Source organism: Spermophilus citellus, assembly GCF_964194105.1.
Source record: "Spermophilus citellus genome assembly, chromosome: 14".
NCBI classification, from domain to species: domain Eukaryota; kingdom Metazoa; phylum Chordata; class Mammalia; order Rodentia; family Sciuridae; genus Spermophilus; species Spermophilus citellus.
This window is the reverse complement of record NC_138194.1, coordinates 27,372,399-27,516,577: the sequence shown is the minus strand read 5'-3', so window position 1 is coordinate 27,516,577 and position 144,179 is coordinate 27,372,399. Positions and strand designations below refer to the sequence as shown.

Below are 144,179 nucleotides of genomic sequence, written 5' to 3'. Positions count from 1 at the left end.
TATGACAGCTAAAAAAATTAACATTTATTATCTTATGGCTTCCTTCGGTTAGGAATCTGAGAATAGCTTAAGTAGTTGGTTTTGACTCAATTAAGTGTTGAGCAAAGATGCTGTCATCTTAAGGCTCCACAGGGAAAAACTTTTGTCTAAGTTCATTCACACAGTTATACCCAGACCTCAGGAAACACATTTCCAAATTCACATGGGCTTCACAACATGACTGACAACTGGCTTCCTTCAGAGTCAGTGATATAAGAGAGAGCCACAGAACGCTCCAAAGATGTAATCCAGAGTCTTTTTATAAACTAATCTCCTTAGTGAAATCTCATCATGCTGTATTATATTCATTAGAAGAACTCAATAAGTTCAGTCCACATTTAAAGTGAAATAGTTACTGTAGGGCATACTAGAAGGTGGGGGGTCACCAGGCCCATTATAGAGGCTGCTTACACATGCACATATAGGCCCTCAAATTCTATTTTTAAAATTTTATTTATTTTTTGTTCTCTTTAGTTATATATGAAAGTAGAGTATAATTTAATTTATTTATACAAACTTGTAGTATATCTTTTTCTAACTAGTATCCCAGTCTTGTGGTTGTATATGATGTAGAGTTCACTGTGGTGTATTTATATATGTACCTAGGAAACTTATGTCAGAATCATTCCACTGTCTTTCCTATTTCTGTCCCCCTCCCTTCCCTTCATTCCCCTTTGTCTAATCCAATGGACTTCTATTCTTCCCCTCCCCCCTTGTTGTGTGTTAGCATCCACATATTCAACTTTTGTACTCTTTACTCAGTTTTCCCCAATGGAGACTGCATAACAACAGTACAATATCAAAACCAGGAAACTCATTACTTTCCTATGCTCATATACAAGCAGAAGAATGGGAGGTTGTACTCTATGTATGTATGTGTACTATGTCAAAATACATTCTACTGTCATGTATAACTAAAAAGAACAAATAAAAAACTCAGGAAATTGACCTATTGACCTTGGTACAATTCACAGAGCGTATTATTACATGCACTTATGTGTGTGTATATATATATATATATATATATATATATATATATATACACACACACACATTATATATATACACATATATATCTCATTATATCAATTTTATCACACATGTAGATTTGTACAACCTCCACTACCATCAAGATACAGAATTGTTCATTATCACACAGCTCCCTCTAAAGTACTATCCTCTTTAGCTATGTCTACTATCTTCACTTCATTCCTAATCTTTGGCAACCACTAATCTGTTTTAAAATTCTAATTTCATTTCAACAATGGCATATATATGGGATTATACAGTATGTGTTCTTTTTTGGGATTGGCTTTCCCTCCATCATTTCCTTGAGATCTATACAAGTTGTTTTGCATCAATAAATTCATTCCTTCTGGTTACTTCATAGTATTTCATGGTGTGGATGTACCACGGTTTGTTTAGACAGTAATCCCATGAAGGCCTTTTGTGTTGTTTCTGGGTTTTAGCTATTGTGGACATTGTTGTATGAGGTTTATGTGAACATGAGTTCTCATTTATATTAAATAATTGTCCAATAGTGAAATTGCCAGGGCATATGGAAGATGCATGTTTAGTTTTGTAAGAAACTGCAAATTGTTTTCCAGATTGTCTGTACCACTTTACATCCTTACCAATTATATATGAATAATTGGTTTCTCCACACAGCTGCCAGCATTTGTTATTGTCACCATTTAGGCTATTCTAGCTAATTTTATAGTTGTGATTTTTTTCCATTTTAGCCATTCTGCTAGGTATATAGTTGTTAGATTTCACTGTGGTTTTAATTTGCCTTTCCCTGGTAGCTAACGTTATTGGATATCTTTTCTGTGTACGTTTAACCATCTGTATATACTCTTAGATAAAATATCTCTTCATATATTTTTCACATATTCTAATTGGATTGGTTTTTTTGCTCTTGAGTATGGAGAATTCTTTATCTAAGGCTCAAGGGCTTTGATAGGTATGGAATTTGTAAATATTTTCTTACAAAACTATTAGCTTGTCATCCGTCCTCTCAATAGGGCCTTTGGTAAAGAAAAATTTTTGAAATTTAGTTGAGGCTCAAAATACTGCTTTTTATTCTTTTGTGGGTCATGCTTTTGATGTCTGAGTACTCTTTCCCTAGCTCTAGTTTAAACATTTCCCTAAATTTTTTCTAATTCTATGTATAGTTATACATTTGAGCCCATGATCCATTTTGGGTTAATTTTTATATCCGGTTCACACCTGAGTTTGAGAATTTGGGGAGGTATTTATTTATTTATTTATTTATTATTACTGATACCTGAACACCCAGGCATATGTATGCTTGTGTTCCCATTTTTTACTTTTCTATGTTTTTAGACATTATTTCATGTTTACCTTAAATTTCACTCCTTTCACTCTTTCATTAGGACTTTTGCAGTCATTTTGTGCTAGGAGCCACAACCAAATAATATGATGAATGGCACTTTTGGTTGTAAGGTGACGCCAGCTAGCCATTGAGATGATATGATTATGTTAAGATTTACATTCATATGGAAATTGGACTCCTGCTGTTCACCTTGGCCTGCTACGGGACTCATGTTACAGGACTCCTGGAGAGTTCCCATTGGTTGGGGAAGGATAGTAGGAGGGAATTCTGGGGGAGGTCCTGGGCCCCGGTTCCGGTAGATGCGACCGCGTGGGTGGACCGGCTTGCTTGCCCGAGGAGTACGGGGTATTGGCGGCATTTTCAAAAATAAAGTTTTGTTCCTGCTTGAGTGGCTGTGATTCTGTGCCCAGCCAGACTGCGGCAATTTGGCACAGTATCAATTATATTACATCGTTGAATTTTTGCTGCTATATTTATTGAAAGAATGTAATTACATAGGTATCCTTTATTATTGACTTGAATTATGCTGATAATATGTCAGTATGGTTGTTATTCCCAATATATTGTTAGTCTACAGAGAGGAGGGAGCATGTCTTTTTTTTTTCTCTTTATTCCTTGTAGCACCTAGCCCCAAAGCTTTGCAGGTAGTAAGGATTCAATGAATTGAATAGAATGAAATCAAAATGAATTGATTCTATACCACATATATATTTACTAAAGGAGGGACATGTCTCCTCTTTCTGTGTTTAGATGCAATATAAAAAGATTTTTTTTTTAAAAGGTAAAACTGAGTGAAAGGGATAGTAACATCCTAATTGGTTGGCTTCCTGTAACTTTCACCTGTACCTATGTAGGCTGGAACCTATTTAGGTGGGTTGACAAAATCAGGATGGCAGCTTGGACCATACAGTGCCAGTGTATGTGGTGAATTCCAGGACACTGTGGAAGGTGTACTGATTATTATTATTATTATTATTATTTGGTGCTGGTATTGAACCTGGGGCCTGTGCATGCTAGGAAAGCACTCTACCACTGAGAGACCTCCCCAGCCTACTGCTGATTTGTAATATCTTTCCATTTCATTTGGTTCTGATTCCACTTAAAGCATAGCCTGCTCCCCAATAGTTAGAACTTTGAAATCATATATATATAAATAAATAAATAAATAAAATACAGGTATGATCTCCATACCGAAAAAAAAGTATTAAAAAATAACATTAGTGGAATGACCTAGAGACTTAAATAAATAGTCTTCAAATACATAATAATTGTTATCAGGGTGCAAATCATGACATAATTTTCTAGTGTTGAAGTATCTGGATTGGTTTGATGCGGTGATGTTGTAGCAATTCATTCTGAGTTCTGCCCATGATTTCTTAGACACTAACATATGCCCATCTCCCTCCACACCAAATAACCTCTTAAGATATGATTCTATTAATAATTAAGAGGATTTACAGCCTTACACTGTAGTTTCTGCAAAGATACACACAACACTGAACAAGAAAATGTCACTCTTTGGGAAAGTGAAGTTACCCACTAGTAGAAATGAATACTCAGGAAATTTGCCTTAGGAAATTATGCATTTAGAGTCAGCACTCCTTAACTCCTCAATGTTTTTATGTTTCTATATTAGCTTATCAAGTTTTTTTCTGTAGCAATTTTTATAGAAATCAGTCTATAATTTTCTTGATATTATTACATGAAATATAATACTTATATTCAAGAAAAACCTCTAAGGGCTAATATCAATATCCATAAAAATCTATGTCTAGGTTTTCTGCTTTTTAAAATGAGATAGCCTAAAATGAATAGAAAGTCAGCTAGGTGGGTAGGTCAGTACTAGAGCATGTGCTTAGCATGCTGAGGCCCTGGGTTTTAGCCCAGGCATTAACAAAACAAAACAAAAATAAAAATGAAATCCAAACAAAACAAATTTACAAACAAAAATAATGGTAAAGGGAAGCTGTTCAGGTTGCAAAAACTGGACAAATCAGGTGATTGTCATTAAGGCTCTATTTTTTCCTTGGAGTTGATTCAAAATTTTTTTTCCATAAATCTTGAAGACACTATGAGCAATGACACTAAAGCTTACTGGCTTTATCTTCTTTCTGGATGATCCTTTCCCTTGTCAAGAAAGTGTTGTCAATATTGTGGAGGTCATCTTACCTTGACATTGGGCACAGCCCGGAGGTCCTCTTGACTTTCTGTGGTTTGGTAAGTGTTTGTACTATATCTCTCCACCCTGGACAGGGACAGAAATTGTGGCCACATAGATGGCCTGGAAAAATATTCCTGGAGGCACTCTTGGTTGTCTTGGGAAAGCCTGGACATGTTTTAACAGCAAAGGTCCCACATGAATCCTGTAGCCTGGCTTTCCCAATACTACTGCAGAATCCTATTTCTCTTCTTTTGGCTCGTGCTGGGCTGTCTCTGAGTCCACTGGAATCCTCCCTGGAAAGTTATACTGACCAAAGTAAAAGGATTATGTTTTATGGATCAGGAGCTTATCCACAGATCTTACTGTTCTATTCCAGGTAGAGCCTTTTAGTGTGAATGTCCAGGTATGTTATGACTGCCCCGGTAGGTAGGGATGTGTTCCTCATTCAAATGTGATTCTAAATCAAAATGGAAGGAAATGATTCAAGGGATATGCTGGCACCCTGGTCTTGAACTTTCAGCCTCCAGAACTGAGAAAATAGACTTCTGTTGTTTATAAGCTACTAGGTCTATGGTACTTTGCTTTAAGTGAAAATGGACTAAGAAAATCATCAATAGATATATTGAGAACACCACCCCCAAGGAAGCTGTTTAGCAGTCTTTATCTGCTCACGGAACCCATCTAAATTTGTTCCATGCCTTTGGGCCTCTCTGAAAGAGGAGTGCTTCACGGAACCCCCATGAAACCTGTGCATCATACCAGTCTGTGGCTGAACAGCAAAGGAGGATGATATACAGATCAGGCCTCATTGCTAGAACATGCCCTGGATTTTATTTGCCATGAAGTAAATGATGTAAACTTAAAACTAGAAAGTGGGAAGGGATCCCAGCAGTATACAAGAGTCTTCTTTCTCTTTTTGCCTAGAATGGCTTTCACCCATTCTGTGATTTGCCTGACTTGTCTAGGACTAGTGCAAATGCCAGTCCTTAATGGACCCCTGACCACTCTTCCCCTTCATGGGCAGCAGCAAAGCATTTCTCTTCAGGCACACAGATTAGTTTTAGATGCACCTGTTATTGTACTGAGTGAAAATATCTGATTATCTCTGTGCTCCTCAACTTGATTCTGAGCAATTCTAAAGAAATTCCAAAGGAAACTGAAATGCCAGTTGGATTTGGGACACTCAATAAATGCATCTCCAACTAAATGAGAAGGAGAGGGATTAAACATGCTTGCTCTTGCATATTGTCCCTGTTTATAGGGAGTTTGGTCTCCCTCTGTTGTAAATGACATTGAACTGTACTTTGTTCTGGTGGTATGATTAAGAAGCTTTGTTTGGCTGGTTGTGGTGGCACATACCTATAATCCCAGATGTTCAGGAGATTGAGGCAGGAGGATTACAAGTTCAAAGCCAGCCTCAGAAATTTAGTGAGACCTTAAGCAACTCAGTGGGAACCTGTCTCAAAATAAAAGGGGTCTGGGGATGTGGCTCAAGTGGTAGCACGCTGGCGCGGGGCGCTGGGTTCGATCCTCAGCACCACATAAAAAAAAATAAATAAATAAAGGTGTTGTGTCCACCAAAAACTAAAAAAAAACCCAAAAATTCTCTTTCTATCTCTCTTTCTCTTTCTCTCTCTTTGAAAAAAAAAGGGGGGGGGCTGAGGATGTGGATCAGTGGTAAAATGTCCCTAAGTTAAATCCCTAGTACCAAAACAAACAAAAAATCCCCAATTAGTCTGCTGGGGATGCCTTTACAAAATACAATAAGTTGGGTGGCTTAACCAACAAAAATGTATTTTCTTATAGTTTTGGAAGTCTGAGATCAGTGTACCCGAATGATTGGGTTCTTGTGAGGGCCATCTTTGTGGGTTGAAGATGGCTACTTTCTTGGTATGCCCTTGCATGACCTTTCTGTGGTGTAAATTTGTGGGGAGAGAGATAGATATAGATATAGAGATAAAGACAGAGATAGAGAGATAGAGATAGAGAAGAGACAGATCATTTTTCTCACTTTCTTTTATGAGGGCACAAATCCTAACACTGAGGCCTCAGGTCTGTGGTACTTTGCTTAAGTGCAAATGGACTAAGACCTTATCTAACCTTAATTACCTCCCAAAGGCCCATTTCCTAATACTGTCACATTGAGGATTAGGGCTTCAACATATGAATGCTGGGGAGACACAGTCTATAATGTATTGACTTATAAACTCTTAAGAATCAATCCTGGTGGAAATATGAGCTCTTAACAAAAATCAGAGAGACAGGCAGCAGCCCAGGCAGGGCTTAACCATAATTTGTTTCCTACCCTTTGCCTAGTTTTAATATCTGTAGTTTCAGGGCAGTGATTGAACAGTGGACCCAAAAGATATGTTATCATTAAATAATTGGAACCTATGTTTCCTTACTTGGAAAATGATCTTTGCAGATTGTTATGGTTTAGATATCAGGTAGTCCCTGAAAGCTCATGTGTGAGACAATGCAAGAAGGTCTAGAGATAAAATGATTGCATTATGAGAGCCTTAACCTAATCAGTGAATTAATACTCTGATAGGGATTATTAAATGAGTGGTTATTGAATGCAGTTAGGATGTGGCTTTTGGGTATATATTTTATATCTGGTGAGTAAAGTGTCTGTCTCTCTCTCTTTCTGCTTCATGATTATAATGTAAGGGTAAAATTTCTAAGCTGTTTCTAAACTGCAAAGCCTGAGTTAAAGTGTAAAAGACCAGGCATTGTAAAGTTTTGTAAGCTACAAGGCCTGGGTTAAAAAGTAAAAGACCAGGTAGCAGAATACAACAGTCACTTATATGCCGTTAGGTAAAAATGTGAGTGTGTAACCGATGTGATTCTGCAATTTGTATTTGGGGTAAAAATGGGAGTTTATAACCCAATTAAGTCAAATGTATGAAAGATGATATATCATGAGCTTTGTAATGTTTTGAACAACCAATAAAAAAAAATTTTAAAAAAGTAAAAAAAAAGTAAAAGACCAGGTATTGATAAAATTCCTCTGCTACCCCCAAAAACCTGTAATCCCTGTAGCTGTTAGGACAATACTGGAACTGCCCAGTAAATATTCCCACTGACTCCCTGGTTGTCTAATAACCTGGGACTCTGTGTAGTTTGTCACGTAGTTATTTAGGCCCTAAAACCAATCAGTTTGAATGTGTACCCCGCTTAAGAGTGACCAATCACCCCCGTCCAATCTGTTCCCGCCAATGAATGGACTAATCATGTCTCAGAGTTGTTGTTCAATTTTCCCGCGCCTCATGATGATTTGTTCTGATGTATGCAAAGCCCCCCGCCCTCCCCAAAAAGTGTACTTAAGCTCTGCTTGACCTCTGCTCTGGGCTCTGGGCTGCTCTCGCTTTTTGAGCGAGCCTTCCTGGGGCCTCATCGCGCTGAATTGGATCCTCAATAAACTCCCTCCTGCTTATTGCATGAAGCCAGTCTCTTGTGGTCTCTTCCTCTGATGGTTCACCGGACCCTTACAATAATATGAGTTGCTTCTTGCATCACACTCTTCCACCATAATGTTCTGCCTTAGAATGGAACTGGCTGCCTAAGGACTGAGACCTCTGAAACCATAAGCCCCAAATAAACTTTTCCTCCTCTCCAGTTGTTCTTGTTAGGTCCTTTGGTCACAATAGTAAAAGATCTGACTTCAACACAGGTGTAATTAAATTAAGGATCTTGAAATCTTTCTGAGTTATATATGTGGGCCCTAATTCAATGACAATGACATCGTAAAAGAAAAGGAGGGAGCAACGTGACCATGGGGTAAGCAGTGATTAGAGTGAAACAGTCTTAAGCTCAGGAATGCTGGTAGAGTTCAGAAGCTGCAAGAAGTAGGAAACGGAGTCTCCTGCAAAATCTTGTGAGGGAACATGGTGCTGCTCAAAACTTGATTTTGGACTTCTGCTTCCAGAACTGAGAAAAAATAAATTTCTTTTCCTTTTTTTTTTTGGTACCAGGGAATGAGCTTAGGGGCACTTATCCACTGAGCCCCATCCCCAGCCCTATTTTGTATTTCTTTAGAGACAGAGTCTCACTGAGTTGCTTAGCGCCTTGCTAAATTGCTGAGGCTGGCTTTTATCCTCTGTCTCCTCTTCCCAAACCTCTGGGATTAAGTGTGCGCCACTGCGCCCAGCCTATTTTTTTTTTCAAAGCCTCCACATCTGTGAGAATTTGTTATGGCGACCCTAGGAAACTAATATAGTTAGAAAGACTTTCCTGAGTCTAAAGCAGTGTTTTCATCCTTTTCTTTATTGTTGCCCCAATCCCAAAGAGAAACATTAGACTAAAATTAAATATGGGATTTAATTTCTCTTTTAAAGAGAAGTTGAATATTAAGAAATAATTTTTTTTTGGTTTTGTGCATCTTGTTCTCTTCAAATTATCAAGGAATACATTTTTGTCAGATAGTCTTGAGCTACTGTGGGACACAGCCCTTCACTTTGCCTAAGATTTCCCCATATCAAGGACCATTTTTTGCTGCCAGGAGTAACTGAACGTTAACCAAATATTTGAGAATGCTCAGTTTGTAAGTACAGAAAATAATTGAAAAGGATAAAATGACAAGGAGAAGGCAGCATTGACGATGCAGGCTGAATAAATAAAATTTAGGCCTAATAATAATTTTTAAAGTGTATTTAGAGAAAAAAAAAACTATTATGTCAGTATGCACACTCTTGGTCAACATACATATTTCCTGACAATAAGAATTATTTAGAGGCTGACTGATTCGCGCGGCCTGCCCCGCGGCTACAAAAGGCGGGGTGCTGCAGAGAAGCGATTAATTAGCAAGCAGGGAGAAAAGTGGCTTCGATTTGGTGGAATCCCGCCGGCTGAGCCCGCACTGACCCCCGGGCTGAGTACGGGATTTCAGAAGGAAGCAGTACAGTCCTATCCCCCACAACGGAAAATCCACCAAGGCAATCAGCGGCCACCATCTTGGAGAGCTGAAGTATCCACCGCCACTCTCCGACAGACTGCAACAATAAAACAGGTGTGTGTCACTCAGCTCATCCCCCATACATTAGGGAATTCGCATAAAATCTCTCCTAGGCTTTCTGGGGGAGGGAGTGTCAGAGTGAGCCTGCATAAAGACTAGGGGAAAACTAGAGACACCTGACCTTCAACTCCCCCTCCCATCAGCAGCCAAAACGAAACCTGTCTAGCCAGCGCTGGGGGAGGGGCAAGCAGAAAAAATCAAAACGATAGAGTGCCAGGGATCCCAAGAGCCAACTGTGCGACCCCGGAGATCCAGGCTGACTGATTCGCACAGCCTGCCCCTTGGCTACAGAAGGCGGGGCACCGCAGAGAAGCGATTAATTAGCAAGCAGGGAGAAAAGTGGCTGCGACTCTGTGGAATCCTGCCGGCTGAGCCAGCACTGACCCCCAGGCTGAGTACGGGATTTCAGAGGGGGAAGAAAGCGGTACAGTTCTATCCGCCACAATGGAAACAAAACAATAGAGTGCCGGGGTCCCCAATAGACACCCTCCACACCCAACAAACGGCAGGCCCAGAGTACAGTTTGAACTGCCGAGAGCCATCACTCAGGGGAAATCTGGTCTAGCAGGAGAAACCAAGACTAGCAGGAGAAACAAGGGGACTAGAGGCCAGGCCCTCGTGACTGGGCGGCTGGAAACCGAAGGCCCGCCGGCGACAGTTCACCCACTGCCCGCGTAACTGGGCGGTAGGAGAACGCCCGCCCGTCGGCTACCGACCGCGTGACTGGGTGGCTAGAGATCGCCCGCCCACCGGCGACAGCCAGCCCGCTGCCCGCGCGACTGGGCGGCTGGAGTCCACCCCCCCCGCCGGCGACCGATCACCCGCCCGCTGCCTGTGATACTGGGCGGCTGGAGACCGCCCGCCCGCCACGACCGGGAGCTGAAACCAAACAGAGACAGTCCAGTCACACACCCCCATTAGGACACCCCGGCAAGGAGCCTGGGGCCCATCATAGCAGAGTAGTGACGTCACTGGAGCTCGGCCATCGGAATTCCTTCCCAGCAGAATCCACGTTAGCAGGCACAGTTTAACAACACAAAGGAGAGACAACAGAGTAATACAGAACCAAAACAAATCTATAGAAGAGAGCAGAAACACGGCAATCAAATAGAGCTGGAAAGTAATGTGAACAACATCAGAAAACGAGGGAAAAAAGGAGTACAAACAATGCAGGACAACTTAATTCTACAGGAGGACATAGAAACACCAGAAGCAGGAATAGGGAAAAAACTCAAGGCATACCTAACTCGAATGGAAAGGAATATTAGGGAAGACATGAGACAGCAAGTCCAAGCAATAAAAGTATATTTTGAAAATGAATTAAACAAACAAATTCAAATGGCAAAGAACGAGCTCTACCAGGAGATAGAGATCTTAAAAAAAATCAAACAATAATCCTAGAATTGCAGGAAACTATAAACCAAATTAAAAACTCAAATGAGAATATTTCAAATAGACTTGATCAAGTAGAAGACAGAACATCAGATAATGAAGACAAGGTTTATCAACTTGAAAATAATATAGTCAACACAGAAAAGATGCTTAAATCCCATGAGCAATCTATTCAAGAGATATGGGATGTCATAAAAAAAACCAAATTTGAGAGTCATCGGGATAGAAGAAGGCACAGAGATTCAAACCAAAGGAATGGACAGCATATTAAATGAAATAATTCTAGAAAACTTCCCAGAGATGAAAGATGGAATGGATTGCCAAATCCTGGAAGCCTACAGGACCCCAAACATTCAAAACCATAATAGACCAACTCCAAGACATATAATTATGAAGATAGCCAACGTACAGAACAAGGAGAGAATATTAAAAGCTATGAGAGAAAAGAGGCAGATTACATTCAGGGGTAAACCAATTAGGTTAACGACTGATTTCTCATCACAGACTTTGAAAGTGAGAAGATCCTGGAACAATGTATTTCAAACGCTGAAAAATAATGGATTCCAACCAAGAATACTGTACCCAGCAAAATTAAGCTTCAGATTTGACAATGAAATTAAAATCTTTCACGATAAACAAAAGCTAAAAGAATTCGCAGAAAGAAAACCAGCACTGCAAAGCATTTTGAGCAAAATACTACAAGAAGAGGAATTGAAAAATAGTGCCCAAAACTAACAGCAGGAGGTATCTCAGTAAAGGGGGAGGAAAATAACCAAAAAGTAAAACCAGCCAAACTAAAATAAATAAATAAAGAAGCATGACTGGAAGTACAAATCATATCTCAATTGTAACCTTAAATGTTAATGGCCTAAACTCACCAATCAAGAGACATAGGCTAGTAACCTGAATCAAAAAAACAAATCCAACAATATGCTGCCTTCAGGAGACTCATATGATAGGAAAAGACATACACAGGCTGAAGGTAAAAGGTTGGGAAAAATCATACCACTCACATGGCCCTCGGAAGCAAGCAGGAGTGGCCATACTCATATCGAATAAAATCAACTTCAAACCTAAGTTAATCAAGAAGGATAAAGAAGGACACTATATACTGTTAAAAGGAACCATCCACCAATATGACATAACAATTATCAATTTGTATGCACCAAACAATGGAGCTGCAACGTTCATAAAACAAACTCTCCTCAAGTTCAAGAGTCAAATAGACCACAACACAATAATTATGGGTGACTTCAACACACCGCTCTTGCCATTAGACAGATCCTCTAGACAAAAACTGAATAAAGAAACTATAGAACTCAACAGCACAATCAATAACCTAGACTTAACGGACATATATAGAATATATCAACCATCATCAAGTGGATACACGTTCTTCTCAGCAGCACATGGATCCTACTCAAAGATAGACCATATATTATGCCATAAGGCAACTCTCAGTAAATGTCAATTGACTTCTTTGATATAAGGGGAGTAACCAAGGACAGGGTAGGGACGAAGGGCTTGAGAAGAAGATTAACATTAAACAGGGATGAGAGGTGGTAGGGAAAGGGAGTGAGAAGGGAAATCGCATGGAAATGGAAGGTGATCCTCAGGGTTTTACAAAATTACATATAAGAGGAAATGAGGGGTAAGAGAAGAATAATACAAGTGGAAGAAATGATTTATAGTAGAGGGGGTAGAGAGAGAAATGGGGAGGGGAGGGGAGGGGAGGGGGGATAGTAGAGAATAGGATAGACAGCAGAATACATCAGACACTAGAATGGCAATATGTAAATCAATGGAAGCGTAACTGATGTGATACAGCAATCTGTATACGGGGTAAAAATGGGAGTTCATAACCCACTTGAATCAAACTGTGAAATATGATATATTAAGAACTATGTAATGTTTTGAATGACCAACAATAAAAAAAAATAAGAATAGCAAAAAAAAACATAAAAAATATGTGATAGCTTTCATGTACTTTATCTTCGATCATAATAACTTTCACAAAATTGCATGTTAATCAGAAATTCTTAGTCTATATAAGTTAACATTTATGACAAATTAAAGAAACTATAACATTAAAAAAAAAACAACTAAAAGTTGGTTCTTTGAAAAAATAAATAAGATAGACAGGCCCTTAGCCATGCTAACGAAGAGAAGAAGAGAGAGAACTCAAATTACTAACATACGGGATGAAAAAGGCAATATCACAACAGACACTACAGAAATACAGAAGATAATTAGAAAGTATTTTGAAACCCTATATTCCAATAAAATAGAAGATAGTGAAGATATCGATAAATTTCTTAAGGCATATGATCTGCCCATATTGAGACAGGAAGACACACACAATTTAAACAGACCAATAACAAAGGAAGAAATAGAAGAAGCCATCAAAAGACTACCAACCAAGAAAAGCCCTGGACCGGATGGGTATACAGCGGAGTTCTACAAAACCTTCAAAGAAGAATTAATACCAATACTTTTCAAGCTATTTCAAGAAATAGAAAAAGAAGGAGCTCTTCCAAATTCATTCTATGAGGCCAACATCACTCTGATCCCAAAACCAGACAAAGACACTTCAAAGAAAGAAAACTACACACCAATATCTCTAATGAACTTGGATGCAAAAATTCTCAATAAAATTCTGGCGAATCGAATACAAAAACATATCAAAAAACTTGTGCACCATGATCAAGTAGGATTCATCCCTGGGATGCAAGGATTTTTCAATATACGGAAATCAATAAATGCTATTCACCACATCAATAGTCTTAAAGAAAAGAACCATATGATCATCTCGATGGATGCAGAAAAAGCATTTGACAAAGTACAGCATCCCTTTATGTTCAAAACACTAGAAAAACTAGGGATAACAGGAACTTACCTCAACATTGTAAAAGCTATATATGCTAAACCTCAGGCTAGCATCATCCTAAATGGAGAAAAACTGAAGGCATTCCCTCTAAAATCTGGAACAAGACAGGGATGCCCTCTATCACCACTTCTATTCAATTTAGTTCTCGAAGTACTGGCCAGAGCAATTAGACAGACAAAAGAAATTAAAGGCATAAAAATAGGTAAAGAAGAAATTAAATATTCGCTATTTGCGGATGACATGATAATATACTTAACAGACCCAAAAGGGTCTACAAAGAAGCTGCTAGAGTTAATAAATGAATTCAGCAAAGTGGCAGGATATAAAATCAACACGCATAAATCAAAGGCATTCCTGTATATAAGCAACAAAGCCTCTGAAATGGAAATAAGGAAAACCACTCCATTCACAATATCCTCAAAGAAAATAAGATACTTGGGAATCAACCTAACAAAAGAGGTGAAAGATTTATACAATGAAAACTACAGAACCCTAAAGAGAGAGATAGAAGAAGATCTCAGAAGATGGAAAAATGTACCCTGTTCATGGATAGGCAGAACTAACATCATCAAAATGGCGATATTACCCAAAGTTCTCTACAGGTTTAATGCGATGCCAATCAAAATCCCAATGGCATTTCTTGTAGAAATAGATAAAGCAATCATGAAATTCATATGGAAAAACAAAAGACCCAGAATAGCAAAAGCAATTCCAAGCAGGAAGTGTGAATATGGAGGTATAGTGATACCAGAGTTCAAACTGTACTACAAAGCAATAGTAACAAAAACAGCATGGTACTGGTACCAAAATAGGCAGGTGGACCAATGGTACAGAATAGAGGACACAGAGACTAATCCACAAAGTTACAACTATCTTATATTTGATAAAGGGGCTAAAAACATGCAATGGAGGAAGGATAGCATCTTCAACAAATGGTGCTGGGAAAATTGGAAATCCATATGCAACAAAATGAAATTGAATCCCTTTCTCTTGCCATCCACAAAAGTTAACTCAAAATGGATCAAGGAGCTAGATATTAAATCAGAGACACTGCGTCTGATAGAAGAAAAAGTTGGCTACGATCTACATATTGTGGGGTCGGGCTCCAAATTCCTTAATAGGACGCCCATAGCCCAAGAGTTAATAACAAGAATAAACAAATGGGACTTACTTAAACTAAAAAGTTTTTTTTCTCAGCAAGAGAAACAATAAAAGAGGTAAATAGAGAGCCTACATCCTGGGAGCAAATTTTTACCCCTCACACCTCAGATAGAGCCCTAATATCCAGAATGTACAAAGAACTCAAAAAATTAAACAATGAGATAACAAATAACCCAATCAACAAATGGGCCAAGGACCTGAACAGACACTTCTCAGAGGAGGACATACAGTCAATCAACAAGTACATGAAAAAATGCTCACCATCTCTAGCAATCAGAGAAATGCAAATCAAAACCACCCTAAGATACCATCTCACTCCAGTAAGATTGGCAGCCATTATGAAGTCAAACAACAATAAGTGTTGGCGAGGATATGGGGAAAAGGGTACACTTGTACACTGCTGGTGGGACTGCAAATTGGTGAGGCTAATTTGGAAAGCAGTATGGAGATTCCAGGGAAAGCTGGAAATGGAACCACCATTTGACCCAGCTATCGCCCTTCTGGGACTATTCTCTGAGGACCTTAAAAGAGCGCACTATAGGGATACGGCCACATCAATGATTATAGCGGCACAATTCACAATAGCTAGACTGTGGAATCAACCTAGATGCCCTTCAATAGATGAATGGATAAAAAAAAATGTGGCATATATACACAATGGAGTATTATGCAGCACTAAGAAATGACAAAATCATAGAATTTGCAGGGAAATGGATGGTATTAGAGCAGATTATGCTAAGTGAAGCTAGTCAAGCCCTAAAAACCAAATGCCAAATGTCTTCTTTGATATAAAGAGAGCAACTAAGAACAGAACAGGAAGGAATAGCATGAGGAAAAGACTAACAGTAAACAAAGACGAATGGGGGGAGAGAAAGGGAGAGAGAAGGGAAAGCATATGGAAATGATAGGAGACCTTCAATGATACACAAAATTATAAGAGGCTGTGAGGGGCAAGGGGGAGGGAAAAAAAGGGGAGAGAATTGAACAACAGCAGAGGAGGTAGAGAGGGAAGATGGGAGGGGAGGGGAGGGGAGGGGAGGGGGGATAGTAGGGGATAGGAAAGGTAGCAGAATACAACAGTCACTAATATGCCATTATGTAAAAATGTGAGTGTGTAACAGATGTAATTCTGCAATCTGTATTTGGGGTAAAAATGGGACTTCAAAACCCAATTGAGTCAAATGTATGAAAGATGATATATCATGAGCTCTGTAATGTTTTGAACAATCAATAATAAAAAAAAGAATTATTTAAAAAGAATAGTAAGAGTTGAGACCATATCTTATTTGACATCTCATTCCCAGTATCTAATATATTTTGACACATATAAAACCCCCAAAATGTCTGTTGAATAAATGTATGTGTGCACCTATGTAAACTTTGATAGCAGTATACTATAAAAATATAGAGGTGTTTAAGGTTTGGATTATTAGCAACTCATTGGCTGGGCCTGGATGAGGTGTGATGGGTAGAGAAGAGCCCAAGGGCATTCCTGGTATTGGACAGAGGTAGGCAAAAGATGGACACATCCCAAAGCCCATCAGCCCCAGCAGAACATGAGGGAACAGCTGGTCTGGAGCACTAGGGAGGCAATAGGCCACCAGCTTTGTAGGCTGTTGGGCATATACTGTAGAGGACATTGACAGATGGACCAGGGAGTCTGGATTTCGTTCTGCAGGCAACAGGGAGGCACCATACATTTCCAGCAGTGTCTGTGTCCTAATCTTCTCTTTTTATAAAGACACCAGACATCTTGGATCAGGACCCAGTGCAATGACGTCTTTTAAAGCAAATTACATCTCTCAACACTCTTCCTCCAAGTTTAGTTATTTTCTGCATTTTAGCAGGCAAGGACTTTATGAGATTTTGGGAGTAGATGGGGAGTGAGGGGAACAGTTCTGCCCATAAAACACCTATCTATGTAAATTTTATACCAATTTTTATAACACTAGTTGAACCTGTTTTTATTTCTGATGTTTAAATGAATTTTCCCCAGATTTACAATAAATTAAAATTCTCTTTTTAATTTCCTTTCAGTATCTTACTCTTGACACATTGATACTGTCACTTAGTCACTTTTAGATTCAATTTACAAGAAATTTATGATAGAATATTTTTTCTTACTACCTCCTCGCAGTCTTAAAATTCAACAAATGAATGGAACTGTTTAAATGACAGCATATCTCCCTTGTTTGTAAATATCATTCAATGCTATCTTATTATAATCAAAATACTTGATGTTGAATTATTTGATTTTTAACAAGTTTCATTTTTGGTTAATTCATCAAATATGAAAATTACTTTTGCCCCTTCCAAATTATAATTTTCTCTTCTCAAAGCAATAATATACACATACAAGATGCAGCAGTCTGAATTACTCCTCTGTGTACCAACAACACTGGACTTCCCTTACTTAAATGGCATAAAAATTCATTTTTATGATATCTTAAGAGTGCTGTATTTAAATAGTACTTTGACGATGAAGGTACACACTGGGGTCTGGACCCAGGGCCCTTTCAACCATCAGAGCTAACTGGGCAATTGGAGGAACTGCTTGTGTTGGGGGTGGATGGTGGGTGAAAGTCCCTGTTTACCAGATGCCTCAGGAAAAAATTCTGCATGAATAAAGGAACACATTTCTAGATTCTCTGAAACCTGGCCTATGAATAAATAATTCTAATTGATGGTAGTGACAAGTTATCCTGTCATAAAGTTTTAGGGTGGTACCAGGACAGATATTAGTTTCTTAAAAATATAAAAAGGAAGTTAAAAGATTGGTTTTGGAAATTTAAAGTCATACTAAGGAGGTTAAATAAATAGCTCTTTAATCGTATATAAAGACTATTGTTTTAATCATGTAACTTGTCAGTTACCTCTTGGACTAGAAGTAAAGCAGAAAGATCACCGCTAACCTCTGCCTTTAAAAAACCTCCCATAAAACTGTTCTCTGTCTACAGTACAGCACTGGAAATTCTGCCACCAAAACCAGGAGTGACTGAATATTAACAGAATATTTGGGGCCTTTTTCCCTTCACCTTTGACTTGACATGGGTGCAGTATCTGATGTAGTGAGCCATTCCCTCTGTTTTGAAACACTCTCTTTAGTGTTGTCAATCTCCTGTAAGATTTTTTTTCCTGCCTATCCAAGGGGCCCTTTTCATTCTTTTTCCTCTTCCTGCTCACACATGGTTCATCCCCAAGGATCATGGCTTCAGCATTGTTCCATTTCTACTGATCTGGCTAACTGTGACCATTCTCAAGGTTTATCTTTTGACAGTGATGATAGTCAAATTGTCTCCAATCCACATGCCCATTCTAAACTCTCTAGGAAGATTGATTTGACTGATTCTTTCCATCTTTACCTGATGTTTACTCTCACAAGAGGTCCTTTTTATTTAGGCTCCTAGGCAAATCTTCAGAAAACGGAGATTGGTTTGGCTCAAGTATATTTATATCATGTTATATACAATATGGTATTCATATAATAGACTGTGTCCTGCTTTCACATTGACTTACAGGAAGAAACTTCCATGGTTATTATTGATGAGCCTCTGGGCATATTACAATATATATTCCAATCTTATTTCAGCTTCATTCACATTCAATTCATGTCCTATAACTAATAAGTAATTAACAAAATGTGGGAGGAAGGGAAGATTTTGATATTTGGTTTTTCAGGCATTTGGTTCATATCTTCATCCTTTTCTCAGAAATTCTTACATCTCGTGATTTATCTATCTATCTATTTATTTATTTATTTTGGTACCTGGGATTGAACTCAGGGGTATTTAACCACTGAGCCACATCCCAGCCCTTTTTCTGTGTTTTATTTAGAGACAGAGTCTCACTGAGTTGCCTGGGGCCTTGATAAGTTGCTGAGGCTGGCTTTGAGCTCACAATACTCCTGCTTTAGCCTCCTGAGCTGCTGGGATTACAGGTGTGTGTCACTGTGCCTGACTTGACATTTCATGATTTATAGTATTACACTCTATAAATCCCAGAATTCTGTATCTATTCTTTATCTTCAAGCCTTCCACTATGATATGAATTACAAAGGTAGGACTTCCACTGTCAGAGGCACTGAGACATATACTTTACCTATCATTAGTAGAAACTAGTTTCCTTATAAGTGTGAGCTGAAAATAATGATGACATGGGAAAATGTTGGACACTGAAGGAGGACCAAAGAAGGGTCATTCCGAGAACAAAGAACGTGAATACATTTAGATGAAAGCTTAACTTGCCATTTGCTTCTTGGGCTGGAAGTAAAGCAGGAAATATTGTGTTGATTTGAAAAATAACAACTCTGTTTAAGTTTTTTGGAGTTTATTGGTACATAACCAATTTCTCTGTTTCTATTTCTCCTCTACATAAACTTTATTCCTTAGACTGACGGGACGGATGCTCACTTGCTTGCTCGCTCCCTCCCTCCCTCCCTTCCTTCCTTCCATCTCTTCTTGTATTAGACACTGAACCCAGGGAAACTTTACCACTGGGCTACATCCCCAGCCTTTTTTTTTCGTTTTTTTGTTTTGAGATAGGGTCTCAATGGTTGAAGCTGTTCTCAAACCTGGAGTCCTCCTGCCTCAGCCTACTAAGTTGCTAGGATTACAGATTTGTGCTACCATGACTGGCTAGACTTACTTTCAAAAGAAACTCAGATTTCCTCTTCTGTTCAAGAGAGAATGATGTGGCTTAATTTACTCAACTTAAGCAGCAAAAAAACCCCAAAAAACAACCTTGACTAAGAATTTGAATTAAAAAAAAAAAAGACACCTCGCCCATTGGGCATTATCAGTAAAGGGCAGTGATGGCCAAAACCAAATGAAGTGAGCTCCATGGATACGCTAGTTTCCTGCTTAGTGAAAGTTTCTAAACTCTGGCTCAGGGAGGAGGACCCACATGGAGACTAGTGTTATCCTGGAGGTGAGGAGGCAGAGCAGGAGTCTAGAGAAGCCAAGACAACTAGAGTTCCCAGGACAGAGTATTGAAGAGGAAAATTGCACAGAGCGATGGACAGTATATCAGTAGAGAGTCCTCAAGAGAACCAGCTGAGATGATTGGTGCATTGCTGTGAGGAGATGAGCCAAAGCCAGGAAAAGAACCACCAGGCAGCAGAGGAACCCATCCTTGGAGCTCATGAAAGGCAGAGAATAGTGCCCCTTTTAAACACCAGAAAGGAATCACTTAAAATTCACCAGGCATTGGGTATTTTGAACTCAGAAAAGTTTTGACTCAGTATTTGGGAAAATTAAACATAAACCACAAATGACTCTGGTCCTGTCTAACGAAGCCTAAATCAAAACCTTGAATGATCAAACTGTGGGTAACAAGTGTGCTCCAGAACAAATGTCAATATTTATAGGAATAAAAACAATCCCAGCAGCCAGTGAGGTAAAATTCATCAGGCCCGGCATCTACTAAACAATTTCCACACATGTAAGGAAGCAGAAATATACAACTTATGAAGAGGAAATAAGCCAAACAGTGGAAACTAACTCTGAAATGCCACAGATATTTGAATTAGTAGTCAGGGACATTAAAGTTATTATAACTGTATTGCACCAGTTCAAGAAACTAAGGGAAAGTGTGAATGTGAAGTAGAGACATGGAAGATATAAAAAAAAGTCTCAAATCAAAATTTTAGAGACAAAAACTTCACTTGACAGAATTACAGAATAAAACATTAGTGAATCTGAAGACATGATCAAAGAAGTTACCCCAAGTGAAACACAGAAAGAAAAAGAAATAGAAATAATAAGCAACAAACAGAACCAAACAAATTATCCCAAGTAAAACACAGAGAGAAAGGGAAATAAAAACAAGAAATAACAGCACCCATGAACTATGGGATAATGTCAGGCAGCCTAATGTATATATATATTCAGTTCCCGTGTCAGATGAAATGAGCATAAGAAATGCTATCAAAATTCACTTAAGGGCTGGGGATGTGGCTCAAGCGGTAGCGCGCTCGCCTGGCATGCGTGCGGCCCGGGTTCGATCCTCAGCACCACATACAAACAAAGATGTTGTGTCCACCGAGAACTAAAAAATAAATATTAAAAAAATTCTCTCTCTCTCTCTCTCTCTCTCTCTTTAAAAAAAAAATTCACTTAAAAAGAAATGGATTTTCTGACTAGCTTTATATCTGTCAAGGAAATGGAAAGCGTAGTTAAAAACCTTTCCCAAAGTAAACCTCAGGCCCAGATGACTTTATTGGAGGGTAGAATATATGAAGATATTTGAAGAAATAAAGGCTCAAATTTTTCTATATTTGACAGAAACTATAAAAATTAAGATATAAGAATATCAATGAAATTTAAGTTTAGGAAAGAGGAAGAAAATGACACAAAGGCACATCATGATAAAATTCCACAAACCAATGATAAAGAGAAAATCTTAAAAGCAGCCAGAAAAAATAAAACACATTAAAAAAAGAAGAACAAAGCTAAGGATAATAGCACATTTTTAAAAAATCAGGAAAAATACAGCGGAGAAACTAAAAAAATAAACCAAAACACACAAAAAATGATGCCATTATTAACTCAGAATTGAAGTACTAAAACAAAAAAGAAAAATTACAGTCAATAAGAATTTTTTTTACTAAGTGAAAATCACATTGAAAAATGAAGACAAAATAAAGATGTTTTCAGACACAAAAAGTTGCAAAAATTAATCATCAGCAGATTTTAATCATAAGAAATATTAAATGAAGTCCTTTATTCATAAGGAAAATGAAAACCTTGGCCACAAATCTAGACAAATACAACAAGAAGAAAGAGCACTGAAAATGGTAACCATTGAGGATAAATATAAACTTTAAAAATTGCTTACTTCTTCTTAGAAGACTGTTTCAAGCAAAAATAATAATACTGGACTGGGGATGTAGCTGGTAGAGTATATGCCTAGTAATGCGCTAGGTCTTGATCCCCAGCACTGAAAAAATAAAAAGGAAAAGAAAACAGAATTTAAATAGAAAAAAAATCAATGAAACATAAAGCTGGTTCTTTGAGATAAATAAAATTGATAAATCTCTAGCTAACTGGTTCAGACAAAAACAAAAGACACTACCAACTGCCAATAAAGGAATGAGAGAAATAAACTTAGTACTAGTTTTAAGGATATCAAATGAATAATAAGAAATGTTAGGAATAATTTTTAAATTGATAAATGATTCAATTTAAATGAAATGGAAAATTTCCTCAAAAGATGCAAACTACCAAAGTTCACTTAAGAATAAACATATTATCTGAATAGCCTTATATATATATATTAAAGAAAGGGAAATTGTAGTTAATAATCTTCCCATGAAGAAAACCTCAGGCTTGGTGGCTTTACTAGTAAATTCTGTCTTCATTTTTTTTTAAGCATTAAAGTAATGTTGTAGGGACAGACAGGCAAGGCACCTAACACAGCAGAAGTGGCTGCAGGCAGGTTCAGAGGGCACAGCTTTTGCTGTAATCAATTAATCCCCTGAACCCTGACTTCAGGGAGTTTCAGAATTTTATACCCAGCATGTAAGGAAAGGAGTATAGAAGTTCACAGTCTGCAGAAGTTCACATAAAAGCAGCTTTTTCTTTCACTGTTCTGGGCAAGTTAACCCTTCAAGGACAACACCTGAGAAGGGGAGAGCTTCTTCTCCCCTCTCTTTCCCCCCCCTGCCAGCTGTTACCATGGAGCCTAGTTGGTAGCTTCTCTTATCTTATAAATGTAGACATCTCTGTGAAGCCCAGCTCAAGGCCAGAGGCCTTGTTTACACATTTCTATAAATTACTATACTGGAAATATGTTTGTGAAAAACTAGTAAGGGGTGTCCAGTACCTGGAGTGCTGGTTTCTTCCCCGCCAGTGGCCAAGTAAAACAGGGCAACACGAAAATTGGAAATTTATCTACATTGAAGTCTTTTGTAGATACTCTTTCTCCGACAGTCTTAAAATCAGCCATGGTGAAGATTTCTGGAGAAGCCCATTTAAGACTTTTCTGTGGAGAAAGGGGGTGCCACTACAATAATACATGCTGATTTTAACACATGGAATTATACAGAATGTTTAAAGTAAAAAGTGAAAATCCCTGGCCAGCTACAGTGGCACATGCCTGTAACCCAGTGATTTTGTAGGCTGAGGCTGGAGTTTCATAAGTTCCAGATGAGCCTCAGCAACTTAGTGAGGCCCTAAGCAACTTACCAAGACCCTATCTCAAAATAAAAAATAAAAATGGCTGGGGATGTAGTTTTGTGAGTAAGTGCCCCTGAGTTTGATCACCAAAAAAAAAAAAAAAAAAAAAAAAAAAAGTGAAAATCCACATCTCACCTCCCACTCCCTAGAGTTACCCATTTTGATAAACACTTTCATGTGTCATTATACATTTTTATAGTGGTATGTACCCATAAACACACTATGTAAACATTCAGTTAAACAACAAAATTATATTATTCTGTACATATTAGTTGAGCATGCTTTTCTCATTTAACATAACATAAATGACTGTCAGAACTCAACTTTTATCTAAATATTTTTAATAGCTACATAATACTTCAGTGTATGATTGTATTGTATTATTGTATTATTTTTTCTACTCAATTTTGTGCTCCACCCTCTCCAAATTCATATGTTGAAATCCTAAGCCCCAATATGAGTGTATTTGGAAATATGACCTTCATAGAGATATTTAGAGTTGAAAGAAGTCATGAGTACAGCCCTGATCTAATAGGATTACTGTTTTTATATGAAGAGACAAGAGAGAGCTTGTTTTCTCTCTTTGCCTGTAGGACACAGAGAGAAGGTGGCTACCTACAAACCAGGAAGTTGGCTCTTACCACGAACTAAGTGGCCAATACCTTAATCTTGAACTTTCAGCCTCCAGATCTGTGAGAAATAAATTTGTTGGTGAAGCCATCTGGCCTATGGTATTTGGTTATGACAGCCTGGGCTTACTAATACATACTGTTTTCTGTTATTTCTTTGCTATTATAAGAAACAGTGCACTGAAAACCCTTGTCCATTCATCTTTGTGCACTCTTGCCAACAGTTTTGTAGGACTGACTTCTGGAGGTTTGTTGGATTGTGTGCACACTTAACTTTAGGGTAGATACTCATACTACTTCTTTCTGGCAGTACAGAGTTCTGTATTCAGATGTTCCAGAAGGATGCCATTCTGTAATTGTAAGGCCATGTCCCCAGTACAGCCTAGAGTCTGTCTTCATATATTGAATGACACATTAGTGAGCAGAGAGCCATTCACCTGTTTTTCTCCATAGGAACACTAATGAGATATATATATATATATATATATATATATATATATATATATATATATATATATTTATTTATTTTTAAATCTCTGTTTGTCTTCATACTTGTACTTTGGTAACTACTGATATTTTTGGCCAGAAAACATTCTCTGCTATTGATCTCTACCATTGGTCATCCTTGGTCTCTGGACACTGACCACCAGCAGCATTCACTCCTTAGTTATTATAATAACCCTGAAAGTCCTACAGTTTCAAAGTTTCAAAGACCCTTTTCCACTCCCAGAAACTTATAAATATGCATTGAGCTTAAAATATTATAGTTAAAAGCTAGATGCAGTGGTGTATGCCTGCAATTCCAGCTAGTAGGGACGCTTAGGTAGGAGGATAATAAATTCAAGGACAGCATGGGAAATTTAGCAAGACCCTGTAGCAAAACAAAAACAAAACAAAATAAGAACTTGGGATGTAGCTCTGAGATTGAGCACTTGCCTACCATGTGTGAGGTCCTGGGTTCAGTCCCAATACCACCACCACCACCACCACCAAAAAAAAAAATTACAGCGTGTAACCTATAGGTTTGTGTCTGCAACCTTTTAGATTCTAATTCTAGTAATTTCTTTTCTTTTTAAAAATATTAATTTTTTTAGTTATAGGTGGACACAATATCCTTATTTTATTTTTATGTGGTGCTGAGGATCAAACCCAGTGCCTCACCAACGCAAGGCAAATGCTCTTCCTCTGAACCACAATCCCAGCTCATAATTCTAGTAATTTCTTGGTAAGCAAATCATTCATTAATTTAGGCAACAGTTTTGCCTCTAAATGGGCTCAATGGGTTAGGGGTGTATCTCAGTTGAAGAACATATGCTTATGATGCTTGAGGTTCTGGGTTCAATCCTCAGCACTGATCTAATGATCAGTCTTCTAAAAAAGAATAATTCCAAGTAAACAGAACAATGTAAGGGAAATCTATGTATCCAAAACTCAGTTTTCTTTTTTTTCCTCACATTTTTTTTACTGGTGCATTATAGTTGTACATGCTGATGGGATTTGTTGTTACATATTTATACATGTACACAATATAATTTGGACAATTCTATTTTTTTTTTTTGTGTGGTACTGGGGGTTGAATTCAGGAGTGTTCTACTTCTGAGCTACCTCCTTTTTATTTATTTTATTTTGGGGCAGGGTCTTGCTAAATTGCCAAGACTGGCCAAGTACCTGGGATTATAGGTGTGTGCCACTGCACCCTGCATCATGTTTTAGGAAAGTTAACATTTTCCCATTAGCTACAATTCTTTTAAAAATGGTACTTAAAAAAAAAACCCACATAAATCAGAAGGCAGCAAATGGAATTGAAGTGTTTAAAAGTCCTCATTACTATTCGTAATGTCAAGTTTCTATGACATTAACATTTTCCTTTTGAAAATGTTTTTAAGTGGACACAATATCTTTATTTTACATTTATGTGGTTCTGAGGATCGAACTCAGTGCCTCAAGCATGCTAGGCAAGCACTCTACCACTGAGCCTTGAAAATGTTTTTGCTGTAATCAAATACAATGACCGCTTAAAATATATGGACCCTGTGTGGTCTGGATAAAGCTACCAAATTTTCTTCTTTATGCTCCATGAACAATACTAAATATTAAGTAAAGTACAAGTGTGTATACACACACACATTAAGTGCTTATATATGTATATATAAATTTTACTGTAGAAAAACAACATATAGGGTCATTTTCTATTTTTACACAACCCTCTACATTAGTGGGTAATCATTCCTCCTAATTTGTGATAGTCAAAATAATGGTCCCCTAAAAATGTCTATGTAATGAACCAGTGAAAATATTAAGTGGCACAAGGGATCTAAGGTTGTAAATGTGATAAGGTTAAAGACCTAGAGATGGGGAGAGTGGATTTAGATCTTAGCCCTGCCAAAAGCTTGTTAGACTGGTGAGACTCATTTTGGACTTCTGACCTACCCACTGTATGATAATAAATTTATGTTGGTTTAAGATAGTAAATTTGAGGTAATTTGTTGAAGCAATAGAAAATTAATACCATTTTGCACACTGTGTTTTTTGTCATGTACCATATTAGTTTTGTTTTAAAACTTGACCTCAATATTTTTTTAAAGAAATATTTTTTAGATGTTGATGAACCTTTACTTTATTCATTTATTTATATGTGGTGTTGAGAATCGAACCCAGTGCCTCACATATGCTAGGCAAGCACTCTGCCACTGAGCCAAAACTCCAGCTCTGACCTCAATATTTTTAATAGAAACGTACTGGTTATATTTATAATTCATTTCCAGTGCTTTTAGCCAAAACATGCTGTTAAATAAATATGACCAGCGGTGCAGTTTAGTATCACTTCATCTTAAGACAAAGACGGGTAGCTGCGGCCATACAAAAGGAAAACCTGGGCTCAAGAGAGAGCTGTCAAATAAAATATGGGAAGCTAAATTAAATTTGAATTTTAAATAAAAAATAAATAACTTTTTATTATAATTGCAATTATTATAGGATATATTATTTGCCAAATCTGCAACCCTAGGTGAAGATAACTTTTGTGATTCACTTTTCAGTTTCATATTTAAAATCCGAATAAGAATGCCTGCTTCATTGAACTCTTAAACCCCAAAGAAAATCAAACTATTTAAAAGGTAATATTAGATCATTCTTTGCAAAAAAAAAAGTTAAATTTTGGCCTTGCTCGCTATTTCCAGACCGGGGTTCTGAGCTGCCTCCGGTGGGCCGCTGGTTTGGGAGCGCGAGTTCGGATCAGGTTCGCACGGTCTGTGTGGCTCCGGAGCAGACGCCGTGGTCCCAAGGTGTGAGACCCTCTTTAGCGCAACGCCCCCCGACTCCAGTTGTTTTGGGCTCTCTCGGCTTCCGCCTTCCGCGGCGGTCACGTGCCTCTGTTCACGTGACCAGCGCTCCTGTCATTCTGCCGCAGCTTGGGCTTCCTTCTGCCTGAGGGTCCTCAACGTCTCCTTGGTGCCGGAACCGCTGCACTTTCCTGCTCCGGAGTCGCAGCAGCCGTTCAAGCCCCCTGGGACCGACAGGAGACGCCAACTTGGCTCTGACTCGGCGCCCCAGACTGGCTGCGGCCTCAACGCCCCGGCCGCCGCACCCTCCCGGTCTCCTTTGGGTGCGTTGTGGGGTCCCCAGGATTCAAGAGGGAAGGCACCTGCCCCGGTGAGACTACCACTGCGGTTTCCCCAGCTTCCCTGGTGCACGCTGGTCCCTTACCGCTCGGTCCCACCTGTCCTCCCGCCAGGGGTGGCCAGATTGCTTTCCTTCCAGGCCTCCATCAGGTTTGCGAAACCGCAGAGCCTTCCCCTAAGGGGGAAGGGAGGAAGAGTGGGCCAGGGGAGTGAAGGGGAATGGATAAAAAGGATCTTTTCTCCAGGATTGGGCCATGCCCCCAGGCTGCCGTAGGTGCCAGTGGTTCACGGACCAAGATAACAGTCTTGAGGCACCCGAGCCACCCCAGGAAAGGCCTCTGGGGCCGAACCTGGATGGTTCCAGAGCTCCAGCCTAGCCTGGGCTGAGCCTGTTTTTACCGGGTCCGCGCAGCCCCAACTGCACTGGCTTGTTTAGGCAGCAAATCCTCAATACAGAGGTTAAATTTCAAACTGACTAAGGTCGTTGGGAACTCGGAATAAAATTTTGGGTGTGACTTTAGCATCTTTGTGACCATGACCAAGAACTTATATTTTGCTAATAGGAACCTACGTTTTGTTTTGTGATAAAGTCAGGCATAAGCTGTTATCTGTTAAGTTTTAGGGATGAGAAGTACGTAAATGTTTATTATTGTAGGTTCTTTTATAAAACAGGCTCAGGCTCTCATTGTTGGTTGTATATAAATCGCAATAGTTTTTGATTGAAAAATTTCTCCCCAAATTGATTTTGGAAATATTATGAATTTTGGTTGCTAAAGGAAAGCACTGTCTTCTGAGAAATTACTTTCCCACTTTGTACATTTTAGTTTGAATGAATTTTAGGAAGGTCTTATAATTTTTAATGTGTTACTTTAAAATGATGCTTAGTAAACATTAATATGTGATTTATATTTTTTCTCTATCAAAAGAGGAAATTTGAACCCAATTGTATAAATTTAAAATAGTTTCCTTAGCATACACAAGGCCTTGGGTTCAATCCTCAGCCAGCACCGTGTGTGTGTGTGTGTGTGTGTGTGTGTGTGTGTGTATGTATATGTATTTTTTCCCCTAATTTGTATGCCTGTTCTTTTTAGTCATGATTTCTGATGTCAGTATTTTAAATGGTCACTTTAAAAATTTCACTGTGATATTAGGACTAATAAATAAATAACCTTTCCTGGAAAAGAAAAAACCTGTAGAGAACCCTTTTTTTTGGGACAGTGGACAAGATGTGAAATATAACATTAGTGTTTTCAAATTGAGAATATTTAATATTTGAGTTGAATGCCTGGGGACATTAAAGTGATGGTGATGATGATAGTAGTGGTTATAAACGAAAAATTAATATCTGGTATTGTTTTTTACCTTGCATCTAAATTGAAGGTCTGTTAAAAAGCATTCAAGATCGTAAAATTTAGATGACCAAAATGGATATTCGAGGTGCTGTGGATGCTGCTGTCCCAACCAACATTATTGCAGCCAAGGCTGCAGAAGTTCGATCAAATAAAGTAAACTGGCAGTCCTATCTTCAGTAAGTACTGTGAATCATGGGTAATCATGTGCTTTTGCATCAGACTTTTTCATGGTCATGCTTCTATGAGAGAAATGCTGGAAAAATACTAGTAAATGTGGAAGAAACATTTCCTCAGAATAACTAGTTGTTTCAGGGAGACAGCATAGTATGGTGGAAACAGCTTGAGACTCTAGTGAGAAATAGAAATGTTACTAGTGCTTTTGGTTTTCTGTGTCTGGGAAGAATTTGAATGAGTGAGAAACATGGGAGGAATGTTCATGGGCTGTGGAGGGAGGAAGGGGATGAGGGCCTAAACATGCCATGTGAGCCCAGTATACCTTGGTGATCAGAGTCGGGGCAGATGGTTGCCAGATAGTTCTTACTAAGAAGAAGCATGAATTTCTGAGTTTCAAGAGCTGGGGGTGAATTTTGGTTCTCTGTTGGTTTGGTGTTTGGCAAATCACTTAACTACTCTTGGGTTTGATTTAGTAAACGTGAAATGGAATCAATATCCCTCAGGCTTGTTGCCATATTTATAATGGAATGAATAATTAAGGAAATTCATTTCCAATTTGCTTATACATTTTAAAAATTAATTGAAGCATCTGTAGCTTTATAATTAGCAATTTGTTTTGTTGTAGTATATAGTGTTCAAAAGTGATTATTTTATGTCTGTTAATTTAGTCACTCATCAAACATATATTGACCACATTTTGATACATTTTGAAGGCTTTGTAGCTGCAAAAAGGATATAGAATACTGTCTCTAAAGGAACTTACACTACATATGCAAGTCATTTTAATTTAGTGTGTTGACTATGATAATAGAAAAATGCCCAGGATCTATTTGGTACACAGAAAAAGGGCAGCTAGTCATATCCTCAGGAATTTTTCCTGAAGGGCATGGTCTCTGAACTGAGTTTTTAAGAATGAATGGTATTTAGCCATGTGGTAAAAAGGGCAACCTTTTAAGTAGACCACACATCATGAGCAAAGGCAAGGAAGCAAAAAATGGCACACTGGGTGACAGTCATTCATGTTTTGGAAGCAGGCAGTGGGAAGAGTTGAGGCTGAGAGGCAGCCAGGTCCTGTTTTGAAGGACCTGAATACATGGGTAACCTTGGAAGAGGTTTGGACTTAATCCTGTCAGTGCTTTTCAGGGTGATTTTAAGCCGTGGATCCCATGGTTTGCTTTGGGGTCTAATAAGGAATCTCAGCATGTAAAACAGGTGAAAATTGTAGCTAAGTGGAGTTGGGAGCGTATTCCTCAGAGCCTTCTTCTTTAAGACCATTCACTATCCTCATTAGGATTCTAAGGAGCACAGTTTTAAAAATCATTGCTATAGCTATTGAAGTTCTTAGCTAGGAGTTAAATGATGAGATTTGTCCCTTGGTTGGATGGCTTTACCAATGGTGTAAAGGTGGATTTGTGGGTAACAAACCTAAGGCCGGGAGAGGCAATAGCAGTAGTTAAGGTTGTTAGGATGGGTGGAATTATATAGATTTAAGAAAATCTTGGTGATTGATTTGATGTGTGGGGTGAAAGTGGTCTAGGACGACTTCTAAATTCTCACTTTAAGGAGGTAGATTATTGTGGGACTACTGACTGAAGGGCAGGAGAAGGAAGAGGGATTTAAAGATGTTCTTTGGTCACTGGTAATTGTAGTTTTTAAAATTACTTGTGAAATTAGGATTCTGAGCTGTTTTATAATACTTTTGTCCACAGTTCATGTAGACTAGAGGGAAAAGAATTTTCATGTTTATAAAGGCTGAATCTGTTTATAACCCAAATAGAATAATATTGTTGAACATAAAGAACTAGCAGGCTGATAGCACTCTCTCTAGTATTGGTATTTGGAATGTTTTTAGTGACATAGAGATTTTAACTTGTTTTCTCTTTTGTTTTTCCTGTTCCATAGCCTCTGTACTACATACATTGCTTTTTCTGTTTCCTAGTTGTGGCCTTTATTCTGTTGTCCATTTCACAAATTTCTTTTATAAAACTCTTCTGTATGTCTGTATGTAAATGTTCACCAAATGTTAACTGTGCCTGCTGCTGAGCCTGTTGATGTGAGGACACTAGAGGGTGTGGACTATACTTTCCCCTAAAGACCTTACAGATTGTTGGGGGCTGAATATCACCTCTATAATTAATGAATTTTGTATCACATATGCTTGACATAACAAAATCTGTGGAAGAGTTTTTATGTCAAAGGCCAATATGCTTTTGTCTCTCAAAAATTAACATGTTATGAAAATACAGTATTCAGAAATATGTTTATATTTGATTAAGCTTTTTCTTAACTAAATAGTATAGAAATGAGTGGGCATGGCATGTTCTACTCAAGCTGGTCCAATAAAATTGTATCTGAGGCTACAAAAATCATAACATACCACACTCCCTCTTTAGTTTAAAGTCCAATGAGGAAACACATCTTTAAACAAATTAAATAATGAATTGTGGTAAGTGTGGAGAAATTTATTGCATGTGTGTATATATACAAAACAAGGAAGGACTAGACTTGAGGAAGTTTTTATAGAACACATGAAGATACTCATAGAAGCTGATCAAGCTGAGGAGCTGGGGGTTGCAGTGAAGGAAGCTCCAGGCAGGGAGCTGAGGCTTGGAAGATTTTGCAGTTCTTACAGAGCTTTGGGTAGTTTGTTGTGACTCCCTCCAGACTCCTTCAGACCAGAGTCTTACAGAGACTAGCAAAGCTGCTGATATGTATTTTAAAAGAAGGGTCTGGATGTAAAGATTAGGATGGGGAGCTGGGCTTGGTGGTGCACGCCTGTAATCCCAGTGGCTTGGAGGCTGAGGCAGGAGGATTGAAAGTTAAAACCAGCCTCAGTAACATAGAGAGACCTGTCTTAAAATAAAAAATAAAAAGGGCTGGGGACGTGGTTCAGGGGTTAAGCACCCCTATGTTCAATCCCAGGTGTATGTATCTCTCTCTCTCTCTCTCTCTCTCACACACACACACACACACACACACACACACACACACACACGAGATTAGAATCGGGGTGTTGTGGGCTGTGACATGTTGGAGTCCTTGATGAGTGGAGAAGTTGAGAGGTCAAGCTAGGTTTGCCACAGAAAGATAGATTGAGTGGTGGTGATGCTGAATCCGTGAAAATTGAGAAGGAAGATGGGGCTCTATTGATTTGAATCTCCTTGAAGGACATAGTTTGATTGAGCCATGGGGATAAATCTTGAAAAACAAAAAGCCAGGGATGAGGGGATGCCTCAGGAGCAGGGAGGAACTATGTAGATGAGATCAGAATGGAAAGGGGATTTTTCAGAGAGGAGAAGGATGACCTATTCTGAATATAGAGGGAAAAATGTGCTGAAGGAAATGATTGGAGAAATTCAATGTGAAGTGGTTTTGGTTGTGATAAATAAGATAGTCAAGTAAATTGTTTGGCATGTGGACGAGACTTTGGCTGATGCTAAAAGGTGACTGGTTAGTGAGTGCATACTGTGGGCCAGGTGCTGTATTAACCATCTTATGTGAATTACTTAATTTAATCCTCAGTACAGCCCCTTGAAAGAAATGTGGCTGTTTTCCCCATTTTGTAGATAAATTAAATCACTTTCCACAGATGTCATGTCATTACTAAATAAGTGATAGAGCTAAATTTTGATATCTATTTGATGTCAGGGCCTCTATGTCAATTCTTGTGTTTTAGTACTGTCAAAAGACAAAATTAAAACAAATTTAAAGATCTTAATTGGTGTTTCTTGTGATTGTAGAGTCAGGTAACACTTCACTCCATAAAACAGAATTAGTGAACAGAAGAGGTTGGTTTTGTTAGACAAAGGCTGAAGAAAGAAGAAATATACGACAAAATATGAAATCGTCATATTAAGGTTACATTATTTGTAAGGTGGGAACAGAGAACCAGAACAATAGAAAAATATCTAATTGGTTAATAATCAGGTAACTTTTTTGGTAAGGATTAAACAGGGTGAACTTCATTATCATACCTAGTAAAACTGGCCCATTTAGGGAATTTGGTGGTTATCTTTCCTGATTTCTTTTTTTCTTTTTTTTTTTTTAAAGAGAGAGTGAGAGAAGAGAGAGAGAGAGAGAGAGAGAGAGAGAGAGAGAGAGAGAGAGAGAGAGAGAGAATTTTTAATATTTATTTTTTAGTTCTCGGTGGACACAACATCTTTGTTGGTATGTGGTGCTGAGGATCGAACCCGGGCCGCACCCATGCCAGGCGAGCGCGCTACCGCTTGAGCCACATCCCCAGCCCCTGATTTCTTAAGGTCAAGTAAGAGCTTAGTTTCAGTTTGGTGATGTGGGTCTTTAGTATGAGTGACTCTATTTTGATTTTTAGTCAGTTTGTTGGGGCTTGGTGCAGGAGCCTAGACCAAAACAATGTCCTGCTATAATGTTATTGAACAATATAAAGGAGAGAGGAGAAAAGCTGGAATTCCTCAATCATTTGCTTACAGTGGCTGTTCAACTCTTATTGAACAAAACAATTTATTCTTGTTTTCTAGGGGGCAGATGATTTCTGCTGAAGATTGTGAATTTATTCAAAGATTTGAAATGAAAAGAAGTCCTGAAGAGAAGCAAGAAATGCTTCAAACGGAAGGCAGCCAGGTGATCTATATATACATTTTGCTATGACTTTTCCATGCCATTAAAAAATTTTAGAAAGAGGTGGAGTTATAGTTCAGTGGTAGAATGCATGCAGGCCCTGGATTCAATCCTTAGTACCCACCCCTCCAAAAAAAATCCTGTAAAAAAATCTGAATGACTGTGATATTGCATTGTAGTTTTATGTGCCATAATTTTTTTTGGTGGTGCTGGGGATCTAAGTCAGAGTTTTGTGCTTACCAAGTATGTATTTTACCACTGAGTTACACCCCTAGCCCTGCACCATAATTTAATTAAAAATTCTTTTATTGGAAAACATTTAAGATATTTCTAGTTTTCTTGTTAATTATAGAAAAGTTATATTGAGCATGTTTATGCCTTCATCCTTTTCTGTTCTTGTGTACCTTCATAGAATATATTTCTAGAGGAGAAGCTACCATTTCAAAGTATATAAAGTTTTAAAATAAGCTTAACATTTTAAAGTTTTTTTTTTGCTTTACATTCTCACTAGTGAAGTTTGAATAATATAATTAAAAACATAATTAAATAACATAATAACATAATTAAAACAATCTAATTTGTGGGTTAAAAGTGATATTACTTCAACTACATGGGATTACATTTTTTTCTCTTTGTTAAGTTTTTATTTTGAACTTTTGGGGGTTCTTTTTATTGTAATCTGTAAGATTTTGGTTCTTTTTTATTTTATACCTTTTTGGGGGTGTTGGGGATTGAACTCAGGGCCCGCACATGCAAGCATGACTAGCTCCTTATATAGTCTTTTAACATAGAAGGTATATTAACATTTGCCATTTATAACAAGTGTTTTTTAACCTATTGTTTATCTTTGGAGTTTTTCATATATAATAATTTAAAATGTATATAGTTTGACATTTTGCCTTTTTTTAAAAATATGGTGTTGGGGTTGGAATTCAGGGCTTTGCACATACTGGGAAAGCACTCTATATCCTTATACCTTTTATAAAAAGGCATATCTTGCTTAATTGCCTAGGCTGGCCTTGATTTTGTGATATGCCTCAGTAGCAGGGATTATAGTTACATGCTACCACACCACAGTTTTACTTTCTTTTTTTTTTTTGATACTGGGGATTGAATTCAGGGGCACTTAACCATTGAGCCCCAGCCCCAGCCCCTTTTTATATTTTATTTAGAGACAGGGTCTCACTGAGTTGCTTAGTGCCTTGCTAAGTTCCTGAGCCCGGCTTTGAACTTGCGATTCTCCTGCCTCAGCCTCCTGAGCCACTGGGATTACAGGCTTGTGCTACCATGTCCAGCAGTTTTACCTTCTTTTGTTATACATGTTTGCTGTAGAAAAATAATGAAATATAATAATACAGTAAGAATAAAATAAGCATTATTAGTCTACCTGATATTCCTGTTCAAGGTGGACCTGTGTTAACACTTCAGAATATCTCTAACCATTTTTTATGCATATATAACTTACTGATACAAATCTGAGGTTTAAGAAAATGGTGTGATATATGTACATGGTTTTGTTCTTTTCATTTAACTGTATATCTCCTCCCCTATACCTGTAGCAGTTATCCTGTGTCTTTTAAAAATAATTGTGTAGTTTTCCATTTAATGAATGAACCATATTCTATACCAGTACCCTACATAATTTAGTTACTTCCATTTTTTCTCTTTATAAGAAGTCTTGAGATAAACATTCTTATTTCCTCATAATGAATTCTAGAAATGTGATTGCTGATCAAACAATTTGGACATTAATGTGAGTTTTATATACATTATAAAGATGTCCTCTTGATAGGTTATACTAATTTGAAATGCCTGCCAGCAGTGTATAAACATGCTCAAGGTGTTTCAGCACCTGTTCTGGGTCTAACCATTCATTCGTATATTTTAGGCATTTTGATTTTTGTCTGAAAATAGTATCTTATTATAATAATGTCACGCATTTATAATTTTTTTAGTCTTTTATTTCTTCATAATAACTGCTTCAGGTCTGGGGTTGTGACTTAGAGGTAGAGTGCTCGCCTAGCACATGTAAGGCCCTGGGTTCAATTCTCAGCACCACATAAAAATAAATAAAATAAAGCTATTGTGTCCGACTACAACTAAAAAATATTTTTTAAAAATAATAACTACTTCTCTATATTCTTTACTTACTTTTCTGTAGGAATGTTTATACCTATCTTACTGATTTGTCAATTCCTTCATGCATTAAACATACCAGCTGTATGCCATATTTTCAAAGCTCATTTCTTGAATTTTAAACTTGGTTGATGGGTCCCTTTGCCATATTGAGGCTTCAATTATGCAAGCAAATCTATTCCCTCCTTTCCTTTGTGATGTCTTCTGTTGTCATTCTACGCAAAGCTTCCTCACTCCAAGCACATATGTATTGAAAGGAACATTGATTCAGTGTTTATTTAACACTCATGTTAAGTCCCTATCATGCACTAAGACTGGGAAAATGGTGTTAATAAGATAAGACTTTTTAGTTAAGTAAACTGGTTCTTTCTTAATTGGTGTCTCTGGTGTGATCCTTTTTCTGGATTGTTACCAGAAAATAAACGTCTGATTTTATTAAAAAAAAAAAGGCAATATATTGAAAAACAAAAGTAAGACAGAAGTGTCACAGGCAATTTCTATTTTTTTTATTTAAAGAGGTGAAAGTGTTTCCATTTTAATGTATTGATAAAAATTGCCGGTTGTTTTGAATGTAATATTAACTTTCTAAAGGATTTAAAGATAATTATAGGCACATCTTGTAATCTTTACAATTCCCTTGTTCAGTATGGTAAAAGGACTGTCTTTCCAAGGAAGTTATGACTCTTAGATACAGGATAAATTCTGGAATGAATATAATTTTGATAAGTTTAAAGCATAGGATTTATTGCATGCTATTTGTTTCACTGGGGATTTATTGAATGCATGAATACAGAGTGAAACATTTCAATTTGTACGTCTTTGGGGATACAGAAAGTTTTGAAGTATAAAGACAAACCTATTTCTGAATGTGTTGCATTCATAAAGTCATAACTCTGGGGATGATTTAAAGGACTTTATGAAATAACTTGGTGCCCTATTTGATTTATACATTGAGTTTAGATCCTAGACCCCAAATAAGATACAGTCCTACTGCTGATCAGATTTTCTGATATAGGACCCTGGGTGGTTGAAGGAGTCTGTGCACTAGTTGATGTGATTCTCACAGTGATCTTGGGAAAATTGGTAGATAATCTGTTGTTGGCTTCAATTTTTATTGAATTCTGGAGAGATTGTTATGTAGTAAATATGTTGTAGAATGGAGACGGATCAAGGGCTTCTGATAACAATCTGAAGTACTCTTGTTCTAGTTTTCTACTTCTCAGCACAAAAAGTAAAGATTGAAAAGAATGAAATACTCAAATCTATGTACCATTTTTAATTGTCTATATAACTGTGCTTTCTTGAATCAAGAATTGACTGTGGCTCTAGGTATGTCTACTTAATAATAGTAAACATTTTGAGGTTTGCCAGTAGAAATGATAAAGAAAACTGCTAGGTACAGTGGTGCATACCTGTAATCCTAGCTATTTGGGAGGCAGAGGCAAGAGGATTACAAGTTTGAGGACAGCCTGGGCATCTTAGACTCTCTCAAAATAAAATAAAAAGGACTGGGGATGTAGCTCAGTGGAAGAGTATTTGTATAGCATGTGTGAGGTCTAGGGTTCAGTTCCTAGTACCACAAAAACAAAACAACAACACACAACTGATGCAAGTCATAGTAAGGTCTTCCTATACTTCAATAATATTTATAAAAGGTATATATTTTCTATAATTCTGTTAGCTAATAGTATTTGTATTCTATTTTTGAAAGAGAAATGTTTTACTGAAGTAAACATTTTAATTTAAAATGGTATTTGCAAGTGAAAACAATAATTAACATTAATTTCATTTTTCCGTAGTGTGCTAAAACTTTCATAAATCTGATGACTCATATCTCCAAAGAACAGACAGTGCAGTACATACTAACTATGGTTGATGATATGTTGCAGGTAGGTATATTCATTTCTTAATACCTTTGGTGACTTCATCTTTTTGTTTACAGAAATAACATTTCTGTAAAGTTTCACTTAACACATTGGTAGTGCTAAAGATGGAAGTACTCACACGTAAGCTATTTTTTTTTCAGAATATCAAGTAACCCATATATAGCTTTTGTTGAGCTACCTCAGAGTTTTGCATTGAATACCAACAAAATTTGGTGAATCATATGAGGCTTTGTGGATACTTTGTGTACTAAAACTGACATGGCTTTCCTTTTTTTTTTTTTCTGATAAAGGGCATATAATTTTTATTTAAGTTTGTTGCCATTTTTACTGAGTTGCTTTAAATTTTCAAATAAGGGAGTAATGATATCTTTATGGAAATTTTGTATGCAAGAACAAGGGATGTCATTCAATTTATTTAAATACATGTTTGTTTAGGAGTGTTGTAGTGTTTTTCACATAGAGGATTTTGTACATTTCTTACCTTAAGCCTAAGTATTTTCTCTCCCTTATTGCTGTTATAAACATCATTTCTATTCTGTTCTGTTATTGAACTGATTTGTTTATGCAGACAAAGCAATAGCTTTGTAAATCAATATTATAGTCTCTGTATATCAATATTATATTTGAGTTCTTAAGTCAATTGTTTTATTTTCTATGTATAGCAACAGCAATTGCCCAGTGCACCAGACTAGAAGGACTTTATCCTTATTTTCTTTAAGGTTTGTAGCCTGGTTCCTCTACCAATGAAGTATAATGGCTTACCTGAATTTTGAATCCTTTGTCAAAGTCATTATCATAACTATTTTAAACTAATGAGTAATTGCTTAAGAATATAGTAGTCTTTTCCTCAAGTAGGTTGCTGTTAGCACAGATGGATATTAAACCAGGGTATTTAAAAATAATTAAAAAATGATGTTATTATTTATGTGGTTATTTTAGAAAATATTGCTACTTATCAACTGTATTCACTTAATGAACCAGAAAGTGGATTTTAGCCAGTGATATGCAGAAAAGTTTAGGAGATATTTGCATAATTTGAACCAACTCTTATATCTGCCTGCCTGAGTGATATGCTGGTTTTACTGTGTTTATTATCCTGAGTTTTCTATCAAGATGTGCTAGAAGTAACTTTGAACATTTGAGATTTATGTAGTTCTGTTTCCCTTACCTGTTTGTTAATAGTTGATGAATTTCCTGCTTATACTTCATCTAGGCTTTTATGACCCCTCCTAATTTCCTTTATATGGTGGCCATGATGTTGACACTTTGGTGTCCAAAGATGTGTCAAGACATGTTGGGAGCAGCAGGTCAGAGGGTATAGGCTGAGAAGAAATGTATGTGATTTAAAATAATCATAATCATTAAAGGTGATTTTATTTGTAAAGTATCTGTCCCTACCTCCATCTCTACCCACTGCCCCATAATAATAATGAGAGAGATACTCATATACCTAGAGGGGGGGGGAAGAACATATACCTAAAGGGATATAAAATAAAAGGTTGAGAACTAGTCACAATTTTTGCATTCATCAGTGAAATTCATTTGGATTAGTGGTACAATTTTTTTTTGTTTTAGGAAAATCACCAGCGTGTCAGCATTTTCTTTGAGTATGCGAAACGTAGCAAGAGTACTGCCTGGCCATACTTTCTGCCAATGTTGAATCGTCAGGATCCCTTTACTGTTCACATGGTAAATTCTGAATTGATCATATTGTTTTTAAAATAATAGTATATATGTGATATAACAAAGGAATTTACTTTTAAGAAACGTGTTTTCACTTTTTTAAAAGTATTGACATAAAATCATGGTCACATTCTGATTTAGATAAGAAACATTTATGACCTGGTAACTTGCCAGTTCTCAGAAGAATAACTACTGTGACATTAGCTTTTCTTAATAGTGTGCTTAGTAAAAAGCGGACATTAGTGAGTTGGAAGGAGATAGAGTTGCTCTGACACAAAGTTTTGTAGATTACTGGGTAATAATGAGTTCACTAGTATCAGTCTGTGGTGACTTTACATGTGCAAACAGCTCAAATTTTCTATAGTAGGATTAACTACAGTGTACCATGTAGAACTTGAATTTTTCTTTGAAGCAGCTACTGTGTTTAATTTTATTTTAATTAAGTAATTGCCTGCTTTTTAGTATCTTAAGCACTCTTATTTTAGTCTTAGCTTGAAGGGCTGTTTTTAGAAGATCTAACATTGAAGAATCTTTCTTAGAGAGTGGAGAAGGGATGAGAGGAAGGAGAGAATAAATGCTTGCATAAACAAGCTTTATCTGTGTCCAGTGGAGGGCCTGGGGCAGGAGTGGAGTGGGGTGGGGAAGAAGGAAGAGGATCTTGGAGGCTCTTCCTTGTTTCAGTAGGTAGCTTTAAATTATTCAAATCAGAGGGTATTGTCTGAAACATTTTTGTGCATGTATGTTGCCTCTCTCTCTCCCTCTTCCTCCATGTGTTTCTGTATTTATTTATGTGTTAGTGCATTTATATATTGTATGTATAATAAAACATTTATAAAATGGGAACTTAAAAAGGAAGACTAATGGTATAAACTGCATTTTAAAGAATAACTTTTTAAAAAACAATAACATGCTTCCTTCTTCTAAATATTGGAGTCCTATTTTCACTGTCTATTTGCCTGACTGAAATATCTTTTTAGTGTTATAATAAAATTGACAAATATATTAAAGAGAAAATGTATAGCCATGATAAGTTATACTACTTGTGGCCTACCTTTTAACTTTCTAGGGTCAGATTGTTGTTGATTTGCCATGTGTTGGTAGAGATTATGCTAGGAGTAGAAATGTCAGATCTCTTGTTTCTTTGTCTTTTACTTATATGCACAAGTAGAGCATATGCTGTTGATACTGGGCATTGAACCAAGAACCCTCAGTTATTCTAGGAAAGTGCTCTACCACTGAGCTACATTCTAACCTTTTTACTTTGACACGGTCTCTCTAAGTTGCTCAGGCTAGCTTCAAACTTGTGATCCTCTTGTCTCAGCCTCTTGAGCAGCTGGAAATGAGATTCTTAAAACATCTCATTCTTGTTCACTTTAGTGGACATATCTAAAAATACATTTTGAATGTTTGTATTTCAAAATAAATTTAAAAATGTGAATTATAAACTATTTTGCAGGAATCAAGTGCTATAAAAATCATATATCAAAGTGATTAGAAGTTGAGTTTTAAGGCAAATGATGTGATGTTTTCAATCAGGATGGTATTCAAATGTATTCCTTTTTTGTTTTCAGGCAGCAAGAATTATTGCCAAGTTAGCAGCTTGGGGAAAAGAACTGATGGAAGGCAGTGACTTAAATTACTATTTCAATTGGATAAAAACTCAGCTGAGTTCACAGGTAACAGAAATTTCTTTTAGTATCTTTAAAAGGAACATAATATCCATGTTCTCTTAAACTGTTTATAGTAAATATGTTGAATTACAAAAAAAAAATTATTGAAAGTAATGCCATTTTGAACTTTATAAAGTAAAACTTAATAAGTAAGCCAAATTACTCTTAGATATTGTAGCATGTTTAATTTTTCTTTCTTTGGCTCCAATTCAAACCTTTCTGTCTTTTCTGCTACTTGCATTTTCCCGCTCTTGCTTTTCAGTGGTCAGGGAGTGTCTTCCTTCTAGGTGGCTGCCAAGATTATACAGCTTGGAGAACTGAGAGGACCTGCACAACTCCAAAGAACATGCTCACGTAAGGCCTCTGGTAAAGGAGAAGTAGTGCAGCTGGAGGGAATATGTAGGCGAGCTCCATGTCCCGGGGAATTCCAGGACATTCTGCCTCAGGAATTTAAGCCATCAAGATTTGTGCAAGAATTCTTGTTTTTTGGGAGAGCTCTCCAAAAGTTTCTGCTGAGGTTTTCAGATCCTTTTGGTCACAACCGGTTGCACCATTAAACAAACTGGTCTGTGTGCTACCATGGGTGTTATTAACCGCAGACAACATTTATAGAACGTTAGTTAGCCTGCTTATCCTTGTCTTGGCCAAAAGTCTGTACTGGGCTTCCAGATGTCCTGGGTAACCCTGGAGCTGCCCAGTCCAGCTGTGAGATGGCTGTGTCTCACCTTGTTTTCATGTTACCACAGTATGATTGTGGGATTGAATAGTAAGGCTCAAAGTGAGACATGAAGCTGCTTGTTGGGCATCTAGGTTGCTTCCAGGCATTTCTAGAGCTACTTCTTCATGAAGGAAGATGGTTTGCTAGTGAAACAGCTGGAAAAATGACAGATTTTCTGAGGAAATTGGCAAATTTTCTGTATTTATCCAAATAAATGGTTCCTTAGAAATGGGTAAAATAGAACATTTATGATGATTTTTCTGAGTAATTTTTTTTAGGTTTCTAGTGACTAAGTGTTAGGTGATAAGGGGGAGGTTTGGTGGGAATGATGCTTAGAAAAGGAGAGAAATAATGTTGGGTGTCAGGGGGAGTGTTCTGGGGAAGAAAATGTAGTGGGGTAGGTGACATGAAAGAATGAGACTAGGAGAAGTAATATTGGTAATTGTTATATTGTCATCCTTAGGTTACCAAAAAGGATCTATTTGAAATAAATTTTTGGAAAGTTGTAATATAGGTCTCAAGTGACCTTATTATTTCCACAGATTTTAATTTGAGGCTTCAGAAAGGAAGACACCATGACACTTTGCTGAGCTTTACTTTTTGCCTTATTGCTTGCCTCTTTTCCTCTAGTTGCCTTTAATGTTTGGATAGAATGTCTGAGATGAAACTGAATCTTTTTAATCACCAAAATAATTTTAAGTCTTTGTGGGCTTATTGTGTAAAATATTTTTTAAAATTTATTTTTTAGTTTTAGGTGGACACAATATCTTTATTTTTTATGTGGTGCTGAGGTTTGAACTCAGTGCCTCATGTGTGCCAGGCAAACACTCGACCACTGAGCCACAATCCCAGACCATTGTAAAATATTTTTATAAGAACTACCAATTTGAAGATTTTACTGAGTTGGTGAGGTATTTAACAAACAGTATTTAAAACATGAAAAAAATATGCTTGTGAAAATGAAATTTTAAATTTCTAAATATATATCGTTTGGAATCAGAATGCTTATTAGTTAAATGGGAAAAACTGATCCCTTTTTCTATTATGAAATTATCTCTCCTTTTAAATAAACCTCATTTCTGCTTTAACATTAGCTTTCTTTTAAGGCTGTATTGTTGCTGAATTCATAAAATGAATATTGGCAGGGCAGAGAGTTTGCTTCTATAATCTTGTACTCACTCTTTGGGCAGTTTCACCTTAGACTTTTTCTCATAGAAATATCACTTAAACTGCCTCACAGACGATTATCTTTCCTCAATTAACCAACATCAGAATTAACCGTTACTTGATTGTAACCATGTCCCAACAATTGCGGGAAAGTTTTTCTCTCATCATTTGTGGAAGTAAATATTTCAGTGCCTAGAATGGTTTTCATTAGAATTGAGCTTCTTGATATTTGATAAATGGTCTTCAAGATCTTTTCTGTATCTATCCATTGCTGTCTTTTTATCCCAGTCTTTGGCTTTCGGTGTGGTTTAGCATTTCGGCTTTGCAAGTCATCCTGCGACAGGGTGCCTCTTCAGGGTACCTGCTTAGTCTGGCTTTGTGTCCCATAGTCTGCGCACTGCTTCAGCTTGCTCTAGGCTCACTCTCTCTTGCTATGAGCAGAAAGCTCTTCAATAGCCTTTTATCGGTATTAAATTGTAGACTTATTCAAAGGAAGTAATGTAGGATTATTTATGATTTTATTTACTACCTTTACCTTGCTCAAATGTCATAGAACAGTGCTATATATGAAAAGTCTCTCTTTCTTTCCCTCAAGTGTTTTTTCCTCCCCCCATAAAAAGGACTATAATTTTCTTGATTTTAGAGGAAATAAACTTTCAAAAGCTCAAGTTAGTTACAGGTTTGGATATTTTGTTCTTTGACTTTATACTGGCATTTTTTTTTTTTTTTGGGTAGTTGGTAGTTCAACTACTTGGTAGTTATTGAATAAAAATAAACATTTCCTTTGAGAAATTCATTGTTACTTTTCTTTTTGCATTTCAGCCTTTGACTCTCTACCTTACATTTTCTTTGGTCATGTCTATATAATATTTGAGGTGTTGATTGTCATAATTTATTAGCATTCCTATAGATGACCTAATCTTCAGTCTCATGTAGTATCTTCTATTGTCAGGCACCTATTTTGAAAAGCTTTGCCACAGAATATAATGTAGATAGTTCAGTGAGAAGCAGTCTTCATATTGGAAAAAATTCATTAAATAAATCTTGAAATGTAAATTTTCATTATATTATATATTATATTATATATATAATATATATTATATTATAAATTTTCACATATAAAACAGCATCCAATTAGCATCAGATTATTCTTCCATTTTTAGTAATCTATCAATTAAGATATTTTCTGAAAGAGTATAATGATACTTAGAATATTTTACATCATCCTCATGCTTTTTTATAAAGTAGGATTAGGGAAAATAATTATTAAATTCACTGGGGTCCCTTTTATAAGCATTTATCAGGTTAAAAATTAAAACAAAACTAAGTAATAAGTAATTTATTTCGTAATAGAAACTTCGTGGTAGCGGTGTTGCTGTTGAAACAGGAACAGTCTCTTCAAGTGATGTAAGTACATTCCTCCTTAATTCACTGGCCTCCTCACACTCTAAAAAGAAATTATTTTGAGTCACAGATATTTAAAGTTTCAAGGGGTTTACTAGTTGCCCAAATGTAAATCTATGAATTTGATGTGTTGTCCACCCCCACTTAGTTCGGTTGTATTGCAGAGTGGTGTTATTTAGCTTTTTCTTGCTGTAACCAAAATATCTAATATGAACAACTTAAAGGAGGAAAGATTTATTTTGGCTCATGGGTTCAGAGTTTCAGTCCATGGTCAGCTGGTTCCACAGCTTTGGGCCTGAGATGAGGCAGAACATTATGGCGCAATGGTGTTGTGGAGGAAGGCTTCTCAGCTCATGGCAGTAAAAGAAGTAGAGGAGAAGAGGGAGATGGAGGGAAGAAGGGAAGGGGATAGAGAGGGAGGAAGGATGAGAATATAATCCCCAGTGACCTACTTCCTCTAACCATGCCCCACCTACCTATAGTTTTCACCACCTTCTAGTAGTCCATTTAAATTATTAATCCATCAAATGGGGACCAAGCTTTAAAACATGAGACTTTCAGGGGACATTTCAGATCCAAACCATAACAAAAACAATATATTACATGTGATCTGTGGTGATCAATTTTTCAATGGTCAAGAAACTTGTCTTTCTTTTTTTTAAAAATATTTTTTAGTGTTCACAGACCTTTATTTTATTCATTTATTTATATGTGGTGCTGAGAATTGAACCCAGTACCTCACACATGTGAGGCAAGCACTCTACCCCTGAGCCACCATCCCAGCCCCAAGAAACTTGTCCTTTCTGTTCTCTTTTTTCAGTCCATTTAGACCTGAATTCAACAAGCATCTCAATTCAGGTGTAAAACTGGAGTAAATAATCATAAAGTTACTCTCTTCACAGTTGTCTGACAAAGCTAACTAATATCTGTCTAACCAGTGGGTGAATAGTGTATTGAACAGTTAACAGGGATTCAGTTCACTGGTGGCCCTAAAATGTGCTGTTGCACTGTGCTGCTTAGGACTTTTTGTGGACTACATGGTGGTCAAACCTGGACCCCCTCACCCTCCCTTTCAATCAATCTCTCCCCACCTTTTTGTAGAGCCAGAAAGTTAATGGTTAAAACTAATCATGGTTCCCCAAGTTCCTTTCTTGGATAAACCATTTGGGAATGGTTTAACTCTGCTGTACTCTGATAGGTCAGGGATTGGAAATAAGTTTACACAGTAAGGATGGGTATGACTGGAATGAGCTGAGAGAAAGATTGGTGGGGGGAAGAGAAATGAAGGTGAGCTTTTAATTAGCTTCATTTGCTGGAAATGTTTCTTGAAAGCACCTTTAGAGAGTAGATATACTTGAAAACATCATTAGAGAGTAGTGTCTACAAGCTGTACATAGTAGAACTAAATTAAGCTCTTTATAGGCCAGTTAATATCCATTTTGATTATTAGAGCTTCCATGATCTAAATGGAACATACCATTATGTATGTTCTAAGACTAGACAGCAGAATCCATTGTCAAAGTTAGGAGCCTGGCTTTCCTGGTTGGCATGGGTTGAAGGATTTGACAAATAGTATGTTAGACCAGGAAAGGGAATCTGAAGTGGAATCAGAACACAGTGTAGAACTAGCTGAGCCTTTTTGGGATGAGGGTGGGGAGAAGAAATCTATTTACTGAGCACTTACTCTCTGCCTGCCACTGTTTTACTCACTTTACATTTATATTGCCTGAGTAATCAAACTTTTTCTTTGATGAATGTTGTAATATTAGCCATGTTTTATGATAAGCAGGGAGGCCAAGCAGAAAAACACCAGTTTGCCCAGGTCATACTGCCAATGAGTAGCAGAAACTCCAGTGAAATGAATTGCTTAGTGAGAGAATTATTCTTGAGGCAACTGGACAGGTTTGAATTTTTAGGCATTTCTCAAATCACATTACCTACTCAGACTTTTAAATAGGTCAGTGTGTCTTGAAAGCCCCTTTTAGGTTTTCAGAGAATGGAGAAAAGCAGTTCGGTATTCTGCATTTCATAATATTGCCACTTGATGGCAGTATAAAACAAGAAAAATTTGTACACTGCACTGTAAGAAACATTTTGAACAGTTTTCATGAGTGGATCATTACAAATATTTTAATTTAATATGTAATATTGCAAAGGTGGAATTTCCTCATAATGTGTTATATTCTCTTTACCTAGTTGTGAAAATAATATACAACATCAAATTATATCTACTTACTTTATCTACTTAGTTCTTTACTGGTTTTTGAATGTACATTATAAATCTCTTTTTCTGGAATAGACAAACTTTAGATAGGGCAGAGGGGTTGGAGGGGAGGGAGGGTGCATAGTGTTATAAATGATGGTGGAATGTGATGATTATTATTATCCAAAGTACATAAATGAAGACAGGAATTGGTGTGAATGTATACAACCCAGTTTTGAAAAATTGTGCTCTATATGTGTGATAAGAATTGTAATCCATTCCACTGTCATATATAGATTAAAAAAAAATCTCTTTCTGAGGAACCATCACAACCTGGAAAGTGGATTGTTGGGCTGATGGCCTGACAAGAGAATACTGTGATCTCTTACCGTCTTCGGAAGACTTAGAATCTGGAGTTTTTGTTTCTTTGTTTTCCTTTTTCTTCTGACTGCTTAACACTTAATACCTGTGGGTAGGAGAGCAGAATGTCTCCTAGCTTCCACATTTGACCGTTTCCTGTTTTCTGTCTACGTCCATTGCAGATCTAGTCTTGCATCAGTTATTTCTATAGGACATTATTTCATTGCTAGTGAAAGACTGGAATTGCCAAATTCTCCTTGCTGGTTACATGTTACATCTCAGTGTTCTGGAACAGTTCCACGCAGTAGAATTTTTTGTGCTGAAGGAAACTGTCTATCTGTACCATCCATTTTGGCAGCCACTAGCCAGGTAGCACTGGGGTGTGTGGCTGGTTTGAGTGAGGAAGTAAGTTTTCAATTTTATTTAAGATTTTAAAAAAAGCTTTATTGAAATTTATTTCATGTACTATAAAATTCATCCACTTGCAGTTCAGTGGTTTTTAGTATACTTATGCAGTTGTGCAATCATTACTACAGTCTAACTTTGAACATTTTCAGCGCCTCAGAAAAATGGAAAGCACCTGTACACACCCACAGTCTTTCTCATTTCTGCTCTCCCCTTTCAGCTCCTGGCAACCACAAATCTACTCCTCTTTTAAACATTTCACAGAAATGAAAATGTGTACTTGGTTTTCTGTGACTGGCTTCTTTAACTTAGCATAATGTTTCAAGATTCATCCATGTTTTAGCATGCCATGATAGCATTTCAGAATGGTGGGAGAACAACTTAGTTTCTTTGGTTTTTTGTTACATTCCTTAAATTCTGTGGCAGTTCTATCCTTGTTAATGAAGGTTGGTTTTACTGCTTTGGCTCATTTTTAATTTAGTGCTGTGATGATGATTTTTTTTTTTCAGTCTTTCAGAAGAGGTAAAAGATATCTGTGATTTAACTCTTTGTTTCCAATCCATCAAAAGTGCTGTCCAAGCAGTAGATAGATATATGTGGGCTGTGTCAGTAATGCACACAATCAGGCCTATTCTTAAATTATAATCTGCTCTAGCTGGGGAGTTGTGGAGTCTGTGGGGTGTGATACTAACATGCGGTTGATTATAGCAGTTCCCCACTCTTTTGTTGTTTTGCTTTCTAGTCATCAGTAGTCAATGGTGGTCTGAGAATATTATGTGGAAAATTCCAGAAATAAAAGACTTGTAAGTTTTTTTTTTTTTTTTTTTTTAAGACTTGTAAGTTTTAAATAACTTTTGTCATAGTCTGTTGTTACAGTTGTTCTGTATTATTATGGTTGTTAATCTCTTACTGTGTCTAATTTATAAATTAAACTTCATCATAAATATGTATATGTAGGAGAAAACATATATAGGGTTTAGGACTATTTGCAGTTTCAGGTATCTACCAGGGTTCTTGGAACATATTACTGGTAGATAAGGGGGATTGCTGTACTTGTCTTAAGTGTAAATTTCAAGAGCATGTTATTTACTCAAAGCAGTTCTTGGTGGTTTTTCTTTGTCTTTTATCATGAAGTTAATACTTTTAAATATTGGTGATCTTTAAAATATATATACAAAATGAATATTAAGAAAAGGAAGAAACATAAGAATTTTTAATTTTAATTAAAAAATTTTTTCAAAATTTGTTCTAATTAGTTATACATGACAGCAGGATGCATTTCAACTCATTGTACACAAATGAAGCACAACTTCTCATTTCTCTGACCATACATGATGCACAATCATTCTTGTAATCATACATGTACATAGGGTAATAATGTCCGTCTCATTCCATCATTCTTTCTACCCCGAGAGCCCCTCCCTTCCCCTCACTCCCCTCTGCCCAATCCAGAGTTCCTGCATTCTTCCCTAGTGCCCCTCCCCCACATTATGAATCAGCATCCGCATATCAGAGAAAACATTGAGTCTTTGGATTTTTGGAATTAGCTTATTTCACTTACCATGACATTCTCCAACTCCATCCATTTACCTGCAAATGCCATAATTTTGTTCTTCTTTAAGGCTGAATAATATTCCATTGTGTATATATACCACATTTTCTTTATCCATTTATCTGTTGAAGGACACTTAGATTGGTTCCATAGTTTAGCTCTTGTGAGTTGAGCTGCTATAAACATTGAAGTGGCTACATCACTGTAGTATGCCTATTTTTAAGTCCTTTGGGTATAAACTCAGGGGTGGGATAGCTGGGCCAAATGGTGTCTCCAATCCAAGTTTTCTGAGGAATCTCTACACTACTTTCCAGAGTAGTTGTACCAATTTGCTGTCCCACCAGCAATGTTTTGAGTGTACCTTTCCTCTCACATCCTCGCTAACAATTATTGTTGCTTATATTCTTTTTTAAAAAATTAATTTAAATTTTTTTTACACAAATGTAGCACAACTTTTCATTTCTCTGGTTGTACATTGATGTAGAGTCACACCATTCATGCAATCATACCCATACATAGGGGTAATAATGTCCATCTCATTCTACCATCTCCTCCCCCTGCCTATTTCCCCTTTTCTACCTCCCCTCTGTTCAATCCAAAGTTCCTCCAAAATATTGGTGATCTTTAAAATATACATACAAAATGAATATTAAGAAAAGGAAGAAACATATGGATGAGTATCCACTTATCAGAGAAAATATTCGGGCTTTGGTTTTTTGGGAATTGGCTTGCTTCGCTTAGCATGTATATTGTCCAACTCTGTGTATTCACCTGTAAATGCCATGATTTCATTCTTTAAGGCTGAGTAGTATTACATTGTATATATATATTCCACAGTTTCTTTATCCATTCATCTGTTGAATGGCATCTAGGCTGTTTCCACAGTTCAACTATTGTGAATTGAGCTGCTACAAACATTGAGATGTGCTTGTCTTCTTGATAATTGCCATTCTGACTGGAGTAAAATGAAATCTTACAGTAGTTTTGATTTGCATTTCTCTAATTGCTAGAGATGTTAAACACTTTTTCATGTTTATTGATCGATTGCATTTCTTCTTCCATGAAGTGTCTGTGCAGTTCCTTAGCTCATTTATTGATTGGGTTATTTGTTTTTTTGGTGTTAAGTTTTTTGAATTCTTTCTGTATCCTGGAGTTTAGTGCTGTATCTGATGTGCTTGTGGTAAAGATTTTCTCCCATTCTGTAGGCTCTGTTTTCACATTATTTATTGTTTTCTTTACTGAGAAGAAGCTTTTTAGTTTGAATCCATCTAATTTATTGATTCTTGATTTTATTTCTTGTGTTTTAGGAGTTGTCTTAAGGAAGTCAGGTCCTAAGCCGACATGATGAAGATTTGGGGCCTACTTTTTCTTCTATTACGTGTAGGGTCTCTGGTTTAATTCTTGGGTCCTTGTTCCACTTTGAGTTAATTTTTGTGCAGGATGAGAGATAGGGGTTTAATTTCATTTTGCTACATATGGATTTCCAGTTTTCCCAGCACCATTTGTTGAAGCACCATTTGTTGTATGTTTTTGGTACCTTTGTCTAGTATAAGATAACTGTATTTATGTGGGTTTGTCTCTGTGTCTTCTGTTCTGTACCATTGGTGTACATGTCTATTTTGGTGCCAATACCATGCTGTTTTTGTTACTATAGCTCATTAGCATAGTTTAAGATCTGCTATTGTGATGCTTCCTGTTTAACTTTTCTTGCTAAGGATTGCTTTGGCTATTCTGGGTCTCTTATTTTTCCAGACGAATTTCATGACTGCTTTTTCTAGTTCTATAAAGAATGTCATTGGGATCTTGATAGGAATTGCATTAAATCTGTATAACACTTTTGGTAGTATGGCTGGTTTTTTTTTTAATTTTTTTAATTTTTTTTTTAGAGAGAGAGAGAGAGAGAGAGAGAGAGAGAGAGAATTTTTTTTTTAATATTTATTTTTTAGTTCTCGGCGGACACAACATCTTTGTTGGTATGTGGTGCTGAGGATCGAACCCGGGCCGCATGCATGGTAGTATGGCTGTTTGACAGTATGAATTCTGCCTATCCAAGAACATGAGAGAACTTTCCATCTTCTAAAGTCTTCAATTTCTTTTAAAATATTTTATTTTTCTGATCGAATTTTTGGAAGGAGTTCCTAGGGATTATACACACACACAGTATAAAAGAAAATTAAATGATGAAGTATTTGAATATAAGACCACCTTTCATATGTCATTTTGAAAGCATAGCAGTGATAATAATAAGATAACCTAATACTATGTCTTAGATGTATTCTTGAAAGTTGTATATAAATTAGAAATTTATAAAGTAAATCATGTTTTCTTAGTTATATTAACAACACTTTTTCCTCATAAGATTCTCAATAGTTATGTAACTATATTAATTAAGGAAATTATATTGAAAATGTTACTTAGACATTTATAAATTTGTAAATTATCAGTGAAGTTTTCAAGAATATATCTCAATTTAATCTAGGTATCTTATGAATATTGACTGAATGATTTCTTTTCATAAGTCATCTTCAAGAGAATTCTTGGCTATATGCATTTTAATTCCTGAATATTAGGTAATAATAGTATACCTTATAATTATCTAGTGTTTATAGAAATTGATTTCCATTTCATAGCAGAGATTTTTTTTGTTTGTTAGGGTTGATATTTTCTTTTATTTATAGTGAAACAATTTTGAAGAGGTTAAGTGATGTACCCGAGATAGTGTGGCAAAACTTCTGATTCTTGTTGTGGTATTCACTCCCTTCTTTGCTTCTTTTCCTCTCTTCCCTTCTTTTGCCCCCACCCTACCATTATTTTTTGGCGTTGCTGGGGATTGAGCTCAAGGCCTAAGCAAGTGGTCTGTCACTGAGCTACATTCCCAGCCTTCTTCTTTTTTGTTTTTTAAATGTCTTAACTTACGTAAAGTGAAATGCACAGGTCAGATGCTAGTTGGTGGGATGAGTTTATACATTGTAATTCTACCTGTTTGAGATCTCCCTTCACCTCAATTCTGATAAAATTATTGGTACTATATTATCTGTTACCATAAATTAATGTAGTCTGATCCTGAACTGCATACAAATGAAGTCATATTCATATGTTATGAAATCTGTAATTACTTGGATTTGCTTGTTCAACATTGTGTCTGTGAAATTTACTCATAGCATTTAGCATTATTTTTCTGTTAGTGCTATATATTGAGTGATTGCTTCTAGTTTTTGGCTATTGTGAATAATCTTGCTGTGAACATTCTTTTTCCATCTGGAGTGCCTAATTCTAGAATGGACTTGCTCAGTAATGAGTTACATGAATTTAATTTTAGTACATATTGCCAGTTTTCTAAACCAATTTATGCACCTCTCAACAAAATATGAGAGTGCCATTTGTTCCAGTTCCCTACTGATACCTGATATTGTCCTGTGCAATTTAAGTCGATGTCTTTCTGATAGAAGCAAAGAAACCTCATCTATGTACACATATGTACATTTACTTTTTGTTTTAAGAAAGGAGAGTCATTCAATAGTCATAAAACATATTAAATTAAATCAGGATCCTTCCATTTCATGTAAGAGTGGTTGCTGCAGTTTATTTTAGTCAGTTACATTTCCAAAGTTCATCTGTCACTGATACCAGTGTCCTGAATATTTTCACTCAGTATCTATGAAACAACTGCTCTATGCTTCAATGCTGACTTTTTTTTCCCAAGAGCTCACAATTCCAAAATATAGGTGAATAATGTGTTATTTCTTTATTTTAGTTTGTACTTTAGTCATATTATCATCAAAATGAGTAATGAAAATTGTCCATAGACAATTTTAAAATATTAGGTTTTACTTTGGTACAATATCACTGATGCTTTTGTATTTCTTTTATTGTGCATTTATATTATAATTTCTTAATTCTTGAATTACTTTGTAATTCTGTAGACTGTGAATCTCTGAGACCATATTCTCTAGGACGGTGAATTCTGTCAGTTATTAGTTTCCTTCGATTTGATGTGATTATTGTACTGTAATATGGTATGAATTTGTATTTTCAGCAACATCAGGGAGTTTATCTAAATAATATTCTCTTAAATGTGTTGAGAAGTAAAGATGGTGTTTTCTTTATCACTGATGTTTGTTGCATAGAGTGCAGGTTGTGGTAGGTTCTCAGGTAGAATACATAGCACAGTGAGAACACTAGCTTGGGTATGTAGAGAGTTCACTTCTTGTGCCAATCCAAGTCTGTCTCACTTTTTTAAAAATTAAGAATAATGAATATTTTAATTGCTAACTTTTCAATTTTACTTTAAAACAATAAACATACAGGATCCGTACTGCTGCTTTTTTTTTTTAACCAGTGTTTCAAAAATGAAAAGGCAATAATATCTCAACTACTAGCAACTTGGGAGGCAGAAGCGGGAGAATTGCAAGTTTGAGACCAGCCTCAATAACTTAGTGAGATTTTCAGCAACTTATCAAGACCCTGATTTGAAAAAAAAAAAAAAAAAAAAAAGACTGGCGATGTAGCTTAGTGGTAAAGTACAACTCTCAGTACCAGGAAAAAAAAAAAAAACAGGGATAGAAATAGTTTCATAGAAAAAATCACTATTATCATTATATTCCTCATTTGTTTATCCATTTTTTATACATGTAGGAAATGTGAAAAATTTTGCCATAAGCAACACTTGACTTCATAGTAAAATGATATTGTATACAGCACATTTCCAGAAGAAATGAAAATTGTTCAACAATGAGAATTTCTTGCCCTTTGGGAAGAAACACAGTTTGCTGGAAGGAATTATGTTAGGCCGTCTTGGGTTAGACATTCTTTATCATTTAGTTGTATGGACTTAGAAAAGTTGTATCATCTCATTAAAATTCTGATTCTTCAATTACAAAGCAAGCTGAATAATATATATACTTAAAAGTGTTGCTGGAAGACTTAGATGAAACAAAAATATGTTGTTTCCTTATATGAAGAATTTCCACATAGTAAGTGCTCAGTTTTTCTCCTACCCCTTCTCCACCATTTCTTTCCTTCCATCAGAATCTATCTTTTGTAATAGTAACTAACAGTGGAAATGGCAACATTTCATTATTTTATTTTTTTACAGTCCCTGATGTCAACATATACTGTACTCAAGAATCTTGACATTATCAAAGTATTTGCTTTAGTTTTTCCTCTAAGCCTGAGGTGTTTCACTTCTTGATTATTCTTTTGTTTGTTTAATTTTCTGATTCAGAGCAAGGAAATGATTCCTACTAGAGAACTTTGCTTTATTGGATCCTTTAGGTGATGCTTTTTTCCTTCTCGTCATTCCCAGGGTTGCTCTGTCACTAGCCATATTCTCAGCCCTCAGATACAAACTGGTTTCCCCATATATGTAATTTGATTTTTTTCTCTCATAGCCTTTAAAATTCTTATTTCGTATGTTAGTCATTCTCATTATAATGTGCTTTGGTGTGGTTCTGCTGTAATTTTGGACATTTGGGGTCCAATAAGAATTTTGTATTTGATTTTCCATTTCATTCTTTAGGTTTGGGAAGTTTTCTGATATTATGTCATTGAAAACATTGTGTATTCCTTGGCTTATATCTCCACGTCTTTGTATATAATAAATCTTAAATTTGATCTTTTCATGTTATTTCATATTTCTTGGAAGTTCTGTTCATGATTTCTTACCTTGTTCTCTGTATGGTTGACTTTATTTTCAGAAGTATATATTTTGTCTTCATTACCTGAGGGTCTGTCTTCTAGGTGGTCTAGTCTGTTGGTGATACTTTCCAGTGAATTTTTAATTTGATTTATTGTTTCCTTCATTTTGAGGATTTCTGCTTGCTTCCTTTTTATAATCTCTGCCTCTTTATAGAAGTGGTCTTTCAATGCCTGCATTTTCTTTCTGATACCATCCTTTAGTTTGAAGATCAGTCTATTAACCTTCTAAACCCATTCTCTGACATTTCTTCTACTCTGTTGTCTATGGATTCTATTGTTAGAACGTTTTGGTTTGTTTGAGGTGCTTTGTTTTCTTGTTTTTTTCATGTTGTTTGTGTGTCTTCCCATCTAGCAGTGTGGATCTGAGGCAGTACAGTTTCTATCCTGTAGACTTACAGTATCCCTGAAGGCTTCTAGTACCTCACCTTTAAGAGGGAGACCAATATTAACAGCACCCAATGCAAATAATATACAACCTTCAAACAAATAGCTCCTATTATGATGTCTACAGTTTTGTCACTATACATAGAATGATGTATTCAATTATTGTCTAAAATATAAACAGTAAGTTTGCTAAAAGGGTTTACCTTTTTAAACGACGGATAGTAAGAGAACAGAAGTAGTATGAGATGTGATGTTCATGAGGGAAAAGAAGAGAAGATAGAGGTAAAAATTTATAGGAAGAGTGAGGGGGAGGAATTAGTAGCAGTTGGCTGTTAGCATGAGAGAGGCAAGAAGAAGAAACCAGGGAGACAGATAAAGGAGAAAAAATATATAGGGGGATCAAAAAATAAAAATATAAAGATAAGAATATACAATAAAACTATAATATACTATTCAGACATCCCATTCCTCAATAAATTGATACATGGAAAATATTTGGATCCAAAGATGGTAGAGATGTGAGAGAGAAGGAGAAGAAAAAAAAAAAAGGAAAGTCTCAATGGAAAATTGAACGATTGCTTCCATTGGCTTTTAAAAATTTTCTCAGCTCCCCTTCTCTGCTGGTAGGTGGGGTTTTCTGAATTTTGATGGTAGCTCCAGTCCTGTGGGTGCCAGACCCATTGGCTGGGTGAACCTATAGCAAGATGCCCTCACACCCTCTTCTAGTCTTCCTACCCGTTGTGCTGGCCCCTTCTGCCCATGTGCACTTCGGGACTCACTGAGCGGGAGAGAGCCCAGTTTCTCCAACCTGTGCTTTACCTGGGGAGCTGCCCTCAGTTTCCAGCTTTCCACAGGCTTGCCAGGCCCACACTGGCCCCACACAGACTCAGCTGCAATCTAATGGACCTGGGCTTCAGATTTCCCAGGTGCTGCCTTGCTGGAGTCCCAAGATCTCAATGCCATTTCAGCTTGCAGAGAGACCACCAGGGATGTGCTCACACAAAGGAGCAACCCTGCAAAGAGGCGGCCAGAGGGCAGCCACTAGCTTACCCAGCAGGAAGACCTCAGGCACAACCAGACCTGCAGGTACCCTGACAATATATCTCTAGGTCCTGGCTGGTATCCCTAGACTGAGGCAGCCATGCCCCAAGATGGTGGCAGTGGTTATGGCAAACCTGCAGGCCCTGAGTCCAGGCCTGGCCAGTGTCCCAAGATGGCAGTGGCCTCATGTAACCAAACCTGTGGGTACTCTTGATATGGACTTCCAGGCGGCAGTGGGCAGCTTGCGATCCGTGGGTGGTCTGCTGGCAAATGGTGGGCAAATGGACAAATGACAGATGATTAGTGGTGGTCAACCAGCTGTCTGCCAATTTGTGATTTTCTTGCTTCAGCCTTTTAGCTCTCTAGGATTATAGACATGCACCACTGCATCCAGCTTGAACTCATTACTTTAATTTCAACAATTATATCAAATGTGTAAGCCTTATATTCCCCGTTTGAAGAAGTGGTTGTCATAATGATGAATTGTTCATGTTATTAAAATGGGAAATTTCAATTTCTCCTTTTATTTTGATATTTAATTTTTTTGAAAGTATGTTGAAAAATATACATGTTCATAAATTGTCTTTGTAAAAAGTTGTTTTGTTTTTGTTTTTGTTTTTCTTTTTCTTTCGGTACTGGGGATTGAACCCAGGGGCATTTTACCATTGAGCTATATCCCTAGCCTTTAAGATTTATTTTTTTTCAAGATGGGGGTCTCTCTTAAGTTGCCCAGGCTGGCCTCAAAATTGTGATCCTCCTCTGACTCCCAAGTCACTGGAATTAACAGGAGCACACACTGTGCCTGGCTCATTTTTGACATATTTTGATAGTTACAAAGGTTAAAAAATTTATTTTTATTACATGGAAGACTTTAAAATAAAGAACTAAATGTGAATGATATTAAAAAATAATAAGAAAGAGTATTCAGGAAATAATACAGTGAGTATCTACAACGTCTTTTTTGTTTGACTATTGGATAAGTCAGTCCAAATACAATAATACTTCTTCAGTGGAGAAATGAATTATTTTAGCAACTTACATGGAAACTATTGAGCTAACTGAGCTATTAATACTCTAAATTTCCTAGTAAAGTAGGATGACATAACTGAAAATTAGAAATTTACATGAGTTCTCAAATTGAGATGATTTAAATTTAAAAAATAGGCAGTTATATTAGGTCCAAAATTTCTCTAGGAAATACTTTGAATAATCAATCAAATTATCTTGGCTTCTAGAAGAGATAGGGTAATAATGATAAATTGTGTCTATCTCTACAGTTTTGATTATTATCAGTATAGCAATTTTGATCACAGTCTTAGACTTTTAAATCATGTCTAAGACATCAAATCATGTCTACTTGGGCACTACTCATCTGGAATTAGTATAAGATATAGGGTTTATTTGCACATTCCATTGTTTGTTAATTTGAGAAATATTTGTTGAGTGCCTTATAGGTACAGCATGATGCTGAGAGTGAAGTGCTGAACAAGATGGGTATGAGTCCTGCCTTCGGAGGGCCACATTGTGTCTGGGAGCACAGCATTAAGTTAATAATTACACAGTTGATTATTACAATAAATGTGTGCCACTGCCTATTAAGGAGAAGCACAGGGTCCTTTGACAGTGTACAAGTATAGTACCCTCAGCTGTAGGACCAGTTCATTTATAATGAAGCTGCCACCAGTGGTGAAGAATCCATACTTGTACTATGTTACAGATTTCAATAGCCATGGTAAAGGAACATAGAAAAGACTTAAAATAAATCAAGAATTTCTGTGTTGAGAGGAAAATGATAAATGAAGAGGAGAGAGTGCCCCTTGTTTGCCATTTTCCCCCCCATTTTCATTTATGTCTAGAATCTTCCACAAGATATCTCTCTAAACGTGAAAGGTGGAATTCCTCTTCTTTAGTAAGGGTTTGTACCTTCTGGCTTAATTGGAAAAATACATATTTTGTTCCATTATTGAGATTGTTTTAGGAGCTGAAAATGCACTATTTTTTGTCATTATGCTAATGTTTTGAGTTTTCAGGCAAGTATATTCCTGGATATGTTGTGTGAACAGTGTTACTACTTTCTAGGTGGAGCATAACATATAACCTTTTCCTTGATAACATTTGTCTATTTCTACCAAATGTACATGATATCATTGCAGTTTTGTATTTGAGTGCCCAGACTTTCTTTGAAGTGTTAGACTTTTACAAATGTTGTTTAAATGATACTATAGATTTTAGTAGTATCATATATATTAGGTTTTGTGAATTTTTATAATATCCATGGTTCTTTCCTTTGAAAAATTTGTTTTTAATAGTATGCTCTTTATGAAGGCTAGAGTCTGAAATTTCTTTTAAGTCTTTCCACTTCTTAAAAAATATAAGACTCAATGTAACTATTTAAAGAAGAGCCCAGACCAGGTATTTCTACTAGCTTTGGTAAAAAGGAGGGGTTTGTAACTTTGAGGAGAATGATTCATATTTATTGGAAATTTCAGATTTAAACTCAATTTCTATAAGGTAGTTACTATTTAACTGACTGTTTTAAGAATCATGAACTGCCTTTTACAGGTGTTTATTTGACTTTTTAAATGTGCCATACAGATCTTTTTTGAAGCTGTGTCTAGTTGTGTGCTTAGTGAATTATTTTCCTTAAACAAACAGTACCCCTTCAGTTTAAGGACCAAGAAACTAAATACTGTATTAGAAAGATTCAATAACTTGTCTAAAGTCATTTAATTATAGACCTGTCTTGATGCATCCACTCTTTTTTTCATTTTTATTATTGTTCTTTGATATTTGTATAATCATGAATAATTACTATTTTTTTCTCTATAGTGCCTCTATTTGGGAGTATTTGAAATGTTACAACTCATTATGCTTATTTATCAAACTGTATCAAATATACTTTTACTTTATGTCTTTATTTCCCTAATTATGTATGTTAAATTGTCTTGCATTGTGTAGGTGTAATTTGGGAGACAAAATCATCTTCATTTCTAAGAAGCAGAGATAAAGGCAAACATGAGGATCAACTTTTGAAAAGATATCAGGGAATATCTGATGAAATGATGCTAACCAATTTCAGTAAAAAACTAAACTTTTCCTGTAGAAATGGGTGTGCACGATTTCATGACTTTAAATGTTTTCCCATTTTAAAACTATGTACTTTTTTTGTGTGTGTGTAGAGTTCTCAGTATGTGCAGTGTGTTGCTGGGTGTCTGCAGCTGATGCTCCGGGTCAACGAGTACCGTTTTGCCTGGGTGGAAGCAGATGGGGTAAACTGGTGAGTGCCCTTTACTTTTGATGTAGAATAACATTTAAAAGCATTTCTCCCTGACATTTTCAAAGAAATTAATACATTTAATCATCCAACAGAAGTATTTTATATTTTCATGTTTGTTTAACAATGGATTATGCTAACTTTCTTATAAGTCAATAACTATCAAACTGAACATTTCCCTTCCCTTACTGGTTTGTGCATTTAAAAGAGGTTGAAGCCTTCTAAGATCCTAATGCTGGACGGAACAACTCAGAAAACAAAATAATTATAAAAGTATTATGTGATGAATACAGATAAGAATCAATTAGGAAATGTCCCATCAGAAAAAAATGAGTGTCAACTGTTTTTATAAGCCATATAATTTAGTCCATTCTTGTGGGGTCCTAATTTGCAGGTACGGAAACTTTAAGAAGCTGTTAATAAACAACCTAAGAAAAATCTCCCCCAAAATACTGGAATTTCTGTTTTATCACTGGAAACCCAATTTATACTGTACTCTTTTTAGTTAATGAGGGCATTGTTTCTTTGTTGGAAAATAAACATACGAAATTAGGTTATCAATAGTAGATTCTTTGGTGAGCAAGGATTTAGAGCAATAGTTGATTGACAATATGTGTGTGGCATCAAACTCTTTCAGAACTTTATGTTACATCTTCAGTAGATGAATACTGTGAAAGGGATCTGAATATTCTGGATTCCCTCTACAAATATGTGCAGTTTTTTAAACTTTCTTAGACTTCTGCAAAAAGCTTTTCTTATGAATTGAATTTAAATCATCATGTACCACTCAATCTCCACTGACTCAGTGAGTTAGTATGTATGTTCAATATATTTATGACTATTTACCCCTGAATCTACCAGGAAAAGTAGTTATTTCAGTTTGCCATCTGGTCCAGTAGTTCTTCTAAAAAAATATAGTTTTAGTTTTCTTATGAAAAATTAATTAATCAAAAATAGAGAGAAAGTAAAAACCGAGTATTAGAAATTTTAATAGGAATTTAAATGTAGCAGCTCTTTTTGTAGTAAGTAAGTTTATGCATAAATACCATAAAACAATGAAAAAAATCATCACATATTCTTGAGCAAAATTGACCAGGTTTTTGTTGTGGAATATTGTCTTGAAGACTTTTGTGTTCAATACCAACAAGTGAGAAAATTGTACTTCCTTTTTGTCCATAGAAGACATATATTGCTTACTCATTAATTATTGCATCTGAGAAAATTTTTTTATGGTATAATCATCTAAACACACATAATTTCACCATCATTGTTAGAACAGAATGCTGTTTCTCACTTTGCTTTTGTCTGCTGATTAATGATTGTGAAATATATTCTTCTGTTAATCATTGTTATGGGTGGAAAGTAAGAAGTTCTGAATTCTCAGCTGTGTGTTTCTGCTGTTGGGAGATTCATTAGGAAGACTCATGGAGTCAGCAGCTGGGACTCATAGCTAAACTTTATTGTAGAGATGTGGTCAGGATGCACACAGCTAGTCTGTAAGTGAAAAAGACAAAGGCTGAGTCTGGAAGAATTTACCTGCAGGCTTCCTCGTGCTCCCTCCCTTTCATGAGGTCCCACTGAGTGTACCCTCCCCCATCAACAAAAATGCAGCAACATTTGTGTGAGATTTCTGTCCAAAAAACTAATTATTGTCTCATCTTCTAAGCATTTTACTGGAGGCTAGTAGTGTAGATACCCACTGACTATAATACATCAAAATTTCAGACTCCAAAAAGAAAGTGGTTATCTAAATCAAAATACTATAGATTTGAGTGGCTTATGATAGTTCTGGAGGCTGGGAAGTCCAAGATCAAGGTATTAGTGGTTTTGGTGTCTGGTGAGGGCCTGCTTCCTGGTTCAGGTTGGCTGTCTTTTCACTCTAACCTCTTATGACCGAAGGGTCAAAGGGTCTCTTAGGCCCTTTTAAGGGCACTAATTGCATTCATGAGGGTTTTGCCTGTGTGGCCTAATCCCAAAGACCTCACTTCATCACACTATTACCTTGGAAGTTAGGATGTTAACATGAATTTTGGAGGGACACAGATACTTAAACCATAGCAATGGATGTTCATAGCATACACCATATTATTTGTACAAACTGCGTAGGTACAATGAGCTACCCTTAGGATTTAGGGAAAATTTTGTGTTGATGTAGGGAACTCGTTACTAGCCAAGTTCCTAAAAGCTAGCCAATGGCCAACCTTACAAGCAGGTCTTTTTAAGACTAGCAATCTTAAGATAGAAACCTAAATGTGGACTACAAAAATGATGTTTCAAGTCTTTTTACTTTCCTAAAAGATGATGTCATATTTTGGGCAGAGCAATAAGAAGAGATAATGATTATTTCAGTATATTTCATTATATCATCATTATATAGGTCTCAATTTTTTTATTTTAGTTTTTTATTTAATAGCATAATTAATTATGGTTAATAATGATGAAATAATATTTAGGATTATGAAATAGTCCAAGATCACCAAGATCCCATAACACGTCCTTTGTTTATAAAAGGGCTCAATAGGTCCTTACAGCCATTGCAAAATAAAATAAATTTTATTCTACTAAATAAAAATTAGACTTTTCCCCTTTGGAATACCTGTGAGAAATTAAAAGTCATGATGTGGCAATCTCTACAAATAGTTTTTATGTTGTTCAAAAAATTAACTTAAATTTAAGAATTTTGTCTAGTAGATTCTCTTGGTATAGGGACTTCCAACTAAATGCTGCTGTCTCAATTACTATATTTCGTATTTTGGAGAACAGTCAACAGTATTGACTTAGCCTTTGTATTTTGGTATGCTAATCATCACTAATGAAATGAGCAGTAATCAAATAAATCTTTAGGTTGTGAACAGACATTAATAAGGTATATCTAAACTTGCTAATAGTGTAGCAATTTAGAAAGTCATTTAATCCTTTTATTTTTTCAGAGGTAAAACATACTTTCTACTTTCCCCTTTGTCTTGCTTAGCATTGAAGTTTTAGTTTCTGGTGCTTCTCAAATCACAAGCAGGAATAATGTGAAAAGAAAAAAAATGCAAGAATAGGCTGTTTAATGAGAGGAAGATAACTGATTTAAAAAAAGTACAGTTTAATCAACATTGTCTGCTTTTTTTTTTGGCTAAAAAGCCATTGTATACATGACACAACACTATTTTTGGATATTTATGTACTTATGTAAGATAAAATACTTTTCATTGTGTTGAAATTGTTGACTTCACAGTCTGAAGACTGGCATTGACTTTTTAAGTATTGCAGCTAAAAGTGGGCATTTCCTGGAGTTAATTGTCTTCACAATTCAACTAGCATTTATGAACTATCATATCCTCAAATTTGAAGTGTTTCGAAAGTATAAAGTAATGCAAAATTTAAAGGTGAGTTTTAAGAAAAAAATAGTTGAAATATTACACTCTTGGGTGATGTTGTGTGATGAGGTATGAGGTACTTATGGAATTGGAGGGCAGCATCTCGTTCAAAGTGTGTCTTAGCCAGTACCCATCTATTTTGTCTCACTATTCCTTTTATTCATTTGATTTAAAATAACTTATTAAAAAGTAAAACAACACTAATAGTGATTTTGGCCTCACAGACCTTAGTCGTCTTCTAATCTTGGATTTGCTAGTTATACTTCCTGAGCTTTCTATATATTGTGCTACATATAATGGGGACTACAAAGATATATGGCTCTTCTCTTTATGAAGTTTATAATCTAGTCAGAAAATATTAGAACCCATCAAAGGCAGCCTTTAGTATTCTACAACTTCATTTAGTGACTTTCTCAGTGACTTTAAAAGTCACATCAACCTTGCAGATTCACATTTTTAAAAACTCAGCAGTCACATTTAACTTGCCTTCTTAATTAGAGGGATGGCACAGGGTTGGATGCCACATTCACTTCTCTGGTTCCTTCCTCAGTGAATCCTCCTTTCACCCATGGTAACCTGTAAGCTATTTGAGAGCATAGACAGAATCATTTTTGCTTCCTGTTTTATCCCTTGTGCCTTGCTCTATACCTCCACATAGCTCCTTAGCAAATACTTGTTAAATCAGTATATTTAGTTATATCCTGGGTCTTAATATTCTTGGTGTTTCTTGGTATGTTCTTCTTGCTACTTCACTATATTCAGGGTTGTTATCCTGAAGTCAGTTCCTTCTTTATTCTGGAAAACAGGAGTTTTATTTTGCTTTATTAGGATATTTCTTGTGTCTAATATTTAGATGTAGAAGACTTCTTTTTAACATAATCATATGTATTGTGTGTAAATTTTGAACTCCTCTAAATGTTTCTGCCGAGATTATCATTGTTGACAACTACCTCTTTTGAAATCTTTCTGCTTTACTTTGGTTTCTGTAGTAGTGTACTGTTTGTGAGCTCCCTGGGTCAACCCCTCTTATTATTAAAAAACCAAAACAAAACTGATTCTGTCAGAAAATTTGATATGAAGAATTATTAAGTAAGTCTATATTTACTATCTACTTTGTTCTAAAAACTAAATGAAGAAATGACTCAAGTGTTAGAGAGGTAGCAAGTACTTCCCTAAAGCTGAGGGAAGCAATGGTCACAGGTTAGGATCACTAAAATTTACATGCTTGAAGGAGAGGCAAATGCATCCAAAATTTGGACCTTTGAGGAGGAGGTGCCACCCCTCTGATACTGACATATCTAAATTCTGACAAAGTGCCTCATTCACAGACTCAGGCCTCTGGGGAGAGGGCCCCGCACTGTCTGGTTTGGTCTGATGAAGTGTTTTCTACTGAACTGGAACAACTGCAGACTGAGTTCAGCTGCTGCCAGAGAAACAAAACCAACACAGCAAAGTTCCTCCTTCTTCCATCCTTGCAGACAGCCTCAAGTACTCCCTTTTGGTCAAGCCTAAGAGGGAGCCAGCTGGTATGGCAGAAATGTGTTTCCCAGGTTCTCACCCCCCAGCATCACAAAGCCAAGTGTAGAAGGCTTAGTTGAGTAATGGAACAGAGAACAAGGAAACCAGTCTCTAAGGTGTTGATAGTATAAAGTTACATGGTTTCTCAGGAGTTGAGATACTGACATCAGTAAATCATATATGAGAAAATTAATAATTTGGTAAGTTTAGAACTGTATGTAAATCACAAAAATGGAAAATTGGCACAAATATAAACTTCTAATAATTTAATTGGTTTAGATTGTAAAATTAGATTTTGAAAATTGTTCAGCTTTTACTTATAGAGCAATTTTAGGTTTACAGAAAAAAAAATTCACATGTAGAAAGTTTCCATATGTGTGCCCCTTTCATTTCAACACTCAAGTTTCCTTTTATTGATGTCTTAAATTAGCACGATATATTTGTTCTTATTGAGGCATCAATATTGATACGCTACTGTTAACTGAGGTCCACAGTTTGTATTAGGAGTCACTCTGCTGGACATTCTGTGTGTCTGAGCTCCCCTTAACCTGGTGGTCAGTTTTAATGGTCTTATTTGATAATTTCTGTCTTTCATTGTCTGAATGTGGGCATTTCGCAGGGAAATTTGCTTATTTATCTTCTGTTGTATACTTTTTCCCTTGGGGAAATCTCTTTCATTTCCATGGAGTTTTCCAGTGAAGTAGAAGATTTATCTATAATCCATCTAGGATTTTCTCTGACCCCCAAATTCTGTGATAGCCTGTGTAAAATTCAGACTCCTCACAGGTTTCCTTTGGAGTCATTCCCTCCTTTCTCTGAGTTTTCTGTGTATATTAAATCTATTCTCTTGGTTGCACAGATGCAAAATCTTCATATGAAATTTGACTTGAAGATGTACATTTGTTTTGTCATGACTTTCTGTTGATGTTAGCTCTCTGTTGCTTGTCATATTCTTCTTACCATTCTCTTTGCCCTATTACAAGTCTTGGTTCCCTTTCTTGTTGCTTCTATGCAGCAAATGCTCCTGCTGCATGGTCCTATGACTTTTGGAGAGAGTGTTAAGTGGAATTGTGCTGGAAATGGCCCACTTTGAGTAGCAATCTGGATGTGTGCTGTTGCTGGTGGAAAAGAAACTGAGGACACAATTCAGAGAGGCTTTTTCCATTGGTGTTCAAAAAGAATAATCACTCATTTCTTTTTTGATGTTTCATCATATTAAATGTTTTCTAAATTCCTGTTCCCTTTCAGCATAATGGGAGTTTTGAGTAACAAGTGTGGCTTTCAACTCCAATATCAAATGATTTTTTCAATATGGCTCCTGGCATTCAGTCCTCAAATGTGTGAACACCTGCGGCGCTACAATATCATTCCTGTCCTCTCCGACATCCTCCAAGAATCTGTCAAGGAGAAAGTCACAAGGATCATTCTTGCAGCATTCCGTGTAAGTTTTGGTGCTTGTTGTTATTGTTGTTTTTGGTGGTAGTGGTGTGTGTGTGAGAGAGAGACAGAGGCACTTACTATTGTGCAGTATATATGAATTTTAGCAGATGGGAAAATTACTTGCCCTCTATGTTTTACATGTAGTTTTATAAACATACAATAAGATATCATTGGTTTGTCTTTATGGCACGGGGCTGTGGAGCAGGTCAGAGGAAACCATCTAAATCAATGAAATGTGTGATTCATAGAATACTTGTAAGGAAAGGTAATTTGGTTATATTCAGTTGAAGAAAGTCTCCCTTTTCTTTTTTGCTTGCCATGAGACTGCTATTAGAGGAGTTTTCTCTCATGGGGCCCGTATTTCAGTATGGAGGTTTTTTTTTTTTTTTTAGATTCTGGATCTACTGACTAGCAGTATATTTCTAAGGCAACTATAAAGATGTATAATTAGAGATCCACCTACACTGACCTATGTGGGACCCAGGCCCAGGGTAGGCCTGGGTCCGTCCTGCCACTGGCAGACACCCACCAGAGCTCAGGCTCTGCCTAGATCTGCCTCTGCTCACCCGCACGGGACACAGGCCCAGGATAGGCCCAGGTCCATCCTGCCACTGGCAGACACCTGAGGACACAATTCAGGCTCTGGCACAGGACCACCTACACCAGCCTGCACAGGACCCAGGCCCAGGGTAGGTTCGAGTCCACCGCTACCTTCACCTCCCAGCTGGGAGCCCATGCCTAACCCACTTCTATCTTGGGACACTGCAGACATCTCCATAGCCTTCTCCATGCAGTAGACTCTACCTTTCAACAACAGACAGGGCCTAGAAGCAGCTGCATCTCGGAGCAGGCATTCCAAAGACAGTGTAAGGCTCACCCTTTCAGCCCCATCTCTGAAATATGTTGCATCCATTTTGGGCACTGCCACTGCTATCTTGGAGTTACCTCCGCTATTGCTGCCACCACCTTTAGTTGCAGCAGCATATATCAAGAGTCTGGAAGCCCAACATTAAGGTGAGGTACAGATAATCTGCACAGATACTAAAAGATTATATGGTAGAAACTGTAATATCTCAGATCCACACTGCAAGAATGGAAGACACATAGAAACACATGACAACATGAAAAAACAAGGGAGGAAAGTGCCCCAAACAAACCGGGATACTGCAATAATAGAATCCATGGACAGCAAAGTTGATGAAATGTCAGAGGAGGAGTTCAGGAAGTTCATAATTAAAATGATCTGTGAATTAAAGGATGACCGAAATGAGCAAATACAGGCAAAATTGATCATTCTAACAAGGAGATGAGAGAGCAAATATAGGTAACAAAAGATTTCTTCAAGAAAGAGATAGAGACTCTGAAAAAAAATCAGAAGTCCTTGAAATGAAGGAAACAATAAACCAAATAAAAAACTCAATAGAAAGCATCACCAACAGACTAGATGGATCACTTGGAAGATACAATGTCAGATAATGAAGACAAAGTATACAATCTGGAAAATAAAGTTGACCACACAGTAAAGATAGTAAGAAACCATGAACAAGCCATCCATGAATTATGGGACAGCATCAAAAGACCAAATCTAAGAGTTATTGGGATAAAGGAAGGCTCATAGTTACAAACCAAAGGAATGCATAATCTCTTCAATGAGATATATCAGAAAATTTCCCAAGCATGAAGAATGAATTGGAAAATCAAATACAGGAGGCTTATAGGACACCAATTGTACACAGTTACAACAGATCTACACCAACGCACATTACAATGAAAATGCCTAGTATAGAGAATAAGGAGAGAATCTTAAAGGCCATAAGAGAAGAAGAATCAGTTCACATATAGGGGGAGAGCAATTCGTATCTCAGCAGATTTTTCAACCCAGACCCTCAAAGCCTGGAGATCATGGAACAACATATACCAAGCTCTGAAAGAAAATGGATGAAAACCAAGAATAATATCCAGCAATATTAAGCTTTAAATTTGATGATGAAATGAAAATCTTCCATGATAAACAAAAGTTAAAAGAATTTACATCTCGAAAGCTTGCACTTTATAACATCTTTGGCAAAATATTCCAAGAAGAGGAAGTGAAAAACAATGATGAAAATCAGCAGAGGGAGGTATTACACTAAAGGAAAATCAGAGGAGAAACCAAGTCAAATTAAATACCAAAAATAAACAAAAATGACTTGGAATACAAATCATGTCTCAATAGTAACTCTGAATGTTAATGGCCTAAACTCACCAATCAAAAGACATAGATTAGCAGATTGAATTAAAAAAAAAAAAAGACCCAACAATATGCTTCCTCCAAGAGACTCATCTCATAGGAAAAGACATCCACAGACTGACCGTGAAAGGATGGGAAAAATCATACCACTCACATGGACTGCGGAAGCAAGCAGGGGTTTCTATCCTTATATCAAATAAAGTAGACTTCAAGCTATAGTTAATCAAAAGAGATAAAGAAGGACACATCAAGGACCTAGGAATTAAATCAGAGACCCTGCGCGAAATAGAAGAAAAAGTAGACCCTAATCTCCATCACGTCGGATTAGGATCTGACTTCCTTTAATAAGACTCCTATAGAGCAGGAATTAAAATCAAGAATCAAAAAATGGGATGGATGTAAACTCAAAAGCTGCTTCTCACAAAAGAAGCAATTAAGTGAAGAGAATAGAGAGCTTACAGAATGGGAGCAAATTTTTACCACATGCACATCAGATAGAGCACTAATCTCCAGGATATATAAAGAGCTCAAAAATCTTAACACCAAAAAAACCCCCCAAATAATCCAATCAATACAAGGACCAAGGAACTGAAGAGGCACTTCCCAGTAGATGATATACAGTCAATCAACAAATATATGAAAAAATGTTCAACATCTCTAGCAATTAGAGAAATGCAAATCAAAACTACTCTAAGATTTCATCTCACTCCAGTCAGAATGGCAGCTATGAGGAATACAAAAAAACAGTAAGTGTTGGCAAGGATGCGAGGAAAAAAGGCACACTCATACATTGCTAGTGGGACTGCAAATTGGTACAGCCAATATGGAAAGCTTTATAGAGATTCCTTGGAAAACTGGGAATGGAACTACCATTTGACCCAGCTATCCTACTCCTCGGTCTTTACCCAAAGGATTTAAAAACAGCATACTACAAGGACACAGCCACATCAATGTTTATAGCAGTACAATTCACAATAGCTAAACTGTGGAACTAACCTAGATGCCCTTCAGTAGATGAATGGATAACAAAAGTGTGGTATTTATGCACAATGGAATACTATTCAGTATTAAAAGAGAATAAAATCATGGCATTTGCAGGTAAATGGATGGAGTTGGAGAATATAATGCTAAGTGAAGTTAGCTAATCCCCCAAAACCAAAGCCGAATGTTTTTTCTGATATAAGGAGGCTGATTCATAAAGGGGTTGTGGGGGGTGTGGAGCATGGGTGGATTAGACGAACTCTAGATATAAAGCAAAGGGGAGGGAGGGAAAGCGGGAGTATGGGGGTAGGAAAGAAGGTGTAATGAGATGGGCATCATTACTCTTAAGTCATGTATGACAACACGAAGGTGTGACTCTACTTTGTGTACAACCAGAGATATGAAAAATTGTGCTCTATATGTGTAATATGAATTGTAATGCATTTTGCTGTCATACATAACAAATTAGAATAAAAAGGTGTATAATTATTTTAAACTGTAGGTATTTATTAATATGTAAGAATTTTTGAGTTATGTAAGTCAACTTCCTCCCTTGAAAAGATGAGGAAGTTGAGAACAAGAGAGGAGCTGAGTTTGAATCTTTATTCTAGGTAGCTAGTCATTTGTAAAACAGAAATAAAGTATTGTTAATTGGGTCCCCAGAGCCAATGTCTTCACTGTAACAACTGTCTCTTGACAATTTTGTCGATTGCCTTAGGATTCAGATGGGATTTTGGCAGATGGCTTGTTTGGTGTAATGTCTCTTAAGAATGCTACCTGAGAGGGCTGGGGTTGTGGCTCAGCGGTAGAGCACTTGCCTAGCATGTACAAGGCCTTGGATTTGATCCTCAGCACCAAATAAAAGTAAATAAAATAAAGATATTGTGTCCAACTACAACTAAAAAATAAATATTAAAAAAAAGAATGCTACCTGAGAGTGATAATAGTGGACATATCTCAGGTAGCGCTTACTGTGTCATGCATTGTTCCCAGGGCTTTCCCTTGTTAACTTATTTAGTGTTTATTAGAGCCCTAGAACATAAAAATTATTATTTTTATTATTGGTATGTGTTATTATTGGTATTGTTATTATTGTTTGCTTCAGAAACTGTACTTTTGATCATTATTTATTCATATGTAATGAACAAGTCAAAAATAAAAAGTAATATACACGTGTTACAAAAATATAAATAGTATAGATATCATATTTGTCAAATGCAGTCACCTTTTAGATGTTTCTGAGCATGTAGAGATAAATATATAAATAAGTGTGTGGTTTTCCTTCATATTTAAAAATAAAATGATACTATATAATAAATATTGTTCTTTATCTTTTTTTAAATTTGTTTTTTTTAGATATACATGACAGTAGAGAGTATTTTGACATACATACATACATACATGGAGTATAACTTCCCTTTCTTGTGGTTGTACATGATGTGGAGTTACATTGGTCATGTATTCATATATGAGCATAGGAAATTTATGTCAGATTCATTCTACTGTCTTTCCTATTTTTTTAGCTTTATTCTTACCAATTCTTAAAGAATATGTTTTTATTTCTCTAAACATAGATCTTCACTCTTCCTTTTAATGGCTATATTCCACTGTGTTGGTATATAAGCGTTAGGTATTCTATTGATGGGCTTGTGGGTATTTTCAGTTTCTTTCATGTATGTATGCTTACTTTGATGAATAATTCTTCTGAATGAAGTTCTAGAAGGGGAGTCAAAGATACATGCTGTTTTACACTTACTATAGATAATGCCAAATCACCTGTCCTTTCAAAACGGTGCCAGTTTATATTTATATCAAGTATGTATTGGGAATTTTCTACTCTCTTACTAGCATCTAATAGTCTTTCTTTTGATTTTTACCAAAAATGAAATCATTGTTTTGAAATTGCATTCTGTTAATACTGAATGAAGCTAAACATCTTTAAGTATTTTATTGACCATTTATTTTCTTTCTATAAATTGCATATCAATAGCTTGTTGTCACCTTGTAAATTTTAAAATTTGATGTGTAGGAACTCTTTTCTGGATGTCTGTAGTTATTAACAACAACTAATGTTTATTGAGAGCTTATCTGTATCAGGCACTGTCATAATTATTTAAATGTATTACACATTTAATTATTCCAAGAACTCCATGCATGGCCTCTCATTAGGCAATGAGAGGTTAAATAATTTGCCAAAATAGCTAAGAAATTAAGAGCAGGGATTCAAACTCAGGCAGTGTGACTCATGCTGTTAACCATCATGCTAACCTTGTGTTTGACGCTGAGAATCATAATTGTTACATTTAATGAGTCATTTTTATGCATTGCTTTATGTAATCTTCATGATTAACCAATAGGTTCTATTATTATTTTTATTTTATAGATGAGGAAACCAAGACTTAAGAAGTTGATTCCTCAGTTAGTATAAGATTGAAACTTCAGTGTAATTTATCAGCTTCAAAATCTTTTTCTTAACCACTCTGCCATCTCCCTGCACTCATTTTTTTCATCTACTTTTGGTACATTTTCTCAGGAACCTTAAGAGTGCCATTAAAAGGGTGGAGGGAGATTATGAAAAGGAAAACCATAGGTAATGTGAGAGGAGAATTTGAATCAGTGTAACCTCAGAGTCTCTGGCAGCTGGTTTTCAGTGAGGTAATAGTGCAATTAGATATTCTAGAAGTGAACTGTATTATTTTTCAGTTTATATGTTAAGGTTACTAGGGCTGGGAATGTAGATCAGGGCAGAGCCCTTGCCTAGAGTATTTCCTAAAACCCCTTATTTCACTCTGCAACTTTTCAAATGATTTTACATATATATATATATATATATATATACACACACACACACACACACACACACACACACACACATATATATTTTTTTCTTGTATTTTTTTAATCACTGCTCTGTACAGACATTATTTAATTTACTCAGTCGTCTTCATCAAACATAAGACCTTGGTTGTCTCTATTATCTGTGTTTATGTGTATGACACATAAAAGTGACTCAGAAAATTTTGTGAATTAAAGGTGTTATATACCTGGGAAGATTGAGGCAGGAGGATTGCACGTTTGAGGTCACCTGGACAACTTAAAAAGAGCCTGTCTCAGAATTTAAAAAAGTAAACATGAAGTTTCCTCTTGAGAGGGGGAAAATGTGCTGCCTAGTTCTTACGAGGAAGAACTCACCAAAGCCCAGTCTCTCCAAATAAGCCTCTTTGTCAGCTCTGCTTTTACTATTTTATTGCATACTTTTCTACATGAAACAAGACTGATTTTTTAGAATTTATTCATGTGAAATAAATTTATTCATGGATTGCATCTTTTCAACTCGACATATTTATTCTCTGAAGATTTAAAGCTCCTTCCAATTCTGTTAGTTTATGTTGTGAGTTTCTCTCTTGTCTTTCCTCCTTATTAATCTAGTAAATTCATAGGAGCCCATATTTTACTAAAATCCTCTAGTTTAAATGAAGCATCTACCATTTGGAAAAAAATGGAGCTAGTTTAGATCTTTCATTTGTTTACAAAAATTGTACGATAGAGAAATATGAAGAAAAAAGTATAAATTATCCTCAATTTTCCAATGGAGCCTTGTTGACATTTTATGTGCTATTTATAATTTCTATTCCCTAAATACACAAGGCATCAATTCAAGATGAATTGTAGTGGGCACTGAAAAACAGAAGGAAGGACTAGGGGGAGTCTTTGAATTCTCGGCCCCCGTCATAATTTAGGTGGATCATGGTTTACATTAGCGACTGCAGATGGTGTGTGCACTCAAGTTGGTAGTGAGCGCATCTGCCATGGTCAGTGGAGGTGAGGTTGTTGGGCTCCTGGGTTGTCCTCTGAGCCTTTGGCATTTGCTTTCCCTCTCCATGCTTCACCTTTTTTTCATGTTTCTGGTGTGAGTACTATTCTGTCTCCTAAATTTGTCACTAGACCTTACTGATGATGCCAATAGGGTAATGTCCTTCAAAAAATAAATGTGTACTAAATCAATCTTGGGCATATAATAGACCCCCCAAAAATGTGTGTGATTATACAAGAGATTGAACAAAAGTACTGAAAGAAAAACTTTCTATAGGAATAGGGTAATGGCATTGAATTTATTGATGTTTATGTTGATTTCTTTATTGACTGATTTCAGTTTCTTTTTAAAAAACATTTGGTTGTTTTGTTCTCATATTTAAAACTATGATGATAAAATTCTATAACATACTGTCTGTTGCTTGAAGCTGCTGCTGCATTGAAAATCAGTGTACCTCAGAGCCTCTGGCAGCTAGTTTTCAGTGCAATTAGATTATTCTAGAAGTGAATTGTATTATTTTTCAGTTTATATGTTAAGTTTATATGTGTAGGGCTGAGAATGTAGATTAGTGGCAAAGCCCTTGCCTAGTACTTGTGAGGTCCTGGGTTCAATCCTTAGTAACATGTACACATACACCACCACCACCACCACCACCAACACACACACACACACACACACACACACACACACACACAATAAATAAATAAAATTAAATTAAATTAAATAAAGAAAAGGAAAAAAGAATACATTCACTACAAAACATATCAAAACATATCACAGAAAGCAAGAGTAGAGGAAGAAAATCCCTTTTTTTCTGTTAGTCCATAAATGTTTTTCTCTAATTTGAAAGTTGTTCATAAACTTGTTATTGAAAATCTCTTTTCAAAAAATAAGATATATTTTGTAATTGTTAAACCATTAGGAAAAATACTTACCTTTGACTCAATGTTTTTACAATTAGATTATTTTAGAAAGATAATCTTGAATTATTGTTCTTATTTTTTGTATGACTTTTCACTTCTTTTGATAGAAAAATCAACATTTTCCTTAGTAATTATTAATATGGAAGTAAACTGTATTATTTTTCAGTTTGTATTTACTTATCTTTTTCTGTATGTTAGTCATATTTTTGTTTGAAAATGCCTTTGTATTTTGTTTAAATCTTTGTCTTGATGGAATGACTTGATGAATTCACCATGTTTATGGTATGCAAAGCTCAAAAAGCCACAAGAAGTGTAGAGCCAGACTGAGATTCTTAGTTTTTTTTTTTTTTTTGACCTGATATGGAAACTCTTTGGATTAATTGTCTCTTTTATATTGAAATATGAGGAGTAGTATAGCTCCTTCTTAATTTTCTTTCTAAGTGACAGTACAATGTGAGACTGGAGTCTGCCTGGAGTGGATAGACCTAGATTTGAATTCAGCACTTGCTTGTTTAGTGTTGGGACAGTGGCTTGAATTCTGAAATGGTTTCTTCATTGGTGAAGGGTGGGTAGTAATACTTAACTCACTTCATGTCTGGGTAAGATAAGGATTCAGTGAAGTAATAGTGAGATTCCTGACAATAGTGAGTACATGATACATACTCTTTCCTCTGTTTCTTCTCTTTATAAAATCATAGAACACCAGAAGTTTGCCTCTTTAAATCTTATATGTAAGGTGAATTCTTATTAATGTTAAGCCCAGATGAAGATGTAGTGCTTTATTTTTGTTTGATTTATAAGAGGCAGAATTGATATTTTGCAAATACTAAGCAAGATTTAAAATTCTATGTAAACTATATTTGTAGTTTCAATTTTTACCCATAATGCATGAATTTTTTTTTTGACAATTTCTGGGCTTCCATCATCTGTAATTTTTAAGATTTTGGATTATTTAAATAGATCAGTCAATTAGCAGAAATATTTTTTTTTTGGGCTGAATAATGCTAAATTTGGGTTAATGCAGTTATTTATGTGAGTATGCTGAGGACCCAAACTCAAAAGAATGTCTTTAGATATCCACAACTTTGATATATACAACTGAGCTAAAATTAAGCCATTTGTAAGGGCATGATTTAGACCATCAAAAAAACTGGGGAAAATGTTTTGAAAAATCATTTTCAAATCCCTGTGTCCTTTAAAAGTGATTTCTCTAGTCAGGCGTAGTGGTGCATGCCTGTAATCACAGCAGCTTGGGAGGCTGAGTCAGGAGGATTTCGAGTTCAAAGCCAGCCTCAGCAATGGCAAAGCACTAAGCAACTCAGTAAGACCCTCTCTCTAAATAAAATACAAAATAGGACTGTCTCAGTGGTCGAATGCCCCTAAGTTCAATCCCTGATACCAAAAAAAAAAAAAAAAAAAAAGATTTTTCTGATGAGGTTCTCTCAATATGGTCTAGTCATGTATTTTTTCCCCCCATATCCTGAAACTGAGAAGGAAATTTTTATGCTGGAGATTTTAGGAAGCTTGTTGAGCCCTTATGAATTGAGCAAATCTAGCAGCTGCTAATTATTATTATTTTTCCATTTGAGGGATGAATTTTATTTTTGAAAATGTCAATCTCACTTATGCATGGTAGGTGTGGAACCCCAGGTCTTTGCAAATGTTATTGCTGTTGGTTAAATGGATTTGTCAATCTTTAGTTTCTAAAATAAGTTAGAAGGTTTTGGAGCTATGACTGAGACAGGCATTGGAGATTATCTTTGTTGTCTAGAGTTCTACATCTGCTCTGAGTTTTATTTCCCCTTTTAGTTCTATTTAGTCAAGAGTCTGAATTATATGTATAATGATATGGGACATTATATTTGTTTTAAAATTCTGATTTTTATCCGAAAATCTTAAGAATTACCATCAAGTTACCATCTTCTTTTCATTAACTGTATTTATCACAACTTTTAATTCATATCTGCACGTACTTATTCATAGATGTGTGCATTTTCCTGTGCAAGTAGTTAATAGTTTCAAAGAGGCTAGCTCTAGCTTGAGTGTATAGGGACTATTTTTCTCACTTTGGCATAGAAATTATATTGCCATGAAACAATTGTATTCTCAAATCTATCCCTTATTCCCTATTTCAGAAATTCTGCATAGACTTTGCTAATTAAATCTCCATCTTGCTTATTAGATACAGGTGTGAATGAAGCAAGACTGGACTGAGGCTTGTTTTGGCACTGGGGATTGAACCCAGGAGCACTTAACTACTGAGCAACATCCCCAGCCCTTTTTTTTTTTTTTTTTTAATAAGAGACAGGATCTCGCTGAGTTGCTTAAGGCCTCACTATGGCTTTGGACTCACAATCCTCCTGCCTCATCCTCCTGTGGGATTACAGGCATGTGCTACCATGCCTGGCAAGACTGAAACATTTTAAATCTTAAAATGTGGCCTGCATTACCACTGTGGTGCGGTGCAATGAAACATTCACAACTCGCAGTGGACAGTACAGAAAGTGAGAGTGAGCATGAAGTGTGGTCTTTATCATCTGTGTAAGCAGTGTAGTGCATCCTTTACAACCCACAGTGGACAGTACAGAAAGTGAGAGTGAGCATTTAGAAACTTACAGGAATTTGATAGAATAATTGCATGTCTATTAATTTTTGTAATATAGAATTTGAGTTTGGATTTTTCAGATATTTTAAAATTCATTCTTAATTTTTTAATGAAAGCATTCACCTTGAGACTGGTCATCACTACAGTTGATAAATGTGTAATTTCATGGCTAGAAGTTTAATTTTGGTAATGGAAAGATCTGAATTGGCATGTGATTCCATCTTGTACTTAGTGAAGTCAAGATCTTGCTGCACCACAAATTTTCCAAAGGCTAAATGAGGCTGGATTGGCCACTTTTTCGTTTTGTTTTTGGTATCAGAGATTGAATCCTGGGGTGCTTTACCCTTGTTTATATTTTATTTAGATACAGGATTTCACTGAGTTGCTCACAGCATATGTTGCTGAGGCTAGTTTTGAACTCATGATCCTCCTGACTTATGTTTACCAGCCACTGGGATTACAAGTGTGTGCCACTATGCCTGGTCACTTTTTTGTTTTGTTGGGTGAAGGTACTACTCAGTTTTAGGACCTTATAAAACTATGTTGCTCCCAGATTTTATAGGTTGTTTCTGGAAGATTTTGTTTCAAGTACTTTTCATAACACATTATTTCCTCCTTTATATTCTTTATCAGATGAAGAAATGAAATTAAAACTTGTTTTCAAGGAAAAATTAGGCTTAATGATTGATTTGACAGGATTGAAGAAAAGGGAAGAATAAAAGATGACTGGTCTTTGAGGTACCATTACCTTGAGAATTGAGAATACCATAACACAGACTGTCCTATTGAGATATTGAATGTGTTAAAGTTATAGTTGAAACCACTAATGATATTATTACCATGATATCATATAGAGTTTAAACAGACATGTAGGAGATCAATAAGGGACCATGTGAACCAAAAAACTTTCATGCTTCTAAAGTTAGAAGAGATGGTAGTAGGAAAAGTAACTGGAAAAGGTAACAGAAAACTTAATAGAAGAACAAGTAAAATCTCAGAAAAGGAAATAAGGAAAGGAAGAGTTTCATAAAGGAAGAGGTTATTAAATTTAGGGTTCTATACAGTTTAAGATCTCAAAAGAATTTGTGGAAGGAAATAATAGATGTCTTGGGAGAGAGTAGTTCATAGGAGTAGTCATAGAAGTAGTCATAGTAGGAGCTGGGGTTAAGGGAAGAATGAAACATGATCTATGTTATCTAGTCGGATGATGTGGACTAGGATTTCACAGTTTAGTAAAGGACACAGGCTTGTTCAAATGTTAATGTCATTGATAATTTCTTCTTTGACCTGTGGATTTTGTAGAAGCACATTGTTATCTTTCCAAATAGAAAGTAGACATTTACAGGTCTTTAATTGAATTCCATTATGGCTAAAGAACTATTCTGTAAGTTTTTAACCCTTGGAAAGTTGAGAATTGTTTTCTGACTCATAATGTATCATGGTGAATGTACTATGCTCATTTTAAAAGAATGCGTATTTTGCAGGTGGGAATAGTGTTCTGTAAATGTCAATTAGGTCAGGGTGGTTGATAGTTATTATTCAGATCTTCTGTGTACTGATTTTTTTGTTTAGTTTTCTATCTGTTGCTTAGAGAGCTGTTCACATCTCTAGCTTTTATTTTAGATTTGTTTATTCTCCCTTCAATTTTGTTAGTTTGTGCTTCATGAATTTTCAAGCTCTATTATTACATTATGCACATTGTGTTTCCCTAATAAATGGTCCCCTTGTGTCATTGTGAAATGTTCTCTTTTATCACTGATAAAGCTCTTTTCTCAATATATACTTTATTTGAAATTATGTGATAAGCCAGTTCTATGCTTATAGTTTGAATGGTATATCTTTTTCCATCTTTTTAGTTTCACCCTATCTTTGATTTCATATTTAAAGTTTGTCTCTTTTAGACAATATATAGTTGAGTCTTGAATATGTTCTAATAATCTCTGCCTGCTAACCTGAGTGTTTACTTCACTAGCATTTAAAGTGATTGTTGGTGTGGTTGGGTTAGATCTGCCATTTTACTCTTTTCTGTTTGCTCCTTTGTTTTTTGATTTCTCTTTTCAATTTTTGTCTTCTCTTGGGTTAATTGAATTCTTTTTAAAATAAATTTATCTATTTATATAATTTGGTTCATATGACAGCAGAATGAGTTTTGATTCATTGCAGCACAACTTTTCATTCTCTGGTTGTACATAATGTAGCATTGTACCGTATGTGCAGCCACACATATACCTAAGGTGACGATGGCCATCGTATACATATGGATGGCAAGTTTTCTGACTTAAGATAACAGTTCCAAATTAGATTGACCAAAAGAATAAAGGACTCGTATGTTTAGTGAGTGAAAGCATTGTCAGCTCTCATAGTCTTCAGGCACTTATTGAGGTTGCTTTGGTGCCTGTCCTTTAGTTTTTTTTTTTTTTTAATCTTATCTCTGAAATGTCAACCCAGAATTCTATATTTACTCTTGTAATCAACAACAAAAAAATCCCTCAACAAACTTTTCTCAGTGTGACAGTGATGTGCATCTTCTGGGCTTGGTGTCCATTGAACATCTGAAAATTTCTCTTTCATTGAATGTGGGAAATTCAACTGTATTTCTTCAAATAAAATTTCAGTCCCATTCTCTTTCTCCTCTCCTTTAGGTATTCTAGTTGTACGTATATTGGGCCATTTGATATAACTAATGAGCTTCTGAGCCTCTATTTATTTCTTAAAAATATTTTCTTTTTCTGTTCTTCTCCTTAGATAATTAAAAAAATTTTAGTTGTAGATTGATACAGTACCATTATTTTATGTATTCATTTTTATGTGGTGTTAAGGATCAAACCCAGGGCCTCATACATGCTAGGCAAGCACTCTACCACTGAGCTGTGACCCCAGCCCCTCCTTGGATAATTTTGATTATATATTTTCTAGTTCACTTTTTCTTTCCTATTTCATCTCTGTTTGATTCTTAAGTATAATGGTTTGTTTGTGTGTCAAGTAATTTTAGATTGTATCCTGAAATGCTATGTCTGGAGATTCTACATTCTTCTGTTTTTGTCTAGTAAAATTTGCTTGCTTTATTTTGGTGGGTGGTTTTCTTGATTGACTTTGAACAGGAAACTTTGTTTCTTGGGTGGCAGCTCTGGTTGCAGTCCAAACATTTAGTCTTTAGCTGAGCTGCTCTGAGTCTTTCCTGTGCATGCAGGTTTAAGGGGTTGGTCATATGTGATTAGATAGAATTTGAATCTCCTTTCTAGCTTTTAATCTTCTGGAAGTCAGCATGTATGCTTTCCAGCTTCACTTTCTGTCTAGGCCAGAAAGACTATTTTTTTGGCTTTACTGCAGGTTCTCAGACTGCTCTTGTGCCCATTGCACAGATTGTACTTGGCCTCAAAATAAACTTCAGTGGCAGATGTTTGTATTGCTCCCTGACTTCCTTACTCCAAGTGAGTGTGAACTTCAAAGTCTGTCTGCCTCTGTTTGCTTTTCCTTTTTGTAGTTGCTTTTTCAGTGTGATTAGGTTTTATAGTTGTTTCTTATAAGAGAGAGATTTATCAGCTAGGTTCTTTGTCTTTCTTGAGTGGAAGTTTGGGTTTTAGTTTTGAAGTAATTCTAAAAGCAGATTGAGTTATAGTATTGCTACTGTTCTCATTGTGTATTTATAATAAACAAAGATTGCAAGTGGTTTGTGATGTTATATATACAACCACTGAGGAGCAATATTAGGTTCACAAATTTTTTTTGAATATCAATTCTGAGCCAGATACTGAGCAAGCGATATAAAGAAGGATGAGCCATTACTTTCAAGGCACTTGAAATCTGGAGGAAACATAAAGGGGAGAACAGTGGGTATTGATATCTTTGGTTTCCACATGCTAAGCTCAGTCTCTTTCTGTATTTAGCATAACTGCTAGGGTTATAACTTGCTTACAAAAAGAAATTTCAAATTTCAAGTATACTTTATTTAGAATTGCTATTATATGAGGGTGTTTTTTTGGTGGGGAGATTTCTTAGATCTTTTTTACCAGCTTAGTTAAAATACCATGTTTGTACTTGTTCCTAGGTTAATTCAATGAACGGTTTGTCTTTCTTAATTTGTTGATTCCTTTGCTATTTTCAAAAATACTCTTTTTTTTAAAAAAATGTATTTTTAGTTGTCAGTCGATCTTTTTACTTTATTTATTTATATATGGTGCTGAGAATTGAACCCAGGCCTCATACATGCCAGGCAAGTGATCTACCACTGAGCCACAACTCTAGCCCTTTGTAAGTTCTCTTAAAAATAGACAAGTGCAGAAGAAAGTTAGGGAACTGTTTGAATACCATAAAAAATTTCTGATAATTGTTCAAGAAAGAGAATTTTAAAATTATTGTTCTTTGTGCATAGATTTCTAAGGGGGGAAATATATAACTGACTGGAAACTAGAGAGATAATCACAGGAGCACTCTTTTTCTTAGCATCCTTAGTGTTCTAACTGGGCAACAAATGAAGTTCACTGTATTGTATTCAGAAGCAGGGCTGTGAGAAATGATTGTGGTGGATTTTGTTTTCAGTGTATTTAGTGTTGTGAAGCTTGTCTGGGCCAATAAATATGTTTAGTAAGCCAGAAGTATGTGTGTTAGTCAACGTTCATCACAGTGACATAATACCTCAGATAATCAGCCCATAAGAAGGAAAGGCTTATTGTGGCTCATGGTTTCAGTTTTGTGGTTTCTTGGCCCCATTGCCTTTGGCCCTCAGCAGAAGGGCACATCATAGTGGGGAGCATGTGGTGAAGGAAGCTACACACCTCATATGTGGCCAGAAAGCAAAGGGAGAGAGATGGAGGAGCCAAGGTCTCAATATCCCCTTCAAAGGTATGCTTCCAGTGACATAACTTCCTCCTTCCTCCATTAGGGGCTCCATCTGTCAAGTTCTTACTACCTCCCAGTAGCACGATGGGCTGGGGACTAAGCTTTTAACACCTGGGAGTTTGAGAGACATTTCAGATTCAAACTATAACAGTATGTAAGTAATCAAAGGTAGAGTTCTAATAAGGGAGAGGCACTCATGAAGGAGGATATCACCACGATGAAGTCATTGACTTAAAAGTGATGGTTATATCTGAGAACAGAAGGAAAGTTAGAGGATATAAAAGGAAATGAAGAAATCTGGGAACATCATGTGACAAAATTATAAAGTTTTTTATTATTTCTTTTTCTAACCCAGAACTTTTTAGAAAAGTCAACTGAAAGAGAAACTCGTCAGGAATATGCTTTGGCTATGATTCAGTGCAAAGTTCTGAAACAGTTGGAGAACCTGGAACAGCAGAAGTATGATGATGAAGATATCAGCGAAGACATCAAATTTCTTTTAGAAAAACTTGGTGAAAGTGTCCAGGACCTTAGGTGTGTTTGTATTATTACTTTAAAAAATTCTCATATACTGGATCTGTTGGGCTTTGTTTGATTTGCATAGCTTTTTGTTTTATTTTGTTTTTGGCAAGGAGTGGGGATTCTTACTGTGTTGCCCAGGCTGGCTGTGAACTCCTGGGCTCCAGGGATCCCTCCTGCCTCAGTCTCCTGGGGGGTCGGGGCTACAGGTACATGTGCTGAGTTGCATAACTTTTTCAGAATCTGAATTGATTGCCAAGTATGAAAATCAAGAGCATTCCCTAAGATATGCTGTCTTCTCTTGAAATATCATTTTTACATGGCAACAGTTGGTTAGAGCTGTGGGTTACCTCTTCTCCGTTGAGATTACCATTTTTATTTATAAACAGTGAATGAGAGTGATGTGTACAGTTGGCTTATCTCTATTTTTGTTGTTATAAGGTGTAGGATATGAATGTTAAAAATACTATCACTTTTTATACCAACTGGCCCTACATAAAACTAAGTAACTACTTTATTTGAACAGAATACCCCAATCATCTTTCTTATCATGCTTTCACTGAATTACCAGTCAATATTTAATGGCTACATCTCTTTTAAGTTTTTACTTGAAAGAAAATCTCAGCATGTCCTGACATTGTCTACTAGCTGACCATGTTAAAAAATATCAGATTATGATGTTCTGAATAACCAAGTTACTGTACACAGAGTGAGTGGTTTCTGAATTAAAGTGCACTGCAGTTTGTTATACATATAGATGTTTTTAATTAATCTATAATGGATTATTTAAGTTAATAAATTACCTCTAAATTATTGGTAGTCACATTGTAAAATATTGTACAGATATTTGTGATTTTATTTTTATGATGTATAAATTATCATAGTTTATGATATAGTCTAAAGGTATTAGGGTATGCTATTTTATGTTAAAGTACTCTGCTTTTACATATGTTCACATTATTATGCCTAGTAGTCTGGCAAACATCAGTATTTCAAGTGTCACAGTAGAAATTCTGATAGATTAAACAGTTTTTTTTCCTAATACATATTCATGTACTTATTGGGATAAGGATTTTGAAAACAAGTGCTCATTTAAATATTTCATGCAGTATTCAAATTTTCAGGAGTGAGTACTTTGATAAAATTTTGATCTTAGTATTTTGAATAAAATTTCATAGAATTCATTAAAGATTATTAAATCTATTTAAACTTTATTTAGTGATAGTTTGTTACTATATATTGTCAGTATTCATAATTTTAAATCACCAGTGAAGAAATTTGATTATGCTTAATTTTGGAATAACTCAAATTCTTATTATACACAATATTCATTTAAAAATTTTATAGCTCATTTGATGAATATAGTTCAGAACTTAAATCTGGAAGGTTGGAATGGAGTCCTGTGCACAAATCTGAGAAATTTTGGAGAGAGAATGCTGTGAGGCTAAATGAGAAGAATTATGAACTCTTGAAGTAAGTTTTTAATTCCACTTTACACTCTTAACACCTGTTATTTCAAATCCTCATCAACTTTTGTTTTTGTCACTCTTTAAATCTTACGTATTCTATGGTTTTAGTTTATGTTTTCATGTTGAATAGTTTAGTTGAATGCCTTTTTATTGGGACATGATCTTTTCTTGGAGAAGTACCCATTCAAGTCTTTATTTATTTATTTTTGCATGTTAATGGGAATTCTGTATTCAGAGTATGACTTATTTTTTCATGTATTCCTTACAACTGTATTGTCTCATTCTGCATCAGCTATGTCACTCTCTAATGGTGTTTGGATGAAAAGAAACTCTAAAATTTTTAAAATATTTTTTTTTAGTTGTAGATGAATACTATACCTTTATTTATTTTTACATGGTGCTGAGGATCTAACTCAGTGCCTCACATGTGCTAGCAAAGTGCTCTACCACTGAGCTACATCCCCAGTCCCAAAGCTCTAAATTTTAATGTGGCTCAATTTATTAATCTTTCTCTAAGACATATGTCCTATGTCTTGGTTAAGAAGGTTTTGCCTACTTAAGTTCATGAAGCTTCCTTTTTATGTTAATTTATAGAGGCTTTATTATTTTACCTCTTAACATTTAGAAGTCCGTCTATCTGGAATTGATTTTTTGGGTAAGGTATAAAGTAGAAGTAAAAAATCTACTCTTTTCCTTATATGGCTATTTAATTGAACTAGCACCCTTTATTGAAAATAACATTTTCTCAGTGTTTTGCAGGCTTATCTTTGTCATGATAAGGTGACCACATATGTGCAGGTATCTTACTGTACAATTTACATATTATACAATTCATCTATTCAAAATGTCTGATTCATTCACAGCTGTGCATGATTATCAACACAGTCAATATTAGAACATTTTCTGGAATAATTCCCATGTCCTTTAGCTATCACCTCTCTATCCACCCATTTACCCAGCTTGAAACAACCACTTCATGTCTCTCTCACATAATCTCACATAAATGGGGTCATATATTTGTACTTTTTGTATCTTGCTTCTTTCACTCACCATATGTTCAAGGTTCATGTTGCAGCATTTATCAGTACTTCATTCCTTTTTATGGTTGAGTAATATTCCATTGTATGAATAAGACTACATTTTATTTTGAACTCATCAGTTTAAGGATGTTTGGATTGTTTCTACTTTTTGGTTATTATGAATAATAAGACTAGTGATACTTGCTGTAGAAGTTGATGTGTGGATGTAAAGTTTTTATTTCTCTTGCTTGGGTAGATAACTAGGAGTATAATTGTTTAGTCATGTGGTAATTTTTCATTTAACCTTTGTGGAACTGCTAGACTATTTTTCCAAAGTGGCTACATGATTATAAAATTATAATAATTTAAAATTGTAATTAAAACTATGATGTAAGATAATAACAATTTATTAAAATAATTTTATTATTAAAATTATAATAGCTATAAAATTATAGATTTCCACCAACAATGTATGAGGTTTCTGATTTTTGTGCCTCTTTATTTATTTATTTATTTATTTTTTATTTTTTATTTTATTTATTTTTTTATTGGATGTTCACAACATTACAGAGCTCTTGACAAATCATATTTCATACATTAGAATCAAGTGGGTTATGAACTCCCATTTTTACCCCAAATACAGATTGCAGAATCACATCGGTTACACATCACATTTTTACATACTGCCATATTAGTGACTGTTGTATTCTGCTACCTTTCCTATCCTCTACTATCCCCCCTCCCCTCCCCTCCCATCTTCTCTCTCTACCCCATCTACTGTAATTCATTTCCCTCCATGTTTGTTATCCCATTCCCCTCATAACCTCTTATATATAATTTTGTAAAACAATGAGGTTTATTATTTGACTTTTTGATTCCAGTCATTTTAGTGGATATATAGTGGTAGCTTATCGAGGTTTCTATTTGTATTTCCTGATGGCTAATGATCTCAAAGGTCTTCTCTTATGCTCATTGGCCACCTTGTATCTTCTTTGGAGGAGTAGCTATTGAATCCTTGATGTGTATGTATGTACGTGTATACACACACACACACACACACACACACACACACACATATAGGTAAATATTTTGCTTTCTATACATATTTTTATTGATTGTTTTTAGTTATACATAATATCCCTTCCCTCTGCTCTACCAGTCTTTCTGCTATTTTTTTTTCAGTTAGTGTCTTGTGGATGTACATGATGGTGAGATTCACTGTGGCTTATTCATATATGTACATAGGAAAGTTAGGGGGCTGGAGCTGTGGCTCAGTGGTAGAGCACTTGCCTGGCATGTGTGAGGCACTGGGTTCAATTCACAGCACTGCATATAAATAAATAAGAGGTCTATCAACAACTAAAAAAAAAAAAGTAGGAAGTCCTAACCCATAGGAAAGTTAGGTTATATTCATTCCACTGTTCTTCCCTTATCCTGTCCTTCCTCCATACTCCCCCTCAAGCCCCTACATCTGGTTCATTGATCTTCTATTCCCCCACTTTTTTTCCCCTTTCTTTCTCTCTTTTTACTCCCTTATTTTGTATTAGTTTCTGTATATCAGAGAAAACAATTGACCTTTTGACTTTTTGGGTCTGGCTTATTTTACTTAGAATGATAGTCTCCCATTCCATCCACTTACCAGCAAGTCCTTGACTCATATTTTATTGGGTTGCCTTGTTGTTATTTAAGTTATAAGGTTCTTTATGCAGATGCCCCCTCAATTTATGATACCTACATATTGATAAATGTAGTATAAGTTAAAAATGCACTTAATATACCTAACTTAAAACATCATAGCAACATAGTCCATTGTACTTTATCAGTTGATTGCCCTTGTGATTTGGCGGAATGATGGATCCCTGCCACTGCTGAGTATCATGAGAGACTGTTGTGCTGCTTATTGATATTCTGGAAAAGATTACAAATCAAAACTAAAAGTATGGTTTCTATTGAGTGCATATTTCTTCATACCTTCATTAAGTCAAAAAATTGTAAGTTGAACCACAGGGTATCATCTGAATATTCTGAATATAAGTCCTTGATCAGACATATGATTTACAAGGCATTTTCTCCCTTTTATGTGATTCCTAGCTTTCTTGGTGGTATCCTTTGAAGTGTAAGAGTCTTACTTAGGATTTTGATCAAGTCCAATTTGTTTGTTTGTTTTGGTTCCTTGTGTTTTTGGTTTTGTGTCAAAGAATCCATTAACAAAATTCAGCTTACAAAGATTTATCCTATGCTTTCTCTAATGTTTTTGTGGTTTTAGCTCTTACATGTCGGTCTGTGATTCACTTTTAAGTTATTTTTATATTTGTGTAAGACGAAGGTCCAATTCTTTTGCATGTAGCTGTCTGATTTTTCAGTGTGTTGAAAAGACTGTTCTTTCCCCATTGAATTCTTGGCCCTTTTGGAAAATGTATCTGACTATACACACATGGGTTTATTTCTGGACACTATACTGGTCTATATGGTTTTCCTGATGCTAGTACCACACTGTCTGGATCACTGCAGCTTTATAGTAAGTTTTGAAACGAGACATGACTTTGATCTTTTTTTTTAAAAAATGAGTTCATCTTATTTAATCAATCTCTAAGTAATAGGCATTTAGATTTATTGCCAGATTTGTCTGTTACAAACAATGCACAAATTACCTTACTATAACTTTTTAAGATAGTAGACTTTAATTTTTAGAAAAATTTTAGGTGTACATGAAAATTGAGCAGAAAGTACAGAGCATTCTTACATCCTATGTTAATCCCCGCCAGCACAGAGTTTCTTTTGATTTTAACATCTTGCATTAGTGTGGCACATTTATTATAGTTGATAAGCTAGCATTTGATGCATTATTTATTTATTTAAAAATTTATATGACAGTGGAATGCATTACAATTCTTATTACACATATAAAGCCACAATTTTTCATATCTCTGGTTGTATATACAGTATATTCATACAAATTTGTGTCTTTATACATGTACTTTGGATAATAATGATCATCACATTCCACCCTCATTAATAACCCCATGCCTCCTCCCCACTCCTCCAACCCCTCTGCCCTATCTAGAGTTCGTTATTAACTGAAATACATTTGTTACCTTGGGGTTCACTTTTTGCATTGTACATTTCTATAAGTTTTTTTTAAAAAATTATTCTAATTAGTTATACATGACAGTAGAATATGTTTTGACACATTGTAAACAAATAGAGCACAGCTTTTCATTCCTCTGGCTGAACATGGTGCAGAGTAACACCCATAGTATAATCATACATGTACATAGGATAATAGTGTTTGTCTTATTCCACTGTCCTTCCCATCCCCACAACTCCTTCCCTCCCTTCACTCCCCCCTGCATAATCCATAGTTTCTTCATTCTTTCCAACCCCTCCACCCCACTATGGATTAACATTTACTTATCAGAGAAAACTTTTGACTTTTGTTTTTTTGTGTTTGGCTTATTTTGCTTAGCATGGTATTCTCCAGCTCTATCCATTTACCTGAAAATGCTATGATTTCATTCTTTTTTAAAGCTGAGTAATATTCAGTTGACTATATTTGTGTGCGTCCACTTCTGAATTTTCTGTTCTTTTCCATTGATCTAGTTGTGTATTCATTTGTAAATTCCATACTGTACTTGACTATTATAACTTTAGTGTATGTCTTGAAATTAGTAGTGTCAGTCCTATGATTTTGTTGTTCTTCATTATTGCACTGGCCATTCTGAGTCTTTTGCCTCTCCCTAACTAAATATATGGAAACAAGATTTAATTTGTTAATATCCACAAAATAACTCAGCTGAATTTTTACTGGAATTGCATTGTGTCTATAGATCAAGTTGAGAAGAATTGACATTTTCACATTAACGAGTCTTGTTACTTATGTACATAGAATTTCTTTGTTTATTTAGATTTTCTTTAATTTATTTGATTTGTCTATCTCATGTAGATCTTTTACACATTTTGTTGGATTTATACCTAAGTATTTTATTTTTGGGTGCTGTTAATTTCAAATTCCAATTGTTCATTGATGGTGTATAGGAAAACTGTTATGTATTAACCTTATATTCTGTATCTTTGCTATAATTTCCTTTTTGGTTTTTTATTAAACACTAGCTGCACTTCCAATATGACAGCAAATATGAGTGGCAAGACAGGATATCCCTCCTGATCTTACGGGGAAACATCTAGTGTCTCACCATTCAGTATGATTTAGTTGTAGATTTTTTGTACTTCTTCTTTATCAAGAAAGTTTCCTTTTATTCCTAATTTACTGAGAATAATTTTTTTTAATCATGAATAGGTGTTGAATTTTGTCAAATGATGTTTTTATACCTACTGATGATATCATGTGATTTTTCTTTTTTAGCCTGTTGAATATGATGGATGACTTTAATTTATTCTCAAATATTAAATCAGATTTGCATTCTTGGAATCAGTCCTGCTTGGTCATGGTGCATAATTCTTTTTATACTGTTGGATTTGATTTTGTTAGTATTTGTTGAGGGTTTTTGCATCTATGCTAATGAGAGATAAATAGTACTCTGTAATTTTCCTTTCTTGTGATTCTTTATCTGATTTTGGGATTATGGTAATGTTGGTCTCATAGAATGATTTAAAAAGTATTCCTTCTCCTTCTATTTTCTGTAATAATTTATAGAAAAGTGATGTCATTTTCTCTTTAAATGTTTGCCAGAATTAACTCCTGAAACTGTCTGGGCCTATTGTTTGCTGTTTTACAAGGTTATTCAGTCTCGATTGAATTTGTATAATAGATACAGGCAATTTTAGATTAGTCCCTAGGAGGACTTTTTTTTTTTTCTCTCAAGCCAGCCACTGCTTAAATCTTCTGCAGTTATTCGTTATACTTGAAATATTCCTGCAAGTTGATGGAGCCAGCAGTAGCTTCTGCTCTCAATAAGCTTTGATTCTCTGTATTTACCTGTCTCTCTAGTTCACATGGTAATAGTGTACATTTAGAACTCAGTTGTCTGACAACAAGTGCTGGCGAGGATGTGGGGAAAAGGGTACACTTGCTCATTGTTGGTGGGACTGCAAATTGGTGCAGCCAATTTGGAAAGCAGTATGGAGATTTCTTGGAAAGCTGGGAATGGAACCACCATTTGACCCAGCTATTCCCCTTCTCAGTCTATCCCCTAAAGACCTAAAAAGAGCATGCTACAGGGACACTGCTACATCGATGTTCATAGCAGCACAATTCACAATAGCAATAGATGAATGGATAAAAAAAATGTGGCATCTATACACAATGGAGTATTACTCTGCATTAAAAAATGACAAAATCATAGAATTTGGAGGGAAATGGATGGCATTAGAGCAGATTATGCTAAGTGAAGCCAGCCAATCCCTAAAAAACAAATGCCAAATGTCTTCTTTGATATAAGGAGAGTAACTAAGAACAGAGTAGGGACGAAGAGCATGAGAAGAAGATTAACATTAAACAGGGATGAGAGGTGGGAGGGAAAGCGAGAGGGAAGGGAAATTGCATGGAAATGGAAGGAGACCCTCATGGTTATACAAAATTACATACAAGAGGAAGTGAGGGGAAAGGGAAAAATAATACAAGGGGGAGAAATGAATTACAATAGAGTGGGTAGAGAGAGTAGAGGGGAGGGGAGGGTAGGGTAGGGGAGGGGGGATAGTAGAGGATAGGAAAGGCAGCAGAATACAACAGACTCTAGTATGGCAATATGTAAATCAATGGAAGTGTAACTGATGTGATTCTGCAATCTTTATACAGGGTAAAAATGGGAGTTCATAACCCACTTGAATCAAAATGTGAAATATGATATGTCAAGAACTATGTAATGTTTTGAACAACCAACAATAAAAAAAAATAAAATGGACAAAAAAAAAAAAAGAACTCAGTTGTCTGATGAATTTAAGAGGAGTTCATTTTCAAGCTTTTTAGTTGTTGGGGGGAAGGGAGTAATAGCTTCCAAGTTGTTTATATGTTGAATGGGAAACTAGAAGCCTATTAATTTTCTAGATAGTTTTGGCTGTTCTCGGTTCCTTGCCATTTCTTATGAATTTTAGAATCCCTGTATTAAATTCTATAAAGAAGCCAGTTGGAGGGCTGAGATTGTGGCTCAGCAATAGAGCACTCACCCAGCAAGTGTGAGGCCCTGGGTTCGATCCTCAGCACCATATAAAAATAACTAAATAAAATAAAAACATTGTGTCCAACTACAACTAAAAAATAAATACTTTTAAAAAAAGAAACCAGTTGTAACTCTAACAGAGATTGTGTTGAAGCTATAAATAATTTTTAACTATTTAATATATAGACTTTAAATAAGTTTTTAATGTTTTTTAGATCATATTTTTTTTGACCATGCTTTAAATTTTTAGAGTACAAGTTTTACATTTGTTTTGTCAAATTTATTTCTAAATATTTTTGCTTTTGATGCTAGTACAAATGGATTTTTTTTCTTAATTTAATTTTCAATCATTCACTGTAAGCTTAAGGAAATATATTTGATTTTTATAGGTCAATCTCATATTCTTCAGTTTTTTGGAACTCTTTTTGTTAGTTTAAACAGCTTTTTAATTGAATTTTTGCATTATCTAGTACAAGATTATGATATTTGCAAATAGAGGTGGTTTTACTTTTTATTTTCTAATCTGAGTATATTTCTGTTTTTTGCCTAATTGCTTTGGCTAGAATCACTACTATGCAAATGTCTTTATGAATTTTTTATTTCATTCCATTATCTCTCTATTCTTATTCCAGTGCTACATTGTGTTAATTTGTCATGCTTTATAGTGAGTCAAGGTCTCTGATAATATGAGTGTTCCAAATTTGTTGTTTTTCCAAGGTGTCTTGGATTTTGCCTTTTATGTTTCTATATGTATATTAGAATAAGCTTGTCATGTAAATGGTTTTATTGGGATTTTGCCTCAGATTGAATCAATAGTTCATTCTAGAAGGAATTGATATTTTAAAAAACTTGCTGGGAGAGGTAGTCCTCTGGTCTATGAACATGGCATATTCCTTAGTTTATATTGGATTAATTTCAAATAATGTTATGGTATTGATTATATTTCATTAAGTTTATACCAGTTCATTTGGTTTTTTGATGTTTTTACAGATGCCTTTTATAATTTTTCATTTCCTACTTTTCCATGAAACTTTTCTGTGCAAGTAGAAATAGTTTGTATTTGTGTTACTTAGTATGGTAGTTTATGGCCAGAGTACTTGATATGTTGATGGTATCACCAAAAAACCTTAATATTAGAATTTAATTTTAATAAATTTAACTTTAAATAGCCACAGGTAGGACTGGGGATGTAGCTCAGTGTAGAGCACTTGCCTATATAGCCACATGTGATTAGTGGCTGTCATATTGAACAGCATAGTCTGAGACAGAAGGAGCAAAAGTAGATACATGTATTTGATGAAATATACTTAGGCATGCATATATTTCTTATTTAGATCTTATTTCTATGTATGATACACATAATATGAGCATTTGAAGTGCACATTCTATTTCCTGGCATTAGGTTTTATTACTCCATCATATTATTCCTTTTTATCTTTGTATGATCCTTTGTGATTTTTTCTAAATAACCAGAAAAAATGGCATTTGGTATTTTGTTTTTTATGTTTACATGATGATGACAAGTTTGAAATCATTGTTCATCTTATTCCTGAAAATTAGTTGCATAGGATGATAGACAGGAAGGGTATATTAGTGCTGTTCTTAAAACTATTTGAAGAGATAGATGCAGTTGCAGTCTTTGTTTAATTCTGCTATTTTAAAAGCACTGTGAGTGCTGACCTTTTCATCTGTGGAGAACCACACTTATTTCAGGCTGTGACATATTTTGGGGTGATTTCAGACTCAGAAAGTATGTGATATAAGTTTGATTTTTCCTCTATTACCTTTGAGTGCAATGGTATTCAAAAATATCTTGGAGCTTTTATGTTATAGTTTTGAAATAAGTATGTGTTTTGAATAAGAAAATGTTCTGAAATGTAAAAAATCATTGATGGTAGTTAAAAGCAAAGCCAAGAGAGCAACAAGTTTATAAAACAGGCAGGGAAACATTGTGAAGAAGGATCAGAGCAAATTTGTTGAGTGATCAATGAGAATAATAGCTTAAATTCTGTTTTGAATTTATATAGACACTTTTCAAGACAGCATTTCTAACAAACATCAGAGTTGTAAGTCAAGTTTGTTCTAACTACAAAGCTGTGTGGCATGTTCCTGTTTGGGTGCCATTAGAGTATTTGACAGAATCACAGCTTGTGGTTAATGTGATAGAAATTTAGATTATGATTGATGAATCTATTGTTGACTTACTAACTGTACCCAGAGATGGCTCTTTTTTCTTCACAAAAGTATTTTTTGTAACGTATTTTGAACATTTATATTAATAATTTAAACATTACAAATAGAAACCATACTTCAAGGGACTTACAGACAATAGGAAGATATTAGTGGACTAAATGTACTTCAAAGAGAACCATTAAAATAATTTCTGTGTTTGGTAGATTTTAATAGAAAGTTTCTGTGATTCTTTCTGATTCTAGAATTCTTTGAGTCTGACTGTGCTTTTCAAATATTTATGGGATCATATTCAAATGCAAATTCTAACTTAGTAGGTTTAGAGTAGGGCCTGTGATTCCAGGTGTCTAGGTGGTACTGTTGTTGTTAGTTTGTACATCATATTTTGGGTATCAGGATTTCAGCCACGTGGAGAATGGTTTAAGCCACTGAATATGGTTTAAGACAGGGATTGACACACTTTGTTTCTATAGAGGCTCAGATGTTATGTATTTTATACTTATTGAATCATTTACTCCCTGTCTCAACTATTTAACACTACTGTTGTAGTGGTAAAGCAGCTATGAACAAGAAGTAAACTATGAACATGGCTATGTTTCTGTAAAACTTTATTTACAAAGGCAGTTGGCAACCAGGTTTGGCTTGAGCTCTAATTTTCTGACTTCCATCCAGTTTGAGGTAATCAGAATAAATATTATGTTTAATAAATTTTAACACAATTTACTTACAACTTCCTAAAGCTATATCTTATTAAAATGTCAAGATAATATTAGTTTAATCTTTTAAAATTAAATTAAAGTTAAATTCAGTTGAATTTATGAATTTATGAATTTATGTTAAATTCCATCAGTTGAATTTAACTTTAGAATAACTTGTAAATTGGCCTTTTATAAAGGAAACATGCATAATTTGAAGTGTTCAAAATATAAGTATATGGAAAATTGAATATATATCTTGTTTCATCTTTTAGATTACATATGCTGGAGTTGAAAGAATTTCTATCAGGGCGCAGTTGTGTTATGTGTGTGGCTGGACAGTTAGCAGATAATAATTAAGATTCTCAATTGCAACATTTTTAACATCATTTTAACATTTGAAATGTTGAAAGGCATATTACCTAACTTCTATAAGTCTCATTTTATCATTTATGTGTTGTTATGGAGAATATTTTACACAGTTTGAAACATACATAGTATGTATAACAAGTGGTTATTCCTTTCTTCTCTATAACTTGGAAATCCAAATTTCCCAGTTACTCCAGAAAGTAGAAGGTGTGCAATTACTTCATGATGAAAAGAAATGATTCCTTAATTGACAACAGGGGTCTTTATCAGTGCTTCCTGTTGTTAATAGATTTTAGCTAGCTGATAGGCTGAGATGGTGACAGGAAAAGATACTCAGAGACCTTAGGCCTCAGTCTTAGAAGACATTGCCAAGTAAATGTTATCTAGAAATCAAAGTAAGCAAATTTCATAGATTGGTAAAAATTTTGAACAAAGAGAGGGTTTTATTGCTCTTATATATTTGTTGTAATGTAAATAATAAAAGTAAAGATAGTTGTGTTTTATTTCCTGCTAAGATTTTAAGAAATAGGACATATTTTGTAAATGAATGGCTTGTATGAAAATGAACCACTCAGTGGTTTCAATTTTTTTATTAAATATCTTAAATAATTAGCAATTGCAAGGCATAATAACATCTTGAACATCTTGGTAAAATTAGGTAACCTTTTTAAATGTGTGTATTGCTAAATCTATGAAATCTAAGTTATATCAAACAGACCTGGTTCAGGTCATTCCAGCACTCGTGAGGCATACAAAACTAAAGTGAATCTTTTTCACTGCTATTCCATCTCAGATTCCTCTCTGGGGGAACTGGAACCAAAGGTAAACTCTCCAGTGTTCTTTTGGGGCCTAGATATATCTCACCTGGGTAATTGTAATGAATGATGGTGATGAAAGTAATGATGAATTTTTCTACTATCACCATCATACTAAGGATTTTTTTCTTTTTTCTTTTTTTTTTTTCAATTTTATTTTTTATTTTTAGGTAGACATAATATTTTTTTAAAATTTTTTATTCTAATTTGTTATATATGACAGCAGAATGTATTACAACTTATATTACACATATAGAGCACAATTTTTCATATCACAGGTTGTACACACAGTATATTCACACCATTTGTGTATGAATACATGTACTTAGGGTAATGATGAGATGGACACAATATTTTTATGTGGTGCTGAGGATCGAACCCAGTGTCTCATGCATGCTAGGCGAGTACTCTACCACTGAGTCTTAATCTGATACTTATCTTTTTTACAAATGATAACTTGAAGTCACTAAAAATGACTTAGTCTTTTTTTTTTGTACTGGGGATTTAATCAGGACCTTGCTCATGTTAGGCAAGTACTCTGCCACTGAGGTATACCCCCAGCCCTGTTGTAGACATTTTAAAAGATGGTGTATATATGTATATTTGTGAAAATGTGAAAACATTTCTGTAAGGAAGTGCTCTAAAAATAGAATTGCTAGGTTTAAGGATCTGTGTATGTTAAATTCCATCAGGAGCTGTCAAAATTGTTTTTCCCACTTGGCATCACCAATCTAACACTTAAATTATTGATTTATATTTTTCTTGTGTTTGTTGGAGCATCTATTGAATGGTCACTCTGGTTCTAGTTGTTGCAGATATATTGGCAAATATAAGTCTTTATTGTCATTAAGCTTACATTGTATTTGGGGTAGAAAGACAAAATAAGCAATCAAGGAGATAGAGAATATAATGATGAGTGACAATTAGTACTATGAAGAAAAATGAAGTATGAGAAGAGTATCACAGAGAGTCCTGCCTTAGTGATATGGCTCTTAAGCAAGAGGGTATATTTGAGCTGATAGCTGAATAAATTATCTTTTTGAGTTCACTCCTGAGTTCAGTTTGATACTTTGTTAAGGAAATAGAAACTTATGTTTCTATTTCTGGGTGTCTGTTGCTGGCATATTAGAAAACAATTGTTTTATGTTAGTCTTCTACCTAGCCATTTAAACATTGCTATTCTGATTGGTTATTATAATATTCTCTGTTTATGAAAGGAGTTGAGATGTTTCCCCTTCATTTCTGGACCTTTGAACAGTTTAAATAACAGAAATTATGTGCTTCTTGAATAAGAGGAAGGCAGTCTTTCCCCAGCTCCTTGGATTCTGAGCAGCACTGTCTTCCTCCCCCTTCACCCAGGGACTTTTACATCACCTGGGTGGATCCACATCCTCTCGCTGTTGGTCTTTGTGAAGAGAGGTAGAAAATGTAGTAGACCAGCAGCAGACTTCTCTACATCAATCCCTAGTTCATAGTCTCATGATACCTGTGAGGCTCTGAAAGAAGTTTCACTCTGTATGGTTGCATGAGGGAAAGTATTAGATAAGCAAGAGAGTCAGAATGGTGGATTTAGGCTGCCATCTTCTAGAAAACATTCAGTTGCTTTAGTGATTGGACTTAGTCCCAGTATTTTATTAGAAATAAGGCAAGAGAGAGTGGCTTAGTGCTTAATCTATCATCTTGATTGTAGGGTGCTGAGAAGAATCTGTCCCAATACTAACAATTGGTGCTGTGATTTACAAGTGATTTATTTAACAAATATAATTAACAAAGATCCACTGGTAGTCTCATATTAAAATAACTCTTACTCACATTCTAGCTGTCTTTCTTTAGAGAGAGAGGGAGCCTATGATATTTTGGGACTCAGCTTGGTGTATTTTGTGAATCTTTAAGTTAACCTGTTATATATGTACAAAAGCTTAAGAACAGCTAATTTATATATAATAGTGAAATTCTTAAAAGAATATGATTATGTTTATAAACATCTACTTTGAAGAAAATGTTAGGATTATATCTGTGATCTATAGGAAAAAATAGAACTTGCTCTCTCTGGATTAAATTTATTACAGAATCTTGACAAAACTTTTGGAGGTATCAGATGATCCACAAGTCTTAGCTGTTGCTGCACATGATGTTGGAGAATATGTGCGGCATTATCCACGAGGCAAACGGTAAGAGAAAACCAATAATTTCATTTGGGTTTTTTGAAATCTTCAACATAGAATCCTAAGTAATGTGCCTATATAAGTAAAATAGAGTGGTTTAGTAGAGGAACTAATTGAGTAAATGGAATCAAGATTACCATAATAGTGTGAATTATGATAAACCCAATTAAAAATGAGTAGTATAAAAATATAAGAACACTTGCAATAATAGTACTATGTAGTAGCTATCAGAGATTACATTAGAAATTTCATGTTAAAGATTTTCTCTGGTTTGTATAATTTAATTCATTAGACTTTTTGTGAGCACTAGTTATTTTTCTATTACTATTTGTAGTTACAGAGATGACTTATAAGTTATGATTGACCTCAGTAGGTTCAAAGTATAATAGAAAATACAACATCTTTAAGAAAAGTTATAGTAGAAAGATAGTATTGGAATTATATATTCCAAAGTATTAAGGAGACAAGTTAGAGAGGAGGTGATATTGGTCACACAATTAACTTAGATGCATTAACAACAAAAAGATATACAGGTTTTTTAGGAAAAAAATAGAAAATCAGGATGCCATTATTATATCAAAGGAAAAAACATTAAATGGGGCAAAAGGGCTGTTTTATTTTGTGTGAAAAGCTATGTTCTAATTGTTGCTATTTCCCTTTCTAAATAGTTCCTTATTTCATAAAATTGGGATAATAATATTTCTTTCTAATGAGGTCAATGGAGTTATTCCAGATACAGTGTTTAGAACAGTGTACAGTCAATACTCAATAATTATTGACTGCTTTCATTATTAGTAATGTTAATATTTTATATTCATCAAAGCTATATATGAAGATATATACATATATACACACATTTATCAAGCAACAGAAGTTAATAAACTCAGGAACTGTTAGAATGTGAGGAAAAATTGGTGAAGCTGTGGTTATATTTGAAGATTCTAGCATTCCATAATTACTCATGACTACTTCTTTGTCCTTATTGTCTATAAATACTTAAACATTATAAAATAGCATGTAAGTAACTTGAGGGAGATGCATATCTTCAAGCATAGAAGCACAGTATATCCTGTATAATATCTCCATTATGTAACACTTGTGAGTAGTTTAGTACGATGATAACCTGATTATATTTCTTTCCCCAACTATATTGTGAACTTCTCAAAAATAGCAACATATATGACTAGGCATAGTACTCACCATACAGTAGGGTGTAATAAGTGCTGAAAGAATTGCCAAAAGAAGTCATACTTGTTCTCTTAAAATACAGACTTATATCAGGTAAGTATCTCTTATTTCCTTTGTTCAAAAACCTAGCATAGCACATGCAAATAGATTGTTTTTAATAGTGGCACAAACTGTTTGCCAACCAAACCCAATCAGTTTCTGTGTTGAAAATTAAAGTTATCATGAAAACTAACAAGTGCTCAATACAGGAAACTTGAAAACTATAGAAAAGAATAATGAAGAAAAAATAGCATCCTGATGCTGCAAACCATGAGATAATTTTAATGTTGTTTTTGTTCTTCCGCTATACATACATATTTTTTGTTCTAAAACTGTGGTCTTGTAATATTTTCTCTCTTATCTCTTGCTTTTAGTTGTTTATTTCAATATTTTCCATCTAAAGTTTAAAAATATAATGTAATGCTACCTTTAGTTACCTGTATTTCAGCTTCTTGTTTTTACTATAGCAAATTTGATTTGTTTACAATTTTTTATTATTATTAAAATGGAATTAATATCTTTACATTCTTATTACTTTCCTTTTGCTGGCTCCCTGAAATAGATTTAATGAGAATGAAACATGTGAGCACCTGTGTGTGTGTGTGTGTGTATTGAACCCAGGGCCTTGTGCATGGGAGGCAAGCACTCTACTGAGCTATATCCCAGCCCCATGTGAACATTTAAAAAATATCATTAAATGTAGGCCAATTCAGACTCTCATTAATAATATATGAGAACATTATTTTCATGATTCTTGCTGCAGTGCTAAGTGCTATTGTTTCTATTTAACCTCTTATAGGAGAAAATGGCATTGGTGGTTTTAATTGATACTTTGACTACTTATATGATTTAATAGGAACATTAGCATTTATGATAAACATTTTTAAAATTTGCTATTCACATTATTATGTTAAGCTGCAGCATTATTATGTTAAATTACATTGTTACATTAACAACTTCTGTTTGTAATTTTTTATCATACAGAAATTTTAGTTATTATGTAGTGAAAATCATTCATGAAATCATTGATGTTTTATTAATGTACTGGTTACCATTCTGAGTATTGCTCCTTGGAGCTTATGTTCCAGTGAAACATTTGTGTTTTTTTCCAATACTTTTATGCTTAGAAAGTGCTTCTGTATTTTTCCCTGGCAAAAAGATCTTCTAAATTACCTTTTTGTTGTTGAAAGAACTAATAACCTTCCTAATTATAAGGGGAATAAGATAGGTGTGGTTTCTGTGCTCATTGAGCTTATGAACTCTAGAGGGCAAATTGATGCATAGATATAGAAGTATCCACTTTCATGTAAATTATGTCATGCTTGAAGCTTAATAACTAGTTTTTAATAATGTGCATGGGATAATAATATAGAGTGATATAATTTCATTAGCCTCTATACAATTCTAAACAACACAATTCTTATTAGAAAATATAAACTCATATGAATTATTTAAACTATATTAAGAGGGAAAAAGACCTTTAGAACAAACAAAAATAGTTCTGCACTTTTTAGAATATCTAAAGTTTATTCTAAAATTATATTTCTCTATTTCACCAGCTGGTGCATTCCTTAAATGTTCTTACTAGGGTTAAATTTGCTAATCATGTATTATAATATTTGAAGTCTTTAAAGTTTAATGTGCTATTGACTCAATGTATTTTGAAATATAGTTAACAAGGTTATCCATATTAGACAATAGCTAAAAAATGAAGTACTTGAATCTTAATTCTAAATTAAATCATCAAAATATCCTTTTTAAAAATGATCTCTCATTATAATCTGCCAGCTGGAGAATTCTTTTTTCATTTTTTTCAAGCATCTCTGATATATTTATAATCCGAAAGTAATTGATACTTGACTTGCATATCTAGTTGAGAAGAAAAGAAATGACTATTTTATAGCAGTGATTTCCAGTGTGGTAAGATTATCCCCACTCTAGGACCTGCTAGATTCTGTGGGGTGGAGAGCAGTAAAATGTAGATTGAAAATGAATGCTTTCAGTAAATTGTGTACACACATATCCAGTATCAATTATTAAAAGCAAAGTTCTACAGAATTTTCTTGGCTGGTGCTAGTATGAGAAGATAGTATAAAGGGCAAGGATTTAAAATGTCAAAAACAATCCTCTGTAATTTCCTTTGTAATACATTTGTTGTGAGGGTACAGGAGATTAAAAAAAAATGATGCATTGAGCACTGTGCCCAACATGTAGAAAAGTGCTCATATTTTTATTAAATGATATATGATCCCTTTGTTTTTTCATTCGGTCATATTTTATACATAATATGGCAGCTTCCTGAGATTGTATGTTGATTCTCATTGTTGGCAGACTCTAGACTGGTAGATTTCACTACCTACTAAAATTAATTTCTAATCCCCATGTTAATGCTTATGGCACTCATATGGTCAATCACGGATCTGTATAAAGTGATGAAAAGCTGAGTCATCAATTGGCACATTTTCAACTGAGGTAGAACAAGGCTATGATCTGCCTTCTTGTGTTTACTCTCCCACAATCAACGAGAATCCTTTACATAGTCTGTTTAGTATCACATTGTTTACATTTCTGGGTCTTTTTGCTATTTATTTTGCTGTTTAAAAAGGTTCCCCAGTGTAGCCTCGTACTGCTAAAGTACTCAGTAGATTTCTAAGCCTAAGAGGTTGTGAAGTGCCTGTGGAGAAAATGTATGTGGCAGTTAAGTTTCTTTCAGGCAGGGCTAATACTGCTGTTGGCCATAAGCTAAATATGCAGAGCAAGCCCTGGGCACAAGAAGTATGTGATCCTATTCTCTGAAGCTAGGCAGGGGCTCCAAATGAGCCTGTGAAGGGCTTTGTTGACTATTTTAAGGATTTAGGTCCTTTTGTTAAGAGCAGTGGTAGTGACTGAATTATTTTAGGTATGGAAAATTTTGCAGAGATCTCTTGGAGTATAATAGGAGAATGTGTTGAGGGGAGGTAGCCTTGGGGTCAGAACTAGTGTTATCTTAGCCTGGTGTCAGAACTAGTGTCATCCTAGAAGCAGACCTGGGTTTACCACGTTGCAGGGACATGGGCTTTATGTCCTTTAATCTTTACAGCAATGATATAATAGAGATGCCCTTGTTCTCCTTATTTGCAGGGAGGAATTTACTTTATTAGACAACAAAGGAGTTGTCTAATATAACACATTAATAATTGAACTGGTATATCAGATAGCATTTCAAAGCATAGTACCTGGCACACAGTAAGCACTCAGTTAATGTTTTGTTATTCTTATATTGTTCTCATCCCCCACTAATTCAACACATTTTTGAAAAGATTCCTAAAATAAAATATGAAAAAGTATGCAGTTGAGCTTCCCTCTGACCCCTGACCCCCATCCACTCATTTCTTACTAATATTAGAAGCCTTACTGATCTGTGAAGTTAAAACAACCACTAAATGCCTTATTTCATTAAGGTGTCTCTTGTACCTGACAAATGATAGATATCACCCATCAGATCATACTGGTGGATACAGAATGGACATGAAAATTCACATTGTTGTGTTGGAGTTTAAAAGAGACTCCATAGCTCTGTTTAAAAACTACAACCCTATGAACAGAGAATCTCTTTTTATTTATGAAGAAAATAATCATTTTCACTTTACTTTTGTCTGTAGTAAGTGAATTTTCAGGGTGTTAGGGGGTACAGTGATAGAAAACAATGTTGATTGTCAGTCATCTTGGTTCTCTTGAAGACATGAATTTTCTCCTCTGCTTCATTGCCCAGGAGGTTACATGGCATATCCCATGGTTATGAGAAACGGGCAGCTATCTTAAAATCGGGTCTTTTCCAGGAAATTAACATGGATGCTCTTTAACCCTCTGTCCCTTACTATCTGCATCTAAGCTTGTGTCTGTTACACGGCATGCTAACTGCTGGCCTTAATATTGATCTTATGTAAGTTATAAATAATAGACAGTGCTCAATATTGATTTTAAGCAAGCCAGAAATACTGGTAATAAAGAAGTTAATACTCAACTATCCAGAAATGATCAACTAGAGAGAGTACTTTGTGATCTATGAGGTATCCAGGTAGATGATCTCTTCTCTGACTTAGAAACTCGAATAACAGTTGGATTTATCATTAAGAATTCGTAATGTTTTAAATGTTTTGAATGTTTTAAATCTGTAATTCAGAGACGAACAATGTAAGAAGGCACGTGTGTTGGGTTTACTTCCATCCATTGTCATTTTTGAAAATCCTTTCATATTTGAACTTTCTTCTTGTGAACAGCATGAGTTTGAAAGTAATTGTAGCATCTTCACCAAGTCTCTTCTATTCTGCAGGGTTATTGAGCAGCTCGGTGGGAAGCAGCTGGTAATGAACCACATGCATCATGAAGACCAGCAGGTCCGCTACAATGCTCTGCTGGCTGTGCAGAAGCTCATGGTGCACAACTGGTATGCCTCAGCTCTTCACTCACACTTGTATATTGACCTGCAAGTTCTGTAAATGCTCTGATAAATGCTTGTTCTTAAAGTTAGTGATTTTGATAAAAAAATAGAAATGTGTTTTACTGTTTAGAGCAATGACATGATAATTTGAAAATGAACTACACTAATACTTTTAAGAAAAATATACTCAAAGTACTAATATCTAAAACAACTTCACAAGTTTTTGAAAGGAACCTTGTGATGTAAGTGAATCAGTCTTTTTTGGAGTTGAGTGGAATCTAGTTCGGCCACTGATTCTACAGTTTAGTAAGGTCTTAACTATTCAGCATGTGGTTAACCTGAATGAATTTTATCAGTTCACATAAAAACACTAAAAGCTGATTGATTAACTCAAATTCAACTCTTAAATTTCATTCATTACATCCTATTACTTTGGAAGTAGCCAGATCATGCTTTTCTCTCATCTGTTTTTATTTTTAAAATGAAGATTATTGACCTTTTGTATCCACTTAAAATAGAGAGCAACTGCTTAGACATAATGGTAAGCCCTTTGTGTACAAGATAGAATAAATGAGGATCCTATTTTGCCTGGCTGTTTTTAGCTGTAGGTTGGTTGTTCAGCACTCTTCTGAACAGTTCAAATGCCTCTCTATTCTCAACCTTACTGAAGGATGCTCTGGTTTTGGACTGTTTTTATTAAGGCATAAGTAATAAATATGCAGTACCTATAACTGATGATACTGTTCCTAGCACTTCTAAAGGACAAAGTTATGGTGCACTTGAATGGGTGTATTTAAAGATGCAGGTGAATGTAGTACAGGAGAATACCCAGGAGTGTTGCTGTGGCCTCCTATATTGAATGCTACGGTCCTGCCACTTAAGACTTTTCTCATAAATACTGACATTTATGCATTCTCACAACTGCTTTTTGAGCACTTGCTTTCTGCTTGGCTAATAATAGGATAGAAGTCAGTGCAAATTTATGGAGAACGACTAGAGAAGGTCTCTTTTGAGTGGGCTGAGATGATGATGATGAGGAACCAGCCATATAGCTAATTTATTTGGGCTAATTCCTATTTCAGGTAGAAGGAAGGAGAGGGAAAAAGACCCAGGAAGCAGGAATGAGCTTGGCTTGTTAAAGCAATGCATAGAGACATATTTGGTTGTGACACTTGAGGGTGGTGCTGCTTTTGGCACCTAATGGGTAGAGACCAGGGATGCTGGTGAAGATCCTAGAGTGCACAGACAGCCTCCACTTTAAAGAATGTTCTGTGTCAGTACTGAGGAGGAGAAACTCTAATTTAAAGGGACAGTATAAGGGCCAACATGGCGAAGTATGTTGAGAGTTAGGCAGGAATAGGATCATGGAGTGTCCTGTTGGCTGTTGTTTGATGCTTACTTTTATAAGGTAAAATGAAAGCTATAGAAAAGGGTTATAAATAGAAGAATGACAATATTTGATTTATATTTTAAAAAGATCATTTTGACTGGAGAATGGATCATACAGGGGTAAGTCTGAAATTAAGAAGACTGTTATAGTTGGTTCTTATGGTGGTCGTTGGTAGAGGTAGTTGGAGGCCTAGACCAGACAATGAAAGTTGAGATAAGAGGTAGGTGGACTTCAGGTGGCTCCTAGAGCCAGTACCACAATCACTTAATGGACTGAAAATGTTTGTATTTTTTCATTATCTTAAGTGCAAGAAGAATGGGATCAAAGTAGAGGGCACTTGAAAATGACTTTTTATCTAAGCAGCAAGAGGACAAAACTTCAAGTGTCACTGGATTTTCTCATCTTGTTTCACTTTACCTAGAGCTAGATTTTTCAACGTAAATGAATTGTTTAACAATTTGATATCTTTTGGCTTGTTTATATCTCATCTGTGGAATTATTTTTCCAAATGTTAACATTTAATAGAGTTTAAGGCTGTGGGAACCAAGTGAGTTTATATTTGTTTGATGTTTTTCTGAAGTTTCTTTTGAAAGTCAGTTTTATTTTCCCTTTTTGTTGATACTAGGCAATGCTAACACATAATTCTTGTTGTATTAATGAAGAAATTTAACTTTATTATTTCTTTCTCTTGAATTGGATTTTGGGTTTATTGTTTTCTTTTTCTTCTAACAACTGTATAGCCCAGATGTGAAAGAAAAGATGAGTATGAAATAAGATGTTGATCTTTTCTCTTGGCCAGTAGAGAAATTTTTTTTTTCATTGATAATTTTTGTTCAAATGATAATGCATTGAAGAGGAATTAAAATTTGAATTTTTATTGAGTTTAGGAATTTAGTCTCATAGTACATTTTTTCCATGTGTGATTATATATGTGTCTTTATAAACAGAAACTAGTTTATTTGCTTTCTGTCATTGACTAGCTGAAGAGAGAGCACCCTTTATCTTCCCTAATTATGTGCCAAGCTATTTTAACTTGAGTATTTCAGTTATAAATTTCTTTTGCATTTAATGGAAAAGCTTAAGTTTAGAATCTTCCTATACTTTAATAAGAGGTAAAGGAAGATTTCATATGAAGGAAAAGTAGAATATACATGTGACTTCAACATTTTGTTTTGATTTTTACTCAACTAATAGCGATTTATTTCTACTTTGGATTTATTGAGGCTAAATTTGCAAAGTAAAAATCCCCAATGTAAAATGAACTTGGATCCATGTCTCTATGAAACCTAGTTGTCTTTATTAAACTCTTTGGTAAAGACAACCTTTCTACTTACCTAAAATAGGGTTTTTGTTGTTGTTGTATTTTTTAAAAATGCTGCTGGTGTTTGTTTATTGGGAGAATTTTATAAAGATATCTTGAAATTGTTCACTTTCACACTAAGAGCTTGAAAACAGAGTTGATCTTCACTTAGCATTTTGTTTTTAACTTAGTTAAAATTAGTTTTTTTAATGATTTATTTTAGTACCCCATAGTGAAGTAAGTTACTTGTAAATAATTAAAATACAGTTGTAGATGAAAAGCAGAAGTGTGTCTGCCAGGCAGCAGCGGCTCTTCCCCACATTCCTGGGAGCTTTCCAGAGTCCCTGTGCTCTGAACCAGGCTTTCAGCCTGACTGCTTTTACTTTTCTACCCTAGGTGATTTTTAGGTTTTCGATACTGTTTTTTTCCTAAAGTTTCTGTTTATTAGACTAAATCATAATTTTGGTGGATATAGCAATGTTAGCATTTATTTTTCTCTGAGGAAATTAAAATTTTTAAGTATGATTTAAAAATTACATTGTCAGTGTAAATTGGATTCTTATAAAATCATGAACTGGACTGGCTATGGATCTTGATTTGATTCTATTATAAGGGGTTAAATATTCAGTTTTGTTGTAATATAGAGATAAGTCTGAATTTATGTAACATGTAATATAGAGTTATATAGCATGAAAATACTTAATTTTTCACAATTTTATGATTGTTTTCAAAATCATTTCTATGATTTTGCAGGTCTTAGAATGGCCATTGTTTCTCCCCTACTCCTTGACATCTCTATTGATGTGGGCTCATGGATTACAGCTATTCCTGAGTCTACTCTGGAGTGCTGGGGGTAGAATAGAGTTGCCATAGGGTGGAAAGAATGGGACAGTAGGCACATAGTGAGTCTCCCTCCATTTAGGAGACCTTTAGCAAGGCCGTCCTCGCTGATCTCCCTCCAGATGATAAAATGCAGCTCTTTTTTCACTGTGGCTTTCCTGGTGCATCCCTTATTTTTTTTTTTAGTAGGGCTAGATTTTTTATATTCATAGATTTGACAAAAATAAATAATGACCATTTACTCTAGAGAACTTCTGTATATACATACTCCTAGTTCATATTTTATAATTCAACATCATAAAATGTCGTCATTTTTTTCCTACAGAATGATTTAAAATGTAATCAGCCTCTAATTCAGAAGCAACAGTATGTGCATATGGACAGCTCAGGACTTCAGGAAAGAAACACAGAATTTTGTAGGTAGAGAATCAATCTCATGCAGAAATTTCTATATGTGTTTCTACATTCTTTTTTAACCAGCAGAATAAGTTATAAGAATGTTACCCTCTCTAGATCTTTTATATGTAGGAAAATTAATATAACAGAAATTTAGCAAGCCAAGAATATGGATAATACTGCTTTGTTCTCTTGATGTTTATACCACTTAGGATATTTTAGTTATTTTGTAAGTATTATAAATACAGTAATTAAAAGTTTTACTTATGAAATAAAAGTATTACTTATGAACTGAATTGAAAAACAAAACCCCTCATGTGCTTTAACTTTTTATCATTAACGTTACTAAAGGATTCTATATAATTTTTAGTAAATGTATCATAACATTTCCAGATTTAATACTTTTCCAGGATTAATTTACAAAATTATGGTCTCTTTCTGGGATGCCTAGAATTTTCCACCTCATTCTTAGAATGATTTTAGTGGAGGAGCCTTTGAACATGTGTTTAGTGTCATATGTTTTGTGCATTTAAACAAAAAAGAAAAACACAGATATTAACTAGATTTAAAAAAAAAATCAGGGCTGAGGGTCTAGCTCAGTGGTACAACACTTAACTATGATTCTTGAGGCCCTGGGTTTGATCCATCCCCAGAAACACACACACACACACACACACACACACACACACACACACACACACACCAAAAAAAAAAAAAAAAGAAAAAAAAAAGAAAAAGAAAGAAAGTAAAATTAAAACCTTAGTTAGTAAAAGTGGAGGAATTGTTTAGTTGTTTCATTGTCAGTTGAAAAGTTCTGTCTCCCAGTGTCAAATTGCCTGATTTGCTTGTCAGAAGTGTTTTTTGAGGCCAGGTGCTGTGGCACATGCCTGTAATCTCAGCAGCTCGGGAGGCTGAGGTAGGAGGATCAAAATTCCAACCCAGCCTCAAGCAATGGTGAGGCTCTAGCAACTCAGTGAGACCCTGTCTTTAAATGAAATACAAAATAGGGCTGAGGATGTGACTCAGTGGTCCAGCGCCCCCTTTTTTGGTACTTGGGATTAAACTCAGGGGCACTGGACCACTGAGCCACATCTCCAGCCCTATTTTGTATTTGATACTTGGGGCTGTACTAACTTTTAATGTTTCTGGACACTGTGTATCACTGAATTATAATTGACTTGGAAGTGCCACCAAAATATAAATCTTAGATTTTTGCAAAGAACCAGTCAAAATAAACGTTTGGAAGAGATGGGCAAAGATCATTTTTGAAAATAAAAAAAATAAACGAAAATAAAACTGAAGGATAATAGAATCTGTGCATTTTATAATTAAATATAAAATAAAAAACAGATTCACAGATAGATATGTGTAGCCAAGGTGTAAAGATCTGGGGTCCAGATCTTGGTCAGATAGATCTTTGAACTGGGTTTGTGAAAATCAGTAAAAGCAGAGACCACCCAAAACTAAAACCAAAACGAAAACCAGGAAAAACCTTGTCCAGTGAGAGTAGAGAAAAATGGATTCGCTTATGATTAACATGCTCGGCTTCTAAGTGCTGTCTTTTGTCTTCCTCTGAGTGCAGCAGTTAACATTTGTGTTCACTTGGCTTATTTCATTTCATGGGGTGTGTGTGTGTGTGTGTGTGTATGTTTTAAATGAATCATCTAACAATAGAGTATGCTAAAAGGAGTTTAGTATTCACTAAGGAGCAAGCAAAATTTATATTTACTAAGAGATTTAATTAGGTTTTTGAATTATTTTCTTAGTTTCCTTTATGTATACCACCAAGATGTTACATCTTGATGGGGAAAAAACCTTCACAGATAACAGAAATGAACTGACAAGATTTTTTTTTAATCACTATATAAAACCTGAGGAATTAACCAAAAATGGCCGCGGGGGTGGGGTGGGGCGCTATGTTAAAGACTCTCATCTTATGAAAGGTAGTTTTCAATGTAAATATTCTTTAAATTTTTATCAAATTTACATTTTAAGGAAATTATACAGTAGTTACTTTTTTAATGGCCTAAACTTAACCTCCCTTAGGTGAGTTAAATAGAATTTGTCATCTGTCCTTACATTTAACAGAATGAATTCAGGAAAATAATGCCCAGTATTTGAAGGGGGCCAGATTTTTGACACCCAGGCCTTATCAAAGCTCCACAGCAGGGCTGGGGTGTAGCTCAGTGGTAGGGCACTTGCTGAATGTGAGCTGGGTTCTGTCCCCAGCCTTGAAACAAAAACAGAAACAAAAAAGCTCCACAACCCCTCCCTCTGTAGTTGTTACAAGCTGTGCTTGGCTATTTTCCTTAAGGGCCAGGTCCCTGTGGAGGCCTGAAACACAAACAATCTCTTGGATGATCCCAGAAACAGCAGAACAATTTAGTGTTTGGTTAGAACACTATCCTGTCCCCTTTGTATTCAGTTTTTTTCTCAGTTAAGGAAATTAAAGGGGTATTTACATTTATTTCTGTAATCAGTCTCTGATTGAAACATGAGCAGGAATGTTTGTTGAACGATTTGGTGTATGCTAGGTAGAGAAATACAAAGTAGAAAATAAAGGCCTAGCACACAGTAACAGTATACACAGGTGTTACAGGAGCTTGGGACCCGTATCTCAGGTGGGTGTGCTTAGATCAAGTATTAATGCAATTTAAAAAAATATGCCCCCCACCCCCCCAAAAAAAGAATCAAAGAATGAGTTAGTGAAGATATAGTTGGAGAACAGGGAGGACTTGGCAGACAGAGACACTGGGTGAGCATGCTGTATGTAAGAGCCACAGCAGTGCTGCCACAAAGGAAATTGCCAGGCTCAGAGTGGCTGGATTAAGGTCGTAGGTCAACTTTGAAGTCATGTGTTATCTTAGCATTTCAGGACAACTTAATCACAGTAATCTGAATGCCAATTTTATTTCTTTCTGAATGATTAAAATATAAGTAAGGAGTTTATCTTTATAGCACTGACAAATCCTTAGTTGGTACAGTTGTTCAAAGAGGTCAGGATCCTTCAACCTTCCTGCTTCTCTGGCCATAAGCTGTAGCTTTCACCCTTCTGGTTATGATGGAAAATGGAAGTAGGAAAGAAATTTTTTTTTCTTATGAGACCTTGTGTTCTATTATATTTTTTAAAAACTGAAAGTGGCTTCAATTGCTGAAAAATTATAAGACTAGTGCAGTGAACTTGTCTAGTATACCTGCCACCTAGATTTACTAGTTGTTGACATTTTGGTACATTTGTGTTGTGTTCTCTCTCTTTTTCTGGACTATATAAAAATGGTAGACAGTATGACCCTTGAACCCTAAATACTTGACCATGGATCTCCTCATATTAATATTTTCTTATCTATTGTTTATACTGTTGTCTAATAGCAACTATTTTTTGTCTAGTCCAAGATCCTAACTTGGATTTTGTTGTCATGTTCATTTGCCCTATTTTTGGTGGTGGTAATTTTGATCGCTGGTTACAGAAATCTGTTAGATTTGTCCATGATAAAACATGAACTTATTTGCCCTTTGTAATAAGTAAGCAAGCTGTGAGGAGGTACTTTAAGACTGTAAATACTTGTGTTTCCCAACAGATTCTCTCTCAATTATTTGGCATCCATTGTTGTTTTCTTACCTGAGTTAATTATTCCTATAAAGGTTGCAAGTTTTCTGAGGAATCTCCATATTGCTTTCCAGAATGGTTGCACTAATTTGCAGTATCACCAGCAATGTATGAGTGTGCCTTTTCCCCCTACATCCTCACCAACACCTATTGTTGTTTCTATTCTTGATAGCTGCCATTCTGACTGGATGAAATTTTAGAGTAGTTTTGATTTGCATTTCTCAATTACTAGAGGTGTTGAACATTTTTTTCATATGTTTGTTGATTGATTATATACCTTCTTCTGAGAAGTGTCTCCTTAGCCCATTTATTGATTGGGTTATTTGTTTTTTTTGGTGTTGAGTTTTATTGAGTTCTTTATATATCCTGGAGATTAGTGCTCCATCTGAAGTGCATATGGCAAAAATTAGCTCCCCAAATGTTGGCTCTCTGTTCACCTTATTGATTTTTTCTTTTGCTGAGAAGAAGCTTTCTAGTTTGAGTCTATCCAATTTATTAATTCTTGATTTTATTTCTTGCACTTTAAGAGTTGTGTTAAGGAAGTCGGGGCCTAATCTGATGTGATGAAGATTTGGGCCTACTTTTTCCTCTTTTAAGCGCAGGATCTCTGGACTAATTTCTAGGTCCTTGATCCACTTTGAGTTGAGTTTTCAGCATGATGAGAGATAGGAATTTATTTTCATTTTGCTGTGTATGATTTTCCAGTTCTCCTAGCACCATTTGTTGAAGAGGCTATCTTTTCTTCAATGTATGTTTTTGACACCTTTGTCTAGTATAAGATAACTGTATTTATGTGGGTTTGTCTCTGTGTCCTCTATTCTGTACCATTGGTCTACAAGTCTATTTTGGTGCCAATACCATTCCGTTTTTGCTGCTGTAGCTTTGTAGTTTAGTTTAAGCTCTGGTATTATGATGCCTCCTGCTTCACTTTTCTTGCTAAGAATTGTTTTGGCTATTCTGGGTCTCTTATTTTTCCAGATGAATTTTATGGTTGCTGTTACTATTTATATAAGAAATGATGATGGGATTTTAATAGGAATCGTATTGAATCTGTATAGTGCTTTGGGTTTGACAATATTAATTTTGCCTATCCAAGAACATGGGAGATCTTTCCATCTTCTAAGGTCTTCTTCAATTTCTTTCTTTCTTTCTTTCTTTTTTTTTTTTTTTTAGAGACAGAGAGAGAATTTTTAATATTTATTTTTTAGTTTTCGGCAGACCAACATCTTTGTTTGTATGTGGTGCTGAGGATCAAACCCGGGCCGCACGCCTGCCAGGCAAGCGCGCTACTGCTTGAGCCACATCCCCAGCCCCTCAATTTCTTTCTTTAGTGTTCTTTAGTTTTCATTATAGAGGTCTTTCACCTCTTTCGTTAAGTTGATTCCCAAGTATTTTTTTTTTTTTTGAGGCTATTGTGAAGATTGCAAAATGCTTTTTGGGATTTTATTTTTTTATATTCGTAGTGCCTTTAAATCAGTAGTCTATATTCAATCAGCACATAGGAAATAAAATCTTCAGCAGAGATAATGCAATGATTCAGTAAAACCTTTGTCTGGATTGCACTGGGAGAATGAGGAAGATGCTAGAGGCCATGCTAGGCTCTTGACATTCCATAGCCTACTTCCTGGGAGCCAGTGAGAATTTTATCTTATTTCCATTTTTTTCTTTCCTTTTGGCACCCAAGTACCATTTACAAGATGCTAGAGGGAAAAGAGAAATGGAAATAAGATAAAATTCTTATTTTATTTACTTCAGGTAGTTATACTGAGAAAAGTATGACTCCTTGTCAGCTTCCCATCTCAGTTATCATTTTCTGAAAATGACATGTCTTTGATCTCTTCTAGAGATATAATAAATATGATGGACATAATAAAGCTATTAGAAAAATTCTCCTAACCAAGCTTTTATTTTCTTTGTCTTTAATAACCAAACTTTTTAATACAATCATACTAGAGATTTTGTTTGGGATACCAGATTGAGTGTTCTCCCACATGAATACAATTTTAAGAAAGCCAATCTTAAGATAGATTACTGCAAACGTTCATTTTCTTTATTTTTTTAGACGTAAATGGACAAAATGTACTTGGTAGGGTTTGTGTGTTCATAGTATGTTAATGTTAGAACATTTAGTATAATTTTGAGACTACTTTTTTCATTTGTCTAATTTTGTTCTGCTTATATAAGACATTTTTGTGGTTATATTTGTGTGTATACGTGTGTAGGCATTCACATGCACCTATTTTCTAGATATCTTTTGTGTATTCTGTGTGTTTAAAATCAGATATATGCAGTTTACTGTCTTTGACAACCTATAACAATTTTGCTATTTTTGTTCTAAGGAGCATGTTATTTTCAGTAAGGATATAAGTTCTGATTTTATTAACTTACATCTTTGGTAAAAATGTGGGATGGTAACAAATGATTCTTAATGGATAATCTTAAAGTCTTTCCAGTATTTTTTTTAGCTTGTCAGAGGATTCTATACATTCAGCTAAGAAATAAAGTAAATGTTAAAGAAATGAATTTGACACTAGAGGTTCTATCAGAGTGAAACAGGAATGTAATTGATTCTACCAGTGAAAGAGTATATTAGTAAACTAAAATCTAAACATTTTTCCTTTGTTCTAAGGAATGGTTTATTTGTAAGGAACAAAAACCTACTCTAGTTAGCTTAAAAATAATAAGATACATTGTAAGGACATCAGGTAGCTTACAGAAACCATTAGGTGAAGTCATACCATCCACGGAAACTGAAAACTGGCAGGAAGTAAAGCAGTAACTTCTTCCATCTATCTTCCCCTTTGGGCCACATGATTTCTCACATTTCTAGCTCATCTGCGTTGTTCTTTTCTATAGACTGGCTTTTCTGCCTGTCTTGGTTGCAGCAGGGTAATAAACCCCAGTGTCTTTCTGATTCTCTGGTTCACCTTTCCAAGCTGGCTCATTGGGCATACCTTTCCAAATTTCTAGATGTGGGATATTCCCTTACTTCTAGCCTGGACTATTCATTGGCCAGTTTCTCTCCTTTACCTGTTAAGCTAAACCCATGTGGTGGGATGGCCTAAACAAGTAGAGTGGCTGAGGCTTGTCCCTTACAAGAGCAATGAAGAACTGGCCCCTCATTCTGTGGGACAGTTTTCCAGATGGCCAGGAATTGACCCAGTTCTCTCCCCTTTCTCACTGATAGTTCTTATGAATAACTGTAGAGTGTGTTGGGGAGCAACATCCTGCAGATTGGCAGAGTTGACTAGAACAGCCGAGGCTATTTCAGTTGCCCAACTCTAACACCAACAGGATGTCTCTTAATGCGTTAGCCCAGCATGCCATGTAAAATAAAATCCAAGGTGACTGCTTTCTGGGAACCCTCAATTGTGGGCCACTTGCAGTTGAGACGTTACCTGCTGCAGGCAACTTTCCTAAGACGTGAGGGATTTGCTTGTCATAAATTCTTGACTTCTGTCATTTCTTCCTGCCTATCTGAAGTAATAACCTGCTTTATATAATTTATCGTGTGCTTGGTGTCATAGGCTCAGCCATATTGGTGACCAGTCCACTTTGAACCTGCTTCACACTTTCTACTTCTGGTTTCTTAAAATGCTGAATACATTATTCTCTGTACTATTTTGAAGATACAAACTATAGCTTAAAAAAAAAATTGCCCTGGCTGAACAAAATATGCTGGTTTCTGGTGCTTGTGCAAGGTAGGGATTTAAAGAGAGTAGCTGCTCTGGCCCAGAGATTTTTAAGTCCCTGTTATCAAATCTCCAGTCATCATCAGAACTGAAACCACAAGTACTAATTATATGAGTTATGAGTTTGTTCATTAATCATTAATTGAACAGCCGTTTTGTGCTGGGCTTTGTTGTGGGCTCTGGTAATGAGCATTTCAGGGAATTTAGAGACTAAGTGGGGAAACTGTAAGCACAGAATATTATAGCACATGCTAAGATAGGATTGTGCTTTGTATTCCTTAGGGAAAGATGAATGAGGTATTTTACTTGGTGAAATCAGGACAGTCTTCCTGGAAGAAGAATGGTTATTCTGAGGCCTTAAGCAGGAGCTAACTCATATAAAGAGGGAAAAAGCACATAGAAGGTGTTCCAGGGTTCCCTGAGGGTGGGTCCTTATGCTTTCCTTTCTTTCATGTCAGATCTTACTCAGTGCCTGACCCAAAATAACACCTAACTAGTATTGTTGAGCAGGAGATGTTGCCAGGAAGGACAAAGCTGAAGGAACTGCACAAAATCATCCTATTAAGAGCAGCACTGCCTGGAGGAAATGTAATATGAGCCACAAACACAAACCACACAAGAAAGTAAAAACTTTCAAGTAGGCACATTTAAAAAAAATAAAAAGAACATTGAGGTTAATTTCAATAATACATTTTATTTAACTTAATGTATTTACATTATCATTTCAGTGAGATCTTTGTGTGTTATATCAGTTTTCCATCAATGTGACAAAATACCTGAGATAAACAACTTAAGGGAGGAAAGGTTTATTTTGGCTCACGGTTTCAGGTTTCAGTCTCTTGTCAGTTGGTTTTGATGTTTTAGGGCCTGTGGCAAGGCAGACCATCATGGTGGGCAAACATGGTGGAGGAGAGTGCTCACCTCACAGTGAACAGGAAGCAAAAGGGGACAGGAAGAGGTCAGAGTCCCAATATCTCCTCAGGGCATGCCCTCAAGGACCAAACTTCCTCCTAAACCCCACCTCTTAAAGCTTCCACTACCTCCCAGTAAGCACCATAGACAGGGGACCAAGCCTTCAACATATGAGCCTTTGAGGGACATTTAAGATCCAAATCATAACACAGTGTGAGGATTTTTAACAAGGTATTTTTTCATACCAGTTCTTCGAGTTCTTGTCTGAGCTTTCACTTGCTGCAACTAAGTCTTGCTTTGATCCATTTTAAAGGTCATTAGTCACACAATCCAAGTTGCTATCAGCCTCATTGAGGCTCAGAATGGACTCATGAAGGGGAGATGAAGCTGTGATATAGGGAGCCTTTCTTGTCATTTTGAGGGGTTCAGACATTTTCCTAGGAATATAGAAAGTGTTGGAGGATTTTAAAGCAGAGAGTACCATCAAAAGAATTGTGCTTCCTAATATCTCCCTTCCTGACATATGGCAAATTTAGAAGGGAGGAAACAAGTGGGGACTGTTCAGTTAATCTAGAGATGAGGTAATTGTGCTCTAAATGATAATGGTGATGGCAAAAATGGAGGATGAAAGACCATTTTTTTATGAGATACTAAGGTATAGAAGTAGCTGGATCTAGTAGTGCATACCTGTAATCCTAGCATCTTGGGAGACTGAGGAAGGAGAATTGCAAGTTTGAGGTCAGCCTTGACAATTTAGTGAGATCCTGTCTCAAAAAATGAAAAGAGGTATGAATTTAGCTCAGAGCTGGAGCAACTCTAGGTTTAAAGTATCCCTCCCCCCCATCCGCCAAAAAAAAAAGTGTCAACTTGATTATTGAATGGAGCTAGTGGTGAATGAGTCAGATCCAGCATGGCAGATAGGCTCCTGACTTAGAACTGGATGTTTCATTTATGAATACAATAATTTAGATGGAGAAACAGGATTTAAATGGCAGTGAGTTCAGTTTTTGGACAAATTGAATTTTATGTCTTTGTGTTATAGCCAAAGAAATATAGGGTTGGTGTTCAGAAGCAAGATGTGAGCAAAAATAATAGATTTAATGAGTGGAGTAAGAACTGAATTCATGGAAGGGGGCAAGCTTACCCCCCAAAAGTTAATGTAGAACAGGGGTTCTTCCCCCAGGAGGCATTTGGACAGTTTCCATGAACTAGTCTCCAGTGGGGGAAGGGTCCATGCTTTCCATCAGATTCTCAAGGAGGTATGTGACCCACAAAAGGTTAAAAAACATTGTGACAAAAAACATTCAAGGCACCCATAGAAGAAGAGTGGATTTTATATAACGGGAGAGGTGAGGAGAAAGACTTCCGTACTGTAAAGAGAAATAATGGGAACTTAGAGGGAAACCAGGCATATATGCCATTAGGGAAATGGAAGATAAAAAAGGATTAGATAAGTAGTCCTCAGTGTAAAATAAGCCAAGAGGACACACAGTGGGAAGGCTGAGAAGCATACTTCATATGTGGTAGCAAGAATGCCAGCGGTTGTCTGGACCAGGGCCCTTGGGGGCCACAGAAGGCAGATTGCAGCAGGTCAAGGGTTGTGATAGAGAACAAATGAAGCCATGTGGGCATCTTCTTCAAGACACTTCAGTGAGAGAGGGAGAAAGAGGACAGCATTTAGTGGGAGCCTGAGGTGGAGATTGGGTTTGTATTATTATAATTTTTTTTTAAGTAGAAGATGTCTAAATGCTGCCAGCAGGGAGTTAAAATGGTAGAAATGAAGATCGAAGTGCTGGGAAATTGATGGAGAGAGGCCCTGAAGAGGCAGGGTGGGATTATTATTCAGGAAAGAGTAATCAGGTGGGGATTTTGTAGCAGTAAATGAGCAGACAAACTTCCTTTCCTGATATTTCTAATGGTGAGGTTAAACAACTCTTGTCTGGACTAATTTCAGCAAATAAATATTTATTGAAATGAACTGGTAAATATTGGTAGATTGGGCAAGGTGTCCAATTTATGCTAAATAAGTTATTTTCCTCATAGCTAAACTTTTAACTTTTTGTGTTCTAAACTTGTAATTTGGGCATTGAGAATGAGATTAGGTAGTAGGTAGAAAGTATCGTGACTTTTTAATTTTATTTTATTTTTGTGGTGCTGGGGATTGAACCCAGGGCTTAGCTCTGCTAGGCCCATGATATGACTAGTTAAGAATGTTCAGAGTGTTGCCAGTCTTTTTCAATTATTGTGTGTAAAGATAACAGATGGGGACGCAGTGTGATGATTCCTATTCAAACCATGGAAGGAAAGAAATCAACGTTATTGAGGCACCAGGTGGCACCAGCCTGGGACATACTTTGTTTATTTTCATGTCTCTTCACGGTAGATGTTACTGTCCTTATGTTCATAGATACGAAGCCTGGTTAATTGCTCATATTCTCCCACTTATGGGAGTTGGATTTAGACCTCAATCTGTGTGACCCCAATTCCAATCTTGGTGTCACTTATTGAGCTTTTCAGTAAGGCATCCTTGGGGGCCTTTCAGGCATGTGGTTGCTTGTATCCCCTCCCCATCCAAAGTGCCTTTCAGGGCTTTGCTTTGCCACATAAGTGGTACTGTTGTGAAGCTTGTCCACTCTGTCTCTTCTCTCCTGGTGTCCTTGTCCATGTCTGTTGCTTACTGTCCATATTGTTCTTTTTCTTTCTTGCCCCCAAGTCCTTGCTATTTCTGTCTCAGTTCCTGCTATTTGCTGAATGATTTGACGTTTTTTTTTTTTTTTTTTTAATCTCTTCCCTTCTTTCCTTCCTCTCATACCCTGACTTTTGTGCAGAGAGGCCGGCTGTGTTCAGGTCTTACCCAGTAATCAGTCATTGCTTTCCCAAGGCCTGAAGATCAATGGGAACTAATGGATAGGCCCCAGTAGGTTGATTGTCTTGCCTTCACTTCTCTTTACTTCCTTTAATCACTGCCTGCTGCTCCTGGCTCTTTGTTGATGGAAAGAGATGCCTTTCTGTCCATTTCCCAACGTAACTTTTATATTTAGGGTGATGTTTCTGTTGCCACTGAAAGGAAAGGTGACTGGCCACCTTGGGGATAAACAAATGATTTCTAGGGAAACTGGACCTCTACCAGACTCCCATCCACTAAATATTTTTCCAGATCTTTTTAGGAGTAGACAGAATGCATAATGAGTAATTTAATCAAGCAAAGATAGGTCTTATAGTAAGTCTTCAGATTTTGCAGATTAAATGAATATGACTTGCTGCTTTTTTGAGGTATCTTGGCTTTTTAAATTACAGGGGCAATGTCTGTCTCATCTGATCACTTTTCTTGTTATGCTCATTTAATAATTAAGAAAATTAATTATATAACTATATTGTTAGAAGTTTAAGATATGTTTAAAGACCTATATTAAATTTATTTTAAATGTCCATTTCAGATTTTTTTAATAAGTAGTGATTTTAATCTGGCAATTTGACCTGTTTTTTTTTTCTCTCCCAAGTAACTGGATTTGGAATTAGCTGTATTATTTACCATGATATATTTAAAAAAAACAAACAAACATTTTTTACCACTTGCAGTCTCTTTGAAGTAATGTGACTCGTAGTCACATTACATTTTGTGGTGCTGGGGATTTTTAATACTACTTTCATAGTTTGTCTTTTTGTACTTTAGAGTTTCAAGTATACAGAAGTTTTTGCTGGTGATAAAATATTTTAGTAGTTTGTGCTTCTGTTCTTTAATATCTTTAAGTTCCTTCTGGTATCACTTCAGAATTTGATAGTACTAATATACTTCAGTCTTATTGACTTCTTACCTTGATGTAATCAAATATTTTAAGTACCTTAAATTTAAAATATCAAAAGATAGAGACTGTATAAGAATGGGCTTTTTATATTGTGCCATGTAGGGACCAGTAATTTCCTGAAAGCTTGAGGGAAAATAAAAGCTTCACATTTGGAGAAAATGGTTATTAGAAATTATTTTGCCTTCCATATTATGTTAAACGAGAGCAAATGTCATAAATTAAGGGCATACATGTGGGTTATTAAAAACACAAGAAAATGTATAGAATTGTGGTACACATAGACTCTGTACTGTTGTGGAAAGTGTTCCCATTTGTGGAATAATATTAGAAAAACTAACATTTTCAAAGAATAGATATCTTAATTTTTCAATCAGGTTTTCTTTGGATAGTTTTGAGTATAAATTGTCTTACTTATTTAAAAGAGATAATTTTACTAATTAAAATTTTCACTCATTAAATAATTTGTCATTGATCAGTACTCTGCACAGCAGCTTGCTCATATATTATTCGTTTAGAAACATCATTCATATTTTATTTGAAACTTAAAGTTTTTTTCTAAAGGGTAATATAAAGACAAGTCATCACACTCTGGCATTTTTTTCCAGTTGTTTTGTTTGTTTCTCATTCTCTCTTTGTGTATGTTATGCAACATTATTGTATAGTCATAGTTTTATGTTAACTTTACTGACCATTTTCTAGGATACTCAAGGTCTCCGGCATTGTTACTAAACTTTTGTTTTGTTTGTTTTGGCCCTGTAGCTATCTCAGTTGTCTTTCTGCTCATCTATGTGGATGAGAATTAGGAGAAGGGGGTCACAAATAATAGGTGAGCAGTCAGGTGAAAATTGGGTCAAGACTACTGCATATTGAGATAAGACTCTGAGGAAAGGTTCTGAAGTTCAGTATTTGGAAAAAAAAAAGTCTTGAGTTCTACTGCCTTGTGTTTGGATTTATTTGTGTGTGGTATGCTGTTGATGCAATATCTTTTAGATCCCCAGTTGACTGATCTAGTCATATACACTTGCCAGTGTGTATGTAGTACAGATACTAATATTTTTATTCAAGAGAAGAAATAATGGGAAGGATAGTTTCAGCTAATGATATAACAGAAACCCCAAATAACCGTATCTTAAAACAAGATGGATGTTTGTTTCTCTTACATCAAAATGTGGGAATTTGGGCAGACTAGAACTGAAAGTGCTCAAGGGTCCAGGATTATTCCAGCTCTGCATACTGTCTTCTCTAATGTGTGGCTTTCATCCTCATAGGTAGGAGTGGTGGTGGTGGTGGGTGTTCCAGGCAGTAGGAAGGCTCCCAAGAGTCACCCCTGCTACTTCTGCTAAACCTTATTGGTCTAGTACTGAGTCAGGTGGCTGCACATAGCTTCAAAGAAACTGGAAAATGAAGTTTTTGCTCTGATAGGCCACGTCTCTAGTAAAATTCAGGTGTTCTGTTCATTAGGAAAGAGAGATAAAGGATATTGGCGTAGCAGCTGGCAATCTTGTCCTAGAAATTAAACCTGATTTATACTCCTATGTGTTAAAATTATGTGCATTTTGATTTTTAGTTTTTCTAGGCCAAATAACTTGCATTCACTAGACGATTGAGGAAACTGTAGTTATTGGTGGGTTTATGCCCCTAAAAGCCCCTTCCTCCTATAAGAATTTAAAAAAAAATCATTTGTAATACCTTGAAAATTCATATTTGGCAATTCTCATGGCAATGGCATTGTCCAGAACTTTTTGTGGTTTTTTTGTTTGTTTGTTTTGGTTATGTGGGATTTAACCCAAGGGTGCCTAACCCCTGAGCTACATCCCCAGTCCTTTTTATTTTTTAATTAATTCCCCTTGAATGAGTTTTACAATTTCAATGAATATTAACAGAACAAGTAGACATAGCATCAAAAGGGTCTATAACATTCATTCTTAAAACCAGAGTCATCTAAATGACTGCCAAACCTGAAAAATAATTACCAATGCTGGAATCTATTAGATTTTTTATTCATTGGATTAGAAATACAGTTTAAAGGAAATGATTCTATAAATCATTAAGTTTAACTCTTCTGTGCATACATACCAATATAAATATAGTTGACATCCAGATAATGAAATTATGATAAAATGTTTTGTGGTAATGTTTAGACAGGTTAAGGCAATGACTTTGTCCTGAATAAATCATGTCATTATATTTCCACCATACAGGATTTAAGTAATCTGTCTAGTTTTACCAAAATAATTTGGCAGAGGTTATATCAATTTACATTTCTGCCAACATGTTATAAGAGGGTTCATTTCTCTTATGCCTTACATAACATTGGATATTATCAAATTACTTAAATCTTTGCCAATCTAGTTAGTGAAATAGCATCTTTTCAATTTCCTTTTCTTTTTTATTATATATATGTATGTGTGTGTGTGTGTGTGTGTGTGTGTGTGTGTGTGTGTGTGTATATATATATTCATTCTAATTAGTTATACATGTGATAGTAGAATGTGGGTCAGATGGTGGTTTCATTCCAAGTTTTCTAAGGAATCTCTATACTGCTTTCCAGAGTGGTTGCACCAGCAGTTTATGAGTGTACCTTTTTCTCTGCATCCTCACCAATGCTTATGCTTGTATTCTTGATAATTGCCATTCTGATTGGAGTGAGATAAAATATCAGAGTAGTTTTAATTTGCATTTCTCTAATTACTAGAGATGTTGAACATTTTCATATATATATATATATATATATATATATATATATTTTCATATATATTTGTTTGACTGTATTTCTTCTTTTGTGAAGTGTCAGTTCAGTTCCTTAGCCCATTTATTGATTGGATTATTTGTGTGTGTGTGTGTGTGTGTGTATGTGTTAAGTTTTTTGAGGTCTTTATATATCCTGGAGATTAATGCTATATCTGAGGTGCAGGTGGCAAAGACTTTCTCACATTCTGTAGGCTCTCTCTTCACATTCTTGATGGTTTTCTTTGCTGTGAAGAAGTCTTTGAGTTTGATTCCATCCCATTTATTGACTGTTGATTTTACTTCTTGCGCTTTAGTAGTCTTGTCAAGGAATTCAGTTCCTAAGCCGACATGATATAAATTTGGGCCTACTTTTTCTTCTTGTAGGTGCAGGATCTCTGTTGTAATGCCTAAGTCCTTGATCCACTTTGAGTTGAATTTAGTACAGGGTGAGAGATAGGGGTTCAGTTTCATTTTACTACCTATGAATTTCCAGTTTTCCCAGCATCATTTGTTGAAGAGGCTATCTTTTCTCCTATTTTTCTCCTATGTATGGTTTTGGCACCTTTGTCTAGTATGGGATAACTGTATTTGTGTGGGTTTGTCTCTGTGTCTTCTATTCTGTATCATTGGTCTACCTGTCTGTTTTGTGCCAATACTATGCCTTCTTTTTTTATTTTTATTTTTTTTTACTATAGCTCTGTAGTATAGTTTAAGGTCTGATGCCTCCTGCCTTACTATTCTTGCTAAGGGTTGCATTGGCTACTCTGGGTCTCTTATTTTTCCAAATGAATTTTATGACTACTTTTTCTAGTTCTATGAAGAATGTCATTGGGATTTTGTTAGAAATTGCATTAAATCTCCATGGTGCTTTTGGTGGTATGGCCATTTGACAATATTGATTCTGCCTATCCAAGAGCATGGAGATGTTTCCATCTTCTAAGATCTTTTTCAATTTCTTTCTTTAGTGTTCTGTAGTTTTCATTGTAGAGGTCTTTCACCTCTTTTGTTAGATTGATTCCCAGTTTGTTTTTTTTTTTTTTAATGCTATTGTGAATGGGGTAGTTTTCCTAATTCCTCTTAACACTTTTGATTTATGGGTATTGATTTTATATCCTGCTATTTTGCTGAATTCATTTATGAGTTCAAAAAGTTTTCTGGTGGAATTTTTTGGGTCTTATAAATCTAGAATCATGTTGTTGACAAATACATATAGTTTGAGTTCTTCTTTTTCTATGTGTTTCCCTTTAATTTCTTTCTTTTGTCTAATTGCTCTGGCTGGAGTTTCAAGGATGATGTTGAATAAAAGTGGTGAAAGAAGGCATCCCTGTCTTGTTCCAGTTTTTAGAGGGAATGCTTTCAATTTTTCTCCATTTAGAATGATGTTGGCTTTGGCTTTAGTATAGATAGCTTTTACAATGTTGAGGTATGTACCTACTATCCCTAGTCTTTCTAGTATTTTTGAACATGCAGAGGTGCTGTATTTTCACATGCTTTTTCTGTGTCTATTAAGATGATATGATTCTTGTCTATAAGTCTATCCATGTGATGAATTAACATTTATTGATTTCCGTATGTTGAACCATTCTTGCATCCCTGGAATGAACCCCATTTAATCATGTGGTACGCTATGTTTTTCATGTGTTTTTGTATGCAATTTGCCAGAATTTTATTGAGAATTTTTGCATCTATGTTCCTCAGGGATATTGGTCTGAAGTTTTCTTTCCTTGGTGTGTCTTTCTCTGGTTTTGGTATCAGGATGATATTAGCTTCATGGAATGAGTTTGGAAGGGTTCCTCCTTTTCTATTTCATGGAATAATTTGAAGAGTACTGGTATTCTTCTTTGAAGGTTTGTAGAACTTGGCTGAGAATTTGTCTAGTTTGGGGCTTTTTTTAATTGGTAGGCTTTTGATGGCATCTTTTATTTCATTGCTTGAATTTGATCTGTTTAAATTGTGTATGTCCTCCTGATTAAGTTTGGGTAGGTCATATGTCTTTATAAATTTGTCAGTGTCTTCAATATTTTCTATTTTATTGGAGTATAAATTTTCAAAATAGTTTCTGATTATTGTCTGTATTTCAGTAGTGTCTGTTATGATATTTTCTTTTTCATCATAAGTTTTAATAATTCATGTTTTCTCTTTCTGTTCATTAGCCTGGCTAAAGGTTATCAATTTATTTATGTTTTCAAAGAACCAACCATTTTTTTGTCAATTTTTGAATTATTTCTTTTGTTTCAATTTCATTGATCTTAGCTCTGATTTTATTCCCTGCCTTCTACTACTTTTGGTGTTGATCTGTTCTTCTTTTTCTGATCTTAATGTGATTGCTTTGTGGCATAAGATATGGTCTGTTTTAGAGAAGGTTCCATGTGCTGCTGAGAAGAAAGTATATTCAATCATTGATGGATGAAATAGTCTATATGTTTGTTAATTCTGTATCATTGATTGTATTACTTAGCTTTATAACTTCTTTGTATCCAGTGGTGAGAAAGATGTTTTAAAATTACTCAGTATTATTGTTGTTGAGTCTATTTGATTCTTCAAATTGAGAAAGGTTTGTTTGATGTACATTTGTTTGATGCTCTATTGCTTGGGGCATAAATATTAACAGTTGTTATGTCTCATTGATGTATAATTCCTCCTTTTTGCCCTTCTGATTAACTTTAGCTGAAGTCTACTTTGCCTGATATGAGGATAGAAACCCCTCCTTGTTTGCATGATCGATGTGAGTGATAGGTTTTTTTCCCCCACCCCTTCACCTTCATTCTGTGGATGTCTTTGTCTACAAGGTGAGTCTCTTGGAGACAGCATATTGTTGGGTCTTATTTTTTAATCCAATCTGCTAGTCTGTGCCTTTTGAATGATTAGTAAGGCCATTTATGTTCAATATTGTTATTGAGATATGATTTTTATTCTCAGTCATTTTGGTTTTTTTCCAGTTTTTAATTTGGATGAGTTTCTCCTTTGTTTGACTATTCCTTTAGTATAGTCCTTCTCTTTGCTGGTTTTCATTTTTTAAAAATTTTATTTTCATGAAATATTCTCCTAGGAATGTTCTGTAGTGTGGTCTTTCTAGTTTTGAATTCTTTTAACCTTTTTTTTTTATCCTGGAAGGTTTTTATATCATTTTGAAATCTGAAGCTTAATTTTCCTGGGTATAGAATTCTTGGTTGGCATCCATTTTCTTTCAGTGATTGGTATATATTATTCCAAAGCATCCTAGCTTTGAGGGTCTGAGTTGAGAAATCAGTTGAGATCTGAATTGTTTTTCTCCTAAACATAATCTCACATTTTTTTGTGGCAGCCTTTAAAATTCATCCTTATTTTGTATGCTAGGCATTTTCATTATAATGTGCCTTGATATGGGTCTGTTGTAATGTTGTACATTTGGGGGTCTTGTAAGCCTCTTGTTTTTGATTTTCCATTTCATTCTTTAGGTTTGGGAAATTTTCTGGTATTACTTCATTGAAAAGATTTTGCATTCCATTGGTTTTTATCTCTGTGCCTTCCTCTGTCCTGATAAATCTTAAATTTGGTCTTTTCATGTTATCCCATATTTCTTGAAAGTTCTCTTCATGGTCTTCTACCATCTTCTCTCCATGGTCAACTTTATTTTTAAGATTATATATTTTGTCTTCATTGCCTTACACTCTGTCTTCCAAGTGCTCTAGTCTGTTGGTAATGCTTTCCATTGAATTTTTAATTTGGTTTATTGATCCCTTCATTTTGAGGATTTCTGCTTGATTTCTTCTCATAATCTCTCTTTATTGAAGTGATCTTTTACCTCCTGAATTTTGTCTCTGATTTCACTCCTTATACCATCCTTTACCTTGTGGATCAATTTAAGTATGTATATTCTAAACTCCTTCTCTGACATTTCTTCCACTGTGGTATGTTATTGGAGCATCTTGGTTTGTTTGGTGTGATTTATTCTTTTGCTTTTTCATGTTGTTTGTGTGCCTACCCATCTAACATTGTGGATCTGAGGCAGTATAGTTTCTACCCTGTAGACTTATAGTGTCCCTGAACATTTCCAGTACCTCATCTTTAAGGGGGAGACAAATAATAACAGCCACCAATGCAAACAAAATACAGCATTAAACCAAATAGCCCTTACCAAGACGTCTATTGTTTTATCACAATAAACAGAAATGATGTGTTCAGTTATTGCCTACAATAAAAACAGTAAGTTTGCAAAATATTTTACAATTTCCAGTGGTGGATACAAAGAGAACAGAAGTTGTAGATGTGATGTTTATGAGGAAGGAGGAGAGAAGATAGGAATAAAAAAATAAAGGAAGAGTAAATGAGGGAATAATAGAGGTGGGCTGTAGCAGGAGAGAAGAGAAAGAGAATCAGGATAACAGATAAATGGGAGAAAATATATATATAAAGTAAACATTTAAAAAATTGAAAAATAGAAAAAATTAAAAATTAATGAAAACAAACCAAAACTGAAAGATATTATTCAGATATCCAGTCCTCAATAAACTGACACATGACAAATATTTGATTCAAAAATGGTAGAAATATGAGAGAAAAAGAAGAAAAAATAAATCTCGATGAAAAATTATAAGTTGTTTCTGTTGAATTTCAAAAGTTTCTCAGCTTCCCTTCTCAGGGTGAGTGGGGTTGCTAGGGTGAGAGGATTAATCCTGGGGGTGGAACTCTGTGAGGCAGGGTATAGGCTCAGGTATACTCCAGTCTCTCTGCCGAATGCTACTTGGTCTGGAGATTTTAAGTCAGTGCACTACAGGGCCCAGCAGTTGCTAGTCCATACTGGAAGACCATACCCAGGAATCTCCTTTGGGTTCCCTCCTATGGTGTAAGGAGCCTGATCTTAGTCCACTGCGTCACCTGCAGACCCCGTGATTCCTAGTCTCTGATACAGTCTACAAACTCCATCTCTCCCACCCCTCCCTTTCAAATTCTGGTCAGGGGCTTCTTTCCCAGCTGGTCCTGCAAGCAGTTGGATTGGAAGGTGAGAAGGAAGCCAAGTGGGTTTCCGTGACCAGTATTCCCCTGTGTAAACCTCTCTCCATTCTTGATTTTCTTCTGGTCACTTAGACACACTACCTGTCACTCCATGTGAGTTTGCCTAGCTTGTTTTTTGAGCCAGCCTCAGGTCTGCTGGAAATCAGCTCTCCTGGCTGCTGGCCTCTGCTCTGTGGCGGCACAATGGTTCCTTCCGATGTCTCCTGCATGCCTCAGGGAGAGAGATGATGGCTTCTTTTCGGTACCAGGATATTGAGCAGTGCAGCTTACTATTTATTCAGGCAGTGACTCTGACCTCTAAACTTTCCATACCCCAACATGCTTCAATCCTCCGGAGAATGGGGGTTCCTTTAATTCTCTTATTGCTTTACTGCATTCATGGAGGGACCTTTCTGGCTGAATCTACAGCCACTGCAGCAACTGTGAGGCTGGGGACTTTTCCCTTTTTTATTATATTCGATCTCCTGAGTCCCCAATCTGTTTTAAGTGTCCAGTATTAACTTCCAGTAGAGTCCTCCCTAATTCTTGTTCATTCATCCACCTTGCTGAAAAGCTGCCTGTCTGCTTTTCTTGGTTTCATGCCTCAAAGCCGCCAGGGAAGCAGCCTCTTTATTCCACCATCTTCCCTTCCCTTGTTTTTTTAGAGTTTTTTTTTTTTTATTGGATGTTCACAACATTACAAAGCTCTTGACATATCATATTTCATACATTAGATTGAAGTGGGTTATGAACCCCCAATTTTACCCCAAATACAGATTGCAGAATCACATCGGTTACACATCCACATTTTTACATAATGCCCTATTAGTAATTGTTGTATTCTGCTACCTTTCCTATCCCCTACTATCCCCCCTCCCCTCCCCTCACATCTTCTCTCTCTACCCCATCTACTGTAATTCATTTCTCTCCTTGTTTATTTTCCCATTCCCCTCACAACCTCTTATATGTAATTTTGTATAACAATAAGGGTCTCCCTCCATTTCCATGCAATTTCCCTTTTTTTCTCCCTTTCCCTCCCACCTCATGTCTCTGTTTAATGTTAATATTTTCTTCCTGCTCTTCCTCCCTGTTCTGTTCTTAGTTGCTCTCATTATATCAAAGAAGACATTTGGTATTTGTTTTTTAGGGATTGGCTAGCTTCACTAAGCATAATCTGCTCTAGTGCCATCCATTTCCCTGCAAATTCCGTGATTTTGTCATTTTTTAGTGCTGCGTAATACTCCGTGGTGTATAAATGCCACATTTTTTTTTATCCATTCATCTATTGAAGGGCATCTGGGTTGATTCCACAGTCTAGCAATTGTGAATTGTGCTGCTATGAACATCGATGTGGCAGTATCCCTGTAGCATGCTCTTTTAAGGTCTTCAGGAAATAGTCCGAGAAGGGCAATAGCAGGGTCAAATGGTGGTTCCATTCCCAGCTTTCCCAGGAATCTCCATACTGCTTTCCAAATTGGCCGCACCCGTTTGCAGTCCCACCAGCAGTGTACAAGAGTACCCTTTTCCCCACATCCTCGCCAGCACTTGTTGTTGTTTGACTTCATCATGGCTGCCAATCTTACTGGGGTGAGGTGGTATCTTAGGGTGGTTTTGATTTGCATTTCCTTGACTGCTAGAGATGGTGAGCATTTTTTCATGTACTTGTTGATTGATTGTATGTCCTCCTCTGTGAAGTGTGTGTTCATGTCCTTGGCCCATTTGTTGATTGGGTTATTTGTTTTCTTATTGTCCAATTTTTTGAGTTCTTTGTATACTCTGGATATTAGGGCTCTATCTGAAGTGTGAGGAGTAAAAATTTGTTCCCAGGATGTAGGCTCCCTATTTACCTCTCTTATTGTTTCTCTTGCTGAGAAAAAACTTTTTAGTTTAAGAAAGTCCCATTTGTTGATTCTTGTTATTAACTCTTGTGCTATGGGTGTCCTATTAAGGAATTTTGAGCCCGACCCCACAATATGTAGATCGGAGCCAACTTTTTCTTCTATCAGACGGAGAGTCTCTGATTTGATATCTAGCTCCTTGATCCACTTTGAGTTGACTTTTGTCCATGGCGAGAGGAGGGGATTCAGTTTCATTTTGTTGCATATGGATTTCCAGTTTTCCCAACACCATTTGTTGAAGATGCTATCCTTTCTCCATTGCATGTTTTTAGCTCCTTTATCAAATATAAGATAGTTGTAGCTTTGTGGATTAGTCTCTGTGTCCTCTATTCTGTACCATTGGTCCACCCGCCTGTTCTGGTACCAGTACCATGCTGTTTTTATTACTATTGCTCTGTAATATAGTTTGAAATCTGGTATCTCTATACCACCTGATTCACACTTCCTGCTTAGAATTGTTTTTGCTATTCTGGGTCTTTTATTTTTCCATACGAATTTCATGATTGCTTTATCTATTTCTACAAGAAATGCCATTAGGATTTTGATTGGCATTGCATTAAACCTATAGAGAACTTTTGGTAATATCGCCATTTTGATGATGTTAGTTCTGCCTATCCATGAACAAGGTATATTTTTCCATCTTCTAAGATCCTCTTCTATTTCTCTCTTTAGGGTTCTGTAGTTTTCATTGTATAAATCTTTCACCTCTTTTGTTAGGTTGATTCCCAAGTATTTTATTTTTTTTGAGGATATTGTGAATGGAGTGTTTTTCCTCATTTCCGTTTCAGAAGTTTTGTCGCTGATATACAGAAATGCCTTTGATTTATGGGTGTTGATTTTATATTCTGCCACTTTGCTGAATTCATTTATTAGTTCTAGTAGTTTTTTTGTAAACCCTTTTGGGTCTTCTAGGTATAGAATCATGTCATCTGCAAATAGTGATAATTTAAGTTCTTCTTTTCCAGTTTTTATGCCTTTAATTTCTTTCGTCTGTCTAATTGCTCTGGCCAGTGTTTCGAGAACTGTATTGAATAGAAGTGGTGATAGGGGGCATCCCTGTCTTGTTCCAGATTTTAGAGGGAATGCCTTCAATTTTTCTCCATTCAGAATGATGCTAGCCTGAGGCTTAGCATAGATAGCTTTTACAATGTTGAGGTAAGTTCCTGTTATCCCTAGTTTTTCTAATGTTTTGAACATAAAGGGATGCTGTACTTTGTCAAATGCTTTTTCTGTGTCTATCGAGATGATCATATGGTTCTTATCTTTAAGTCTATTGATGTGGTGAATAACATTTATTGATTTCCGTATATTGAACCATCCTTGCATCCCAGGGATGAATCCTACTTGATCATGGTGCACAATTTTTTTGATGTGCCTTTGTATCCAATTCGCCAGAATTTTATTGAGGATTTTTGCATCTAGGTTCATCAGAGATATTGGTCTGTAGTTTTCTTTCTTTGAGGTGTCTTTGTCTGGTTTCGGAATCAGGGTGATGTTGGCCTCATAGAATGAACTTGGAAGAGCTCCTTCTTTTTCTATTTCCTGAAATAACTTGAAAAGTATTGGTATTTATTCTTCTTTAAAGGTTTTGTAAAACTCCGCTGTATACCCATCCGGTCCTGGGCTTTTCTTGGTTGGTATTCTTTTGATTGCTTCTTCTATTTCATCTATTGATATTGGTCTGTTTAAGTTGTGAGTATCCTCCTGACTCAGTCTGGGCAAATCATATGACTTAAGGAATTTATCGATGTCTTCACTATCTTCTATTTTATTGGAAAATAGGTTTTCAAAATAATTTCTAATTGTCTTCTGTATTTCTGAAGCATCTGTTGTAATATTGCCTTTTTCATCCCGTATGTTAGTCATTTGAGTTCTCTCTCTTCTTCTCTTCGTTAGTATGGCTAGGGGTCTGTCGATCTTATTTATTTTTTCAAAGAACCAACTTTTAGTTTTGTTAATTTTTTCAATAGTTTCATTTGTTTCAATTTCATTGATTTCTGCTCTGATTTTAATTAATTCTTGCCTTCTGCTACATTTGCTGTTGTTTTGCTCTTCCTTTTCTAGGGCTTTGAGATGAAGTGTGAGCTCATTTATTTGTTGGTTTTTCCTTTTTTTGAGGAATGACCTCCAGGCGATGAATTTCCCTCTTAAAACTGCTTTCATTGTGTCCCATAGATTGATATGTTGTGTCTGTATTTTCATTTATCTCTAAGAATTTTTTGATTTCCTCCTTTATGTCTTCTGTAACCCATTGATCATTCAGTAACGTATTGTTCATTGTCCATGTGATGTAGGATTTTTCCTTCCTTCTTTTATCATTGATTTCCAGTTTCATTCCATTATGATCTGATAAAGTGCATGGTATTATCTCTACCCCTTTATATTTACTGAGCGTTGTCCTATGGCATAATATATGATCTATTTTTGAGAAGGTTCCATTTGCTGCTGAGAAAAAAGTATATCCACTTGATGATGGTTGATATATTCTATATATGTCAGTTAAGTCTAGGTTATTGATTGTGGTATTGAGTTCTATAGTTTCTTTATTCAACTTTTGTTTGGAGGATCTGTCCAATGGTGAGAGAGGTGTGTTGAAGTCACCCATGATTATTGTGTTGTGGTCTATTTGATTCTTGAACTTGAGAGTTTGTTTTATGAATGTCGCAGTGCCATTATTTGGTGCATAAATATTGATAATTGTTATGTCTTGTTGGTGAATGGTTCCTTTTAACAGTATATAATGTCCTTCCTTATCCCTTTTGATTAACTTAGTCTTGAAGTCGATTTTATTCAATATGAGAATGGCCACCCCTGCTTGCTTACGAGGACCGTGTGCGTGGTATATTTTTTCCCAACCTTTTACCTTGAGCCTGTGTATGTCTTTTCCAATCAGATGTGTCTCCTGGAGGCAGCATATTGTTGGATTTGTTTTTTTAATCCAAGTTACCAGCCTATGTCGCTTTATTGGAGAGTTTAAGCCATTAACGTTTAGAGTTACTATTGATATATGGTTTGTACTTCCTGCCATGTTTGATTATTTATCTTTTTTTCTAATTTAGTTTGTTTCTCCATGATTAGCTTTCCCCCCGTCCTCTGTCTTTACCGAGGCACTTCCCGCTGATGGTTTTGGTTATTTTTTTCATTTCTTCCTCGTGTAGAGTTTTGCTCAAGACGCTTTGCAATGCTGGTTTTCTGGCTACAAATTCTTTTAGCTTTTGTTTATCATGAAAGATTTTTATTTCATTGTCGTATCTGAAGCTTAATTTTGCTGGATACAGAATTCTTGGTTGGCATCCATTGTCTTTCAGTGTTTGAAATACATTGTTGCAGAATCTTCTCGCTTTCAGTGTCTGTGATGAAAAATTCGTTGTTAACCTTATTGGTTTACCCCTAAATGTAATCTGCCTCTTTTCTCTTGTAGCTTTTAATATTTTCTCTTTGTTCTGTATATTGGATATCTTCATAACAATGTGTCTTGGCGTTGGTCCACTGTGATTTTGTGTGCTCGGTGTCCTGTATGCCTCTACAATTTGTATATCTGTTTCCTTTTTTATTTCTGGAAAGTTTTCTGTAATTATTTCATTCAGCAAGTTACTCATTCCCTTGGCATGAATCTCTGTGCCTTCCTCTATCCCGATGACTCGTAAGTTTGGTTTTTTTAAGTTATCCCAAATCTCTTGGATGTTTTTCTCGTGATTTTTTTACCAGCCTATCTGAGTTGGCTAGACTCTTTTCAAGATGATATATTTTGTCTTCATTATCTGACGTTCTGGCTTCTACTTGCTCCACTCTGTTAGTGATACTCTCGATTGAGTTTTTAATTTGGTTTATCATTTCCTTCATTTCTAGAATTATTGTTTGATTTTTTTTAATAATCTCTATCTCCTGATAAAGATGCTTAACTTCTTCTTTTATCTGTTTATGTAATTCATTTTCAATGTGATGTTTAAGGTTCCTTTCCGTCTGTCTAAGGTGTTCCTTGAGTTCTTTATATGGCCATTTTTCTGATGACTCCAGGTCCTCCTGAATATTTAGGCTGTCCTTCATTGTTTGTACTCCTTTTCTTCCTTGCTTTTTTATGCTCATGGTACTTCTTGTTCTGTTTGACTGCTGAGTTACTGTTTACTCTTATAAATTTATTTGATGCTTGGGAGGAAAGATATTAGAAGGGAAGGGAAGAAGTCACTAAAGAGAGTGAGTGTAGGCAGGTAGAATTCAAGAAAGGGGGAATAAGACAATTGAAAAGAAATGAAAAGACAAAAGAAAAACAGTGAAAAGAAAGAAAGAAAAAACAAAAAAATAAAAATTTAAAACCAAAAAAAATTTATAATGATAATAAACAAATGGAAATTAAAGTTTAAAAAATAATAGTATTAATAATAGAATAAAAAGAATTAAAAAAAATTGAAACCATTAATAAGAAAGTTGAAGAGCAACAACAACATCAACAACAAAAAGTGAAAATAAAATTTAAAAAAATACCAATAATAATCATTAAAAAAAAATAATAATAAATGCAGTCATAGAGCTCAATTAACTTCTCTTCCAGTAGGTGGGAACTGGGCCAGGCTTCTCTTCTTGATGGGTGGGAACCAATCACTGTGCCTCAGCTCTTCTTCCCAGACTGTGCGGGTCTCCAATCCTGAGTGCCTAGGGCCTTCTCTTGTGGTTCCTCAAGCTAGGCCCCGCTCACCTGTGACGCTCACCACAATACTGGCTACACGCCGGGTCTGCTGCTCCTGGGAGCCCTGTTTCCATGGATGCCTGGGCACACCCTTTCTGTTTGCCTCCCTCAGACCCTAAGTTGTAGGGCTTGGGGCTGAGGACCCCCAGCGAATTTGTTTGCCCTCAGGTAGCAACTCCCCTGGTAGCTGGTGCAAGGGACCTCTGTTGTCAGCAGAGGGATACCCTGGGTCTATCGTGCTCAGTTGGCTTTTACCTCTGTGAGTTCAGGTGGGCCGACTAGTTATTTCAGCGGGATCATTAGTGCTGAGTCACTAGAAGCAGGCGAACCAGAACTAGAATGCAGCCCAATCCAGGCTCGGTGTGTTCTGAGAAGGGCAGACTGTTCGCCCGGGATCCCCTTCAGCTCAATAGTGCCTAGTGGTCCTGAGCGAACAGTATTTTGACAGTTTACCTCTCCCTATGCTCGCGCAGCTGAAGGGGTTAGAGACTTGATCTCTCCGCGTCCGCCACCATGTTGGATCACTTAGATTTTAAATTGTCACTCATCTTATCAGCTGTTCCATTTAACTCGGCAGCTCACTCGCTCGGTGAAGAGTCTGCTCTATGGTGCTCCGCGGGAAGCAGCGGCGGCGGCGCGGTGGCGGCCCAGCTGTGGCCTTCGGGACCCCCGGGGAGGGGGTGCGGGCTGGGGGAGGGGAGGCAGCGCCTCGGGGCCGCGCGGGCCGGGTACCGGACACGCGGGAGAGCGGGCGGGGTGGGGGAAAGAAATTGAGATCTAGATTTAGGGACTGAGCGTGGGAGGAGAGACGGCTGGGGAGAAGCAAAGCGGAAAGGCGGAGAGGAGAAGGGGAAGGTGCCGAGGGAGCCGGGCAGCTTGGGCTGCAGCCTTACTGCTCGCGCTGAAGTCGTGATGGACTCACTCCACCTTGGCTGGAGTCGTGGTGGATTCACTCCGCCTAGGCCCCTTTCTTGACACGGTGCTGAGTCTTTGTCGACAGATCTCCTTTAATGATCTTTACTTCATCTTTTAAGACGCGGCAACATACGCTGCGGGCGCGGAGCACGGAGCGGCTTACTCACTTCCCACCGCCATCTTCCAGAGTGCTAGAGTTTTAAAGGAGATACCGTGTAAAGCTTTCAGCTCTGTGATTGTAGTTATTCAATAAAGTTACCTTTCTCCCTCATTGAATCTTACAAGAAAGATAGGAATGATTGCTATTTAGGGATGGGGAGATTATCAGAAGGCAGGAGGAAAGGAGTGGGGGTGAGAATGGCCAGTGGTAGGAATCTTATTTTTTATTTTTGAGTCAGGGCTTTGCTAAGTTGCTGAGGCTGGCTTTGAACTTTCGTTCCTTTTGCCTCAGCCTCTTGAGCAGCTGAGATTACAGGCACATGCTGCTGCATCTGCCTAATTTTTTGTTTTTAAATGTTTAAGAAATTAAAACCATTGGAAGTAGTTGTGCCATTTTTATTGATGATTTATTAACTAAAAAAATAGTTAATAATAAATTCTACTTAAATGAAATTAATTTGAATTCGATTTGAAAACTTTGACAGAAAGTTGATGAGAGAAAGAGGTAGGTCTGTTAATCACATACTATTTAATCTTATGTTTGATTTTCAAATTTGAACATATCTAACTTTTCTGAATCTCTTTTGGGGGTGAAAGCTAGATTGTTCATCCTGTGGTGGGGGCAACAAGCATAGGCTTAATTGTGATATTGTAGGAAGATCTACAAGGCTTATAAAGAGTGGGCCTTGTCCAGGCCCTGGCAGGTTCTGGGCAGAGAGTAGGTGGCAGCTGTTAGCAGCTGAGGAGATAGCTAGTAAGGGGGGAGGTGGAATCAGGAGGAAGAGGCAGGTGCTGTGAAAGAGAGCTGTGTATGCAGACACCTTGAAGTAGAGAGCACCCAGTCCATTTGGGGAGTTACCAGTGGCTTTGTATAACTAGAGTCTGGTTATGAAGCTAAAAGTAAAATTGGAGATGTATCTAATGACCAGATCATGACCAGCCATCTTTGCTCTACAGAGAAGTTTGAATTCTTTTCTGAAGGCAGGGGATAACTACCAAGTGATAATAAAAATAATAACAGTGTCATTTTAGCAAGACCATTTTAGAGAGAGTGGGGGCTGCTGTATCAGAGACGGTAACACAGGAGGAAGAATGCCAGTGAGGAGGCTGCAGGTGCATCCAAGCGATGATGGGGAGCATATGACTCAGTAAGGCAGGGTCGGGTGAAGAGGATAGGGCGGGTTCTGTGTGCTGAGGAGACGGATGGGCAAGACCTGGAGGCCAGTGGATATGGGGAAAAACAAGAGGGAGGAAGTCAGCCACTCCCCAAATTTACAGTTGATATTCTCATTACTTTGCAAAATCAGACAAGCTTTTAAAACTCTTGTTGCCTTTTATGTAGTGTATCAAAGTTGCCCTCTTTGTTCTTTATATAGCTTTGAAACTCATTGCAGGTGATTATAATTCATATTGAAGAAACAATTGGCCTACATGTTTTGATATATTTTAGTTTTTGTGTATCTCATGGGAAAATGATTCTCTAAAGGCCAATTGTGTAGGCTAGGAAATCTTTTAGGTTTAATTATAAAACATTAATCATTTTTCACAACATATCATTAAAACAGTGAACTACCCTTCTAAAATGTTGACTTTATGGTAGATTTAGTAGAATTGTCCTGTGTTATAAGCAGACTCTAAAAATAATTAGTTCATAATTCACTGGACAATTCTGTTGTAATGTACTGGTTTAGATTAGAGAGTAACTGTTAGGTATAAACTATTAATGTTTTTGTCTATTAGTGTCTCAGCACATTTCCTTTAGAAGGATATACATCTTCTTTCAGGATCTAACTTCCTCGCTAGATTCTCCAACTACTTTTTTCCTTTCTTCCCCTCCTGCCTCTTCCCTTCCTTCCATTCATCCAACCCAGGCCCTCTTTCATGCAGGGCAAGTACTTCACCATTGAGCTGTATCCCCAGCTCACTCCAATTGCTTTTCACTGGACAATCATCAAACAGACTTGCTAATCTGTTTATCTTTGGATTTAGATACTGCTATAAAATGAAGTGGCTAAATGACTATGAATATGTATATTTTAAAATATGTATTCTTAAGTTTTAAGTGGACACAATGTCTTTATTTTACATTTATATGGTGCCAAGAATCGAACCCAGTGCCTCATGCATTCTAGATGAGCACTCTACCACTGAGCCACAACCCCAGCCCCATGAAAATATATTTGAGAAAATAAATTGAGGATTCATATTGTGAAGGTTTTATGTTCTTAATTCTAACTTTTATCCAATAACATGTCTCCAAGCAGTGGGAGATAGAATAAGGTGCTAGAGGCAGTGCTTTGCTCATTGAAACTGAGGCTGAAGACACTATGATGGTGATGCTAACTTTACCTATATAATTGAAACACATGGTGATTTCAGCTATATAATTTAGTGCCTGAATAAAGGTGAATTTTCTATTGGCAAACATATTATTCAGTGAAAACTACTGTCTCTCTTATTTTCCTTTTCATTTCACAGTCCATTAAAACTGAGTTTTAAAATCTGATAGATTCGATTATAAATACAATTATCACCACTAACTAGTTATCCTAACCTTATAGCATGTCATTTATCATTGCTAACTTCTAGTTTCTATAAATTGTCTATTATCTATAAAAAGTTCATCGTTACTTTTTACAGATGTTATTGTGAAGAGTAAGAAAATGTATGTCAAAGTAATTAATGTAGTTTTTAGTAGTTCCAGGTTCTAAAACAGTAGGTTTTTGTTGTGATGTTTCCTATGCTGATTTTGAAATGTTGTGGAAAGAGTCTGACTATATAATACTTTTAGAATTTATGTGTTTCTACAAATTTGATGCAGATGAGTCAGAGCACTGTGATTTTTATACGGGTCTGTTGTTTTCATAGGAGGAACACAAATTTTGTTTTTTTTAGCTTATAAAAACAACATTTTCTTTGTGTTTAATATTCAAAATCAGAAAAGCTGTAAGGATCACTAAATTTATGATTAAATGATAGTGAATTAGCATTAAAGAAAATAAGACTAAGTGACTTGTTTCATAATTACATAATTCAAAGGTGATAGATATTTTACTGAGGTAAGAGAAAATAAGAATGACTTAGTGGTTTCCATTGATTAATATGTTTGCCAATAGAAAATTCACTTTTCTCCTGGCACAAAATTATATTGCTGAAGTTACCATGTGTTTCAGTTATATAGAAGAAGTTAGCATATTGAATACTATCATAGTGTCTTCAGTTAGATTTAAAAAAAGAATAAAAATGTTTCCCTCTTTAAACAAGTAATATATTGTGATGGTATGATGCTTCATTATAATACAGTGAAGGTTATTCTGAGGGTTAATGTAGTCTAGCTGCTGGCTTCCAGGTATACTGGCTCATTGCAGAATAGAACCTCAGTAGAACATGTCACCTTCAGACTGCCTCTGCCAAATCTCGGCTGTCTCTTGGTGTCTTATGGGAAGCAGAGAGCGGTTTTCAGTATTTCTTTGCTAGATGTAAACTCTCTTGGCACATACAGTGTGATCTCTTTTGTCCTTGGATTTTTCCAAGTGGAACAGGTCTTCAAGACTTCCACTTATTTCAACTTTAGAGATGTTGGGATCCCAAGAGATTTCAGTTATGGATGAAGTTAAAGAGAAGAAAAATATTACACTTTTCAAATTTGCTTCTTGAGTAGGAGAAGTAAAGATTTAATGTCAAGCTGTTGATTGCTGATACAAATTGGGCACTTCTTAAGTGAATTAAAAGTTGAAATTTTATTGTTATACTGATCTTCATACATAGAAAGGCAGGCTAATTCATTTAAACATCTCTTTGGAGTCCTTTTTACAGATAAGTTATAATTCTCTGAAGTAAGATCCATACTTGTTTTTCTTTTATCTGACAATAACTTTAACGGGAAGTAATTAATTATCCCCTAATTGTTTTCTGGTTGATAAATATAGGAACAGTGTCTGCACTCTGCAGCTTACCAGCTCTTCTTAGATGCTAGGCAGCCCCACAGTTTGGGGAGGATGGGATGAGAGTTCTGGTCAGCCTTGAGGTCACTTTGTTCAATTGTTGACATTTTTCTAAGATTCTGGTCCCTCCCTTATAAAATGGGGCAGGTAACCCCCACCTCACAGGGATGTTTCATGTAAGGATGGTGGAGGATGGCCTGTGGCCACCCCTGTAAGGAAGTTTCCATGAAGACTTTGTGATAAAGGGTGCAATGGTACTAGCTAGCCTGTGTTCCCAGCCTGCAGCCACTTGGTGCCAAATTCCCTGTGCTTGGGGCACATCGGTTTCAGAGCAGGCTTGACTCCCTGGGTCTTGGGAATGTTCCAGTTGACTGCATATTCTCTCTTGGGATCAGGGCAGCAGACTACAATGTTTTGTTAAGCTGAGCTAAAGGAGCAGATTCTCTCCAATATATTGTGCAGATTAGGTCTTTTCTGTAGAAGAACATCCTTTCATTTGAGCATGATTCAACTCCCTCTGTTATTTTAACAAGCCACCTGCTATAACAAACTCAGCAGTTACCCTTAGGAAGGAATTTGATGTTCTTCTTTGCACAAGCCTGTCTGCTTTTCCTTGATGGGCTTTTGGCATTTTGTGACCTATTGTACTTCAAGTTAGGCTCGCAAAGTTCTGTATGTGACTTGTGGAGTACAAGTTTTTAGTTGTACCGGCTTTATATCCATGAATCCGAAATTACATAGATTCTTGTTAGCAGATGGAAAAGGAGGTACTGATTTTACTACACATTAGGCCATAAAGAAGTAGATGCCTCTGGGCTGTGTTGTATGTATGAAAAAATGGGAGTGTAGGAGATGCCATTATCCATAATACATGCTTTTGAGTGGGAATACAAACAGGAGCAAAAGAGGGTTGGGAAGGAAGCCATGGTTGGGCATGTCTTTAAATTCTCTGCCAGGACATCTCACCTTTGCTGTGTTTTAGTGTCCTCCTATTTTGACTCTTCTTCAACAGAACCTCTCACGTGAAGGACCTTGTTGTCCCCTAGACATTAGTTCAGTCTGGAGGGGAATGAGCCACCCTTCAGGTCTCTGGAGTGGATGGAGTAATTGGAAGCCTCTGTGGGTAAAATCCACAAGGACCCTTTGTAATCACCTAGCATTTCATATTCTGAGTTCTTGGGGGTTTGCCACATGCTTTTGCCTGCTGTCTTAGAAACTTACATTTAAAATCTGAGTCCTTTTGTGAAAGAACCATAGCTTATTATGATTGAAGGATGACATGATGTTTTTGAATTCACTCTTACAATGTTTTCTAAGGAACCATACTAAAACAGTCTAATGTTCAAATTAGAATATTTGAAGCTCTCCTTAAAATGAAGCATATCTAATTTCAGGCTTAAGTTCTTAGGGATGTATAGAAATATAAATATATATATATTACAAGATCTGGGAATTTTTTTAAGATTATCCCCTTTCCCACAAGAAAATAAAACAAACCTATGCAGCCACAAATATTCCCTAATTGCAGGCCTTCCCAAAGTAGCAGCAGTAATAGTGCCCCCAAATATTATTTTTCCTGTTTGATAAAATTTTTTAAGATGGCTTCCCTTTTGGCCTTTACATAAATTAGACATTACTACTTACTCTTCTTTGGAAATAAGATCCTCATTGGAATCATAATTAAGTTGATTTTTGAACATAGATTGCAAAAATGGCGGCAGTAATAAATAGACATTTATGTGAACAAGAGAAGTAGACTTTCCCTTAGGAGTGATTACATCAGCTTATAATACCTCATTTGTATGTACAGTTACTAGTTTGTACGTGTCTTGAGTTGTTTTTGCATGAATAGGGTAGAATTTAGTATAAATACTTTTGAAATATGGAGAAGTTTAATTTTCCAGGGCTGTTTTATTAGCAATTTTTAGATCATGAAGTGATTTTATCTAAGTGAACTTCTAATATGCCATGTTGTTTTACTCTTTATTTTCTAGGGAATACCTTGGTAAGCAGCTTCAATCTGAGCAGCCTCAGACTGCTGCTGCTCGAAGCTGAACTGGCCTCTTCCACTTCCCCTTACCTGTGAAGACCACCTGGAGTGGGAGCCTCAGTATTTAGGGTCAAGAATATAGTTTTTAATTTTACTTGTGATTTTCTTCTGTTGCGTAGCTTCTCCCAGTACTGATTTCTGAAAAATGTGTTTGTTTGTTCAATTGTATAACAGTGTTTTCTGTATCTAAGGAAAATATTTCTGTTACACATACTGCTTGCAATTTCTGTATTTATTGTTCTATGAAAATTAATATAGCTATTAAAGAATTCTCACTCCAAACGTCTCATTTTTCTTTCTTATTCCTTACTTGGACCTTAAACAAAAGTCACTTGTTGTTTCTTTCAAACCAGATTGGGAGAATTGTTGCAAAGTAGTGAATGGCAAGTAAATGTTTTGAAATTGTCTTTGAATCATCTCTTATCAGTGGGTATCTACACAGACACAAACACTGTAGCTGTTAGAGTGAGCAATACATACTGTGTTGCTTAATGATGGGCGTGTTCTGAAGAACATTAGGCATTTTGGTTGTGCAAATATCACAGAGTGCACCTATACATACCTAGATGGTTTAGGTCAATCACTTGTACACTTAATGCAATCAAAGAGATGGGGTAAACACCAGGTGGATGAGCCTGCTGCTGGTGTAACTGCATGCTGTTTTACAGTAAACCTTTGCTGTTATACAATAAGCTTTAATAAACAAGTAAAAAGAATATTCTTTAAAATAGTGATAGAAACTATAGCATAATCAGTGCATAAACCAGTAACATAGTCTTTTTGGCGGGTAGGGGATCGTTGATTAAACCCAAAGGTACTTTAACCACTGAGCTATATATCCCCAGACTATTTTATTTTTGAGACTGGGTCTTGCTAAACTGCTTAGGGTCTTGCTGAGTTGCTGAAGCTGGCCTTGAACTTGCAATCCTCCTGCCTCAGCCTCCCAAACCATTGGGATTACAGGCATAGGCCACTGTGCCCAACTCATAGTTAGTTATTATCACTATCAAATGTTATGTGCTGCACGAAACTGTACTTGGTCTACTTTTATATGACTGTGTGCATATTTACAGCAGCTTCACCACACAAATGTGTAACATGTTAGGCTCAGATGTCACAATGGCTATAATGCCACTGTGTGATAGGAATTTTCTAGTTTCATTTAATCTTATGGGGCTACATTGAATATGCAGTCCACCATTAGTCAAAACATTGTTACATGGGGAATGATTATATTTAGAGAACTTTGAAATCTTAAATTTTTAACATCCTGTGGTCTAAAAGATTTGTTCATGGAGTTCCATGAAAACTTTTACCTATAGGTTAGTTTATTCCTTTGATTTCTTATACTTCAGATTTTAAGTACCTCATTTAAAAAAAATGATTATTTTTTTATACATGACATCCTTATTTGTTTTGTTTTAATAATTTTGGTTTAAATATTGCCAAAAGAAATCTTACTTCTCCCCTTCTCCTATATTTTGGGAACTACAGCCCTTTAGTAGTATATATGTGACAGGCATTTTCCCCTATCAACAACAACAACAGCAACAAAAACCATCAGCTGGTCTCTTTGACTCTCATTTTTATTTTCCCCCCCCTTCTTATTCCTAGCAGTTTTCTGAATGTTGAGTTGTTAAGTTAATTTGCTAAGGCTAATAATCCATTTGTTGTTTCTCCTATAGAAAGATACTCATAGGTTCCATCTCCTGTTTAATATTCAAAGACTGTTTCACTTTCAACATAGAGATCTTGTAGAAAAGTTAAAAAGATGTTTTTGTTAGTGGGTTCTTGTGACTTAGGGATTTTCCTTTAAAGGTACATATTTGCCAGAATGTCAGTGATTTGGTCAGACCAATATATATTTATATTTTTTTGACAAGTTTAAAATTTTTAAAATTGCTCAGTCCTAGATATTTTTACTTTCAGAAACCTGGAAAATACTAAATAGAGCTTTTATCTGTGGTAATTACAGGTTCTACATTCAGCAGATTAGTTTTCCTGTTAATGGTCTGTAAATTATTAAATTTTTTAAACACTCAACGTTGGAAAGTTCTGATCATAGGTTCTGATTTTGGTTTCATTATGCAAAGCCCTGTAGAAATTCTTCTAAAGTAGAAATCAGTGACAGTCATTCTGGTGGGAATTGTTAGTGCTATAATTTCCAAGAAGTACTTTTGCACATGGGAAGCTCTACTCCCATGTCATATTTTAATTATTATCCTATATATTAAAATTAAATATCTCTAGGCACCTTTTTTCTGTTCAACCTTTTCACTTTCAGTTTTTTCTTAATGCTTTTGATTAATATTCAGTAAGTAAACCCTCAAAGTTTACATATTCAATTGAATGGCAGATACATAACAGCAGAATAATAAATGTGACCAGGCAAATCTAAGTAGTAAATGCATGTAAACCTACTCAGGTGTATACGTGGTAGGACAAATGCTATTACGCATTTAAAAATCAGCCTAAACAAAGCCCAATAGTTACAAAATGTGTTATTACATCTGTATCAACAAAATTTACATAAAACCATTAATATTATAGGATTGAATTATTTTTTCATTACCCCATGTTTATGTAACCAAACACAGTGGGTTTGCCTGTTGGTAAATGCAAAGCCAATAAGCACAACCAAAAGAGAAAAGTGAAGGAAGGTTGACACTTAACAGCAAGCAAGAAGAGCATGGGGATGACTTCCAAAGCAGCATCTCTCTGAACAAGGGAATTTTGCTGGGAAGATATGCATATTTGTAGTGGGGAGACTCACCCTTGCATGTAGAGGTGGGCACATTCCTGCAAATTCATAGTTCTAGATCATGCTTTGTGCATTTTTATGTTTAAAAATAGTAGAGGGTCCAGTGCCTAAATTCTCCCGTGAAGAATTTGGCATTAGAATGATGATGAGCAAAATTTAGGTCACCTAGAGCTGGGGCTGGGTGACTTTGTTTTCTTCTCTGGAGGGCCTTATCAGAAATGAACAAAAATCAACTCGAGCTGGAGTGCAGTGGTGCATGCCTGTAACCCCAGTGGCTCGGGAGGTTGAGGTAGGAGAATCGTTCAGAGTTCAAAGCCAGCCTCAGCCAAAACAACAACAACAACAAAAAAAGCTAGGTGCTAAGCAACTCAGACTCTGTCTCTAAAGAAAATACAGAATAGGGCTGGGGATGTGGCTCAGTGGTTGAGTGCTCCTGAATTCAATCCCTGGTACCCGCCCCAGGGGGAAAAAAATAAGAAAGATGAACTTGAAGGGATGTGTATCTTCTGAGACACAAGGACAGGTGCTTAACTATAAGTTCTTGTTTGGGAGCTAACACTTTACATTTTCCCTGGTGTTATAAGTACCCAACCAGGAGGGCCAGATCTTAGCATTCCAGGCTTGCTGAGGTGACTAGTTTTTTTTTTTTTTTAAAGTGTATTATTCAGTTTTGTAAACATGTTCATAATGTTGTGCAAACATCATTGCCATCCATTGTCATCACTTTTCATCTTATAAAATGGAAACTGTATCCATTAAACATTAATTCCTTCTCCCCACATCCCACCTACCCAGTTCATAGAAAACACTGTTCTAATTTCTATCTGTATAATTTTGGGCTACTTAAGTATCTTACAAAAGTGAAACCATTCAGTATTTGTCTTTTTGTGACTGGATTAATTGTAGCCAGAATAATATCTTCAAGGTTCATTCTTATTATAGCATGTTGAAGAGTTGCCTTCCTTTTCAAGGCTGAAAAATATCCCATCATATGTACCCAACTTTATACATTTGACTAGCTTACAGCTCTCGAGTTCCTGTCACAGAGTTGTGGGGAATGCTTTGTAGGTGGATGTGTGAGTTAAGCAATATGTCTTGAAAACCAGGAGGCTGCAGGACTCCACGTGGTGATCCAGCCACTGACAATCTGTGCTGCTTTTTGTGATCAGACTTTCAGTTGAGTTTTTAAAATCCATGCTCTATAGCTGAATCCTAATCAATCACTTAAAATTCCCCTCTTTTGCAACCCAAACCCAAAAAGTTTCCTTGTTTTACAATCCCATGCAGAAAAGGGCTTTCTAGGTTCTTGGACATCACTCAGCTCCATGATATTCAGCCCCTTAGTTAAGTGTTGTATGCCCTCCTTCGTTAGTAGGTTATCTGTCCCCTTTCTCTCTTAAAATCCCATAACCATCAGTCCTTTCTCAATTTGTCAGAAATAATTTCACTATTTGAAGTTGAAATGTATTAGAAAAAACAGTTTACAATTTGGGTATTTTATTGAATTTCTTGTTGAGGGCATAACAGGTTCTACAAAGTTCAATAGGAAACCCAACTAAACCAGTTTCTAAAATATCTTTTATTAATCATTTATAATAAAATCAACCTGAGCAGGTATGAACATTAACTTTATGTGAAAAAAACTTCTGACTTAAGAGCTTAGGCACACAGTCCTATAAAATGGAAATAAAATCATATCGTTCTTCAAAAACTCCTTTTGGGTCTTGTTCTTTAATTTTTTAAAAGATACATGGAAATGGGCTTTCCCATTGGTAGTTGAAGTTTATTTCCACACCTTACACTTGAGTAACCACAAATATCAGGTAACAGAATGTCTCCAGTCCAAAAAACTTCTTTCACTTCTAGCCATATCAGAGTAATTGGTGCTGACTTCAGATAATTGAAATTTAAATACTTTCATCACCTCTAGCTGTCAAATCCTGGAAAGACAGAGCCAGGCTTTAATGCTTTTGATCTATTTGAAAATTACTTAAAAGTTTCCCTTTTCCCATGTTTTTTTTACCTTTGCTAATAGAGAGTATTTTAGACTAAATTTTGAGATCACTCAAAGTTTGTAGGTGGCAAAGTTACTTTCCAAATCTACACCTGGTGATGAAATCATTCAGATTTCAAGAAGAGATTTCTTTTTTGTTGTGCTGTATGAAATGTTCTGTTTTTAAGAGATGTGGCTTTCTTAACAAGTTGCCAATGGGAGAGTCAGCTGGAGAGAAGAAAGGGCTTTGAGTAATGTTAAGGTCCCTCAATAG

The 144,179-nt window shown here is 35.8% G+C and overlaps 1 protein-coding gene across 3 annotated transcripts; it reads left to right on the top strand.

The window, feature by feature from the left end:
- Positions 1 to 27,181: 27,181 nt before the first annotated feature.
- Positions 27,182 to 139,441, top strand: ATP6V1H (ATPase H+ transporting V1 subunit H). Of its 3 annotated transcripts, none has more exons than XM_081266401.1 (14): positions 27,182 to 27,417; positions 28,814 to 28,961; positions 33,456 to 33,558; positions 37,491 to 37,580; positions 39,153 to 39,266; positions 40,832 to 40,936; positions 44,169 to 44,222; positions 59,041 to 59,138; positions 65,267 to 65,459; positions 81,206 to 81,384; positions 82,717 to 82,842; positions 96,112 to 96,213; positions 101,747 to 101,860; positions 139,096 to 139,441. In XM_081266401.1, exons 2-14 carry the CDS (start codon positions 28,849 to 28,851, stop codon positions 139,154 to 139,156), a joined length of 1,452 nt encoding a protein of 483 aa, XP_081122527.1. In that variant the 5' UTR covers positions 27,182 to 27,417; positions 28,814 to 28,848; the 3' UTR covers positions 139,157 to 139,441. The 3 variants fall into 3 exon arrangements, with proteins under 3 accessions (XP_081122527.1, XP_081122526.1, XP_081122528.1); XM_081266400.1 differs by having other exon boundaries at positions 27,182 to 27,464; XM_081266402.1 differs by lacking the exon at positions 44,169 to 44,222 and having other exon boundaries at positions 27,182 to 27,464.
- Positions 139,442 to 144,179: the final 4,738 nt, after the last annotated feature.

What these genes read in the sequence shown, in the direction of transcription:
- ATP6V1H (XM_081266401.1), top strand. Translation starts at nt 28,849, where the DNA reads ATGACCAAAATGGATATTCGAGGTGCTGTGGATGCTGCTGTCCCAACC. An exon ending in AAACTCAGCTGAGTTCACAG is followed by an intron (nt 40,937 to 44,168) that starts GTAACAGAAATT and finishes ATTTCGTAATAG; the next exon opens with AAACTTCGTGGTAGCGGTGT. An exon ending in GAACAGTCTCTTCAAGTGAT is followed by an intron (nt 44,223 to 59,040) that starts GTAAGTACATTC and finishes GTGTGTGTGTAG; the next exon opens with AGTTCTCAGTATGTGCAGTG.